This window comes from Physcomitrium patens, chromosome 17 (assembly GCF_059467195.1).
Source record: "Physcomitrium patens ecotype Gransden chromosome 17, ASM5946719v1, whole genome shotgun sequence".
NCBI lineage: Eukaryota > Viridiplantae > Streptophyta > Bryopsida > Funariales > Funariaceae > Physcomitrium > Physcomitrium patens.
In genome coordinates this window covers 12,454,932-12,599,110 of record NC_143426.1, presented here as the reverse complement: position 1 = coordinate 12,599,110, position 144,179 = coordinate 12,454,932, and the positions used below count along the sequence as shown (strand labels likewise).

General features: G+C 34.7%; 10 protein-coding genes and 3 long non-coding RNA genes across 29 annotated transcripts in view; 4 read left to right on the top strand and 9 right to left on the bottom strand.

Moving 5' to 3' along the window:
• The first annotated feature begins 2,390 nt into the window (after window positions 1-2,390).
• On the top strand, window positions 2,391-4,596 carry LOC112294126 (kxDL motif-containing protein LO9-177). The gene is made up of 4 exons (XM_024544319.3): window positions 2,391-2,843; window positions 3,166-3,318; window positions 3,619-3,973; window positions 4,358-4,596. The coding sequence occupies exons 1-3, from the start codon at window positions 2,710-2,712 to the stop codon at window positions 3,707-3,709; spliced, it is 378 nt and encodes a 125-aa protein (XP_024400087.1). The 5' UTR covers window positions 2,391-2,709; the 3' UTR covers window positions 3,710-3,973; window positions 4,358-4,596.
• A 29,185-nt stretch (window positions 4,597-33,781) lies between these two features.
• LOC112294822 (uncharacterized) lies at window positions 33,782-36,338 on the bottom strand. Of its 2 annotated transcripts, none has more exons than XM_024545704.3 (3): window positions 35,985-36,338; window positions 35,235-35,644; window positions 33,782-35,009 (listed from the first exon to the last, which is right to left on the bottom strand). In XM_024545704.3, the coding sequence occupies exons 1-3, from the start codon at window positions 36,112-36,114 to the stop codon at window positions 34,515-34,517; spliced, it is 1,035 nt and encodes a 344-aa protein (XP_024401472.1). In that variant the 5' UTR covers window positions 36,115-36,338; the 3' UTR covers window positions 33,782-34,514. The 2 variants fall into 2 exon arrangements, with proteins under 2 accessions (XP_024401472.1, XP_024401473.1); XM_024545705.3 differs by lacking the exon at window positions 35,985-36,338 and adding an exon at window positions 35,856-35,973.
• A 39,740-nt stretch (window positions 36,339-76,078) lies between these two features.
• LOC149987561 (uncharacterized) lies at window positions 76,079-78,168 on the bottom strand. 2 transcript variants are annotated; one of them, XR_016497990.1, is made up of 3 exons: window positions 78,032-78,168; window positions 77,819-77,882; window positions 76,079-76,891 (listed from the first exon to the last, which is right to left on the bottom strand). It is a non-coding gene; the product is annotated as an uncharacterized LOC149987561 (long non-coding RNA). The 2 variants fall into 2 exon arrangements; XR_016497991.1 differs by having other exon boundaries at window positions 76,080-76,895.
• On the bottom strand, window positions 77,371-79,095 carry LOC149987560 (uncharacterized). Its single transcript, XR_016497992.1, has 2 exons — window positions 78,954-79,095; window positions 77,371-78,831 (listed from the first exon to the last, which is right to left on the bottom strand). It is a non-coding gene; the product is annotated as an uncharacterized LOC149987560 (long non-coding RNA).
• Window positions 79,096-81,687: 2,592 nt separating this feature from the next.
• Window positions 81,688-84,092, top strand: LOC112294843 (uncharacterized). The gene is made up of 3 exons (XM_024545757.3): window positions 81,688-82,059; window positions 82,369-82,778; window positions 82,888-84,092. Exons 1-3 carry the CDS (start codon window positions 81,930-81,932, stop codon window positions 83,398-83,400), a joined length of 1,053 nt encoding a protein of 350 aa, XP_024401525.1. The 5' UTR covers window positions 81,688-81,929; the 3' UTR covers window positions 83,401-84,092.
• Window positions 84,093-92,857: 8,765 nt separating this feature from the next.
• Window positions 92,858-98,741, bottom strand: LOC112294709 (uncharacterized). Of its 3 annotated transcripts, none has more exons than XM_024545465.2 (14): window positions 97,765-98,741; window positions 97,450-97,551; window positions 97,231-97,332; window positions 97,007-97,108; window positions 95,903-96,004; window positions 95,619-95,720; window positions 95,288-95,389; window positions 94,987-95,088; window positions 94,662-94,763; window positions 94,425-94,526; window positions 94,181-94,282; window positions 93,821-93,922; window positions 93,533-93,623; window positions 92,858-93,384 (listed from the first exon to the last, which is right to left on the bottom strand). In XM_024545465.2, the coding sequence occupies exons 1-14, from the start codon at window positions 98,241-98,243 to the stop codon at window positions 93,157-93,159; spliced, it is 1,920 nt and encodes a 639-aa protein (XP_024401233.1). In that variant the 5' UTR covers window positions 98,244-98,741; the 3' UTR covers window positions 92,858-93,156. The 3 variants fall into 3 exon arrangements, with proteins under 3 accessions (XP_024401233.1, XP_024401234.1, XP_024401235.1); XM_024545466.2 differs by having other exon boundaries at window positions 95,294-95,389; XM_024545467.2 differs by lacking the exon at window positions 95,288-95,389.
• Window positions 98,742-105,535: 6,794 nt separating this feature from the next.
• LOC112294893 (uncharacterized) lies at window positions 105,536-108,101 on the top strand. The gene is made up of 2 exons (XM_024545876.3): window positions 105,536-107,199; window positions 107,541-108,101. Exons 1-2 carry the CDS (start codon window positions 106,886-106,888, stop codon window positions 107,779-107,781), a joined length of 555 nt encoding a protein of 184 aa, XP_024401644.1. The 5' UTR covers window positions 105,536-106,885; the 3' UTR covers window positions 107,782-108,101.
• A 119-nt stretch (window positions 108,102-108,220) lies between these two features.
• Window positions 108,221-113,737, bottom strand: LOC112294892 (uncharacterized). 7 transcript variants are annotated; one of them, XR_016497983.1, is made up of 5 exons: window positions 113,558-113,737; window positions 112,687-112,891; window positions 112,393-112,533; window positions 108,823-111,794; window positions 108,221-108,602 (listed from the first exon to the last, which is right to left on the bottom strand). XR_016497983.1 is itself a non-coding variant. In XM_090243817.1 (4 exons), the coding sequence occupies exon 4, from the start codon at window positions 110,957-110,959 to the stop codon at window positions 109,433-109,435; it is 1,527 nt and encodes a 508-aa protein (XP_090099943.1). In that variant the 5' UTR covers window positions 110,960-111,794; window positions 112,393-112,533; window positions 112,687-112,891; window positions 113,558-113,737; the 3' UTR covers window positions 108,820-109,432. The 7 variants fall into 7 exon arrangements, 1 of the variants encoding a protein (XP_090099943.1); XR_016497985.1 differs by having other exon boundaries at window positions 108,221-108,587; XR_016497986.1 differs by lacking the exon at window positions 113,558-113,737 and adding an exon at window positions 113,324-113,541.
• An 829-nt stretch (window positions 113,738-114,566) lies between these two features.
• On the bottom strand, window positions 114,567-119,155 carry LOC112294366 (uncharacterized). The gene is made up of 5 exons (XR_016497989.1): window positions 116,223-119,155; window positions 115,875-115,967; window positions 115,678-115,767; window positions 115,221-115,303; window positions 114,567-115,064 (listed from the first exon to the last, which is right to left on the bottom strand). It is a non-coding gene; the product is annotated as an uncharacterized LOC112294366 (long non-coding RNA).
• Window positions 119,156-119,695: 540 nt separating this feature from the next.
• On the top strand, window positions 119,696-121,115 carry LOC112294080 (uncharacterized). The gene has a single exon (XM_024544218.3). It carries the CDS (start codon window positions 120,283-120,285, stop codon window positions 120,667-120,669), a length of 387 nt encoding a protein of 128 aa, XP_024399986.1. The 5' UTR covers window positions 119,696-120,282; the 3' UTR covers window positions 120,670-121,115.
• A 2,962-nt stretch (window positions 121,116-124,077) lies between these two features.
• On the bottom strand, window positions 124,078-131,694 carry LOC112294574 (uncharacterized). Of its 5 annotated transcripts, none has more exons than XM_090243815.1 (17): window positions 131,226-131,694; window positions 130,611-130,746; window positions 130,388-130,514; window positions 130,018-130,055; window positions 129,752-129,880; window positions 129,499-129,641; window positions 128,851-129,367; window positions 128,356-128,561; window positions 128,092-128,139; window positions 127,008-127,284; window positions 126,506-126,706; window positions 126,341-126,421; window positions 126,077-126,228; window positions 125,873-125,978; window positions 125,501-125,668; window positions 125,046-125,370; window positions 124,078-124,885 (listed from the first exon to the last, which is right to left on the bottom strand). In XM_090243815.1, the coding sequence occupies exons 3-17, from the start codon at window positions 130,434-130,436 to the stop codon at window positions 124,791-124,793; spliced, it is 2,535 nt and encodes an 844-aa protein (XP_090099941.1). In that variant the 5' UTR covers window positions 130,437-130,514; window positions 130,611-130,746; window positions 131,226-131,694; the 3' UTR covers window positions 124,078-124,790. The 5 variants fall into 5 exon arrangements, with proteins under 5 accessions (XP_090099941.1, XP_090099942.1, XP_024400951.1 ...); XM_090243816.1 differs by having other exon boundaries at window positions 130,388-130,468; XM_024545183.3 differs by having other exon boundaries at window positions 130,611-130,741.
• Window positions 131,695-134,163: 2,469 nt separating this feature from the next.
• On the bottom strand, window positions 134,164-135,100 carry LOC112294073 (uncharacterized). The gene has a single exon (XM_024544210.3). It carries the CDS (start codon window positions 134,929-134,931, stop codon window positions 134,545-134,547), a length of 387 nt encoding a protein of 128 aa, XP_024399978.1. The 5' UTR covers window positions 134,932-135,100; the 3' UTR covers window positions 134,164-134,544.
• Window positions 135,101-143,285: 8,185 nt separating this feature from the next.
• LOC112294897 (dihydroceramide fatty acyl 2-hydroxylase FAH2) overlaps window positions 143,286-144,179 on the bottom strand; it is a 3,962-nt gene continuing 3,068 nt past the window's right edge. For all 3 annotated transcript variants that reach the window (XM_090243813.1, XM_024545879.3, XM_090243814.1), the window contains 2 exons: window positions 144,087-144,179; window positions 143,286-143,924 (listed from right to left, as the gene is read on the bottom strand). The exon at window positions 144,087-144,179 is cut by the window's right edge and continues 63 nt beyond it. In XM_090243813.1, the coding sequence (XP_090099939.1) occupies window positions 143,799-143,924; window positions 144,087-144,179 (219 nt within the window). In that variant the 3' untranslated portion in view covers window positions 143,286-143,798. The remainder of the gene's footprint in view (window positions 143,925-144,086) is intronic.

The window sequence follows — 144,179 nt, the reverse complement described above, 5'->3', positions numbered from 1 at the left end:
AATCACTTAGGATGAAACAAAAAAAATGCTTATGCCAAGCATCATTTTGATTCAATCTAGACTAACCAAAAACTTAATGTGGAAACCTGTATGAGTTGTTATCAATTCAAAATTAATTACTTAAATTAAAAAAATCATAATATCAAGCAATCTTTCTTTGGCAAGTACAAGCAATAGTTGTTTTTTCAACTCTTATCTTTTCTAAAAAATAGTAATAATAATTTTAATTCTAATTACCATAGATTTATTCATAACTAGCTTTTATTTAGGTTTCTTGTATTGCTCAAAATTAGTTGTTGTCCATTGCAATCCTAAAAACCATATCGCATCAATAAAAGATATCAAATTGTTCTCTAGAACCTTGCATTAAGAGGATCACTTACCAAATTGCAGTTGCTTAATTACATATGTATCCAATGATATATGAAAAAAGCAATAAGAAATGTTACAACCTCACCTTGTATTATATAAAGATATTTTGCATGAAACAAGATGTCATTGCCATGAACTATATAGAGAGTTAAATACATGAACTACAAAAAGAGTCTTAATAGGGAGTTAAACACATGAATCAAATAGGGCGTTATAAATACAAGAAGAACAACATCTTTTCTATGAGAAAGAGAAAAAAAGATAGCAAAATCAACAACGCTTTTGTAACAAGTCTTAACAATGATGATGACAATTCCAAATTACAATGACAATGGAAGTCGTAACTAGTTCTACAAGGTCAAACTCATAACATTCTATGATATGAATATCTAACTATTACATGTTGAGCTACATTCATGAATACAACTCATAGAGCAAAGGAAGGTTGCTTGAAAATAGACTAAAATAATTATAAGAATCTAAGGTAGTATCACATTAACATCATGGAGATGTTGCTTTAGTAACTCCTTATAAATAATAATAATAATAATCATAATAATAATAATAGAAAAAATATTTATTTTTAAAAATCTACTATAAATATTACTATTATTTTTTATTATTTGATTGTTATTTTTACTTTATATATTCTACTATTTTTTATATGCAATTAATTTTTTTAATAGTCAACTTTGTTACAATCAACTTTGGATTATAATCAATGCATTTTGTTAGTTTCAATCTACAATACATACACTATTTGTCATTGTATAGTCAACACTATATAATCAACTATTCTATATACTCAATAATTTCTTTGGTCCTAAGAAGTTAACTAGAATGATGTTTTATTATATAATCATTTTGAATAAATATTAGTTTATACATATTTAGATGTAATAATAATTAAACGATGTTTTATGTTTTTTTATGTATATAGATCCTAAACAAATGTAATATTGTTTTAGAATAGCAATGAATCTTATATTATATACTTTCTATTCTATTATTAATATGATTTATTAAAATATTTTTAGTAATAACATATAAATATGTTATTAAAATAATATATATGTATTATTAAAATTTAGGTTTTATAAAAAATTATTATATCTACCATCATAGCCAAAAATTATTTTGATTATATTGCATATACTTTTAATATGGAAAATGAAATTAATTTTATTTTCAAGTTGTGTATTTTAGATACGTGTTCATATCTAAGTATATCCTCTTTTCTTTTTTATACAAGTTTTGAGGAAAAAATTAGAAAGAGAAACTAATATAAAAGAAATTTAATGTTTTTGTAACAAATGTGAAGATAATTGCATAAAATCATTTGAATTTTTTTTAAAAAAATTATTAAAAAAAAAATCTAAAATTGAAGAGAAGTATAAGTTCAACTTATAACTACAACCTACATAAAACCAAACCAATTCAATATTATAGATGTAAGTTTTAATATATATATATATATTTATGCTACTTGAGAGAATTGATTAGCTGCAGAATCACTTTGTTTGCCAGGGATTGCTGTGGTTTGAGAAGGGGCACAAGGAACTCCCTGTTACCCTCAAGAATGACATGTCAGCGGCAACTTTACAAAACTTGCCAGCATCACATCATGTGTTGCCTTTTAAATAATTCTAGTCTGGCCATGATGCAAAACGTAAATTTCCACTTTAAAATTTTATCAATATTTATTGTATTTATTGTTTTTGTTTAGAACTTGAAACATCTTAATCTAGATTAAATGTATTAATACACATCTACACTGAGAATCAGTATTCTGATAATATAAAGTTTTAAATTTACTTGAAAGCCCTTCGTTTGAAAGGATCCAAGTCCGACTCCCGAGACTGGTAAGACTATTGTCATTGACCACGGTAATACCTTTGACCGAGCGTCCTCTTTTCGTGATCACAGGCCGACACCAATTCACGGTCAAAGGCTCCCCGCAGCTTCAACCGAGGTTGGTAGTGTCGTTGCCAATCGACGCCGGAGGAATCCCGTCTTGCGAAATCGCTCTCGCGCACAATTCGATGGATTTTCATGTAAATCTGTAATTGGTGGGTAGTTTTCAGAGTGATCGTGGGCCTGATTTTGTAGAAAATTGACATCGCAATCGGCAACTCTGCTCATGACGCGGCTTTGATAGCCATTGGGTGGTGCTGGGTTTCGGTTTTCAGCTTGCGATCTGGTGGTTTCGATGACAAGGTAGGTTGAAGAGGGCGAGGTTTTAGCACTGTAGTGCAGACTGGCAGGAGCCCAAGTGTTACAACAACTGGGTTTTTGTTTTAGGGAGTGGGAATTGAGAGGTGCAGAGGTGAAGTGCCCATGGAACCTCGCAAGGATATGGCAGAGAAGGATGTAGCCAGCATCGCGGCCGCTTCTTCGGCAACAGCTGAAAAAATCCATAGCTTGCTCAGTGCCTCCGACGTTGGTACCCTAAAGCATCAACAGCTACTCATGTACTTAGGGCACTACTTCTTTTTCTTTTTCTTTTCATGTTGGGTTTATTTTTTTAAGCCCTATTCCGTACTTCAACGTTTTCTTACTAATTCGTTCTCTGTTTTGCAAAGTGCACGCGCGGATAACCCTGTTCCGCATCATTTTCGTAGTTCATTGCTCACATTGATACCAAGTTTTAGGTCTAAAGATCGAATTATAGTAAACCTCGAGTGGTTGTGTTTTGTTCCCATTAAGCATGGAATTGTGTAAACTTATAGGGTCATCGGTCGGATTCTGGTACGATATTTTTACACTGGTTCATTGTGATCTGGTGCTAAGCAGACTGGGGAGGTTGCAAGATAGCAATGCAGTGCTTTCACATTTCAATGACTTTTCAGATCGTAGCTTCACTGCTGTGGCGAACGATTTCTCTCAGAACACTCGCCTCCTCAAGTCCATGAAGAGCGACCTGGACTACGTGTTTCGAAAAATAGGGTATGGCCATCTCACTGTTTCACCACCGTGAGATTCTTATCGTGTGAATCGTTATCACAGTCATCCGTCGCCATCGCTTGTTTCTCTCCTGTTGGCTTAGACTTCATTTCTTTTTTTCTTTTTCTTTTTCTTGGCTATTACAGTCCCTTTCATAACTGCTGAAATAAAATATAAGAGCGTCTATTGTGAATAACAGCACTTTTATGTGTACTTACTTACTTGATGATTTCGACACCTAAAAGTAGGTTCCAATTGTAACGATTGCATCTCATACTCCGTGATTTTTCGTCATGAATTCAGGTCTTTAAAAGCACGGATTCAAAAGCATTACCCGGATGCCTTCAAAGATGCAGTTCCTGACTGTAGGCCAGACCTTGATTTACCAAAGTGAGCTCAAATATATGCTGAATGCATGAAATCTTTTGTGTAACTGATCCTCATTTTCAGCACACGGAGGACGAAAATGGATTTCTCAGTATCATGCACACCACTGATAGTTAAACTTGTTTGTTGCCTTATTTGTGCAACTGTAAAGATCATATTTCAAGTGATTACTGTATCATTTGACGATGTCAGTTTTAAACTCTGTGTAATACAAGTCGATGGTGAAAATCACAAATCAGTTGTGATCCGAGGTTCTTCATGGGGATCTGAGGTACAATTGTTTGCCTTCATGGTAATTACTCTTTTAACAAGTGATTTCTGCTTTGTCTTCCAATGCTATGAAGTTGTCTCTGAAGTTTTGTACTTTGCATAAGTCTTATGCTCGAATCTGAAGTCACAATCGTATATCCTACTCTATCTACAATAATCTTGAGGGCACTTGGGGACCACTTGCTCTATGTCACCCTGACCATGGCCTACAAGGGGATGGGATGGTCGTCCGCCTGCTTGCAATATCACGAGTGTTGCAGATAACGATCATGTCACGTTCTTATCATTGAGACCCTGTCTGTTTTTGTCTTTTAGAAAGGTATCAGAATCCAGTTTTTGTCCACTTTTTAGACGAGAGGGAGGTTGATTTATGTGGTGAATTCAGATGCTGGGAGAACAGACCCCTTGGCAGATCATGGATGAAAGCAGAAGCTCAAAAGACATTGCAAGTAAAGTTCTCTTGATTCTATTTTGGATAGTTTGATTCCATGAAGTTAGTATACACTGTGTCTAAATAAACATATTTGCTAAAAGTAGGTGGTAGATTTTCCTCATGCACCCTAGTTTGGTGGCATTTGTGGATGAACTCAAATTGTGAAACAAAAGATGCGTAAATTTTCTGTATTTACAATTGGTTGAGTTATGTTTATGGTATTGGAAAGTGACTTATACCATTTATTATCAATGAAAATATGCCTTTTTTATACTCTCTTCTGATGCCAGATGTAGTGTGTTAAGTGAAACTACTGAAATCTAGATTCTGGCACTATATTATAAAGTGTCTTTTAAATAATTAGCTTGCTTCTGCGAATAGACATATTTTATTTTTTAAAGTTTTTATTTTGAATTTTTTTCTGAAAACTGAAATTGTTCAAAATTGTTCGAAATTGTTCAAAATTTTGGACCAACTTTTCACAGTTTTTACTCACACCTGTTTATTTTATTTTATCTGTTCGAGATTATTTTTAAGATTTTATTAAACTTGTAAATGAGTAAAACGAAAAAATAAACTACTTTTGTCTACAATTAACTTTCAAAGTATTGATTAACACTTTTTTTTGATAAAATATATTATTGTGAATAGTGTTGGAATAAAAAAGAATACAAAAGATAAAAAGATAAATTTATTTAGAAGTAAAAGCTTGATAAACACATGAGCTTCAAAAGATTTGTATTTTATTTATATAATTACTTATTTATGGAGCATTAGAAATAACATCTTTTAAACTAAACACATTATGTGTTGTATTTTGAAATTTTATATATTTTTATTTTGGATTAATTTATCTTTTTATAATCCAAAATAAAAATTATAATTATATCTTTGAACAGTAGACACATTCTTGGTTACTTTATGCATGCCCAAAAGTAATCTAATATTACTGAATATGTGCTTAGTCCACCACAATTGTGTTAACTAGCCTAATTAACTTAGTATTAGATTTAGACCAATAGGGTTTAGACAATAGAAAAAATCTAAATCAAGAAGTTTGTGGATTAGAAATTCACAATCCATCTAAAATCCAGACAATAAAACATTGGAATCTAATCTCGGTTGGAAATATCCAACCACCTAAAAATTAGATACATGGATCATATCAAATTAGGACAAGATAATAAGTAGGTGCTTTAGCAAAGAAGACTAGCTGCTATAATTAAATAAAAGTAAGAGCATTGAGTTAGTATTGTGGATCAACATTTGATAAAAGGTAGCACAATCCAATAATGTTTGGAAGTGGTCATTGAGTCTTGACTAAATTTGCAACACAATTTGGCTAGGTTTTGAATTGTTAGATTGTGGATTGATATACAACTAGAATATTGAAATCTAGACCAAAGGTTCAATGAAAAGATGTTCAATCTCCAAATTATAAAAAACAAGTTTTTTGTGTTTCTCTTCTTTATTTCTATACATTTTTAATCCACATTTTGTTGACAAATTGTCTTTTTATTTGGTATAATATCGAAGGTTAATTATCTTCCATCTTCTTTCCAAGCCTCATGTTTTTTTCAATTACCTTGCCAAAGAGATTGATAAAAAGTTCCTTCAAAGAATGGTTTAATAGTTTCTAAGCATCTAATGATCAGTGTTTCTTTTAATATAGATATTAATAGCCAAGTATTAGCAATATTAGAGATGAATATTAGTAATACAAGCACAAATCCCAATACATCCTATAAACAAATTGGCACAAGTTCTCACCATCATAGTAAATATATATATATATATATATATATATATATAATTTGTTTTATGTAAAGGCTAAAATGATAACTAAAATTCATATTTTTTTGATAATACTTTTACTATATTAGTCAATTAAATGGCACCCATTTGTTAGAAGAAATATCATTCTTATCCTTAACACTATGGTTGTGTAACATACTACAATAAAAGAATTTAAATTTAAATAAATTATACTATATATATATATATATATATATATATATATAAAAGAAAGAAAAAGAAAGAAAGAAAAAAAGCAAGAAAGAAAGAAAATCTACTTAAATCATTTGAATTTTTTTGAGATATTGACTATAAATATTATATAATATTTTAGATGTTTGTGGATAATTGAAGTCTAAGAAAAAAGATAGATTGTTAATAATGTTACAAAGTAATTGTGTCAAATAGAAGAATAAGATTAATATAGAATTAAAAATATTTATGTGAAAGAGGCTTTAAAGGTATATTTAAATAATTTATATAATTAAACAAACATCTTGGACCAAGTGATATATGGTAGTCAAATAATGAAAGAAGATGGTTTTGCTAATATGTCAAAAAATAAGGTAGAAACCTCCATTGTTAATAATTTTGATATATTTTGCTCATAAGTCTCATTGTCTTTTTTCTTAGAATTGAGTTTTAAAAAAAAAAAAAATCAATAAAAATACTTTTGAAAAACTATTAGTAATACTTTGGCTCTTTTTATTTACTTTATCTGCAAATTTGTATTTTAATTGGCAACCTTCCAAGGAAATATTATCAAAAGCATAATGTTACCATATTCTTAATTAGAGCTTTGACTTTATACAAAACTATTACAAATTATCTTCAAATAAATGTTTTTATGAAATCAATCACAAAATCAAATTCTTTAATAAGACTTGGCCAACACACAATATAAGTATGAATTTATTTATGTGCTAATTAAGATATTATTCTAATAAGGGGTTAATATGGAAGATTTTTTTTTATTGTTTATGATAAATAATTTTTTGAGCTACCAATCTTGGTATTGTACCACATAGAGTTCACAGCATTTTACAAGGATTAGTTACAAATACAAGAATGCAGTATGAATATATATGGACAAAAAAACCATTTTTTAACATAATTTTTTTTTATATAGATCAAATATTTTGCAAGTTATTTTATTGAAGAGAATGTAACATTAATTGATTTACACTATATGCTTTTATGAAAGACTAGTATGGCCTGTGTACCCCCTGTACATCCAACTATCATCAAAGAAAAAATTGTTTTCTTTGTTTTATTTATAATCAATAAAAACTGTTACATTGAGTTGGTAATTTTGAATCCATCAAACTGATCTTTTGTTCAATATATGATGTAAGGAAAAAAAAACATTTTTTTTTCTAATATTATGATAGAAATGGTTGTTTGATTATATTTTTATATTTTTGTTGTTGTTGTTGTTGTTGTTTTTTTTTTTTTTTTTTTTTTTTTTTGTGTGTAGGAATTGTTTCAATATCTAGAATGACTTACACATACAAATTAGCTTTGTCATCATAGATAGACGATGTTCTATTGTATGTATATTTATAATAATAAAAATATAATATTTTAGAAAAAATATTAAAAGTTTCAAATTTCATGAATTATATTAATATCTTATTTAATATTTAATATTTTATTAATTTATTTAAAGTTTAATAATTTTATGATTTGAAAAGTGATTTAAAAGTTATTATTAAGTCTGTAGTTTTTATGATTTTAAAAGTGAATTTTTTTTTTAACACATACCTCTTGTTGTCAACTTTCCAATGAGCTAAAGTTCGCTTGATTTGGAGCTAGAAATATTTTTTGGTGAATTGTTGAGTATGAGGGGATTGAAGGGACATTTCTCGTAGCTCAAGTATTGAATTGCTATGAAGAGTTTTGGAGCAAGAGCATCTTTAAGTCAAGTTCTCAATCAAACAAAAATCATTAGATTTAAAGCTGATCCAAATTTTTGGAAAATTTTGGAATAGAAGGAAGTCTACTACCCTTAAGTGGAGCATGGTTGAGGTTAGTTCTTTCCATCTTTACTTTGTTTTTTTTCTTTTTATTCTTCACCTTCCGACTTTTGACTTAACCTTAAATCAACTTTTAATTTCAAATTTTTAACTTTCAATTTATTTTAATTTTTTCTTACTTTTATTTTTATCTTTTTTTATTATTTTTACTTCACTTTTATTCCTATTTCTGTTTCACTTTTATTTTGCTTCTACTTCTACTTTTATTTTATTTTTATTTTTATTTATTTATTTTATTTATCTATTATATATATGATAGCTTTTATATACTAAAATAAATCAATAAATTATTATTATCATAATTTATCATAAAAATTAATAATATTGTTAATATAATAATAATGTTATTTTTATTAATATAATAATAATGTTATTTTTATTAATATAATAATATTATTATTATTATTAATATTATTATAAAATAATAATAATGATAGTAATAATAATATTATTATTATTCTTATCATAAAAATAAATAATAATAATAATAATAATAATCATAATAATAATTAACATTGGTAACTATTGCTTAGAAGGCAAAAGTTAAATTGAATTACAAATAATTATAATTTAATTAATTTAACAATTACACAATTAGGAGTTCTCTATTTTACCTTTCAAATCTATTGTGTAGTAATAGTTTCATAGAGTGGTGGAATTTAGGCTCACAAACCTCATTAATTTTTGTACACTCTAATAAAAACCAATAAAAAATTATAATACCTTACTACAATCCTATGAAATATAGTATTTAGATAATAACTACATATATGAATTAATACAATAGAAATATCAAATATAAATCTCTTATAGTATCATGTAGTAACATGGTTATTAGGTGAAAGAAGAAAGGAAATATCTTATTATAATGGAGCTTAATTAAAAATATTTAGAAAATGATCTTAAAAATATAAATTATAGACAAGGAGGTAGTAAAAATTAATAAATGCTAATACTATTCTCTTGTAGAAGAGACTTTTATTTACTTTATAGAGATATAAATTAACAAAATAAATATAAATGATATAAATAAAGAATACAAGCATATATAAGAAGGAATTAAGAATAGGTTTTAGCTAAAATTTCTTCAAATATCAAGAATTGATACATGGAGAGGACTAGTTGTATATTAAGGTCGAAATTAGACTGTGAGGCACAAAACTACACACCTATGGTGACTTCAAGGTTTTTTGATGAATTAGAGAGTAGGATTTGATAAAAAAACTTGTGAGAGAATTTTTGAGAGTTGTTTTTATGTGATATGAAGGCATATTGAGGTTTTAAAGGCATATTTACAAGTAAAATTTTGTCAATCTATCATTGTATTTGTTTTGAATGTCTAATATTAATCAAATAGTTAGATTGGTGATTATGAGAGTTTTTGTGGAACATGGTCTTAGATAATTGAAATTTTAGAACTAATAAGTATTTTTGCAATCTTGAAACATCTATTAATTTGATTGAAACAAAAATTGGTGATAGCTATTTGGATTTAGAATTCTACATACTAGTCAACTTTTGATGAAATTAAATGGCTTAGCATAGAGAAATTGCTATTGAAATATCAACATCCGGATTGGAGAAGGAAGGCAAGTGACATTGGAGTAGTTTAAGAGCTTTTTCTTTTGAATTGGTGAATTGATTTTCTTTATAATTTATGAGATTGTTAATTACTTGTGGATTGAGATGTGAGTAAAATTTTAATTAAGATCAATGGTTCAACTAATATTTATTGAGATTTTAAAACAACTATAATAATTGATTAAGATTTACTTAGGATTTTCTTGAAATTGATATGAGTTTTATTAGGATTTGATTAGGATTTAGGATTTTGATTAGAAATTGATTTAAAATTTTATTTAAGATTTAATTAGGATTTAATTAGAATTTCATTAGAATTTGGTTTAGGATTTGGTTTAGGATTTGGTTAAAGTTTGTTACGGATTTCATTACAATTTTATTAGAATTTGATATAAGATTTAGGATTTGATTAAAATTTAATTAGGATTTAATTAAGACTACATTTAGATTTATTTAGGATTTATTTAAAACTTTTATTTTAATTATTTTTAAGAATTTCTATTTTAAGTATTTAAAAAATATTATTATTATTTTTTAAAGATTTTTATTTTTTATTTCTTTAGAATTTTTTTATTATTTTTTTAAAATTAATTTATGATTTTTTTTCTTTTGTAATTTCTTTTAAATTTATTTTAAATTTATTTAAATTTGATTAGAGTTGTTAAAGATTACTTAGAGTTTATTTAATATTCTATTAGACTTGGTAAAATCTTATTGTTTTATTTTTTATTTATCTTACATAACTAGGTGCCAGATGCATTCTCAAGAAAAAAAAATTATATTACATAATAATAGTTGCTTGTATAAATGATAGAACCTTAACTCCCTAATTGATCAAAGAAATCATATAAATGTAAAATACAAAAGTTATCAAAATTTTGATTGCAAGGATTTGTTGATCATAGGCAATAGATATGCATATCAGATTGATGATATCCACCCACCTATCTAGAGTTGTTTTAATAGCTTGTTTTAAGCAATTTCTTTTGATATTACAAAAGAACTAAGCACTTTTGCTTAACAATTACAACTAAGAACTATAACTTGGGTGATTATTAAAGTTGTAATATTTTTCTTATCATTTTATAATTCCTTATGTAATATTTAGATGATAATGAAGACAATGGAAGATAAAGAGATGATGGAAAAATTAACTACTAGTCAAAACTACTGGATGTAATTAAAGTCATATTATAGCATTTTAGTTTTATTAAAAATTGACACAAACTCATGCAAAAGGTAAAAGATTACAAGATCTAATTTGTATGATGCAAAAAATTAAGGAAAAAATAAAATAAAAAAGAAAAAAAAAATCTAAGATAACTATTGGAAATTTAGTATTCAAACATGCTCATATAAACTACTAAAAAATACAATGTGATTTAACATAAAATTTTGGAATATTGAATTTGAAATAAAGAAATTAATATCTAAATGACAAACTACAAGGACCTCATTTCCTTAGTCCATGATACAATCTTAAGATAGTAGTTTGAAAGCTACATTACAATATTAAAGTCATCACTTGCAATACAAACACTTCAAGGAGTCAATTGAAGTAAAATTATTATTACTTCAAACTTTAAAGTAAATTTATTGTCTATAATGTTTATATAAAATTGCCCAAGTCTTTTAATTTCCAACTTTTTCAATTGGAGAATAAACCAAAAAAAGTACAATTTTTATGATATATATATAAATTTTATTATAGCACATAAGAGTTGTGGCATACATTGTCACCATATTGCTATAAAATGCAGTATTAATATTGATTGAGAATATAGCTTTGATTGATGGAAGTTTTAGGTTGTTGTAGATGCTCAATCATAATTATTTTTTTAGATATCAATTCAATTATCTTTTTTTTTGTATATCTTCAACTAAAAATGAAAATTTGTTAAAACCACAAAAAGAAAAGAAATTAAAAATAAAGTGACTTCATGTGCTTCAAGCTGTAATACAATAGAAATCAGTTCTTTTTGTGATATTTTATAAAAATAAAAATAAAAAACTGCATTCTAAATAATAAAAAGGATAATAGTACATTCTTTTAATATCCATTAAAATTTGATATTTGAATTAACTAATATCACATAAGCCAAGCACTCACTTAAAAAGGGACTAGTACCTAAACAAAATAGTTACTTTAATATATGAAGACCCAATATATGTTGAAGAAAATTGGAATACAACAAAATTTTTATACTAAAACTTCTAAAGTTGAAAATTAAAGGCAATCCTAGAGTTTTGTTATCATCACTTTTTTAAAATTATAAAATAAATATTGATTTTTTTAAAATTAAAAAATATAAATAATTAGTTTTAATATAATATCAGATAAAAAATTATATACTTAAAAATTTAAATATTATTAATGCTAAATTGATTAGAATAATAGATACTATTGTATGTCCTTTATTTGTATCCATATAATTGGTTTTTTAGCTATAAATATTTAGTTATAATTTTAGATTTAAATATTATTTAAAGATATTAAAGGATTATAAAATTCTTGAAAATATACTAAAAAGAGGATTCACCTCTTACTTTATAGCCTTAAGAGGCTTAATAGTGTCTTAAAATAGCCAAAATCTTTGATTTAAATAAGATAATATTGAAGAGTCTAAAAACAATTTTAAAGCTATTAAACAAGGTGGCTCTAATCCACCATAGGTTTTCAAATTTCCTTAAAAAAAACTTGATTTTTTAATATCATCAAATCAAGTTATGAATGTTCCAATGGGATGTTTTAAAGTCACAAGACATTATCCAAAGTTGCATCATAAGTTCAAAGTGAAGCCTTGTACAATCTATTAAGAGATGTAGTATATATCAAGAAAAGTTATTCAACAAATATTTGAAAATATTCGTAGATGTTTTCCAATATGCTTTTAGATCTTAAAAAATCACAAACAAAAAAAATAAATCTAAATTTAATAAATGATCTAAGAATGACATAACCACAATTAAATTGAGGTGGCAAAGGTATATGGACAAATGAATTGTAAAAATAGTACTGACTTGGCATTGCCTAAGTGAAGTCCAATTCTACCCTTAGACAGACTACCTATTATTTATTTAAGCCTCTAGCATGTTGGAATAGGAGACTTTGCTGATCATGTGTAACTCTGGCATGTACAGGTTGCAAGATGAATCTTGCAAGACTTTAGAGGCATCCAAACAAAATTGCAACATTGTGAGCTAGAAGACTGCTTAATTTCATACCAACCTCATTGTCAATCAACTATCAATCAACTATGAACAACAAATTACAATAAATTAAGAACATTTAATGCTGGAATATATAATTAAAACCAAGCTGATAGCATACGCTTATCTGATTGGAATAAGAGGCTGCTCTGATTAGGATTACATAGGCTAACATGCCAACTTCATTGTCATCAACTATGCTGGACAATTTGGAGTAAACTAGGAGCATTCAAAAGCTACAATGTATAACTGAAGTAAGCTAATTAGGATAACATAGACAAACATGCAGCACTATAGAAGCGAAGGCAAGTTTTCTCGGGGGTTGAGCTTTCCCAAGAGAAGTTCCGTGATGAGAGATGCCAGCGAAGATGCTCTCTGCCATTCCTTTTCCACAATGTCCTGAACCAGACAATGAAAGAATTTCGGTGCAATATACACATTCAGACTGAACTTTAGCTTTCTCTCCAAGTTGGGTCACATACCTGTAACGATGTATTGGTTGTTGGTTCTATTCTCAAGAGGTTCCAAGCCAATGAAATGTAGGAGATCAGCTGGCTCAAACACCTGAGAGGAACACCGGCTTTGAACTCAGAAGATGAGGAATGGGTAGAAGTGCAAGTTTCTGCTTGTAAGTTGGTGCACCCTAGCACAAATAGGGTGTATCTGTCCTGTTCTTTAAGTATATAACTTCTGTAAGTGTCGCAGCTTTCCTCCGATCCTTGGCCCACATCTCTAGATCTGGATGGGGTTCGTGGTAGTGTCCTCCTGCTTTATGCTCGTGGCGATGTCCTCTTCTTTAACAAAGAGCACATCGAAGCTATCTTGTAATTCTATCTCTGGTCTTCGTTCCACCATTTGCATCTCCTGTAACTTGCACAAGCATGCTTTGTCATGGATTTTGATTCCTTGAATTGCTGCAGGTGAACTTCAGATTTGAACCATTTTGGAGGATTGGTAGTTACTTACGGTACTGAGCCTTTGAAATATTTGCTTCCGATGGCATTAGCATTACCAGGATTTTATCGCGAATGGCTCAATGGCACAGGCTGTGTATCAATAGAATTTGTTGTCATAAGTGCCAGTTGAACTGGCACATCGTGGCTATCTACTGCCTTCACCGTCTCCCCTTCAATTTGGAATGCAGGTAACTTTTCGGAAGTATGGCTTTTCTCTTTGTAATTACCTTCTCCAAGACATTTACGTAACTGCTCGACGTACACGGTACAGGTGGTCATGCTTCAGTTGTTAGCAAGTTTTGTCAGACAACCTCCCAGCCTCCTGACACAATGCTAAAGCTGAAGATGAAAGCTAGTATGTCGATTAATGTGAGTAGGTCGAACTCTCCAACTCTAGGAAAGACGACAGTAGAGCCGATGTGTCCATGTGGTGGATTTCTCTTCAAGTCCACCATCTTTACAGGTATGCCAAGTCTCTTGCCACACTCAAACTCCTGCCTGTGAACTTAGCACGTTTCTTTTAGTTGTTTGTCTGAAATTCGTCAGAAAATGATCATATGAAGTGCAGACCTGGGACAACATAAGCAGCAGTAGTCTTCTTGAGCATCTTCAAGGCCTTATCTGATTCTCCATGTGGAAACAGGTAGCTATTTAGACGATCAATGTGGCATGCCATGCTTTTTTCGTTTAGAACCTGGATAAACCCAGTTCATGCATTTCAAATGGCTGTCAGTTACCCACTTCTCAACCTCAATGACACCTGTTTGTTTGTTTGTTTGTTTGTTTGTTTGTTTTTTTTTTTTTTTGACGCAAATAAAGTTTCAACTTTACTACAGAGATGTTAGTGTACAACCTCCAGCCAGGCTCGGCCAGAGAGGTAAGTTAGCACCTTCGTAAATACAGAATGTACTACCAGGACCTACCAGTTTTCAGACTGGTTTAGAATGTTGCCATGATGCAATTATGTTCTCCGCACACCATTGTTGACAGAACCTCTGAACGAGCACCTCCGCCTGTGCTGGATTACTCTGAATTCGTTGTTGGGTTTTAGACCATGCATTTCTTCCATAATCTACTAGGTGAAACCATATCTTTTAACATAGCTTCACAGTCGGCCAGTGGGTGCCGTTAAACGCGGCGTCACTTCTCTCGATCCATAACACCCATGTAATGACACCGCGCAATAGTAACCACACTCTACTTGCCCTTCTGAACCTTCGTGGAATCCTATACGCAAAAACAGAATGTTTCCAAGAGGGTGAAAAACTCAAAAGACTTGGATCCTGTTGTTGCACATTTCTTGGATATGGATGCCCCACTTCCATGCTTTGGTTGCTGAAGCACACTCCCAGAACCTGTATAGGTCCGTTTCGCGTGGGTCCGTCATGCATACGGGGTAACATTAGTCTATATTGTTACCCACCCGGCTTCTCCACGAGTTAACAGCCAAGGCCCTGTGCCAAGTTAACCACAATAAGCCCGCTTTCTTCCTTATCCATTCCTTATCCCATACATTTGTCCATTTCATTTTGAAATTGAGAGGAAGAATTCCATCCCATTTTTTTTGTGGCATGTCTTGTGCTTCATGGTGTTCCCGCAGCAACGATCTGCCCAGTTTAGCTGAGTAGTGCATAAATGGGACTCCTCCTTGCCATTGGAATCGCTCAGGGTCCCATCTTAATGAGTTGACCCTCTCGTAACACAACATGCGAATCTTTTCATGGGGCTCTTTTTTCATAGGCAAGATTCTTACTCTTTTGAGAATCCCACAAGCAAGGATTAAGTCTTGGTCTTCTTGCATCGTTCCTCAGGACTGGAGTTCTTTGTCTCTCCTTGAAATTTCTATGAGGCACTGGGTTTGGCTATTCACAGTGTACAACTTAACCATCGATGGAATCTAGAATTCTGTCTCTCATATTTGCCTGGAATTCACGACACGATTGCCACACTACCATAGGATGTTGGGCCACTTCAGAGTAGAACAAGTCGGCCCATTCTCGCACTTTTAACTACGTGACAGGGCTAGGCATAAGTCTGCTCTACTATCGTGATCACTTTTCTCATACTGCTATCCACGTGCCCTCCTCTTCCAATGTTAATCCTTATATACTCTTTGCTTGCTTGAAGTCCAACAAGCCCCCATCCCTCCATATGTCTCGAAATTTCTGAAGGTCCTTGGTTTGTAGATCCATTGCCCTAGCCTTAGCAAAGCTTGGACCAATCCCTGTGTACTTGGGTTGGGTCCACATGCTACAATTCAACCATTCCTCATGATAAGTTGGAAGAATTTATGATACACAAGGAAATAGGGATTTCCATGCAACTGAATTCTATTCCAAATCATTGAGTCTCTTCTGCCTTAGTGTGTTGTTTTAGTGAAGAAATTAATACTTGGGTGCCACTTCCCTCAAGTATAAGATTGAAATTGGCTAAGATGGTGCCTTAGCATCATGTATAATTTGGAGGTGTTTGGTTCCAATGCCTTAATAATCCACTTAACCATTAAGGCTAATACCACGTCAGAAGGATTGATGAGATTAATCTCTTCTTTTTTGATAGCTTAGTAATATTGCATCCATGCTACTTTTGTACGTATACGTTGCTTGCTACCTTCTTTAAGATAATTACAAAAGGAGGCTTTATATTACTAAGAAGAGGCTTTATCTTTACATTAGCTTTTGCATTTATAATTAGTAATCAAATCATTTGAATAAATTTGGATCAAAAGCCCATTTTTTCTATCAAATTAAACTAAAATTTCTACTTAATTATATCATATGCTTCAAAGAAATCTAATTTCAAAAAAATGAGTATTTGACTAGACTACTTTATCTATGCCATAGTTTCATACATCAATAATAAATTGTCCAAAATATTTTTATTAGAAAGAAAAGCTAATTGATCCATGTTGATAATACTCATAAAAATTGGTTATAGGTAGATTTACAAAGCTTTTGCATAGATCTTATAACATATATTAAAGAAAATAATTAGCTTCCAATTAGATAAGTCATTTTAAGATTCTTCTTTATTTATTAATGCTATTAATCCATGTATCACACTTTAAAGAAGATGACCATGAGTGATGCTTTTTTGGATCATAATTAAATATTCTTGTCCTATCATGTTCCAAAAAAGCCAATAGAATTTAAGAATAACACCATCTAGCTCTAGAGATTTACATATGTGCATTGATTCCATAGCATATGTAAATTCTCTCAATTAAAGAAGTTTTTGTAAACTTGCTTTTACTCATAGATTAAGCCTCTTAATTATGTATAATGTAACCTAGTGACTAGCTTCTTATATGAATTAGTCACATGATCATGCCACATATAATTTCATATAATTTTTTTGAGACAAATGTATTAGTAATTTAGGATTATTTTGAGCTTGACCTTGTGTATTTAATAATTTAGAGATGTATGAGGCTATTGTGCATTTTCAATGAACGTGAAACAAAGTTTTGGTATGGTTTTCATCTTTTTATTGCTATCTCAACTGATCATAGAAGATTTGATTCTCTATCTTCTTTTTTTGTGGTAATGTAGTTGTTCAATATTACATATAAGTTGTGTCTATGCAGTTGCATCCTAGCAGTGCTTTTGAAGCTAGACTAATGACTTACTTAATTTCTTACATAAATTATCCTTAGCATGTCACCTCTCTATTGCCTTTTTTATATAGTAGGTCTCATAATACTTAATCTACAAATGTAATTTTTTTTTTAAAAAGAGGATAAAAAGAGGATAAAATACAATCTCCATATCTTCCGCACACTGATTTGTACCTCTTCTAAAGAAAGATACTAGATATTTATGGCATAGATTGATTTTATCTCCAGTTCTTCTTGCAAGTGAACTACCTACCACAGTGCAAAGTAATCAAAATATAAGCTATCCTCTAATATTTTATACTCTAAGCCATCTATCATCCTCTCCTATAATTGAAAGGTATATGTTTTGTCCAAATGTGCCATTGCTCTACTTATACTACATCTCTTATTTCTCCAACTCAAGCATAATATATATGATGTTAGAAAGCTTTCTTTAATCTAGAGAAAGTTTTTTAAGTCATTAAACATTCTTTTTTTATGTCCTAAGATTATTGATCTATTAGAGTTATTTTTGTTGCACTAGTATTCTAAAAAATTCTAGTCTTTGGTGATAATCTATCTACAATCACCAATTAAGGATTCAACCAAATCACTTCAAAATATGAATCATTTATGAGGAAAGTGCAGTACGTCAATCAATTAGTTGAGGATTTCTAAGATATCTTTCAATCTATTAGTTGGATTGAAATACAATTTTACTCAAAGGTAGCTAGTTTGATTTTCAATAATTTTGCAAAGTTTGGAATGAATTGAATAATGAAACTAAGGAATCATGGCTTGAAAATATTAATATCAAGGTTGGAGAAGGAGGCCAATTGATTCCCAAGTGGCATTTTGGAATTATTGTCTATTTGATATGTGCAATCTTCTTTAGATATTTTGTGCTTGTTGTTAATTTAGTTGTTACAAGGTGTGTAAATTTTGAGTCAAAATCAATAGTTTAATCATTAGTTATTGAATTTTTAATTAATTATAGGATTATCAAGGAATTATTTAAGATTAAGATTTATTTAAGATTTGATTAGGATTTAGGATTTGTCTAGGATTTGATTAATATTTAAAATTTTTTTTGAATTTGATTATAATTTGTCTAAGATTTGATTAAGATTTGACTAAGATTTTGTTAGAAGTGGTCTAAGATTTAGGATTTTATTAGGATTTAATTAAGATTTGATTTAAAATTTGATTAAGATTTATTAGGATTTTAATTAATATTTTAATTAAGATTTGATCTAAGTTTTTATTAAAGTTTATTAGAATTTTAATTAGAATTAAATTAAGATTTTTTAGAGTTTATTTAAGATTTATTTATGGTTTTTATTTTTCATATTTTTTAAAGATTCTTTGTCATTTCTTTGAAATTTTTTATTTCTTGTATTTTTTTAAGATTTTTTTTTATTTCTTTAAAGGTTTATTTTATATTTCTTTAAAATTTCTTTATTTTTATTTTTTTTAGATTAATTTATGACTTCTTTGTATTTCTTTTATAACTTCTTTTAAATTTATTTTGGATTGATTAAAGTTTTATTAGGATTAATAAAGATTACTTGAAGTTTATTTAAGACTCTATTAGACTTAATTAGGATTGTTATTGCATTTCTACTTATCTTCCATAGTTAGATGCTTGGTGCATTTTTAAACCATAATACATGTAATACAACAAAATCATGTCTATAGAAACTAACTCATGACTAGATTTGATTCTTTGCAAACAACAACATCAAGCCATGCAATTTTTGTTCTTCAATATAAAAAATGTTTACTTTGTGACTTCTCTAAAAGAGATAATTTTGTGTTATTTTAATTTTTACTACGTCGTTTTGATCTTAAATATTTTGTATGAGAATAGCTAATTTCATTGATTGAAATAGGAGGGGAGAAAACATAATTTACTACAATTAAGAGTTGCTATCATTATTTAGGATTCAATGCTTTATCCTTGCTGTGCAAGGATAAGAGAATAAGGTTTCTTATTTGGATTTAATTTTTTATTATGTTATACAATAGTCCTACTGAATAACTTATTTGGTACCTAAAGCAATGCTAATTTTATCATTATTCCTTGATCATAGAGCCACTTTATGAATAGAGGTGCCAAATAAGCCATTAACTTTTGATTCACTTTCAATAACTTTTAAATTGACTTTGTAGGTGCTTCAAGAAATTAAAGCATTTTCTTTGATTGCATCTTAATTGTAGTTTGGTGAGTTAAGTAAGAGAGTCTAATTGTTTTAATATCACTTTTTCTATTGATACTCAAAGAAGCCAATCAACACAAGCTTTATTTTTTTAGTCTATATTTGATCAAATAGGTTGATAATTGACTATGGTATATGAATGGATATTAGATATTTTTCTTATAAGATTCTAATTTATATTACTTCCTCCCTCTTTTTCCAATCCTTCATCATTTGTGATCCATTCTATTTATATTGGATTCATTGGAGGATTTGAAATTAGCTTATCAATTCTTTGGATGAGCACTACATCCATAATTTGAAGACCTCTATCTATAGAGTTGTTTCCATTTGATTGAGCCATTTTATCTATATTGATATGCATAGAGACAATAGTAGCCTTATCTCTTTTTAAGAATTCGATGGATATGTGATTAAAACTTGAATTCTTTGTATTATCTTCATCTAATTGAATGATTTGCAGTTTATTTGAATGGTTAATTCTTTCCTATAATCTCTTGTTCTTTGATGTATTAAGCTCATTTACATCCAAAAACTTTGAAGTATTTAATGAAGATTTTTTTTTTTATAGTCCTTCTTTACTAAATTACATACTCCACTCAAAGCTTCTTACTTGTGAGTCTTTTGTATTTACTCCATCTTTGTGATTATATTTTTTTATTTATTGATTAATGCTATTATTTTGTTGCAATCAACAATAACTTGTTATCATGTTATTTGACAACATTTTAATAGATAATCATCTAGTTCATCATAGCAACAAAGATAGAAGGATTTTTGGTTTTGTCAAGCTTATGTGTTTCTTTACATTCTAAGCTCTTTGGTTGCTCCTAAAAAAAGAGTCTAATGACAATCAAGGATCTTATGTGCTTACTTTTATGGAACTTGGCCTTTGGTTATTATCTAAGGATAGATAGTTTCTTATGAAGTATTCTATTAACATATAATATCTATACTTAATCAAAGATGTTATTATAATTGACTTAAATATATGTGATATTACATATTATTAGATTGAAGGTAATAATTTTCAACATGTAGGGATTTTTATTAGTCAAAGCAACACATAATTTTTGATTTGGGCCATTCTTATAACTATAGTCCTACTCAAAGATAGGCCCAAGGCATTGGACTAAATTCCTTGTGTTATTCAAAAATTCATCCAAAATAAATTTTAAAATTATTCAAGTTGATATTTTTATACTAACTAGGTAACTTGGATTAAACCTTGCTACCTAGGGTTGAAGTATACAAGTCTCTTATTATGAAATATATAGAATTTCCATCAAGATTTTTTTAGAAGTGATTTTATCTTTATGTACTACTTGAAAAATCCAAATCCTAAATCGCATCCTAAGTAAAGATCACCTTTCACTTTAACTTTCAATTGCATGATCCAAGCTTATAAAGCTCAAATCATAGGCTTACCTCTAATGAAGTATACAATTAATATGTAGTGTTATAATTATTTCATCTCTTATTTTATGCATTCTTCATTCAATTGTATTTCAATGATTCAAGTACTTTGTAAGAATTCCATACAGCTCTTAATTCAACTTGTGAAAAGTTTTTTTTTTCTAAGAATGGCATAAATAAGATTAATATCAATATACTTACTTAAATTAATAACAATAGTGATTAACTCTGACTCCTCTTATTTACTTTTTATACTTAATCTTTTGTTAATCATTCTTTTGACCTTATAGGAGCCATCAAGGCATGCATTAATTTTGTCTTAAGTATCTCTATATAAGTCGTCATCTTATCCTTTTTTCTTTTATCTTTTCTATATAATTCTTATAACTCGATACTTTCTCCTCCACTCAAAATTCTAGCATACAATTCTCTCTCGTCATACTGTTTCTACTACAATATTATATATGACTTGTAATAAGTTAAAGTTCTCTTTTTATTATACTTATAATAAATTAACTTTAATATGAGATTTCCAATATATGCATTGTGGTTACTCTCAAAACCTCTTTCCTAAAAATTCAAAGCTCTCTAAAGCACCATCATCTTCCACTATTTTTTTGCATATTTAATGACGCCTATTTCTTCTACTAGTTAATAGAAACCATTATGCTACGGCATAATATGATCTATTTTCATGACCATTGTTTCAACACCTTAAATTGGATCATCTAAATTGTCAATATGTAAGAAGAAAAGTCCTTAGCACTATCGGCCTCAATGCTATATTGTTGCTTAAATATTTTGTGGATGTAGGGATGATTTGACAAGTCTCAGAGGCAAGATTTTGAGGACAAAAATATTTTCACCACTCTAATGAGATTATATTTGATACCATATCAAGCAATGATAGCTCCAAGAACTACCCCATTGATGATTATATCTTGCTCCAACTTTTGGATAATCCACCTTTAGGCCTTAATGATACTATTTTATTCTTCGTAAATTGAGAATGACATAATTTGCACTTGTAACAAAAATATATATATATATATTAAATATGGCTTGCCATGGATGTTTACATAGCTAATATAGTGCAACTCGAGCATCCAACTCAAGCATCCAACTCAAGCAACTCAAGCATCCAACCAATATAAATGGATAATTCAAATGAGTAGATATATTCAAAAAAAAAATCTTTGGACTCTACATAATTACATTTGGGGGCAATAGATCCTCCAAATTTGACTTGAAAGAAAGATTTAGGTGCTTACAAGATCAAATGTTTGATTGAATGAAAATGGCTTGATGATATGATCTTATGCATTTGTTGCTAAGTAAGCTTTAATAAATTTATGCCATTGATGAACAAATAAAAAAAAATTATCAATATTAATGTGAAAAGAATTTTGACTTGATGCCTTAGAAATACCACAATTTCTTTGAAAAAATTTCATTAAGTCTAAAACAAATATCAATAGTTCAAAATTTTAAAAAAAAAAAACAAACAAAAACAAAACAAAGCATGCTAGGATCCTTTCCAAAAGATATTAAGTTAGCTCAGGTTCTATATTCCTTAGAATACTCATAGAAGCCATTTCAACATAGATTATCTTCAAGTCAACAAAAAAAAAAAAAAAAAAAAAAAAAATGTAATACGTAATACGTACAAAATGACACAAAACATGCAAAAGATCTGCCAAAGGACATCAACACACAAGAAAATTTGGTATATGCTTGTACTCATACATAAATCCACTTATAAAATGATGAAAAATATTGCGTATTGAATCATCTAATACATCCCAAAAGTAAAAGAAGCCATCAAAATCCACCCAAGAGACAAAATTTTCCAACTTGGCAATGCCAATGAGGCCAAAGTATTTATTGGCATCACCAAAAATCACAAGCTCTACTGAATTTTCTTTTTTTCCTTTGGAAAAACTCTCAAATCCAAGTGCGTTGAATTCATGGGAGCATGAAATTAAATAAACCTTTAGAACTTTTGCGAACTCCAAATGCAAACTAAATCAAAGATTGATTGCTATAAAGAATCCTTCTGAAGCAGATTCTTATGGAATTAGACTTATGGAGCATATGCATGTTGAGTTTTACAAGGTGGGTTGGGGTTTTATCTCCGCTTCAATCAGAATGCACAAAGAGTCTCTAAATTCTAAATCTAAAATCCTAAATCTGCATTTTTTTCATGTTTGTGAAGATGGCCTCTTATTATGTGGCATTGTTAGATGCATCAGCAAGAAACAATCATAATGATGACAATAAAACTTGACTTAAAATTTAGATGCAATGTAATGGTAGAATTTTATGCATCTGTGTTGTTCATTTATAAATACACATTTTATTTACATATACTCATACCAAATTGAATATTTTTGGTTGCATTCATGTCAACTTTTACAAGGACCTGTTTTGAGATTATACTGACAGGAGCATGCAAATAAAATAAAATAATTCCAATAAATGTCAAAGAATTTTTTCATGATTCTAGATACTCACTTTATCATGCTATTTGTCTTTTGTGTATATTGAGTTTTTGGATATTGATGATTTTATATTAAATTTCAGATTTGGAAGATAAATCAAAAAGAGTTCTTTTACAAGATGGAATATATATTGACAACATTATTGTTGTATCCATGCATTTTTTTTTTGTATCATATATAAAAACATCATTGTATATTGAATATTTTATGATTTTATTGATATCATGAAATAATAATAATAAATAAGATGTAAAAAAAATCTATTAAAAAACCCATTAATGTAAATGATTTGAAGTAATTTTTGTATTAAAAAAAATGCATGTTCTCAAGTTGTTATTTATATTTCTAATCAACATAATCATGAAAGCCAACATTTATCTTCTAATTGACTCATAAAGAGAAAAATAAACCATAATAATTCTTTTTAATAATTCACTTTTATCATTTTATAGTTAATATAATTATTTTTTACAAATACTAGAATATTTTTAAATTTAATAATTCGAAATTATAAGAAATTCCCAAATATTTTGACATCCTAACTTCTTTCTTATCTTTCTTCAAAATACTACATGTAATTTGGCAAAGATAATATTTTATTATAAATTAGTGATTTTTAATATATATATATATATATATATATATAGATTATAAATATAGTAAAATTTATAAGCAAATTATATAAAAGAAATATAATTTTAAGAGTGTATCTATTTATCCATTGATGGTAATGATAAAAGATGTGTCATGGACCAATAATGGTGGGATATTAACGTGCCTAAGATGTATATGCTTTTTTTGGTATAATACTTCTATATAACACTACTAAGCTTATAAGTACCTCAAACTCAATGAACCAATTGTAAAAGACATGAATTTTGAAGAAAGAAATACTCAATAAATTCATATGTGACTCAAAAGAACTAAAAAGTTACTCAAAGATGATATAGTATTAAACTAGAATGGCTATTGCCAAAGACAAAAAGACTAAAAAGTCTTGAAATAAGACTAAGAACTAGAATGGTATTGATATGAGTGAAGAAGGATTTACTCTAGCTTCCATATATACTCTTCACTTAGAACTATGTAGCAATATCTTATAAGAACTTTCAATCGTGTTGACTTTATAAAACACATATCTTAATTTGCAAATTAAGTTTTTTATATGTGCACCAGATAATTAGCTTGTTCTATTAGCTATTTATATGTGATTAACTTCTTGACCAAGTTTCTAACCTATCAATCAACTATAAATATATGTAAAGTCAAAGCAACATCTATAAAACTTCTAAAATACTTTTTTAAAAAATATTATGAAATAAATCTATTTTTATCTACTTCTACTTAATCATATAGGTAAATATTAGAGTAAATATGTACGTTTGTGACATTACTCTTTACTCCTTCTAGGAATGAATTCCACAAGGAGCAATCACCATATGTTGAGAAAAACTAAGGTGTGACAAATTATATTTGTTACATACTGAAATCTTTGTTCTCTTTGAAGATAGTTGATAGGTCCTCTTAGCCATTAATAGTGTTCCATATCAGGGTAGAAAGACCACCCTATTATTTGATTATTGTTAAGGCCTTTGTAATTTCCTTCAAATAAAATATTTGAAACATTATGAGGAATTATTTCTACCTCTAATAAAATCACCAAACATCAAAAATCTCTTTTAAAATTATGATACCAAATATGTTGTATTTTACTATCTATTCAAAGAAAGACATGTTATTTTTGAAGATCTTCATCTTAATTAGATTGTCTTGAAAATTATGACAATCACAATGCCTTGTCCAATAAATCAGCAAGTGATAGCTCTTGAGTTGAATTTACTAGTTGTTAGTTCTTTATCTCCTTAGTATTAAAAATATACAAAAATTACAAACAAAAATAAAAAATAGAATGCTATCTTCCTTAGATCTTTTTTTTTATAACAAAGATTTGCTATTCTTTATCTTAATTCTAATAGATGTCATTAATAAAATGCCTCAACCTTCTTTAATATATATACAAGATTCTTTTTTGATTCCTATGAGTATTTATTAATATCATATCCATGCCAATGAATAAGATATTTTAATCTATTTTGGTGCTGCCTTGAATCTGAGACTTCTTTTATTTCAAATTCTTGATTATTATCTATTATTATAGAAGGAGGTGGTATTTATTTTCTTCTCAAAATATTCATTGTCTTATATAGCTTAAAAAAAAACACATAGAATACAAGATGGATCTTCATAGATTTTGGTAGATGTAATCAATAACCAACATAATTAAATTATTCACAAATACAAAAAGATTTAAAAATATAATATTCAAACTTATCACAAGGATGAGTAGTCTTGATATTACAATAAAGTAGTCATATCTTATTATCTATAATAAATTGTGATTGTTCCTTATAATATGCATTTACATTGATCTTTTATCATTCTTGAGTTTAGTTTAACTATACCTTTATTCTTGCATGCAACTTAGACAAACAATTTGTTAAATCTTCTGTCATAGGATTATCAACTTTTAAAAATTCAAAAGTATTAAGCTATTGATAATAACTATAATTGGAAAAAAAAAGTATTTGTTGAATAGAAAAATATATGAAATTTTTATACAAAAAATTTGTCAATGGCAAAAGATTTGTTCAATCATTTTGATGATAATTAATAGTACATCTCAAATATTCTTTTAGAACTTGATTTATATATTCCGTTTACCCATCAATTTGAGGATGAAAAGTCAAAGAAAGCTTTATATTAACCTTTAAAATTCTATAAAGGATTCTTCAAAATACAACTTAAATCCTCATGTTTAATATAATATCTTTGAGCAATCCATAATAGCGATAGATGTTGTCAAAAAAAGCTTTGCCATTTCTTCACTTGTGATAGATTTTTTATATGGTACAAAATGTCATCTTGAAAAAACAATCTACAATCACAAATATAGAATCAAATAAACCTAAGACTAGAAGATTTGTGATAAAATCCATAGAAATAGAAGACCATGGTTGTTCCAAAATAGGTAATGGCTAAAAAATTCCATAAGATCAATGATAAGGAGTTTTTCATCTTGAAAAAATATCATATGATTATATAAAGTTTTTAAATACCTTCCACATTTAAAGCCATTTAAAATTTCTTAATATTAGCTCTAAAAACTTATTGTATCTAAAATGATTGATTATTGGAAAGTCATGACGAACTTGAATAACATGTAATTGTGCTTTGTTCTTTGAAATATATAATTGTCTTTCAAAATAAAGTGGAGTATTCTTAAATTCAAATTTAGAAGTATGATAAAACTTAAAAGAATTATTCTTCATATCATGAATAAGAGAATAAAAGAATATACTTGATTAAATTTGTTTGACAAAAGATTAATTACATTCAACATTGATTTTATTGCTAAATAATAAAAATGCTTTGGCTTCAAGAGAATTTTTTTTTGTTAATCAAAAGTTATATCTCTTTCTTTTGGTATAAAATAAGAAAATCTAAAAAAGGCATCTCACAAGTCTTGTTGTATTTTAGATTGATAAGTAATCTTGAAATTAAATCTCGATAAAGACATACTCCAATGAGCTTGGTGATGATTCAAAATACATACTAGCATAAAATATTTGAGATTTTTATGATTTGTATATACAATAATTAGACTAAAAAAGCCTTCTAAATAATAATACCATTCTTAAAATGAATCCATAATTTTAAAAAGCTCTTTATCATAGATTTTATAATTAATCTCGCCTGTTAAAAATTTCTTGAAATAAAAAGCTACTAGATAGAGCTTGTTATTTGTTCCTATTTGTGACAAAATAGCATCTATAGAAAAGTCTAATGCATTTGTTTCTATGAAGAATGTTTTTGAAAAGTTGACACGATACAAGATTGGTGCAAAAATAAATGCCATCTTCAAGGCTTCAAAAGATATTTCAGCTTCTTTGCTCTACTCAAGTTTTTCTTTACGTGTTAGGCATATAAGAAGAGCCACAACTTGAAAAAATTTCTTGATAAAGATCTAGTAATAATTAAAAAAAAATTAAAAATATTGCACATCTTTGACTATTTTTGAGGTCTTTTAATCTATAATAGTTTGAACCTCCTTAGGATCTATTATAAGACCATTATTTGAAATGATGTATCCTAAGAAGTCAACTTGAATAGTGTGAAATATAAACTTTTCTATCTTGGTATATAATCCTACATCTCTTAGTTTTTGTAATACACTACAAATATGAATATCATGATCTTTTGTATTCTTAGAGTAGATTAAGATGTCTAAATAATAGAAGATAAAATTATCAAGAAACTTACAAAAGATGTCATTTATTAGATGTTGAAAAGTAGCTAGTGCATTTGTGAGTCCAAAAGGCATGATATTATATTCAAAATGTCCATATTTGATTTGAAATACAATTATTTATTTATTTTATTTTTTAATAAATATAAAATTAAATTTTTATATAGATTATCTTGTATAGATCTTTGTTTAAATTAATTATTCAAAAAGTCCTAAAATCAAGGATAAAAGATACCTATTCTTGATGGTGATCTTATTGAATCCATGATAGTCCATACATATTTGTAGAGATCCATCTTTTTTTTTTACAAATAAAATAGATGCTCCAATTAGAGATTTAAAATGACATATGAAGTTCTTAGCTAAATTTTCATAAATATATTTTTTAAGTGCAACTAACTTGTTTTATGATAGGTTATAAATTGGTCTAAATGATTATTGAGCTGTTTCTTGAAGTTTGATGGAACAATCATAAAGACAATGTTTTGGAAAAATATCTACATTCAATTTTTTTAAAGATGTCTTGATTATTTTTTTTTATAATATGCAAGAAAATCCTTGTATCTACCAATAATGATTTGGATGTAATAATCTTATGGATTTTTACTTACATAGTAGAATCTTGGATTAAACTATGGAAAAAATCAAAATTACAAGAAATATAGTATATTTGAGAGTTATACCTTTCTAACTAAAATAATCCTAAAATAATTAGATTATAAGAATATTTAATTATATTAAATATTATTAAATTATTATAACTACTAGTTGCTACTTTTACAAGAATAATTTCATATGTAACATCTGCAAAAGATAATGAAAAACCATCTATTATTTCTATATGTATAGATTTGATTTTCTTAAGTAAAAATATATCTTATTTTTTGACAAAGTCTTTATCTATAAAATAAATTGAGGCTTTTGAATCCAACAAGGTTGAGACTTTGTGATTTTTTGATTCTAAATAAACTTCTAATATAAAATAAAGTGAAGGATATAAGGAGAGAATATGACCTTTATTAAGAATGATATAAGTTTTTAGCCACATGATCCCTATTGTAGCTAAAAAAAACTTATTTTTTTGACACATTATCCTCTTTGGCAACCATACTTCTCATTTTCTCATTGCGTTACTTCTATGGATAATATTGAACAATATATTTGGATTCTCCACAATATAGGTACAAAACTTCTTAACAACAACAAGTATTTTTTTGTTAAATAAGTAATTTAAAATATACCATATTAATTTATATTTGCTCTGACTTTAATAAATAAGTTTCAAAAAACTTAAGAGTTGTTATTATTACTTGACTTGTTCTTCTTGAGCCAAATCTTTATTTTTGATGCCTTTCAAATAATTATTTGTCGCATGTAATGGCTTAAATAATAAATTGTTTCAAAAAAATTGCTTTTGGCATTGTTAATAATAAGTTTTTGATATTGTCCTTCAATCCATATCAAAATTGATTAATAATGGCTTTGTCATTTCAATCTATGTCATAAGCAAAGTATTAGAATTTAATAGCATATATGGTGGCTAGCCATAATCCTTGTCATAAAGATAAGAGATTGGTCTCTACTACTCTTTCTTGATCACTTTCTCCAAATGTGGTTGTAAAAACTTCTAAGAATGAATTAAAATCATAAAAAAGTCATGAATATTTTTTCATTATAGGTGCAAACCAAAAGAGAGCACTTTTAGATAGAAATCTGCCAATGAATTCAACTTGAGTAAATCCATCAAGATATTAAAATAGATGCAACCTTGAAAGAATTTAACTTATTTTAAAAATCCTTGAAATTTTAATCTTCTTCCATTAAATTTCTTAGGCATATTAATCCTTGTCCTTATTACACTTATATAAGTAAAAATTCTTGAATTTGGTTGTGAAGTTGATCTACTTATTTCTTTCAATTACATAACTTCTTGGCATAGACTTTGAACTTCTTTCATAGGTATATGATTAGTATTTCTTTGATTGGTGTTAGTGATGTATGAAATTTCTACCTTAAGAGTATTGATAAGTTTGTAAAGATCTACAATAGTTACAAATCTATTTTTACTTTTATCAAGTATAGCATCGATAAATTTTTATTCTATTTTAAATAAATTAAAAAATCTACAAATTAAATTAAAAGAGGATAATTTTCAACCTCTAACATCAAATAAAAATTTTCACAAAGAAGGATAATCCTCTCTAAAGAAAAAATTAGTATTAGAAAATTAAATAATTTATTTAAAGGTGAATAATTTATAATCTTCAAAATACAATAATAGAAGTTGGATAATCTACTCACTTTTAAAATAAGATAAGAACAATGAATTATAACTCTTGTCAAACTATCAAGGATATGAATCTCAAAGAAAGAAATCCTCAATACATTCTTTAGTCATTCAAATGAACCAAAAAGTCACTCAAAGATGAAATAGTATTAAACTAGAATGGCTATTGCTAAAGATAAGGAGACTAAAAAGTCTTGAAACAAGACTAAAGACTAAAAATGCATTGACAAGAGTGAAAAAGACTTCACTCTTTTCTCCATATATATTCTTAACTAGAAGTTATGTGGCGATGTCTTATAGGACCTCTAAAATGTGTTGATTTTACACAACACATATCTTAATTTATAAAGCAAGTTTTATATATATATATATATATATATATATATATATATATATATATATAATTAGTTTATTTTATAACCTATCAATAGGTGGTTCATTTATTGACTAAGTTTTTAACATACTAATAAATTTTATATATATATATATATATATATATATATATATATATAATCAAAGCAATATCTATGAAGCTTTTAAAAAAATAATTTCATAATATTCTCTAAAAAATATTATGAGATAAATCTATTTTCACTTACTTCTACTTAATCAGATAGATAAATATTAGAATAAATATGTTTTTTCATGACAACAATGCTCTTGTTTTTATTTATTTGAGCAAAAAATAGTACATAATATTGCCTAACCTGAATGCTTGTAAAATTTAACAAACTAGTATATTGTGTTTACAATACTAACTATTAAACATCCAAATTTTGAAAGAAAGAAAGTGTATGTATGTTCCTCCAAGTGTGATTATAATTCCTAAAAGTTTCCTAATCACCACCTTTATCCTCATTTTGTGATGGTGCTATGACTAATTACCAATAATTTCTATACTCATGACTTTATCTGATCTTCTTACAATATTGGCATACAATAACCTTCAATATTATAGCTTTTGCTTTAAAATTACTATTGTCATCCATGATACTACTAACATTAATATGTAATGTTTTAATTACCAATATTATGATTTTTAGTTGTTTTAAATATTATTTGGTTCTACTTGATTTGCAATAGAAATAAGCATATTATGCCAATATAAGCTATATTTTTAAAAAATCTAATTAGATACTTAACATTACTAATAACATTTCAACATCAAACAAAGCAACAAAAAGAATCTTAACTATTGTCAGCACTAAGATAAAATATTAAGACATTTATGGCATGTTTTAAACATTCTTTCCTATTATTTTTTTACTATCTCTGCATGTCTTGAGCTTCATTGCCACATTCTCAACAAAACTTTTCTTCACTAAAAAAAAAAAAAAAAAAAAAAAAAAAAAATGTAGCTAAAACTCTAATGTTTGCCCATGTGAAACCACAACAAAGGTGTGAACAAATTTATTACTTCAACATACATGAAATGAGGAAGGCCAGAACTAGGCTCTAGACTCATCCCAGAAAGCTACAAAAAAGCTCCAGACATTGAATATATACAGGGTGGCAATTTTAATGGGTTGTTTTGTGATCATTTTATTTCATTTTATTTTATTCCTTTTTTCTTTTTCTTTTTCTTTTTTTCTTTTCCAGAGGGATAATAGCAACTTCCCAATGGCCCTACCATGCACATTCCAATGCTCTTCAATGGAAGGGAAGGATATGAAGAGGGGGAGGAGAAGCAAGAATTAAAGGGCATAATGTACAGCAAGCCTCTTAAAACAATCCTGTGGTTGGTATTGGTCATTGTTAGCAAGTACCACGTCCCCACCTATTCCAGGTCAACAAGTTTCATTGAAAATATATATATATATATATATATATATATTTATTTATTTATTTATTTATTTATTTACTTATTTATATATACTCACAAATTAATGCATGCGTACATATTCACAAAATAAAACATTCAGAAACCCATCCAGCAAAAGAATAATGGCTTCCTGGCCTCTCAGTGTCATGGTTACATCTGCTTAAGAACTTAAATAAGATGTAAAATCAATCAATGTGCGTGTCCTAGTGACTCGGCAAGCTCCTCCAGGAACCCTGACTTGTCAAGCTCACTGAGCTACACGCAGCTTGAGAATAGTTCAGCAAGAGGCTCCAGGCAAAGGTAGCCCAAGCGCACCGTGTGAGAGAGTGGGTGTCTTCTTTGCAGCTTTGTGTTGCGAACCGTTCAACCCACAAGCACTAACACAATCCCCACTATTCTGTCTTTTTTGCTGTTTTTTTGTTCGTATTCAGTTTTTTATATGGTTTTTTTAATGGTCCATGTGTCTGACATGGCCACGAATCTCTCCTTCTGGGAGTTGGGTCCCATTTGTGCACAGTGGCAGCTGTCCATCTAGTGGGTTGCCACAATCTAGTGAGACTCTCTACCCCTCCAAAATTCCACCAACATTCGCACCTAGTGCTTCGGACAGGCCAGAGTGAGTCAGCTTGGGGGGGCAAGGGCGCACAGTAGCCACGAGCTACCGAGTTTGAAGGAAAAGAGTTCAAAAGTGTTAAACAAAAAACAGACGAAGAAGAAGAAGCAGAAGCAGGAGCAGAAGAAAGATAACAATGCTGGGGTTCAGGGACAGGCAGCCTGTTGAAGAGGGGAGACTGTGTGTGTGTTGGCGCCGATTGTCGTAAGAGCGGCCAAGGCTGTGAGCTTGTTAATGGAATCGTGTGCATGGTACAGACGAGCACCATGTGCACAGCTAGAGCTCATTTGTTGCATGGTGGGGGGGACCCAAAGTTCATTGACGTCGGCTGCAGGAGCGGTTGGCAGGGGGAGGTACTACTAATTTCGCTGGTGAGCGATGCTACGGCAGCGTGTTCACACAGCATGCAGGGGACGATTCTTTATTGAGGGGATGAAATAAGTGAGTCCATGAAGATGCCCTCTTTTAGTGAAGTGAACAGCGGTGAAGCGTACAGCAGCTCATTTTACTCAATGTGCTAGAGACAGGAGTTTTGAAGCATATCACCGCACTGTGAAATGTACCGTGGTCTTGAATCGTGTGCTTCATCTTCCTCTTCTACTTCTAGTAGTAATGATAATTATAATAATGACTATACATAAAAAGATGGCCAACTTTGCTGTGTGACAAGTAGTGTGAGAAAGAACTCTCCATTTTCATGTCCATGGAGGTGAGAGTCACGCAGTTGTCTGCTCTAATGGTGTCAATTAACACATCCAATCAATGCCATAGGTGTCAGTTGGAGTAGTGAAATCCAGACGAAAAATGGAGGATTTTTTTTGGCTACAATGTACTACAATTTGCACAATTTTTTATGATATTCATAAGCTTCCAAGGAAATAAAAGTATAAAAGTAAAGACAATGGCTTTTCAGATCAAAAGGTGTCATTTTCAGAGGACCCTTTGTGACAGACTTGCATGCAGTTGTGTCATAACTTCTCACAGCGACTAGCGTCGTATGAGAGTACTCAGCATCACCGGCCACTTGAAGAAGACAGTGATGGGAGAGAAACTTGGTGCACAAGTGAAGCCCCTTTATTCCAAGTGATATGAGAGAGAGAGAGAGAGAGAGAGAGAGCACTGGCAGAATTAGCATGAAAAAGTGATGATAGTTGAACGAGATCTAGGCATCGTCGACAACACCGAGGACCACCGATGCTTATTTCATTTCTATACAAATGTTGGCCGACAGCAGTGCTCGAGCCGGGTGCACCGGCGTAAATGGTAACGGTCCTCCGTACTGTTTAATCGCAACTGGGTGATTATTCTCCAAATGTAATGCTACGCCTGCTTCGACAGACGCCAGCTTATGATGTCTGCTCCGACATTGACGATCCGGAGGGTTATGTGTCCTAGCTCTAATTACTTAAGCATATAACTACATACAATTTCTGAATTAACCAAATAAAATTACAGCGTATCTAGCAGAACGACCGAGTTGCGGCAGATGCAACACAATGATATCCGGGATCAACCAGTGTTCAGGTCTCCTGGGTTATTGTGTATTTTGCCAATTTTTTTGCATAGTGCGATTACTTTGACGTAAAGTCCCTCGTTGGTGAAGCGCGCTGGGAACATAGGATTACACATGTCAAGTGGAAGAGCTTCATACATATTGTACAACCTGCGACCGGGAGCTCGAAAAAACTGCCAGGAAAAACTCAAAACTCCGGGAAACGCAGTGAGTCCGAATTCATGTACAGACTGATGCTGCTGCTCCAATTTTTGGTCTGCTCAAGCCCAATCCCACCAGTTAGGTAGGACGGTCTGATTCTCTAGCTGCGACAACAAGAAGGCCTGGTCAGTGGGAAATCCGGCCATCTCCTCCAGCTTCACTTGTAGCGAGAGCGTATCCCCTACGCCGGCGAGCTGCGGATTCGGTGTCGGTCCCACAAAGCTTTCCGGAGGGAACTGAGGATGGTGATACTGGACCCATGGCGCGTCGGTGGGCAGGTTCGGGTTACTGCTATCGCCAGTGCGGGGGCTCTCGGCGTCCATGACGTCGCTGGAGTAGCTGTCAGAGCTCATGGTCCGCTTAACGCTGCGCTCGTTGGGCTCCTTGGCTGCTCCGGGGAGAACGTCGATGGTCGGAGTGGACCTGACTTTCGATGTAACAATGTCGGATTTCTCAGACTGCGCGGGTGAAGCTGGCTGGCTGCTACATTGCGTGGGTTCGGAAGCGTCTACGTTCTTTTCTTCCTCCGTGGTGATTCCCTTCAAGCGATTAACCTGATCAGGGTAGAAAACACCGGTTAGGATTCGATTCTGTGATGATGATACACAGTGTATGGCGAGAACTAACGCGAAAATTAATCACCGGCAGTGTTCGCTGGCCGGTGCGACTTTTTCGTAATTCATATCGCCTGTCCATGTGCTGTATTCTAGTCGGAGGAACATCGATTCAGGGCACGTAATACCAGTGTCTAATTTGGGGAGATTTGAAGGGGATTGTACCTCGTCTTTGAGATTCTTCTTGTCCTTAAGAACGGCCTCGAAATCGCTCTTCAAGCGGTTGTAGTCTTGAGTCAGAGTCTCGTAGTCGCGCTCGAGCTGTTTGATTTTCCAGCGTGCGCGCCTGTTCTGGAACCACACGGCCACTTGACGGGGCTGCAGTCCAAGCTCCTTGGCCAGCTGCATTTTCCTCTCCGGCTCTAGCTTGTTCTCCACTTCGAAATTGCGCTCCAGGGATCGCACCTGATCGAATGAGAGGCGCCGCTTCTTCTCCACATGGTGAGAAAATTCGTCCACGCCTTCGTCGACATCCTCGGGCTCCTCCGAAGAATGATTCTCATACGCTGCGTAATAGGGGCGTTTCTGCCCACATCCCGCACTCATATCCTCCAGATCTCCAAGAGACCTTGGTACTGCAAAATGTACCAAACAACAATATCAGACACTTGACTAACTCAAATTTTCCGCACAAGAATTTCAAGTCAAGTTTTAAATTGAAACGACAAGACAATTCTCTGCAACCCTCGTGCAGTTTCTGTCATGTCAACAGGTTACCGATTTCTTGCAAAATCTGAAACCCCTCTTCTATCATCTCCAAAGGGAATTTCCTAGCGGCAGAGCAACCTGCATTGCAAGGTACCAGCATTCTCTGGACCGACGACCCTTCACATGTTCCAGATACAATTGACTACATCTAGTGGGATCCTAGACGAAGCTTAGTTCAAAGAGGAGCTTGCGATGGTCAGTTCGCACCTTGTTGCAGGGCCATGTGCGGAGAGCAAGATCCAAGCATAGCCACGAGAGTATCAGCACGGTGATCATTGCGCTGCATAAGCATATTCAAACTCTGTCCACCGTATGGGCCCAGACTGACGACGGCCATCTTGCTGGATCTGTCCGCAACGACACTGAGCACACTTCACACTAGTCTTGGTGCTGCAGATGCATTGAACACTGTAACTCCCACCCAATCCACTCACACCTCTCCAACACGCTTCTGGGCCTGCGGCCAAGCTTGCCCTTATCTCTTGTAGGTGTCTAGCTAACTCTGCACCAAGGATATGTATGTATCTCCCCGATCTTGTAAAACGAGGAGCTCGATACAACACCGAGGAACTGCAAACTCTAGCAGACCACAGCTGGTCTTTATGACTTTCGCCAGATCTTATGCTCCGACTGCCGGAAGCACCGATACAAAGGCGTTTACCTTTTATTACCGGGTCAAAAAGAATCCTGGCAAATTGTCTGATAAAATAACCATGCCCTCCTCGGGTGCTCTTCGCGAGGCTCCCCACACCCTCCTTTCTACATGACCGAGCACTGGTGTACCGGACGCGAAGTGCTGCAGGTCCCCTCGCGACGATGCGACGGGCTACTGGAGATTACTGGAGCATTCTGCCTTGCTGGTGGCACAGTGCCGCTTGCTTTCCTTTTTCTTTTATTATTTCCTCCTTCAATCCTCCCTACCTGTCCTTTGTACTTGCCCACGTTTTCGGCCCCGGGCCCTCCATCGCTACCAGCAGCTCTGACACCCGAAATTTTCACCCACACGGACTCTCTGACACCAAATTTAGATAAGCCAACGCTGGCTTCAACAATGCAGCAGGAACTACTGGACTTTCTGTAGCTGTACTGACGCAAATACCGCGCTAAGTCCTCCAGTAACCGGAGACTGGATCGGCCTGCATCCCTTCTCCTGATTCGAATAGTCGTCATCACCAAACACTCTAACGATCGCTCAACGACGACACCAGTGACAATTCAGCAGCTTCGAAGTTGCCTGCTCACTCTTACAGATCGAAGCTCTTTTCCTTACAGAAAACAATCTTCTTGGTGCTCTCGGGTAGGAGCACCTACTGCCAACTACGCGTAATTACATCTCATCCTACGAGACATCCATAATTCTCCCGTTCGAATGAATGCTCGGCGTATTTCTATTACAAACTTGTCCTCTCAGCTCGCTTACCCACATTCAGAAGAGAGAAATATAAAGTAGCTTTGTCGAGATCTAAGATATTCTTATGATATTCTACAATATCTCAAATATATAGAGCTTGTGGATTCAAAGATTTTAGAGTTTTTGTTTTTCTATAATTGATCAGCAGAGGGGACCAAATCTATGGCTATCAATGAGATAGGCAAAATGACATGAAAACAGCCACATCACATCCAGCCTCCAGTGCATTCACATCTGCACACTAGAAAACACTGCAGACATGAAAAGATTGGCCACACTAATAAATAAAAACCAAAAGCTCAATTAGTGAGTGCATCAATTACAAACCTCAAATTCAATGTGCACCCAATGCCACATATCTCCACCCTAACTAGCTTTGCTTTGTGTTTTGTTGATGGGTTATTACTTATTCTTCATTGCACACTGCAATGATTTGTTGTCATTTTCCCCACTGGTCAAAAAAAAAGATTTGTCAATTGATTGAGTGACAAATGCTTTGGGTCAAATGGCAAATGATCAGCAAATTCTTCATTCATGGAGATCAGCCCCTATATAATAACATGCAGCCAGTAACTAGGGCTGGAGTTTTTCATGTTGCAACATCACAAAAAGAACTTTGTATCATCCAATATGCTGCCCCTCCTCCTCCTTACATCACCAGTATAAGGACAATGTGGTGGAGTCATTATGGACGTAACCAACTCTTACAACTATGAAATAGCACCACCACCACCACAACCCAGTTCCATCCATTGAGTGACATCCCCCACAACAATAGAAGCTGGAAATTGAACACCAAGTAGGAAGGAAGGGAAGTACAGAAAAGAAGGGAAGAAAGAGGGACCTCGCTTGTTTGATGCCAATGATACATTATGGCCTTTGCATGCTACAAAATGCATCATCACTTCTTTGGTGGTGGATGTGGCACAATTTGGGGAAGCTGGGGAGGGAGGGAAGGCTGGTAGGAAATTTGTCTCAACCTCTTTTTTTCAGTGGCAGCTTTGTCAGGCATGACAAACAGTCTACTTCATCTCCCTTGTGGTACCCAGCTTCTCTACCCTTCCCTGTCCAGTGTGTGTTATTGATGGGGTCTCCATATTTCTGCTGTGGAAAGCCCTTTTGGAGGCTCAATTGCTTCTTGCAAAGAAGAGGTTTTTATTTCTAGAAAGAACAAGAAGTGGAGAGCAGATTATACAAATGGATGATTATTAAGTGCAATTTTTTATATCTAAAGATGAGTCTGAGAGGTTTGTTGTCTTTTGATTGTGCCAAAACCAAAGGGAGATGTATATTACTTGATGATTTTTTACCTAAAGGAGGTACATTTTGTCCTGTCACACTGTCTCCCTCCCCCTTCTCAAATGAAGCAAAATTAATAAAATGTTGTTATTAGTGATACAGAGCCTTGATGTTAATTAGAACATTGACAGATGTACTGTTTGTTAATGTGCTCACAACTAATTCTGGTGAGGCAGAATTAGAGCTGTGAAGGTTACAATATATTGGTTTGTGGATAGGAGCTGATCCATTTCAAAAGCCAGCCCCAAGTTTAGTAGAAGAAATTGATACTTGAGAATTAAGGATGTGAAACTCACACTTCTGACAATTCCTTTTTTTGGCAGATAGATGTGCATCTTACAAGAATTATTCCATTTTTCCAAGTAGATTCGGTGCAAATTTGATGGGTTCAACAACCATGGTGTAGATACAAAGTAAGCTGTTTAGGAATTTGCCAGCATAGTTGACCATGGATCATGGGGCCACCTGGTTTTAGGATTACATGCCTATTTCCAATGCATGCAGGTAGGATTATATGCCTATTTTTTCTCCTACAAGCATGTGTATGTACAATCATGTGTTAAGTTCTGATGCTGTATTCCAATTAGAATTTTCTCTGCTGTTTTTTTATAGCATGCATGTGGTGCCACATAAATCTAAAGTTTCCACGTTGACCTACTGTAGCACTAAACCCATCCTAGGTCAATTCAGAGTCAATGGTGTCATTGCATCTTGATTATTGACAGGCAAATTTGCACACTAATCTCATCCCCAATCCAAACTCATGGGTTTGACTTAATAAACTTTTTGCAGTTGTTCCACATCCACCTGTGTCAAGACATGAAACAATCACAACATTAACGCATGGTAATGTGATTACCAATAATGCTGATGAGAATAAGAATAATCATGATAATGATTTGGGTACCATGTGGGTTTTCTAATCAGAGGTTAACCCTTTGTTGACATTGCACATATGACAATGTTTTGCTCTCCTTTTGTCTTGCTTCATCACTCAAGTTTTGCCATGCTTTAAAATAACAATCCCACAAAACACACTCACGTGCAAAGAGTGGGCCTCGCGTGAGAAAAGCAGGAACTATTTCCTCTTTGTCCCCGTGTGAGTGTGAGTGCGAGTGCGAGTGCATGTTTTTTTGTTTTTTGTTTTGTTTTTAGTTATAATTTAATTTTGTTCCCCCTTTTCCTTTCCTCCTCAGTATCCTTTCTCCCACAGAGTGGGTGTCTTCACAGGTCACACAAATCAACTTACTTGGGGGCCAAAAACTGCCTTCAACTTGTGAGAGAGAGACTGAAGCCTCACATGTACCACATACATCTCTTTTTGCATTGGCTTCAAACACTCCTGGAGGAGCCACCCAGTCAAGTTGGTGTTGGTATGTCTTCTCTTTAGTTATCTGAAGAGGAACCTCATGAAATAATACAAATAAATAAGTAGGAGAAAATACAAAAGTGCTTACAGATCATTTTCTTTTTTCTTTTTTCTGCACCTGAAAATTGATCAGTAAGCAAAAAGATGTTTTACTTCTTCTTTGTCTTCTTCTCAAATATGGAGGGGGGGGGGGTCATCTTGCAAAAGTTGTAGGTTGATACTAATGATTTCCATGTGTAATAAGTGAAGAAGAAGAGGAAGAAAGCATAATCTACTGACTTTTCACACCACTGTGAGAATCTTACAACTTCTCAATAAAAAATAAAAAATAAAAACTATGTATTACTTTGCTATGTGCTGCATCAAACTGACAATACAAAACACTGCAATTTTTTTTAAAAAAACATATACAAACAACAGTAAGAGTTCTCAAAAATCATGTTTTCCCTACAGAATCTGATCACACCATTCCTGTCATTAAAAAAAATAATCAAAATAACTAAAATAAAATTAAAAAACTTAGCTAAATTGGGAGTACTTTGGTAAAACATGGCTCTGATGGCAGCAAAAGCTCGGGAGAGAAAGAAGCAGGGAACAAGGAGGGGGAACCGGGGTAACTCTCCTTCCTTCCTTCCTTCCTTCATCCAATTCTTTCTTTCTTTAGAGGGTCAAGTAACCTGGCAAACCGACCCTGTCAAAAGAGCAATGCTTGGGGAATCAGGTCCAATAAGTGTTGGTTGGCTGGGCTGACTGGCTTGCTTGCTTGCTTCCCTTGGCTCCTCCTTCCTTCAACTCGCTCCTGTAAACCAGTCTTTCCTCCTTCTACACCATGTTTTTAATAATATTATTTGTTGTTTTCATGGGGGCACAAATCTCCTGGATCATTGCCTAGGGCTATTTTGGGGAGTGAGAGCACGGGAAGGAGGGCAAAGGGAGAAGGTTCATTACCCATTGAAACCAAAGGTTCTGTGTACTCGGAGATTCCAAATGGGAAGCTCAGGGTTGCCTGATGATTATGAAGGAAGCTCATTGCTTGCTTGCTTTTAGAAGACCAAGTTTTGGAGGTGGTTACCAATGCTCTGACACCTTCTTCAGCCACAGGGAAGGGAATGTGAGGAATAAGATACATTACCAATTTGTTGCTCCAGATTTTGTAGAGAATTCTTGCATCATTATTTTCTTATCCTCATCTGTTTAAAAAAAAAAAAAAAAAAAAAAAAAAAAAAATATATTTCTTCTTAAATTAAACTTCCACAGCAACAGACACACACACGTCTGGATGTGGGTCACAATGTCAGTCCTGTTGACATCACTTTCGAGGGGTTGAGTCTCCATCCATTGAGGTTGAGCTGCTGGTGAATGAGGCAGCTGGCATGCTCACTTGTGAGAGTGAGAAAGAAGGAATGCTCTCCTTTTCTCATCACTGACTCAAACACTGGGTGAGCGCATCCTTCATTGGAGCCTCAACTCAACGTCCTCAACTGAGACTGGGAAGCACACCACTGTAGTAGTAATAGAGGATGGTGGTGGTGGTCAGAGTAGCAGCGGAAGCATCCATGTCTCCCCACAGGAAAACTCAAGTGATTGCTTTTTGATCTCTATGGGCTCCAGTTTGGGGGCTTTTTTCTACCACCCCATTCAACACACTGAGCCCTCCACAGCCCCAATATTAAGTCCCTCCCCACTCATGCCACACACACACACACTCTCACACACACACTCAGACACACAACAGTTTGCTGGTTGGTTTGCAGCTTTTGATTCATAGCTGTGAAGCCACTCTCTCCCTCTCTTAATTGGGAGTATGCACTTCAATGATCCCCTTGGTAGTAAATTTGGAAAGGGTTTTTTTTTGAAATAAAACTGCTTTACACAAGTGCACAGTCATTGCAAAGTGTAGTTTTTTGCAATGAGTTACCAAAAAACCATTTGTTTACAACCCATCTCTGCCCAAATTCCATATGTAATTGTCCTGCATGCTCAATAGCTTGTTTGAAACCTTCTCCCACATTCTTTGGGGAAAAAGTCTCAGAATCAAATTCAAAACTTTGTTTTTTTCAATGGTGATGAATCTCACACCAAAAAAAATCGTGATTATTTATTTATTTACTTATTAAGAACAGGAAAAGATCAAAATGAGTAATGGTGAAGATGATTTGTATTTTAATGAAAAAGAATAAAGCAATATCCCTTCCTTGCTCTTTCATCTGATGTCATGTCAAGTACAGAGATGACACCAAAAATTTGTCTCTAAGCAGTGACCATTCTTGAGTGTATCAAGATGGAGGCAGGAAAAAAATAAAACAACAAATAGAACTTTAAAATGGGGATACAAAAAAGGGCTTCCTACCATCAGAGAACAATTCCTACTTGATTCAACTAGTCATATAACTTACATATAATAATAGAAACAAGCAACAGAAATTAAAGCCATTAAAAAATGAGGAAAAGGAGGGGAGAGCATGCAAATGAGGAGAAGAATACAAGCATACCACCCAATTTTTTAATGATTAGAAAAACAAATGGTTCATTCAGTTTCAGCAGCAGCCACACTCATACAATATATACACATTTTCTAATGGAGAAAAAATGCATGTGTAATCCCTTTCTCCTAGTATTCTACTTGCCAACCCTCTCAGAATCTAGGTCCACCACCACCTTTTTAAAAAGAAAAATATGAAGGGGGGAGGATCTGGAACACATATACCCATCGGGAAGGGGAAGAAGCCCTTACAATTAGTGGGAACCTAAAACCCAAATATCACTGCGTAACAAATAGCCCTAAAAAACTTAAAATTTTTAATCTTTTTTTAAAAAATAATTAGAAAGTACATCAATAACTCCAGTGGGCCAAACCCACAAGCTACCACCACCAAATGAATGAATGACATCCCCTTTTCTCCCCCCCTTTACCTCTATTGTCCTTCCCTCAGTCTTTTACTATAATCTCCTTATTGTTCTCCCTCACTGCGTTGGTTGTTTTTGTTTGTTGGTAATTGTTTTTGGGTGTTTTTCACGCACTCTCTCATGGTGTGATGCTGTTGTCTGTGCAGCAGCTCTCAATGGTGTGAATCTGCAAATGGGCTGTCCACTTATACAGACAGAATTGCAAATTGGCCTCCGGAGCTGCATTTCCAACACCCACTGCTCTCTTATGCTCTCTGACATGGGTGTACTTGTCAAGTCAACTCTTGTGTCAACCTTATTATTAATACTATTCTTCTTCCTGTTTTAGAAAACCATATATTTTTAATATAAAAAAGGAGATATGAATGAATGAGGAGAAAGTCAGACCTCTTGGTCAACTCTGGAGTCTTTCACTGTTTGCATACACAGTGATTCAGAAACACCTCATGTTGGCCGAGGCCTAGGACGGAGTAAGTTATTTATAGCTAGCTAGCTTGCAGTAGATAGATAGTTAGATAAATGAGGGCCAAATTCCCTGCTGGCTTTGCAATGTGGACATGGGTTATGGTTTCTCTGGTGAAGGCCAATACAACGAGGCCTTTTTCATTACACGAAGTGTTCAGGAAGGGAGTGGGCAGTTTGTGAAAAAAGAGGAGCATTGTCTTATACTTTGGTTTTATCATTTTTGTTTCACCACAAAGCAATCCCTGCTACTTTGTAAGACTAGAGGAATTCACCGTCTCCACAATCACCATTACCCACTTTTAGTTTTAGTTTTTTACTTTTATTGTGCTCCCTTCAAGAGCAATATAAAGGTGTGGGATTTGTATCTACATGGAGAGACAACCTGGAACTTCTCTGTAGTGATGACCTCACCGCCAATAATTGGAATCACCTAAATATAGCTCTCCAGAAACAATGAATAAAAATAAAAATAAAAATAAAAAATCAAATGAATGAATGATGATTGTAATGATAATATGCATGATGGGGTTTTGATTTGATAATCATAAAAAACAAAGGGACAAAGAGCTTGCCATGGCATACATATTATCAATATACTAAATTATCTCTATAAATTTTTTACGAGGTTCATGAATCCAGGAAGTACAGTTGAGTAATATCTGACATGTCAGGCCAGTGATTGCCCACTGGATAAATTTTTTTAAACAGCATTTTGCTTCTAATTTTTGTTTTTAATTTTTTGTAATTTATTTGTTTGTCATAGTAGTGGAAAATGCACCCACCATTGGGAGCTTTGTTCTCTTCAGTGGCGAACTCCTACTCATGAGGTTCATGCTCAATAGACATCATAGGCAAAGCACTGATGAGTGCAACAAGAAGCAAAAGAAAAAAAATAAAGTAAGAGGTAAAGTAAACCAAAAATGTAGCCAAAAAAGACAGTGGAAGGCCAGTGTGAAAAGGGGTACATTGAACGGCAGATGAGGCTCCAGCCACGATCGACAGCAATGAGGGATGCGGGGGACTGTGGGGCCCAAAAACTCGACCTCTTTAAATTGACACTTGTGCAGACTGGCGGCCATCCACACGTTTGAACCAGACTAAAAAGAATTTAAAAAAGAATTAAAAAAAAGGCGCATCCATGTCAGGAAAGTGGAGACAACAATTCCAAGCCTCTGCCCCAACTTGCTTGGCAAACTGGTGGTTGAAAAATTACAAAGCTTGCAAAAGTGAAAGTGGACTTTTGCCAATTCTACCCTTTGGAGAGGAACCCTCATTTTAAAGTTACCTTTTTTTTGAGGTATAAATTTTAGTTATTAATATTATTAAATATATAAATTAGTTATGTATATAATCTTAATAGTTTTCACTTGAACAGGTTTGAAATTTTAAGCTTAATCTTTATTTTATTGGTTGTATAAAATTGATTTCAATTTGAAATTATCTTGATTCATTTGATGGTAGGAGTGGAATTTTCTATAACATAGATAATTTTAAATTTATTTCTAAATTTAATCTAGGATTTAATGTTAAAATATTAAATATCCACACACACACACACACACACATATATATATATATATATATATATATTACATTAGTATTACATTAATAAAAAGAATTTAAATATGTTGTACAATAAAAACACAGTATATAGTATTTTATGTTGATTTCAGTTTTTTAATTAGAAATAATATACTATATTTTTTTTCAAATAATAAAATTAATTTTTAATTTGAAAATTATCCTCTTTTACATTAGTATAATTTTTATAATTATCATAATAAATTTATTTTTTTGCTTCTATTTATTGCTTCTATTTATGATAATTAAATTTTTATAATTAACAATAACAATATTAAGTTTTAATAATAATTTTTAATTAAATCTTTAATTATTACAATACTAACCTATAGAAAAATTAGCAGCAAATATACAGTATTAATTTAATACATCTATAAACAAAAAATACATACATATATAGTGCTTGTAATGCATCAATTTTATTTACTACTACAACCAATCTTAAATGTGATAAAATAATAAGATGTAAAAATATATAGATTTCTATTAATAAATTTATTATTTTAAGTTACTATTTTTATTATAAAATATTTTTTGAAATATAATCTTATTTGTAAAAAAATAAAGAACTTTTTAAAAGAATTAATAATAATAATATTAAGTTTTAATAATTTATGAATAGACAATAACTTATAATGAAATTATAACAATTATTATAAAATCATATATTATAGGAATTAAAGAAAAAATTAAGGATATTATATTTGGCAAAAGTGAAAATCTTATGTATTATCATTGCCAACCATAGATGTATTATTTCTATGCCTATCAAAGAAGTCAATAATAAAATTCAATGTCTATTCCAAAAAATTGTATAGTTGAAAGAAGCAAGTGAATCAACTTCATAATTGAATCCAAGAAGTCTTACTACTATAAGTATAAAAGAAGATAAGATCAATATGTTAGAGAGGTTTAATGGAACAAAATCAAAATTTTGAGGGTTTCTACAATAAGTTGAAGTTTCTATAAGGTTGTATCTTTTTTCAATACCTTCATGGATTTATCTACATTGGATTTATAAATGTATTCTTATCTAGAAGTACTCTTTTTTGATTTGCACCTTTGATGGAAAATGATTCATGACTCTTAAACAATTAACTTTTTAAAAGATTTCAAGAATACAAATTTGATTAGAGAGGAACAAGTCAAGTCATAACAATAATTCTTAATCTTTTTGAAACTTATTTATTAAGTCTAAAATTTATGTAAATTAATTCAACATATTTTAAATTTTTCATTCAATAATAAAAGTCTTAACGTTATTAAGAAGAATTTTGCTTATATTATAAAGAATTTAAATAAATTATTCAACATTATTCAAAAAAGCAACACAATCATAAAATTAAGAATATGGTTATTAAAGAGGTCAATGTGTTAAAAGATAATTTTTTCAAGCTATAATAGAGATAGTATATTAGAATCTTATATAATATCAAATAAATAAATAAATAAATAAATAAATAAAAATCCCTGTCAAAGAAATGAATCTCGAAGAAAAAAAATTCTTAATACACTCATGTATCACTGAAAGGAACTAAAAAGTCATTCAAAGATGATATAATATTCAACTACAATGGCTATTGTCAAAAACAAGAAGATTAAAAAGACTTGAAAGAGGACTAAGAACTAAAAAGATGTTGACAAGAGTAAAGAAGGCTTCACTCTTGCCTCCATATATACTCTCTTACTAGGAGCTACGTGGTGATATTCTATAAGATCTCCAACATGTGTTGACTTTGCTAGCCACATGTCTTAACTTGCAATGTAAGTTATTTATGTATGCACCATATAGTTAGCTTGTTCCACAAGCTACTACACAAAGTTAACTTATTGGCTAAGTTTTCAACCTATAAACACATCTAAAGTCAAAATTACATCTACAAAGCTTTTAAGAAGTTATTCTAGAAGACTTTATGAAATTAATCTATATTTATCTATTTCTATCTAATCATATAAATAACTATTGAGGTAAATGTATATATTCATGACATTATCTCTCCCTTCTAGACATGAGTTCTATGAAGAGTGGTCATTATCTTTCATGGATCTTTGTAATTCTTCATCTTGATTTTGATGGATGTCGTTGATAAAAGGCTTTAACTTTATTTACTATATTTATAAGATTCTTTAATAGCTTCCATGTGCATTCACTAATATCATATCCATACTACTGAACAAGATATTCTAATCTATTTTGGCATTGCCTTCAGTCTAAGACTTCTTCTACTTCAAACTCTTGATTATTATCCACTTTTATAGGAGGAGGTGACATTTGTCTTCTTTTTGAGATATTCACTATCTTATATGGCTCAAAAAAGGACATGTGAAATACAAAGTGGATCTTCATAAACTCCAATAGATGCAATCAAGAAGCAACATAATTGATTTGTTCACAAATAGGAAAAGATCCCAGCCTACAATAGTCCAAATCACAAGGACGAGTAGACTTGATATTGCAATGATGTAACTATACCTTATCACCTACGTTGAATTATAGTTGCTCCTTGCAATAGGCATCCGCATTGGTCTTTTATCATTCTTGAGCTTCTTTTAATTGTATCTTCAATGTTGTATGTAGCTTTGACAAATGATTTGATAAATCTTCCATCACAAGATTATCAAGACTTAAAAAGTCAAAAGTATTAAGTCATGGATGATAACCATAATTGGCAAAGAAAGATATTTTTTGAGTAGAAGAATGTACCAAATTATTATATGCAAACTCTATTAATGGCAAAAGAATTGTCCAATCATCTTGATGATAATTAATAGTACACCTCAAATTTTGCTCCAAAACTTGATTTACCTATTCTATTTGTCCATTAGTTTAAAGATGAAAAAGTGAAGAGAGCTTTATATCCACTTTTAGAATCTTAAATAGAATTTTTAAAAATCTTGATACAAATTGAGTCTCCCTATTTAATATAATATCTTTTGGCAATCCATGATAGCAATAGATATTATCAATGAAAGGCTTAGTTATTTTTTGACCTGAAATAGATTTTGTACATGGTACAAAATCTTCCATTTTAGTGAACTGATCTATGATTATAAATATAAAGTCATATGAACTTGAACTTAGAAGATCTATAATAAAATCCATAGAAATGAAAGACCATAGTTATTGAAGTATAAGCAATGTTTGGAGAAGTCCATAGAGTCGATGATTAGGAATTTTTGATCTTGAACAAATGTCACATGACTAGACAAAGTCTTTTACCACCTTCTACATTTATAGCAACCAAAAATCTTTAGATATAAGCTCTAAAGTCTTATTGTATCCAAAATATCCTACTGCTCAAATGTCATGACATGCTTGAAGAACACGTAAACGTGCTTTTCTTTTTGGAACATATATGCATCCTTCAAAATAGAGTAGGTTGTTCTTGAATTCAAATTTTAAAATATTATGAGATTCAAAAGAAAGATTCTTCATATTATGAATAAGAGGGTCAGAGGTGTCAAGAACATACACCAAGAAGTTGTAGAAGATTCTAGAAGGTTCTAGAGAAACTTTGTAGTTTATAGAAGCTACTTGAGAAGTTTTCAAGCTCGTGGAAGCTGATTGAGAAGCTTTCTAATTCGTAGAAGCTGCTTGAAAAGCTTCCTAGCTTGTAGTATGTAAAGGAACCGAGACTAAGGGGATCCTTAATCTCCACAATACGCCTCTTGGAGCTCTAGCTCACCTCTCTAGTATTGTTCTTGTATTCATTTGATTAATCTAGTTCTTGTCGATTCTTCTTGAGCTTCTTATTTAGATTTTCAGTCAGTATTCTAAATTCATGACAGTTTGTCGAGACCGCACTCATCTTTCATATCAAAGATAATTCCTTCTTGTTAGAGTGTGGATTATCCCTCTGCTTGAAGGTGCTAGCATTTTAGAGGTTGTGGATTATCCTCCTCTAAACTGATATTTTTTCTATTATAATATTGGAGTCTTATCTTTCTTGGAGAGAGTGGATTATCCTTTTTCTTGAAGATTTTAAGACATTTTAGAAGTTGCAAAGTACCCTCCTCGAAACTAATATTGCCTTCTTGTAGAGTCATTTCTTTCTTTCTCTTAAAATGGCCGGAGGTCAAGATATTAGTATGATTGAAAGTTTGAAGTCCAAGTTGGACACCATTATGGATGTTCTTGCTACGTTATCATAGAGAACTGTAGAGATTGAAGGAATCATTGTAAGACTTCATAATGATGGAGCATCTGGAATGGCAATCAAGGATTCACCAGCCTCAAGCTTGAGCACCAAGAGAAGCAGCTTTGCCTCTAGTTCAACAAGGACTATTGGTCTTACAACAAAAAGAGCTCCAAATTAGCCTTCTAGACAAGTTCGATGGTACGCATTCCAAGTTTTGAGGTTTTGTCAATCAAATTATATTGATAATAGCTTTACAGTCCAAACGCTATCCGATGGAAGAATCATGTATTGGACTGGTTGGAACTTTGCTCACGAAGCAAGTTCTATCATGATTTGCTCCTTTGTTTGAAAAAAGATTGTCAATTTTGAACAACTTCAAAACTTTTTTGGAGGTGTTTGCGGAAGCATTTGGCAAACATGACAAGGCACAATGGACTACAACAAAGATCCGATCGCTACGCCAAGGTGCATGCTCTGCGTCAATCTATGCATCAGATTTCAAATAATTAGCATACGACATTAATTGGGACGAGAAAGCATTGATGAGTCAATTTTATTGGAGTTTGAAGGACGACATGAAAGATTTGTTATTATCTCTTCTTAATTTGTGAATGCTCAACAAAGCCATTAGCCAAACTGTGAAGTGCAATAACTGCCTGTTTCAATGTCGCCAAGACCAACGCTCAAAATAACATACGGCTCACCATGCTCCAACTATATCAGCAAACAGCTTGAATTCACATTTAGAGGTCGAAGACTTGTAAATTGATGCGATACATATCAAATCTCTAACTCTAGAAGAAAAAAAGCGACGTATGGAGGAAGGACTATACTTGTATTGTGGTAAAAAAGGCCACAGAGCTGGAAACTATCCCAAGAAGCAAAATTGACGCATTGTCAGGACTAGAGGCATGTTTGTTCAGAAAAACAAAGATGCCCAGCCACAATAAGAACCGTGCGGCTCAAAAATTCAATACCACAACAACAATCAGGTTCGTCTCTTTCCACTTAGCCTGCCCATTGTTTTACCATTCTTCTATCTTTTAGCCCTCAGAAACTAAAAATCTTAGCGTTATTAAATTCAAGAGCATCTTCTTGCTTTTTGGACAAAAAATTTGCTAAGCATAAGAAGATTCTTTTAGTACAAAAACCTAAACTCGTTCACGTAGAAGTAATAGATGGACGATTTTTATTGTCTGATAGTATCACCTATGAATCAAAATCTATAGAGGTGATATTTAAAGACCATAGTAGTTATATTATTTTTAATATTATTAGAACCCTGTCAAATCCTATTATTCTTGGTCTTTCTCGATTAGAAATGAGTAATCCATCCATAGATTGGAAGTTACGAAGGATGACATTTCTTATAGAACATTCTGAGAGTAAGCCTATTAGAAGATTTCGAATAAAAAAAATCCTTATTTATTGGAGCAAGAGCGTTTGTTACATCGTCCAAGGAAGGCACACCATTTGTCATTGATGCGACTCCTACTAACAGAGAGAAGATTTTGACAGCAAATATATTGGAGCAATATAAGGATTTTGAAGACGTATTGCAAAAGAAAAATGTCGACATGCTACCAGAGCATTGACCATATGATTGTGACATAGACTTACAGGAAGGAGCACAACTACTTTTTGGCCTAATCTACAATTTATCGCAGATGGAGTTAGTAGAGTTGTAAAAGTACATTGACGAGAATCTAGCCAAGAACTTCATTTGTCATTCGAAGTTGCCACCGAGGCACCAATCTTATTTGTGAAGAAGAAAGATGGCTTGCTACGGATGTGTGTGGATTATTGAAGTCTCAACAAGATGATAAAGAAGAATTATTATCCATTACCCTTGATATCAGGTCTTTTAGAGGAATTTGGATGTGCAAGAATCTTTACAAAGATTGATCTAATGAGAGCTTACAACCTCGTGTAAATCAAGGAAGGAGACGAATGGAAGATAGCTTTCCGTACAAGGTATGGCCATTTTGAATATAATGTCATGCCTTTCGGTCTTGCCAATGCTCTAGCGGTCTTTCAATACATAATGAATGACATCTTTTGAGAGCACCTTGATAATTTTGTTGTCATCTATCTAGATGATATTTTGATATTTTCCAAGAACGTAGAAGAGTATGAGAATTACGTTCGTCTGGTCCTTAAAAAACTGTACAAGTGAGGACTTTACGCCAAGTTGGAGAAGTGCTTGTTTAACCAAACTGAGATAGAATTTTTGGGATTCATTGCAACTACGAAAGGCTTGAAGATGGATCCTAAGAAGGTAGAAGCAATCGTATCATGGGAAGTTCTAAACACGATTAGAGATGTATAATGCTTTCTTAGCTTTGCTAATTTCTATCAGATCTTCATCAAAAATTATTCTCAAGTTATTGCTCCGCTCACTCGATTGATATGTAAAGACAAGCTTGAATGGGGACTTCTAGCAGAAAAAAGTATTTGAAGATCTTAAGACGGCATTTATTATGGCTCCAATCTTGGTACATCCAAACTTTACAAAGGCCTTCTATTTAGAGACTGATGCTTCAGATTTTGCTATGAGAGCTATACTTTTGCAAATATGCATAGACAAGAAGCTTCATCTAGTTGCATTCTACTCTCGAAAGTTTTCTGCTGTCGAGATGAATTATGAGATCCATAATAAAGAACTTCTTGCAATAGTGGATTTTTTCCAAGAGTGGCGTCACTTTCTCAAAAGAGATGTGCATCCGGTGATCATATACACAGATCATAAGAATTTGGAGTCCTTCATGTCGGCTCGGATTCTGAATCGTCGTCAAGCTTGATGGAATGTGTTGCTATCCAGGTTTGACTTTGTTATTACTTATCGACATGGAAAGCAATAAGGACTATCTCATGCATTATCAAAGAGATTGTATCTAGCACAAAAGACTGGAGAATCAACGTTTAATCAACAGTGTACAATATTGTTGAAGTTGGAATAATTCATGCTTTGCTCTACTATAATATCAATTAATGTTGACTTCCTCAACCAAGTACGTACTGCGACTATTGAAAATTCTGTAGCCCTCAATATCATGCAACATGTCAATAATGACAAGTTCAAGGTGGAAGGAGATCTTTTATACTTTGAGGAGCGGTTGTATATTCCAAAGGAACCAGCACGACTTTGAGTTCTTCAATCTTGACACAAATTTCCAATTACAGAACATTTTGGATTCAATAAGACCTTAGAACTTATTTTTCGAGATTTTTGGTGGCTCCAAATATAAAAGGATGTCAAGGATTTTGTCCTCTCCTATGACATTTGTTCAAGATCCAAGAACCCTTGGCATCGTCCTTATGGTCTTCTTCAGCCATTGCTTATTCTACGTCGGCCATGGTCTTTAGTTTCTATGGACTTCATTAAGGACATGTCGCCATCGAATTCATTTGACAACATCTTTGTTGTGGTAGATTGGCTTACAAAGATGGCATACTTTGTCCTTTACAAGAAAACATCATCAAGCAAAGACACAACAAGGTTCTTTCTTGATAGTGTATATTGATATCACGGTTTATCAGATGATATCGTGTCGGATCGAAGAACCCAATTTGTATCAAAGTTTTGGAGATCTCTCTTTGACATATTGAAGGTGGATATCAAGCTTTCTTCGGCTTTCTACCTTCAAACTGACAGCCAAATAGAACGGATGAATCAAACTTTGGAGCAGTATTTACAATGCACCATCAACTATAAATAAGATGATTGGAGTGCATATCTATCGTTAGTCAAGTTTGCATATAACAACACCCTTCATGCATCGACTCAACAAACACCATTCTTTTCTAACTATGGGTATCATCAAAGCTTAATTTGTTGAGACCGTCAACTAATAACAACTCGACAGTTGAAGGATTTGTGAAACAACTATTGGAGCTTCTAATTACATTGAAGCTTCAATTGCAAACTGCCCAAGAAGCTTAAAAGGCGTCCGCAGATAAATTTCAGAATCACGCACTTACTTTCAAAATTGGAGATAAAGTATGGCTGCTTTGACGGAATATCAAAACCAAGCGACCATGTGATAAGTTGAATTACCAGAGATTGAGACCATTTGTCATCCAGAAGCAAATCAATCAAGTTGCAAACCATCACGGATTACCTGCTACTATGAAGGTACACCCAATCTTTCATGTTTCTTTGTTGGAGCCTTATTGAGAGTCATCTTTTCCTGGAAGAGTGCAATATGTGCCACCTAGTATTGAAATTGAGAACCATAAGGAATACAAGGTCGAAAATATATTAGATTTGTGGCACAAGTGGAGGAAATTGGAATATCTAGTGCATTGGAGTAGCTATGATATCAATGAGCGCATATGGAAATTAGCGAAAAATCTTATCAATATATCGCAAAAGGTATAGGAGTTTCATCGACGCTATCCTCAAAAATCTAAGCCCTTTCAATGAATTTTTTTTAGTGAAGTCCCTTCTCCTTGAAGCATCTTAATCCTCGGTCTTATAAAGAAGGAAGAGAAGCAACCTCTAAAAGACATAGTTAGAGACTATAAATCTGTAACTTGAGCCCATTCTTCTATGTTTAGTGCTTGTTTTTTTAGTCTGATATGGATAGTCAAGAGATAGATATGATACCAGTCATGTCCTCTCAACCGAGTATCTCACAAAGACAACTCCGAGATGAAGAACCACATGTACCATGAAGACGACGGAGGATACTTAGTAACAGGTCGCTTGTGATTGTGTTTGAGGTAGAACTTGCCTATGGTGATCTTTTCAAAGGAGTGTTTGTAGGGCATTTTCACAATGAAGATACGAAAGTTCATGCCTAGTTGAAAATCGAAGGCATAGGATACTATCATTGATTATAAGGACCAATGAACTACTTGCCACACGAACAACAATTGAAGTATATTGCAGACATTATGGCTCAGATTTTCAACTTCTTATATTAGTACTGACTCGCAATAGGAGTACTTTTCAGAGACCTCGAAGCTAAAGGTGAGGAGGTGATGTCAAGGACATACACTAGGAAGTTATAGAAGATTCTAGAAGGTTCTACAGAAGCTTTGTAGTTTGTAGAATCTACTTGAGAAGTTTTCAAGCTTATAAAAGCTGCTTGAGAAGCTTCCTAGCTTGTGGAAGCTGCTTGAGAAGCTTTTTAGTTTGTGAAAGCTACTTGAGAAGCTTCATAGCTTGTAGTATATATAGGAACAGAGATTGAGGGGATTCTCAATCTCGACAACACACCTCTTGGAGGTCTACCTCACCTTTCTAGTGTTGTTCTTGTACTCATCTGATTAATCTAGTTCTTATCGATTCTTCTTGAGCTTCTTATTTAGATTTCTAATCAGTATTCTAAATTCGTGACAAGAAAACATACTTGATTGAATTTTTTTGACAAAAGTCGAATCAACAGTCAATGTTGATTTCATTGCTCAAAGATGAAAATACTCTAGCTTCAAGAAGATTGCTCTTCATTAATCCAAAGATATGACTCCTTCTTTTGATATAAGATAAGGGCATCTAGAAAGAATATTTGATAAATCTTGTTATTTTTTAGGTTAATATGTGATCTTGAAATCAAATCTTGATAATGACAATTTCCAATGGGCTTGGCGATAATTCAAAACACGTGCCGACATAAAATACTTGAAGTTTTTTTGATCTGTATATATTGTGACTGGACTTGAAACACCTTTTAAATAATGACCGCATTCTTTAAATGAATCCAATATTACAAGAAGTTCTTTATCGTGGATCTCATAATTAATCTTGGATGCTAAAAACTTCTTGGAATAGAAAGCTATTGGATGGAGTTTGACATTTATTCTCATTTGTGACAATACTGCACCTAAGGCAAAATATGATGCATTTGTTTCCATGAAAAATGCCTTAGAAAAGTCAACATGATACAAAGTCGATGCAGAAGTAAATTCCTTCTTCAAAGCAACAAATGATGCTTTGGCTTCTTTATTCCATTCAAGTTTGTCTTTACAAGTCAAACATGCAAGTAGAGCTACAACTTGAAAAAAGTTCTTGATAAAGATTTGATAATAATTGGTAAAGTCCAAAAAACATTGCACATCTTTTACTGTTCTTGGGATCTTCCAATCTATGATGGTTTGGACATTCTTTGGATCCATCACAAGGCCTTCATTGGAAATGATGTATTTCAAAAAGTCAACTTAAGTAGTGTAGAATATACACTTTTTCATCTTGGTATATAATCCTTCATCTCTTAGTTTTTATAAGATACGACAAATATGAATTTTATGCTTTTTTATATTCTTAGAATAGATTAAAATATTATCTATATAATAGATGATAAAATCATTAAGAAACTCACAAAAGACATCATTCATTAGATGTTCAAAAGCAGCTGGTGTAATCATGAGTCCAAAAGGCATGACATCATATTCAAAATGTCCATACCTAATTTAAAAAGTAGTCTTTCATTCATCTCCTTCTTTGATGCGAATCAAATTATATGCTTTTTATAGATCTATTTTTATATAGATCTTTGCTTTATTTAATTGATCAAGAAGTCTTGAAATCAAAGGTAAAGGATACCTCTTCTTAATGGTGATCTTGTTAAGTCCTCAATAATCTATACACATCCACAGAGATCTATCTTTTTTCTTCACAAATAAGATAGAGTCTTAGCTAGAGATTTAGAATGGCATATAAAATTTTTAGCCAAGTTTTCATCAATATACTTTTTACGTGCAACCAATTCATTTTATGATAGGCTATAGATTGGTCCAAATGGTGGTTGAGTTCCTTCTTAAAGATCGATAGTATAATCATAAAGACAATGCTTTAGAAGAATATCTACATTCTTTTTTTCAAAAACGTCCCAAAAATCTTAATATTGGCTAAGAATATAACTTGATATCTACTCACCATCAACAATAGGCATGGCATATATAGCAAAAGTTAGCCATTCATTTGCAACATACATGTAAGCTTTTGCACCTACTAAGAAAAATTTGGATATACTATACTTATGAATTTCTACTTGCTTAGCAAGACCTTTGGCTAAACTATGGAAAAAATCAAGATTACAAGAAATCTAATCTATCTAAAGATTATATCTTTCTAACCATGATAATCCTAAAATGATTAGATTAAAAGGAGACTTAATTATATTAAATATTACTAAACTATTGTGACGACTAATTGCTACTTCTATAGGAATAGTTTCATGTGTAACATCTCCAAAAGATAATGAATTTTCATCTATTACTTCTACATGCATAAGTTTGATTTTTTTAAACAAAAATATATCTTATTTTTTTTACAAAGTCTTCATTTATAAAACAAGCTGAGGCTCGTGAATCTAACAAGGCTAAGACTTTATGATTTTTTTAGTCCTAAACAAACTTCTATTATAAAATAAGATGAAAGATCACAAGAAAGAATAAGACCTTTGTTATATGTTGTACATGATTGCAGCCGCATAGTACCTATTATAGTTCGAGTACCTCATTTTTTGACACATTGTCTTTTATAGCAATCATGCTTCTTATTTTGTAATTATGTTGTTTCTTTGGACAATATTAAGCAATATGTTTAGCTTTTGTACAATATAAGCATAAGCCTTCTTAACGTCATCAACTCTTTTTTTGCTCTTTGAGAGGTTTAAAACATCCCGTATCAATTTGCATTGGTTCTGGCTTTAATAAATAAGTTTCTATAAATTTAGAAGCTACCATCATTATTTGATTTGTTCCTCTCCAGTCACATCTATGTTCTTTATGTCTTTCAAATAATTGATTTTCACATGCAATGGCTTGAGCAATAAATTGTTCCAAAGATTTTGTCTTTGACATTGTCAGTAACAAGTCTTGGACATTATCGTTCAACGCATATCAAAATTGATTGATAAGGACTTTGTCACTTTAGTCCACGTCACAAGTGACGTTTTGGAATTCAGCATCATATATCGTGGCTGACCATGATCCTTGCCATAAAGATAAAAGCTTAATCTCTGCTAACTTTTTTTAATCACTTTTTCCAAATGTGGCCGTAAATACTTATAGAAATGAATTCAAATCATAAAAAAGTCACAAATCTTTTTTCATTAAAGGTGCAAATCAAGTGAGAGCACTTCCTAATAGAAAAGTACATATAAATTTGACTTGAGTAAATCTATTGGAATATTAGAAAAGGTGCAACTTTAAATAGAGCTTGATTTGTTGTAAAAATCCTTGAAATTTTGATCTTCTTCCATTAAACCTCTCAGTCATTCGAATCATTGTCTCCATCATACTTGTAGAAACAAAATTTCTTAGATTTGATTATGAGGTTGATCTACTTGCTTCTCTCAATTACACAACTTCTTGCTATAGACTTTGAACTTCTTCCATAGGCACAGGCATAGTACCTCTATGATTCGCGTTAAAAATACATGACATTTTCACTCTTAAAGTGTTGACAAGCTCATGAAGATCTGTAATAGTTACAAATCTATTCTCACTTCTGCTAGGAGTAGCATCCATAATCTTTTCTTCTATAGGCAATTCAAATAAATCCAAAAAATTAAATTAGAGGAGGGAAATCCACAATCTCTAATAAAAATTTCCACAAAGAGGGATAATCAATTCTCTTTAAGGAAAAGATCAGTGTTAAAAAATAAGATTTTTTTATTTAAAGTTGGATAGTCTGCAATCTTCAAAATACAACAATAGAAGTGGAATAATCCACTCATTTTTAAAATAAGATAAAAATAATATGCTAGCACTCTTGTCAAACTATCAAAGATATGAATCTCGAGGAAAGAAAATTCTTAATACACTCATGTATCATTAAAAGGAACTAAAAATTCACTCAAAGATGATATAATATTCAATTAGAATGGCTATTCTTAAAACAAGAATAAGAACTAGAAAGACATTGACAAGAATAAAGAAGGCTTCACTCTTACCTCCATATATACTCTCTTACTAGGAGCTACGTGGCAATATTCTATAGGACCTCCGACATGTGTTGACTTTGTTAGCCACATGTCTTAACTTGCAAGGCAAGTTATCTATAAATGTGCCACATAGTTAGCTTGTTCCACAAGCTATCAATACGTGGTTAACTTGTTGGCTAAGTTTTCAACCTACAAATACATTTAAAGTCAAAACCGCCTCTATAAAGCTTCTAAGAAGCTTTTCTAGAAGATTTTATGAAATTAATTTATATTTACCTACTTCTACCTAATCAAATAAGTAACTGTTGAGGTAAATGTATATATTTGGAATAATCCCTTACCTTATTTTATAATGGATGTTTCTTTAGGATGAATAAATTATAAAGTCTTTGCCTTGTTAAATTCAGGAGTCTCAACTTTTTTTATAAAAAAAACTTTGTTTAAAATTAAAAAATAACTTTATTCAAGAAAACTAAGTTTATGTATGTAGAATTCATATATAGTCATTTGTTGTCTTCTAGAAATATTACCTATAAAATTATTCTTTTAGATATAGTAATTAATGGATATAATTCTTTAATAATATTTAATGTGATTATGGTTTTTTTAAATTTAGCTATTTTACGTTTATTATGGCTAAAGAAATAAATCCTTGAATAAATTATATTTTTCATAATCTTTAATTTTTTAATAATATAATCTACATTGTCCTTATTCAAATAAAAAATCACAAGTCTAATACAACAAAATTATTATTAGTAGGTATAAGAACTTTCATGCATGTTTAAAAATATATATATATTATTTATACGACATCTATTTTGAATGATAGAAAGACTTTAAGTAGCATTAACAGCTACTATTAAGGTTATTAAGATGTATTTGAAAAACAAAAAGCAAATGTTCTTTCAAAGCATTGTCCTTATAATTCTTCAATTGATCTTTAAAAAAGTGCTGAACTATTATTTGGACTAATTTACAGCTTATCATAAAAAAAATTAGCTTCACATAAGGAATATGTTAACAAGAAGTATACTAAGAACTTCATACACCATTCAAAATTTCCAATCAAAGATGCTATTTCATTGATAAAAAAAGAAATAAAAAATCACTAGAAATGTATGTGGATTATCAAGGACTCAATAAGATCACCATTGAAAATATGTATCCTCTATTTTTGATATTGAAACTTCTTAATCAATTGAATTAACCAAAGATTCATTCTAAAGAAGATCTATAAGAAATATATAACTTAATATGCATTAAAAAAAGAGATAAATGAAAGACTATAATTTGAATCTAATATGGACATTTTAAATATAATGTCATGCTTTTTAGACTTATAATTTTACAAACTTATTTTTAACATTATATATATATATATATATATATATATATATATATCTTAATAATTATGTCATTTATTACTTAGATGATATTATAATTTATTTTGAAAACCAAAAAAATATTAATTTTATATTTTTTGTATGTTACAAAAACCTAAAGATACAAAATTATATGCTAAGATGAAAAATGCTATTTCACACAACTTAAGTTGACTTCTTAAGACATATTATTTTAAATAATTTATTTATGATGGATTCTAAGAAAGTTAAAAATATCATAGATTGTAAGATTCTAATACCAATAAGAGATGTGAAATATTTATTGGAATTTATCAGTTACTATTAAATCTTCATTAAGATTTTTTTTAAAATTCTAATTCTATTTAAAAGTTTGATTTTTAAAAAACAAACTTGAATAAAATAAAGAAACAAAAATATCATTTAAATCTTTAAAGATTTTTTTATGTTTTCACCTATCTTATATTGTATTGATTTCTTTAAGGTATTTTTTATAGAAAGAGATGCATTACACTTTGCTTTGGATAAGTTATTGTCAAAAACAAGAGAAAATGACAAATTTCATACAATAGCTTTTTATTCAAAAATTATTTTACTGATAAAGATCAACTACAAAATCTATGACAAAAAACTTCTTATAATTATAGACTCATTTCAAGAATGATATTTTTAAATTTAAGTTCAAGTACAATCTACTATATTTTTAGGATTGATTATATATTTTAAAAGGTAAAGCATGACTACATACTCTTTAAGCTTATCACAATTTTTCAACTACAAAATTTTTAGATATAACAAGAGCTTAGAATTAATATTAAAAGATTTTAAGTGGTCTCAAATGATGAAGGCATTTAAAGTCTTTGTAAAATTGTATGATATTTGTTTAAGTTTTAAAATTCCTTGTTATTAAGCTTATAGACTTTTTAGACATTACATATATCAAAAAAACCATGGTCTTTTTATATATATATTTTATAATAAATTTTTAAATATCAAGTTCTTATATATATATATTAAAGATTTTTAAGATAAACATCAAAATATCTTTGATATTTCATCTTCAAACTGATAAACAAACAAAATAGGTGAATCAAATTTTAGAAGAATATCTGAGATATACTATTAACTATTATCAAGATTATTAGATAATTCTTTTGTAATTGATAGAGATTTTTTTAATAATAATAAAATATAATTTTTTATTTTATATATATATATATATATATATGGTTATTATCTATAACTCAATATTTTTGACTTTTCAAAAGTTGATAATATTATAGCAAAAGATTTAGTAAATTTTTTATCAAAGTTAAATCTAATAATAAAGATATAATTAAACATTCTAAAAAAAATAAAAATCAATGCGGATACTAATTGCAAGGAACAACTTCAATTTCTCAATAGCAACAAGCTATGGTTATTTAATTGTAATATTAAAACTAGTTATCTTAGCAACAAGTTGGATTACCATTGACTTATACTATTTTTAATTTGTGAATAGATTAATTTAATAGTATATCAAATATACCTATCAAAGTCTATAAAGATCTATTTCATATTCTATATATCTTTTTTTAAGCCATCTAGATAGTATATATATCAAAATGAAGACAAATGCCATTTTTTCTTATAGAAGTGAAAAATCATCAAGAGTTTGAGGTCAAAGAAGTCTCAGATTCAAAGTAGTACCAAAATAGTTTAGAATATCTTATATATTGATATAGATATGATATTAATGAATACATATAGAAACCAATCAAAACTCTTATAACTAATACAAAGAATATTGATGCTTTTTATTATCAACATCCATCAAAATCAAGATAAAGAATCAATTTTTTTTTATTACAAAGTAAATATGATTTAATAAAGATTGCATTCTAACTTCTATCTTTGTTTGTAGATTTTGTATATTTGTGGTGCTAAAAAGATGAAAAATCAATAATCAACACATTCAACTCAAGAAATATCATTTATTAAACTATTAAATGAAATATTATAATTGTTATAGCCTTCAAGATAACATAATTGAAAAGAAGATCTTTAAAGTTAATATGTTCTTCTTAAACTAAACAGTGAGATATAATGTATTTGATATCAAAATTCATTGAGGTTTTTATTATTTGTGATTTATATCATTAATAATATCTATATTATTTTAATAAAAAGAAGTGTTTAAAAGCATATAAAAATCTATTAGATAGGTAATATTGTCTTTTTTTATAAAAATTTTAAAAAGTTTTGTAGATGCAACTTAGATCATTGTCACGGCCATAATCATGTAAGCTAATAATTACATATAGAAATAGATAGAAGTAAGTAAAAGTAGCTAAAAGTAAGTTAATTCTATAATATTTAATATGAAAGCTTCCTAGAAACTTCCTAGACACTGCTTTGACTTCATAGGTGTCTTTAATTGACTTTTTGGATTAGAAACGTGGTCAACAAGTTAGCCATGTGCCACACATGTTGTTAGCTTGAAGATCAAGCTAACTATGTGGCCCACACGTAGAAAAACTTGCCTTGAAGTCAAGGCATGTGCCCTACAAAGTCAACACATATTGGAGGTCCTATAGAACGTCGCCACGTAGCTTTTAGTTAGATAGTATATATAGAGATAAGAGTGAAGGCTTCTTCACTCTTCTCAACTCTTTTCTTGCTTCTAGTCTAGTTTCAAGGGTCTCTAGTTTTCTTGTCTTTTGGCAATAGCCATTTCAGTTTCTCTTTCAATATATATACTTGTTTATATATATTTTGTTACCTCTCTTTGAGTGAAGGCTTACTTGTCTGAATTGTTTTTTCATCGAGTTCTTGTCCTTGACAGATTGACAAGAGTACACCTACAATATCAGAGCTTTGTCTAATCTTGATTAAGAATGGATTAGCTCTTTTTCTTCATAAGATATAAGCATATTAGAAGTTGCAGATTACCCTCTTCTAAACTGATATTGTCCTTAGTATTTTCATTGTCCGCAAGTCCTCTCTTCTAGTTGTCTTGAGTGATATTAGACATCTTCTCTCTTCTAAGTGTTATCATGGCAGAACTTCTTGAAATGAATAATGCAATGGCACAAATGCAAGAACAATTGAGGGAGTTAATGCTTGCAATGCATCAACTCAATTTACCACCACAAGGAGCAACAAGATTGGCAGGAAGTGAAGATGTAGAAATGGTTGGAGCTGCTTCAACATCTGCACCAAACCATGTCCTTTTTCCTATGGTGGAACGCCCTTCAAATGTTAGAGAACCAAGAATTGCCCTACCCGAGAAGTTTGATGGCACCAGATCCAAGTTTCGAGGATTTATCAATCAAGTGCAACTTTTCATTGAACTTAAACCCCAAAGCTATCCAACTCTGGGATCGCAAGTTAGATTCATTGGTACGCTTCTTTCAGGTTTGGCACTATCGTGGTTTTCATCTTTTCTTGAACGACGAGATCCAATATTAGATAATCTAGAGGCTTTTTTGGTGGAGTTTCGATCCATGTATGGAGAACATGATGTAATTCGTATTGCAACCAATAAGATCCATATTTTATGACAAGGCAATCGATCAGTAACGTTATATGCTTTACAATTTTGACAACTTGCAACTGATATCAAGTAGGATGATGCTGCCTTTATTAGCCAATTTTTCTACGGATTACAATATGAGGTAAAAAAGTTAATGCTCAACTTACCTGATCCTCAAACATTGAGTCAAGCAATTGACTTTGCTGTGAAGTGCGACAATCGCCTTTTTGAATTCTGATCTGAGAACCATACAAGTGGACCTCAATATTACTATAATTCAATGGCAACACCAACACCTCTTCAACACATACATTCAGAAGTAGAGGATATGTAGATTGATGTAGTACGTTTCAAACCTCTTACTAAGCAAGAAAAGACTCGTCGTCGTCAAGAAGGATTATGTTTATATTGTGGAGAACCAAAGCACATTGCTCAACATTGTCCAAAGAAATGATGCAATCACAAAATGAGGAGTATGGCTGTGAAAGAAGATAATATGTCGGAAAACGAGTTTGTCCAGCTACAATAGGGACCGTGCAGCTGGAACCTTGCACAACTTCTAGTAAAGGTCCTATTCTCTCCTCAAAGCCCTCTCCTTGTTTTACATTAAATGTTATTTTAGGACCTAAACATTACAAAGTCTCTGCCTTGTTAGATTCAGGAGCCTCAGCGTGTTTTTTAGATGAAGAATTTACTAAAAGACATAGTATATCTTTAGTAAAGAAAACTAAACGTGTTCATGTAGAAGTCATAGATAGTCGTCCATTGTCTTCTGGAGATATTTCTCACGAAACCCTTCCTATAGAAGTAATAATCAATAGTCGTAATAGTTTTGTAGTATTTAATATCATTAGATCTACCTCTAATCCAGTCATTTTAGGTTTATCATGGTTAGAAAAATACAACCCTCAAATAGACTGGATTTCTCGAACTCTTACTTTCTCTAAAAGTATAACTAACAGTGTAGTTAAGCAAGTAGAGAGTCTTAAGTCCAGTTCAATTAAACCCGTATTTATAAGTGCAAAAGCTTTCTTGCATGTTGCTATGAAAGAATCACCATACATTATTTATGCTACACCCGTTTCTACTGGTAAAAAGACTTCAAGTAGCATTCCAAGCCAATATCAAGAATTTCAAGATGTATTCGAAAAAAAGAATGCGGATACACTCCCGGAACATCGTCCCTATGATTGTTCAATTGACCTTCAAGAAGGAACACAACCGCCATTCGGACCAATCTATAGTTTATCACAAAATGAGTTGGCTGAACTCAAGGAGTATATTGAAGAAAATCTAGCCAAGAATTTCATACGCCATTCTAAATCTCCGGCAGGAGCTCCAATTCTATTTGTGAAGAAAAAAGATGGATCATTGTGGATGTGTGTTGATTATCGAGGACTCAACAAGATTACCATCAAAAACAGGTATCCACTACTTTTAATATCTGGACTTCTTGATCAGCTAAATCAAGCCAAGATCTATACAAAAATAGATCTTCAGAGAGCATACAATCTAGTACGCATCAAAGAAGGAGATGAATGGAAGACTACGTTTTGAACTAGGTATGGACATTTTGAATACAACGTCATGCCTTTTGGACTTACAAATGCACCAACAGCTTTTCAACATCTAATGAATGATGTTTTTCGAGAATTTTTGGACGATTTTGTGGTATGTTATCTAGACGACATCTTGATCTATTCTAAGAATCCAAAAGAATATGAACTTCATGTTCGTCATGTATTACAAAAATTAAGAGATGCAGGACTCTATGCCAAGATAGAAAAGTGTGTATTCCACACTACTCAAGTCGATTTCTTAGGTTACATCATTTCAAATGATGGACTTATGATGGATCCTAAGAAAGTTCAAACTATTATAGAGTGGAAGATGCCAAAAACGGTAAGAGATGTCCAATGTTTTTTGGGATTTGTGAACTACTATCGGATCTTCATCAAAGACTTCTCTCGAGTTGCAGCTCCACTTACACGTTTGACTTGTAAAGACAAACTCCAATAGAATCAAGAAGCGGAAGTTGCTTTTGAATCTTTGAAGACAGCGTTTGTTTCTGCACCAATCTTGTATCGTGTTGATTTTTCCAAAGCATTCTTTATGGAAATAGATGCATCGGACTTTGCTCTAGGTGCGGTTTTATCACAAATGGGAACAGATGACAAACTTCATCTAGTAGCCTTTCATTCAAGAAAATTCTCAGCAGCAGAAATCAATTATGAGATCCATGACAAAGAACTTTTTGCAATTGTGGATTCTTTTCAAGAATGACGTCATTATGTAGAAGGCGCTTCTAGTCCAGTCACCGTGTATACGGATCACAAGAACCTTGAATATTTTATGTCAGCACGTATATTAAATCATTGCCAAGCTCGTTGGAGCATGTCTTTATCAAGATTCGAGTTCATTATCACTTATCGGCCAGAAAAACAACAAGATTTATCCGATGCCTTATCTAGACGTTCTTATCTTGCACCAAAAGAAGGAGATGCAGCTTTTGAGCAACAAAGAACGATTCTCTTGAAGCCAGAACAATTTCATCTTCGAGCAATAAAATCAACATTGACTGTTGATTTAACTTTTCTTAAGCAAGTCCAGTTAAGTATGTCTTCAGATCCTTTTGTTTATGATATCAAGAACAATTCTTCTAAATCTCATGATCCATCTAAATTTGAATTCAAGAACAACCTACTCTATTTCGAAGGACGCCTATATGTTCCAGAAGGAGAAGCACGTTTACGTGTTCTTCAAGCTCGTCACGACTTCCCAGCAGTAGGACATTTTGGATATAATAAGACTTTGGAGCTAATATCTAGGGATTTTTGGTGGCCTCAAATGTGGAAGGCAGTTAAAGATTTTGTACAATCATGTGATGTTTGCTCAAGATCGAAAACTCCTCGTCATCGACCTTTGGGACTTCTTCAGCCATTACCCATTCCAGAACAACCATGGTCTTCTGTTTCTATGGACTTCCTCACGGATCTTCCAATCTCAGGTTCTTATGACTCTATATTCGTGATAGTAGATCGTTTTACCAAGATGGCACATTTTGTACCATGTACAAAATCTATCACAGGTGAAGAAATAGCTAAGGTCTTTCTTGACAATATCTATCGCTATCATGGATTACCCAAGGATATTATATCAGATAGGGGAACTCAATTTGTATCAAAATTTTGGCGAACTCTTTTTAAGATACTTAAAGTGGATATAAAACTATCTTCGGCATTCCATCCTCAAACTGATGGACAAACGGAGCGTGTTAATCAAGTTTTGGAGCAATATTTAAGATGTACCATTAATTACCAATAAGATGATTGGACAACTCTTTTGCCATTGGCAGAGTTTGCTTACAATAACACGGTACACTTTTCTATAAAACAAACACCTTTCTTTGCTAATTATGGTTATCATCCACGACTTGATACTTTTGACTTTTCAAAAGTTGATAATCCTACTGCGAAAGATTTGGCAATTCATTTATCAGAGCTACATGAAATGATGAAGGCGTAGTTAAAAGAGGCTCAACAACAACAAAAGGCCAATGCGGATGTCTATCGAAAGGAACAACCATCATTTGTCTTGGGTGATAAGGTATGGCTACTTCGTCGCAATATCAAGACCACTCGTCCTTGTGACAAGTTGGACTATCGAAGGCTGGGACCATTTTCTATTTCTGCACAAATCAATCCAGTTGCATATCGTTTACATCTACCGGAGTCAATAAAAATCCATCTAGTATTCCACGTGTCTTTTCTTGAACCATACAAGACAGTGGACATACCAAGAAGACGACAAGCTCCACCTCCTCCTATAGAAGTGAACAATAATGAAGAGTTTGAAGTAAAAGAAGTCTTAGATTCAAGGCGGCGCCGAAATAAATTGGAATATCTTGTCCATTGGCACGGATATGGTATTAATGAATGCACATAGGAGCCAATAAAAAATCTTGCAAATGCAGCAAAGACGGTGGAGGCTTTTCATCGACGACATCCATTAAAATCAAGATGAAAACTTTTTTTATAAAAGAAACAACATCTAGGCAAGATAACATTCTACTTTCAATTCTTGTTCGTAGCTTCGTTGTAGTAGTGGCACTCAGGAGATGGAGAACCAACAAGCAGCCGATTCAACTCAAGAGCCTTCATTTGCTGACCTGTCGGACGAGACATTACGATTGTCACAACCTTCAAGACGATGCAATCGAGATGAAGATCTTCAAGAACGACATGTTCTTCCTCGAATAGATGGTGAGATACAACGCGTTTGGTATCACGATTTGGAAAGGAACTCCCGATGTTTGGTGATTTTGCTAGAGGTAGGAACAACTCCTGATGGTGTTCCAAATATTCTATTCGAAGGAAGTTACGAAGGCCTCAACAATGATCAAATAACTAGGTGGTCTTCCCGCCCTGGTATGGGACACTACCGATGGTTGAGAGGCCCTATCAATCATCTTCGAAGAGAACAGAGATCAGAATATGTGGTCAATACAATTCGTCGCATCATAGATTTCCTCAACATATAAAGACCGCTCCTCGTGGAACTCGTGTCTAGAAGAGGGAGGTAATGTCACGGCCATAATCATGTAAGCTAACAATTACATATAGAAATAGGTAGAAGTAAGTAAAAGTAGCTAAAAGTAAGTTAATTCTATAATATTTAATATGAAAGCTTCCTAGAAACTTCCTAGACGCTGCTTTGACTTCATAGGTGTCTTTAATTGACTTTTTGGATTAGAAACGTGGTCAAGAAGTTGGCCATGTGCCACACATGTTGTTAGCTTGAAGATCAAGCTAACTATGTGGCCCACATGTAGAAAAACTTGCCTTGTAAGTCAAGGCATGTGCCCTACAAAGTCAACACATATTGGAGGTCCTATAGAACGTCGCCACGTAGCTTTTAGTTAGATAGTATATATAGAGACAAGAGTGAAGGCTTCTTCACTCTTCTCAACTCCTTTCTTGCTTCTAGTCTAGTTTCAAGGGTCTTTAGTTTTCTTGTCTTTTGGCAATAGCCATTCCAGTTTCTCTTTCAATATATATACTTGTTTATATATATTTTGTTACCTCTCTTTGAGTAAAGGCTCACTTGTCTGAATTGTTTTTTCATCGAGTTCTTGTCCTTGACAATCATTAGGCTCTTATAGATTTGTCACATGGTCTCAAAGACATAAATCATAGATAAATCAAAAAAAGATATAAGATAGAAACTAATATAGCTATTATTAAATACATTGAGATTAAAACTTCTTCAATTAAGGCAAAAATACAAAAAATGCAATGATAAAATTAAAGAAGATCTTATTCTTAGGTCTATATATAAAATTTATTTATAAAGCTACATTGCAATATTTTATAGGTCATCCAATTTTTGTTTAACTTATACAATACATATCAAACTTGCAAGATAAATTTTCTACATGAATGCCATATAACCAACTTATATCACAAATAACTAATATATACAATATTTAGCCAACTTATTAACTAAGTTTTTAAACTATCAATCACATGTAATACTTATAAAGTTAGATTCGCATCCATAAAGTTTTTAAGAAGATTTTTTACAAGATATTATTTAAATTAAATACTTTTATTTCTATATGATTCATCTTATCTTGTTTATTATTAATTTCACTATTGATGTCTCTAACATTATTTCTTCTTCTAGGAACACGTTTTATAAGGAATAATAATCACATGTTTAAGAAGTCCAAGATACGGCAAATTGTATTAGCCACATGCTCTAATATTTATTTTCTTTAAAGGTGATTGACAGATTTTCTCAATTTTTGATAGTATTCCAAATTAGGACAAGAAGACTTCCATATTATTTGATCATTGTTGAAACTTTCATAACTTCTTTCAAATATAACTTATAAAATACCTTCAAAAGTAGTTTTTAGCTTTAAGAATATTACCAAAGATTAAGAGTCTCTTTTAAGGTTGTCATATCAAATAGGTCTTATTTTTCTATCTATTTGAAAAAGAATATGTTATTCTTCAAAGTCTTCATCTTTATTACAATATTTTGAAGAAAATAAAAGAATGATAGTTTAAAGATGTCTAGTTTGCAACCTTTAAAATATAATAACAAGAAGTAGAATAATCTACTCATTTTAAAATAAAATAAGAATAAAAAAGGATATGAATCAAAATAAAACTCTAAAGAAGAAATAAACTCATGTAATACTTAAAAAAAAAAAGTAGACAAATTAAAAATAGATATAAGATAAAAACTAAAATGGCTATTGCAAAATATAAAGAAACTAGATATTCTTGAACTCAAGCATGAAAACAAGACATTAGCAATAGTGAAAAAGGCCTCATGCTTGCTTCTATATATACTATCTAACTAAAAAGCTATGTGGTAATGTTCTATAGGTCATCTAATATTTTTTCAACTTGTAAGGTGCATGTATAATCTACAAGGCAAATTTTCCACATGTGTGCCATATAGCCAATTTATACCACAAGTAACTAATATGTGCAATATGTGTCTAATTTGTAAAATAAGTAATCAACATGTATAAGATATAGCTAACTTCTAGTTTTAAAATTTAACAATTCTACATTAAAATATTTGATAAGTAAATTATTAAAAATTCATAAAATAATAAAAAATTAACTAAAATTAAAATTAAAATTAAAAAAAGACTTTTATAAATATTTTTAAAAGGATTTTTTTATTTAGCATCTAAAAATATATTAATAATAATACATAAAAAATATCAGAATATCATATTATATAATAAAAAAAAAAATACTTGGATATTGCTTGATAACAAAAAAGACTAATCAATTTATTAAAATAAATATTTAATGGATTTTTTCTTGAATAAAAAATATTTTAAATAATATTCATAAAAGTTTTAAAAATTAGTAAATATAAATTTTAAAAATAAAATAATTTTTATTTTAGATTTATGAATTTTAAAAAATATATATATATATTTAATTTTAAATTTAATAAATTGCAAGATGATAAGTATGATTTTGTAATTTATTTTTAATAATATCATAAAAATATAATATATCTATATATATATTTAATATATATAATATATATATTATAAATATTATATATCTATATATATATTTAATATATATAATATATATATTATAAATATTATATATATATATATATATATATAACATATATTAGGAAACTCTTAAAAAAATAGAGAGAACAAAAAAATCTTAATTATTAGATAGAATTATTTTAGAATAACCATTATTAAATACAAAAAACTAGAGAGTCTTAAACCGAAATCAAGATATATATATATATATATATATAGATAGATAGATAGATAGATAGATATTATTTTTTTTTAAAAAAAAGTTAAGATTGAGGGTTGCTTTAATTTTAATTCCATACTTAATACTTGTTAAGAAGGTCAAATGAAAGCTTCTTGGAAACTATGAAACTTATAGTTAAAGCCATGTAATGTTAAGTTGTAGGTGTCTTTTATAGTTTTTTGTTTGTATATATACAACTTCTAAAAGAAGTATTTTTTTTTAGTTACACGGCTTTTCTAAAAGAATCCATAAATCTAAGATGCTTTTTAAATGTTCCCAAAAGAAAATGTTAATGACATAATATGTTTACAACAATTACTTCCATTTAATAAAGTGGTATGTCTTTTCAAAACTAAAACTTAAAATTTTGTTGAGTTACTTGATGTTAAAAGATTTAATTATTATTTATAGTTATTTAGTTAAATGAAATAATTAAAATATTGAATAAAAATACTTAAAAATATTAAATAAGATTTTAGAATGTTATAAGAATTAAAGTAAGTTAGAAATATTTTCCAACAAACTAACTAAATAGTCGACTAATTAGGTATATTTCATACTTACTTATATATAAACTTTACATAAAAACAATTGTGTGTAATATAAGTCTGAATATGAATCATAAAATTATATTTTTGATATTTTTAAAAAATATTATTAATTTAATATACTTGAAGTAATTAATATTATTTGATATTTATATATGTGTGTATGAATGCATGTATATATATATATATATATATAAACAAAATAATCTATTATATGCAAAAAAATTAATTCAAAATTAATCGTTTAGGTTTTACTGTAAAAAATTAATTTTCTAAAATTACTTTAAAAAACTGTAATAAAAGTATAACAAGTAATAATTGATGTAAAATTTTAATAAATTATTTTATTAGTTTAAAGATAATTTTTTTGAATTAATTATTTTCTAGATATATATATATATATATATATATATATATATATATTCAAAAAGAAATCATTACATGCATCTAGGTATTTCAATAATTGCATAGATGAATAAATAACCATTACATGTCTATTTACAGTGTATTCTCTACTTCTGCTGTTTAAAACTCCAGGTTGAGGATTGCATATTATGTATACAAAAACTGTTTTTAATTGTGATTGTTTTGTTTCATCTTAACATCAATCTTTATCTAAATGGAAAACCCACTTATGTCCTCTAGTGTTACATAGTGTCTATTAATATATTCAGCCTTGCAAGAAACTCATTTGTATTAAACCACACTTCAAGGAATGAATGGTTTAGCATTTACCAAATTATTGATGCAAAGTGTAGTAATCAAGTGCTAAAATAAACATACATCCTTTTTTAGTATTTTGTGACTAACATAAATTTACATCAAAAACTTGCAAAAAATATGCAACTAAAATATGTAACAGTTTCCAAGTGTTTTTCTAACTTCAAAGTGGGCATTACAAGTGTGTTGTCTTCATTTGACCAACCAAATAAATTTTTATTAAATGAATGTATGAATAAGTAAAAGCTAATCAATAATGTAACTTACTGAAAGTATTGTAGCTTCACTTGATGATGAAGGTACCTCTCCAACATGCAAATTACTCATTTAGCATGCTGATCACATTGTACTCAACAAGAAGCAATAATATTAACTTTTGTTTTATATATATATATATATACAAGGGAAGACTGGGGCTTGCCCATGTCATGTCATTGAATTCTACATATTCTAAAGACTGTACCCAACTTGGAAGGTTTGCAGAATAAGTTTCAAGGCAAGCCCATGATAAGTAGTGAAGTTCTAAGCCACTGTAAAGGAGACATATAAACCAATGGCATGGCCCACTCTTTTAATATTTGTTCTCAGTGTCATTGTGGCTTTAAAAAGAAAGGGTGATGGGCATGAAGAAGGCAACACCCTCAGTACATCACACATTGTGGAATCTGGAAACATTCTCCCCCCCCCCCCCATACCCAGAAGTTGGTATATGTATGTGTGTCCTCTGGAAGAAATAACAAGGATTATTTATTTATTTATTTATTTTTGTGTCCATATGCACTTTGCCCATGATGCTGTAGCTACAAAGTCTATACAATATGAGTTAAAAGGGGAGGAACAACTTGAAGAGGGGGGAATGAACCGGTGAATGTGGAGGATGGGCAATGAATGGGTTGTTGGACCCACCCCGACCAAGATGATTTGAAGTGGATGTTAGTAGGAAGGAGATTGGACTTGGTAGAATGAAAAATAAAATAAAATAAAATAAAAATGAATGGGGTTTAAAAAGTTGTGCCAGAAGAACATTGTGAGGAATTTTGTTGTTGGTGCTTTGAATAACTTCAAAATCCAGTTACTTGCTTCTTTTTTTTTGTTTGTTTTTTTGTTTTGTTTTTCTTCTTCTTTTTTTGTTTTGTGTGTGTGTGTGTGTGTGTTTTTTTTTTTCTTTTTTTTTTTTTTTTTTGTATTCTTCCTCAAGCTAGGTATAATGTTTGATTGTGACTAGATTTTACTGAAGCAGGGTCTGAAGTTGGTGGAAAGGAAAGCTCTTCTGGGACTCTTTGCTTAGATAAATGTGAATAAATGTTCAGAAAATGGATTATCTAACTGTTGTGATGGTTTCAGAAGAAGACCCAACTTGATTTTGTGATTGCAAGTTTTCCTTTTTTGTTCTAGGATATGTCTACTTGAAGTAAAAAATTCAGGGAGAAGTTAGTTTTGTTTATTTGTCTTCATCCAAACATCAGTTTTATTTTTATTTGTGTTTTTCAATTATAAAATAAAGGAAATCCCGTTAATTGAAATGAGAAACAAAAAATCACCATGTGAACAAACTCAAACCATTATTCAAAAAACCAAACAGAAGATAAAAACGACAATGAAGTCTAGACAAACTCACTGGAATTGAGCTGAAAAACCAGCCACCAAGTTTCAATGTGTGCAACATAGAGACAACATGGAAAGAGTTAGCAAAGGGCAATGAATGCTGGGGATTTGTCTTCAAAACCTATTACTTCTCCCATACTCCAAAAAGGGCAAAGTATGGCATGGCTCTATGTAGGGAAAGCTTGAGTGGTGGAATGCTAGAAATGTGTGGAGTGTTTGAAGGGTTGTTGGAGTGCAGCTACACTACCACACAAAGATTTGTCCTGTAATATAAACTGATGTCAAAGCATTGCTGTACCAAATATGAACATCTGGAAGTACAAGAATCTTTGGTGGGTTTCATTGCATGTTTGGAGTTAGACTGTGGCTTGTGTTGTATATTTCACTACAACATCCTCTTTGTGGGCACTGGCTGGAGTAAACAAGCCATGGGTTTAACTACAAAAAAGAATGATTCATTCATACATATATATATATATATATATATATATGTGTGTGTGTGTGTGTGTGTGTGTGTTTTTGTGTGTATGTATATATGTATTTGTATATGCACATACAATTTTAAGTATATCATCATTTTTATTTATTTTTTCTTTTATCTTTTCATATTTGACAATTAACAAGGTTCTGCTTCACAGTTTTTCTCCCAGTCTTGTGGGGCAAGTAAAGCTTCATAGTGTAGAGTACAAAAAGCCTGTTGCTGGCTTTAGTGGCAGATTGGTTTCAAGACCAAAAGGCAAACATTGGTGTAGCTATTGCATGCAAAAAGTGATTGTCCCACTGTCAAATTCATTCATTCATAAGGGAAAAAAAAAAAAAAAAAAAAAAAAAAAACTCAAGTAGGGGGGAAGATTTTTGTAGACCAAAAGTTGGAAGACTGAATTTGATCATATACATTTCAATACAAGTTGGGCAATGGTGTGATCTTTGCAACTTTTGGCTGGTGCAGATATCAAGTTTGTGTTGTAATGCATCACAAGGCAGGTGAGGAGGCACAGCAATGTCAATAATTCAGAGGATGAAAGCTAGTGCTGCAGTAGTTATATTGACTGCTGATTGAGCTCTTGTGTGGAAAATGAAGACCAACGCTTTCATAATTTACAGGCGAGGAACATGAATTGTGAGCTCAGATTAAAAAACGGCTGAAAATTATGTAAGCCAACCACAACACTGACTCCTCATTTTTCACGCTATGTAACAAAGGTTCAAGTTGACTGCAAAAGTTCAAAGCCTTGTACAAGCATGCCAATTCAACACTCTAGGTTTCACCCCAAACTTCCTTGTCAAGACTGCCACCGCTTGTGCCATTTCAATTTTTAACAAGTGGAATTTCCAAAATAGAGTATATGTATGTATATATATATATATATATATGTGGAGGACGTTAAGTATGGATGCTCAAATTATGGACACCAATGTTCAAGTTCATTCACCGTACTTGTAGTAACAAAATCAAGTCCATGGCCTAATCAGAAAAATTCTCTATGACACGCCAGCAGGTGGCATTGCCCATGATCTGAACAACGGCGACGGCGGCCCTCGTGGTTGTGGGGAAACCAGGCGTGTCAGGAAGAATCACCCGCACCAGAGCGCCACGCAGAGCATGTCGACCGTGTCATCCATCATGTAGATGCATTAGCGAAATCAGAAATCTAGTCCTCTTTGCACGATGGGGGAACCAGGCGACACCAGCGGGGGTTAATTACTAACAGAACGGGCTTAACTTTGCAACAAAGCCTTGTCCAGACAGGAAACATGGCACTGCTGCAGCAGAGTTTGACCAGATTAAGATCTCGTGGCTGGCGATCCAGTGTATTGTTCCAGGTCGTGCGCTCTCCCCTCACTTGAGAAGGAAGAATCGCGAGATCAGGTTGCAGCTTGCCAGCCAGGATTTGGTGATCCGATGCGGCTGTTACATGCAAGGTTTAGCGTCAATGAAGCAGTGGCTATGCGTCAGAGTTTTGTGGCAGAGCTTCACCACAAAGGCGACAGCCGGTACCAATACCTCGCCCACCGAGGAAAACGAGTAGATTGCATAAATCACCGTCCGGATGGGCGCTGGAGGCAATGAGTGCGCGAGGAATCTCTGGTGGGGTGCATGGTGTTCCCAACCCCCCAGTAAGATCACTTCAACCCAAGAGGCGATGCTGAGGGCATAGACAAACAACATCATCACTGTCGGCGTCACTGGCACGCGCCGGTGCCGCCGCGGCTCCAGCGGGGACCCCAGAAGTCGGTGCGAGGCATGTTTCAGGCTCCAGGATGCACCATCACACCATTGCAACACCCAAAAGGTGGCCATGGCAATCGATCACAATGATAGAGCAAGTGGTGAACGTCGACGCTTTTGCTAAAGAGCACCGCATGGACCAGCGCTAGAACCAGGACTTGGCGATGTGTCCTCTGGGACCATGCACCTGTCCTGGACGGTGTCTTGCGGGACCAGGGAGAGGGTGTTTTTTCCTCCTCTCTTGCGTGCTCGCAAAGCTGCCCATACCAAGCTAGTCGAGAGAGTTCATTCGCATCCCCCCTCCCCTCCCCCTTGACTGGGGTATGCCTTGTGTCGCTTGTCTCGTTACACGTCTTTTTCTGGGTCGGCTTTTTGGAGCGCGAGGGGCAGAAGTATACAGATGCGCGAGCCTAATAATTCGTGAGCTGTGACGAGAGACTGGTGCATGCGCACGGTAAAGCGAGAGCTGGAGGCTGGTGGGTTACGTGATCAGTGTTTGTATGAGACCGCCTTTTCGGAAGTTTCACTTCCGCCACTGTTCCTTTCTTCCCTCTCCCGTTGGCGTTTTGCACCCAGATTGTGACAGGTTCGGTGCCGTAACGTGAGTCCAAGATTATTCCATGCGGGTGTGTTGCATGAGATCATGGAATAAAACGCGCAAGGTTACGTCCTCCCTGTTTAACACCATCGCTCGGTGCCTGTAGGGTTCGGACCAATTTTCCATGCGTTTCCATGAACACAGAAGGGAAGGCAATTTCCCGTCACCAGAAAGCCTCGAGATTTCGGAGGTTCACGCTTATACATGGTTTGTCGTCATGGCGCGTACTCTCGTGGTGGAAAAATCCATCCAAATGGCATTTATATCTTGCATATAACTACATCCCTGCCACCAAAAAATAAAGATAAAAGTAAAATTAAAAACTACTAAGTAACCTCAAAACAGCTGATATTAGACAATGCAGATTATTGATGAGAGATAAATCAGGGTGTGTATCAAATAAGTATAAACAGCTGCTGGAAAGTGTGGATATTGTTTCGTTGCAATGATTCTACAACTACTTGGCTTTATTGGGTATAAACTTCACATGAAATGAGGTCTGCAGGATGAGATTTTCGTTATTGTTTAATGTAGGAAAACACAAGCAAGAAGTTGATAAAATTGTCAGATATGTGAAGGGTGGAGAATTAATGAATTGTACGTTAAGTGCGTTATCATCATTTTTACCTGCACCCAAGTTTCTTAGCAGAACATTTGCAATGTTTAAAGCAGTGACAACATAATCAGCTGGAGCCAGGGCCGCTTTTCTGTGCCTGAGGTATGCCCTCGGAGACGCTCATGATGGGGGTCGGTGCGAACAACATTGACAGCCTTAGACTCATTACGTAAAGTCCACGGAATACTTTTTGGAGGCATTGTTTAGACAGAGCTCCACTTTTTTTCTTCTATTTCCTTCCCCCCCTCCAACTCCCTTGCGGCCCCATTCATCACCTGTTGGTTTGCGAAAAGCTTCAGAGATAACCACTTTGGCAGTGCCCACGAGTCTGATGTCAGGGTCACTCACACCCAGCATCTGCGGTGCTTTGCAACCTTCTTGGCGGTCCTAAACATAGGCTTGAGATTAATTAACCAGCGGTCAAGCTCATTTTCCTCAAACACTGGTACAGCTCGGATCGCGGCCGACCAAAAGTAATCGTCCGGAGCGATGTCAAAGCTTGTTCACTAGTGCTATGGTGTGTATGCCCCAATGCCTGCCTGAATTTGAGGTTTTGGCAATGGAACACATTCACATTTGGCGAAGAAACATAGAGTGATAAACACACACATCAGCCAATTTGGCCCAATCTTACTGAATACGGAAGACTGTTCCGGAAAGACACACTTCGTTGAATAGGAAAGAAACTAGAATAGAGGCAAACCTTCCTTTGTGGGTGGGATAGATCTTAAATGGCTAGAAACATAAATATATTTGGTCAAAAATCAGGGGTGACAATATGTTGGAGTACTAAAGTTCCCCACAGAGGTCTAATAATTCACACTCTGGATGTGCTATAGTATGGACGCTGTGACTTATGTGCTGTACTGTAAAACTTGGCTCCTAAGCCTCGTTTGTGTCGAGAAAAAAGAAAAAAAGAAAAAGTGATTGAGTGATTTGTTCCTGATCTTCTTCTTTAAATCTAAACCGCGAGTTTACCTCGTTTATGTCAACAAAGAGAAGAACAGAAGATAAAACTGCATGAATGGTGGTATTACTGTAGCAAAAGAGACTGAGCATAGTGGATTTTACAATGGAACGGAAAATTATTAAAATAGTACCAACCGAGATCTTATCTTTGTATAATCAACCGGCAGCTTGGACATTAGACTTAGTTATTGCAGTGGATTCTACCCCATGCGGATGTTTCACGGAATATGTGCTAGGGTCAGAATCGATAAATTTGGCATTTATCTGCAGTGATATTACCCTGAATGTCGGTTCTACTTGTTCACTGGGCTAAATTGTTGCAGACAAACAGCAAGCATCTGCCGCAAAGTCTCATTAGGTGTTCGTGATCTTAGAGGACTTATTCCGTTCTTAATTACTCATCTGCTCACGCGAGCGTAATTAATCCCCTGAAAGACTTATTTAATGTGGAATTCATTTGCGTAAATTAGGCGAAAAGGTGAAAAGTTCGTACCACCCAAATCTTGCCACCAGTAGAAACTCGGAACGGATTAGAAGTAAGTTTCTTGTGTTCGGTCCTGTCCAAACACACGGTTTAGCATTTCCTTATATGGTTTTATAAATAGATTTTGGCTGTAAAGTTGTTCTTATTCCTATTAGCAATTTAGCAGAGGAAATCAGCTCAGATGATATGGTTAGGTAACTAGCTTTATGAAAAGCTGATTACAACTTTTTGCAGATTGTGAGGCGATGAGGCTTTGCACTGCTTCCAAACTCGCGGTTAACAGTCTTTTTTCCCGACATCTCATTTTGTTTGTTTTAAGTCAAAAAAAAGGTCATGCACATGTTAAAAGCATGAAAAGAAGAAAAAAACTTTATCTGCGAAGTGCCTTGTCTGCATCACATCACGACTCCCTGCTCCAACATGTTTTTGCAGCCAGTATCATGCTCTTGTTATTGTTGCTCTTAAGGTTGCAAATGAATCAACTACCAAAGAATTTTGCTCATTAAATCCTTGTTTTCTAGCCAAACCGTTACAAAATCCATCGCAAGAGGAACCCTTCAAGCACCCAGATCTGCACCCAGATTACTGTAAATACTCCACAGACCAACATATCCATCTGTATATGCGCTCAGCTGACCTGGTGTTCCCGGTGCGGCTGGTTTCACGGTAAAAATAAGAAGCTTTACGTGCACAGCATGACTCTTGCTTCTACAGGAATGTACCCCCAGAGGAAGAAAAAGTAAACTTGTGCAGGGTCGACCCAACTTCCCAAGCCCGCGCCTCGAAACCACGTGTCATATTATATGGTAGAACATTTCGATCCTTTTTCAAGAGATTGAGCGACGCCCCACGAGCGCTATCTGCCTTTGAGAGATAACGCCTTAAAATCGTAATCTCGCGCCAGTGTTGATAATCTCGGCGCTTAGAAGTATCCGTGAAGGAACATGCACAGTGCCTACTGAGTTGTCCAGTTCCACCAGCTTCGGCCTCGTCCTAGCAAGCTTTTGGGTGCTCGACGTCACCTACAAGTTCCACGCAAATCCTTCACCGCTTCCAGTGTAGACTAGACCACAGAGGCCATTAACCATATCAACTAGCTACGGTTTTCCAACAAGAAGACCACAATGAACTGAGGCCGTAAAACCTTTCCAAGAGCTGGGGAGATCTCTGGCTCCCACCACCACCAACACCATCTCCATTCCTTGTCTACACTCCACGGTCCACACTGTCTCAAGTTTTTCACGCCCCACCAGCATGTACATAAGCGGCGCCCGAGTGCTCACCATGGCGGGCCTACGACAGGATTCGCTGCCGCTGTCTATACCCTTGAAGAGATCATGACGACGCAGAACCTGCGTCTCTCTCACTGTCGAGACGGGACCATCTTTTACTGCCTCTTTTTCGCTCTACAAGTTTGCAGGAGCAGGAGCAAGAGCAATAGTGGAATACCTTCCTTGCAACAGTTTAAGTATCCTCCATTGTCTCTTTGTTTTTATGTAGTGTGCGACGTTGAAGATGTCGATGGACATATACTGAGCGTCTGTAACAACCAAGCTCAGGTTTGGGAGAATGGAAACACTTCGTGGCAAGATTTCATGAACAAAATCAGTTTTGCTCAATATTCATGTATTTCATTATTAAGTGCATTATTTTATTTCTTGTTTTTTCCCCCATTTTTTTCTTCTTTCTTCATCTTCGTGATTACAATTTGAATCAAGAAGTGTTAACATGAATTATATTTCAGTCTAGGAATTTATGACATAACTTATAAACATAAATTCCTAGATTGCAATTTCAAATCCCTTAAATGTGCAGGTTGTGATAATAAACTATGAAGTGTAGATCCAACAAATAATTGGATAATTTTGTGAAAGGAACGATTGCAAATATTTTGTCTTCAGATGATACTTATATGGCTTGATTGTATGGTGACATACGCATATAATTTACTACAGAATACTTATCCATTCACGATGGCTACGAAAGTGCTTTCGTGAGTTATGCTATGGGTGAATAAAATGTCATTAATATTGGCCCAAAATATGTATTCAAATTCACATATTAATATAATTTTTTGCAGAAAAAGTCACCCATCCACTCTACTCACTGATCTCAATAAGATCCGAAGCTTCAGGTTAACAACAAAGCTTGCATTGTTCGGGTAACCTGGATATTCTAAGTTATAAATAAATAAATAAATAAATAAATAATAGCAAAGACAGAAACAAAGCAGCAACTGAATGTTGTGGAGTGGGTAGGCAAGGAGGGGCAGGGGTGCGTTAGAAGATGGGAGATCCGAGTGGTTTTCTCTGAATGTCGCATCATTCAGTGCCCAGATCACCACCACAGCCAAGTGGTTTTAGGATAACGGCATCACCAGATAGGCCTAAATTCACACCAGGGAGCTTTTTTAAGCAGGTCCAGGAGCTCTACGACGGAGAATTCATGTATGAAAATGGTTATGTGTGCACAGGACTGTTGGGTTCAAGCTCTTGGACGTGCAAAGGTACTACAGTGTACACTTGACAGAGCCTGGAATATGTAGCCACTCGTGAACGTACATACAGGCAGTCGAAGTACGCCTGTACTGCGGAAGTTGCTGGTAGCACAATGTATTTTGTCCGCTGGCCTGAGCTCGGGCTCATGTTGAGAAGCGCCATGACGAGGTTGACTGAGAGAGTACAGGAAACTGGAAAATGGGAAAATAGGAATAAGAAAAAAGAAAAAAAAGAAAAAAAGAGAGCGTTTTCTGAGGCTACTTGGTCTTGGAAGTTAATTTGCAAAGTGGTGAACACGGGGGAGCTGGATTTGGGCATGCAGACGCTGGCCTGGGAGAATGTGTCCGCGACGACTGGGTAAGCGCGACTGTCGAGCAAAGTCGTCGTGGAGTGGGTGTCTTGCTCGTTGTCCGTCTCGGTGGTTGCAGCTCCAAATTTGTCTCCGAAGGTTCGTTGGCAGCCTGCACAGCTGGAAGAAGAGCTGGAAGAGGGGGTGGCCCATGCCTGAAATCCAGGAAGGAAAAACTTAACCTCCCTCTCTGGGACGGCCAGCGGTCAAAGATAACAAGCAAAATTCTCAGGCTTTACTTTCTGGTCTCAACGCACTGTTGTGATGCCCTCTCCTGCCCTTCGCCTCACAGCTAGGCCACACAACTGGGCCCGAAGAGCCTGGCTAAGGCCCCCTCCAACAGGCAAGGAGTAAGTTCCTCCTACTGCAACCATTCGCTCGCAAAGCGGCGCCCCGTTCGCTGGCTCCGTTTCAGTCTAACCAGCGGGCGAACCCACCTTGTCCAGCTTCATGCATAATATCCCTTCTAATCTTCGTTTAATTTTCTTAACTGAATGTCCAGCTTCAAGCATAATATCCCTTCTAATCTTTGTTTATTTTCTTTAGTGAATGCCCTCTGCTCTTGTCTACGTAGATGCACATTGTTCTGTGTTTCAGTCTTATTCAAGCAGTGGAGAATTACCACTTGCTATCGGAGTAGAATAGTATTAAAATATGGGAAATTTTGTGAACAAGTCGGACCTACTACCATCTTCCACATTCTCCAGCTCTGTTCGGGTGGACTGACATTGTTCAATGGCCTTGCTCCGTGGACTCATGCTTCAAGTGTCTGTGCCATGCCTGCTCACATTGACTTCACATCCACCTCATGATGGGGCATGACCGACGGCCTCCGTGGACAAACCCGCAGCCAGCACTTTTGCTGGAGTAAATTGTAATTTATTCTCCTGGAATACCTGTCAGCTTTCTTCGCTTTGAGAGTAAAGGTTGCTAAGACGGTGGCAGGTTCCTCTTTCCAGTTCTAGTGGATTGTTGCTGTGTCTCATTATATATACTCACTGCATCTGCTCTCAAGAGCTTAGTTGGCAATGGCTGGTGAGAAGGTCGTGTGAGTGGTGGGCGCCTTCCATTCTTGAGTGCTGTGGGTGCAGGCCCCCAACTCTCCCGTCGACAGAACATGTGATGATCCGCCCGAGACATTTGGCTATGTGAGGGAGACGAGAAGGGGCAGTTTGAGACATACACAGAGCGATGTAGCTGCATCTGTCGTAGAATTGCTGGGATTATTGGGATTAGGGACCGTGGAGCCAGTTTCGGGGGAGAGCTAGAAACGATGGCGATGGCGGCGACTGGGTTGAGCAGCTTCGGAGGACAGAATGTGATGCTAATGCGGAACGACATGGGCAGCTCGAACTCCCTCGTGGCGATGCTTAATAGCTGCAATCCTCACGTCAGTTTCCAAGGTAGTACTCCACTCCTCCCAATCTAGAGCTTGCAGTTGAGGAATTTGACCTCAATTGTAGCGATCGGTCTATTAAATTATGAGAATGGCCAAGTCGCCGGGTGCTTAATGGAAGTATCCGATTAAGCTAGAGCCTTAGCGGAGTACTTCTACACTAGTGTAAGTGGATGTGTGCCGGTACAGAGGAATTCAATGTGCTTTGGTGCCACAGTGTTTGAGTGCGACCAAAATTTGTGGGTTTCTCTTTTTATCCCGTCATCGAGCATAGCCGTGGGTACATCTGATTGTTTGTTGTTGGTCCTGTTTCCAGTTTCGAGGTTAGGTGGAGGTCTGGAAGATGCAATTGCGGGGTGCGGGCAGAAACGACCCTTCTTCCCCACATTCGGGAACGGGCCAGGGGAGGAGCCAGAGGATGGCGACGACGGTGGAGACGACGGCTCCCAACCCGTGGAGAAGAAGCGCCGGCTTTCGTTCGACCAGGTTCGGTCCCTCGAGCGCAGCTTCGAGGTAGAGAACAAACTGGAACCCGAGAGGAAAATGCAGCTTGCCAAGGAGCTCGGCCTGCAACCTCGCCAAGTCGCTGTTTGGTTCCAGAACCGACGCGCACGCTGGAAAACGAAACAGCTGGAGCGGGACTACGAAATGTTGAATTCTGGGTACATCAAACTGAAGGCAGACTTCGAGACCGCTCTCCGGGAGAAAGACGTCCTCAAGGCTGAGGTTAGTACACCCTCCCCAATTTCTCTCAACTCATTCGGATACTGATCACTCCTTTCCTTGCGATCGTGGGTGACGTGAGAGTTAATCGCGGTCTCTTCTCTTCCTTCAGGTACAGCGTCTCTCGGGGAAGACAAGTCCCCAGGGTTCCCAATCTTCGCAATCCGCGGACTCTTCCCAATGTGAGAGCGACTCACATTGCATGCCAGACACAGAGGAGTCGCCGAAACTGGGCAAGAAGCCTTACAACCTCGCGATTACCAAGGATCACCACCACACGAGATCCTCTCCCACCATGACCGTCTGCTCGACACCCAAGCTCGAGGTGGAGAAGACGTCGACAAGCTCAGGAAGCAACTCCAGCGATCTACTCGACGCTGATAGTCCTCACACCTCGGACAGCAACCCCAGTGACGAGGAGAAACTGGCTTGCTGCAGCCAATTCCCTCCTCCGGAGAGCCTAGTGGGACCCCTCGGCGTTGACGACGATGTGAATGCTTCGCAACAATCCTTCCCGGTGAAGCTTGAGGAGGGCTGCCACGCCTTCCAAGTGGACCCAAATTGTGGCTACTTTTTTGCGCCTGCCGTGGAGCAGAGCGTACTGCCATGGTGGGACTGGCCGTAAGTGAACTGATCACTTGGAGCCTTCCAACATTTTTTGTGTTCTTTTTCCCCCTTCTTCTTGTCACTTGGTTAGTTCTCTAATTTTCCTTCTTTTTTTTCTTTTTTTTCTTTTTCTTTTTCTGTTTTTTATTTTATAATTTCTCCTTCCTGGTCTGTGTGAGAATCAGCCTGGTTGTATTTAATCAATTCTCGTCCGCGAACACCTCTAGAGATAATCTATATCTGTAGTGTCTTGCTGCAACCTCATGTCGAGCGGCAGAATTGTGTGATATGTGATTTACGGATATGCAGGATTATGAAAGCTCATAAGGTAGGACAACACTGATTTATAGGAGTGATAAGCTATGGTCTTGCTGATGCATCTCATTTTGTACAATTTCCAAAAGCGAGGGCAAAATGACCTCGGCATCAGTGCTTGATAGAAGACGGGTCCTCCAGTAGTTCGATTACTAGATCCGTAGCCACGACAAATAAGTGACTGCAAATGATCTCAAAAGCAAGATCTGGTGTTAGTCTACCTGACTACAGTTGGGTGTTGATCGTGTTGGATGTATAAACACAACGAGTTCGGAGAAAAGATCTTGGTGTTCGGTAAAAATATTATATTGCAGCTTCTTTGTTGCTACATGTGCACATGGAGCTATGTTTTCCAAGAGACTTTCTTCTCGAAATAAAGAAGTGTCTTACAAAGTATTATACCGTTACCTCATCCCCTTGTTGCTTCGTACCTGCGTCTTCTTCATGTTGGATTTTGTTCGTTAGTAATTTGAGGTGTATGATATCATCAGTCGACTAATCAGTGGGTATACGGTCACACGACTTTTCAAGTGACCGAGTACCTTAAGGCAAGCAACACGATTTCTACGGAAACTGTCTGATTGTGTTGAATTTCCCAAGTATTGGGTGATATATCTACATTTCCAACATAAATGAATAGTAGAGTTCGTGTGGAAATCTAAACCGTTTGTCTACCGGCATTATAATCTCACGATATTCAAATCGCATGGTTGCTTCTCCCCGCTTGTTCAAGCAACATTTTTTGAGCACTACCCATATTACTAAACCGTAAAGGCCTTGCAACACATGAGATAGTCGTGTTAACCGGGGATCATGTTTCTAAACAACCAGCTCGCTTGAAGTTGCATCTCGCCGGAAGGGTTGAAATGTGGATTGGGCACTTCCGGAGCAATTATTCAAGCCAGCAATGTTTCCATTCCTGAACCTACACTTGGAAAATTCCGACAAAAAAGCTTCCGAAAGTCTTTAATCTAGCAACGTTAGTCCAGTTCTGTCAGAGGCATAGTGTTTCAGCATTGCCCAATTCCTACTTCGTTCACCTAAAAGCAGAACCCGGGGTGATAAGATGACTTCGCAAAAGCTCATAGAAATCGTTTCGAGACTTGTCACAGCCAACTAGCAAGCACAATGGCAGAGTACTTTTACACAACACCATGCAGTACACACACACACACACACATACAAACATATACAACCAAAAAGAATTAAATAAAAGTTAAACAACACACGCAGGATTCCTGATCGGAGAAAATGAAAGCCCGACACCTGCATGAACTTTTGAGGGAAAGGACACGCGTCCGGACAAAAAGATACATTAAGAGATTAATCAGGGAGTAATGTGGACCATGCAACCAGCACATTAGCGCAAACCCCGACCTAATCAAAAGAAGGAGCATAGGGGTTTGGGGCGAAGCACGAGTGTGTCACCTGGGCACGAGAAGAATACCTGGTCGTCTCTCCCCCCTCACGGTTGATGCATCGCAGCATCCGCTGGAGCACATCCCCACGCACTCTGCCAGCCTAGCAATTGTATAATTTTGGCAGCAACAACCAAAAGCAGTGGTGCTTGGTAGATCTTACAAGATGCTATTCCAAGACCAGCAGCCGACATGGATGCCTGGTGGGACCCCATCTCCAACTCCTTTTTTTCTAAGATATCTCTCTCTCTCTCTATATATATATATATATATATATATTTCTATATACACAAGCACATATGTTTTTGTGTGTGTGTGTGTGCCGCATAATGGACGCATGGAAAGATGCACCGACAAGGAAATCACATCATCTGCATCCCACTCGAAATTCATATGAATTTGTGTTGGAGTGTGGATGCCACGGTGCTCAATCTCATTACGCCCCCCTCTTCCTTTCTCCCTTTGCATTGGATGCCGCTGCTACAGCATCACGAGGGCCCAAGTCCTATTCCACAATCTTGATGTGGGTGTTGAAATCCCACTACCTCGCAGGATTCGCAGAGAATACTCTGCATGCTTTTACTGCCTTTGCATGGTCATCCCTTGTTTGCATTGTCTTCTGGCTATTGTGCCTTCCTTCCTTGTTGCAGCCCTTGGCTTCACCATGTCGTTGGCTCTCCTTCTTCTTCTTCTTCTTCTTCTTCTTCCACTGCCATGTGAGAACACCATGAGCCAGCCATAGCTATGGCGTCTCCCCACAGACTGTGCTCCAGCTTGTCTGCTTGCATTCCTTGTCCCCCATGGCTTTTCACTTAGTCTGCTTCTTCCTTCCTTCATTCCTTCCTTCCTTGTGTTTTGAATGCATTGTGTGCTTGTTTTCTGTGTGGGGAAGTTGTGATCGGGCTTGTTTCTATATACCAGATTGTGTTCTGACTTGTGAGTGTGATTACGTGAAATTTGTGTTTACGGGTGGTTTCAACTTCTTAAAATCATCGCATTTTTTTAAAAAGTTTTTGGATGTTCAGGATTCAACAGCCTAGCGTGGTGTTGGGTGCACAAAACGAGTTAATAAGGTCATGCAAGGTTAATGATTTTTGAGGATTTTACTTTCAATAGGTTTTTTTTGTTGTGGGTGGAGATCTGTGGTGGTGTTTTGGAAAACCTATGTTGGAAAAACTTAAGACATGAAGAAAGTTGTGAAAGATAAAGGTTTTTTAGATTTAGATTTTGAGGAAAGCTTTTTGGCTGTCAGTTTAGTAATTCTTAATGAGGTGTTAAAAGTTGTAAAATAATTGAGTTGAACATATTTGCGTTACATTTCTAATGGAATTATTTATGAGGTGCAAAATTGTTTGTAAATTTACATAAAAAAATTAACAATAACTAAAACATTTAAATTACAATTTTTTTAAGTTATGAATTTGACATTGTTCAAATTATTTTGAAACCATTATCATACTATAATAACTTTAAATTTTAGAGGCAAGAATTACAACATCAAAACTTAAAGCATATTGAATTTTTTTTTCTATTAAATAATCTTTAAGATAAATATAACTGTTAATTATAAAATTTTATTTATTTATTTATAGCTAATTCAAGAGTATTTAAATACATTCTTTTGATGAAATATTAAATTCGTGATTATTAAATCTATTTGATAATTATTTTTAGATATTATTAATAATATCTTTAATTACATGATTGCTGTTTCTTAACTTAAATAATACTTATAATGTGTGGAAATATTTTTTTCTGGATTTAAATTTATATTTTATATTTTTGAATTCTTTGTACAAAATTTTGAAAGCTTTTGGTAGAAAAATGTTCTATTTTCGTCTTGGTAAAAATATTTTGATCAAATTTTATTAAAATTGATAGCCGAATTCAAAATTATAAATAAATTTGAAGAGAGAGTAGTTACTGAAGATTGATAAGTATTATTCATCATAAAATATTTCCAAGTTGTGGAGGTTATATAATCAACATATCTTAATAATATATTTATGTAATATATAAAATAAAAAATTGTCCTTTTCACTTTAGACACCTTTATGATAAATATGTGTTACTAAATTACCTTTGGCTTTTATAGATATAAATGGTAAACTTTAGAAATATATAAGATAATTTACAAATATTAAATGAAGGTTTTGTATTAAATTCGCTTGTCTTGGAATCTTTTAAATATGTAAAGTAATTAAAAAATATATACCATTAATTTTATTTTCTATTTATTGTCATTTTAAATAAAAATTATAAAAGAAGAATTAAATCAATTATATTATTCAACTTCATTTTGATTCTTCATGTAAAAATGACACTCTTTATACTGAAAATTTTCAATGTCTTAATTTACTTTTAAGGAAATATTCTTAAAATATTTATAATTTTTTTAATAATCGTAATAATAATAATAAAAGGTGATTTTTTTTTAAAAAAATAACTAGCAAATATTTTAGATGTTTTAGTATTTTTATAAAAAAAATAAAATTGAATTTATTCTATTAAACTACAATAAAAATTTACAATATTCATTAATGTATTAAAACTATTCTGTCTATAAAAAAATTAGTAAATTTGAAGAATATTCTAATATAAATTTAGAAATAAATAAAACATTTAATACTTACAATGCATCAATTTTGTTAGCCATTGCAACAAATACTTCAAATAATAAACCACAAAGATAACTCTTGAAAAAACCTTGTCTCTTAATAATATGAAGTTAAAAGTAAAATACATAAAATTTGATTTTATATGATAATAATTTTTCACAAGAAAAAAATCTAGTTTAGGCACCTAAAAGAAAGCTTGTGTTTATATTATGAAGAATTCATAAGTATTTTTTTATTTGATGAATGAATATAATCTTTAAACATAGAGTAAAATTTAAAAAGAAAAAAATATGTTAAAAAATAAATTTTCCGATTAGAATAAGTATCATATAGCTAAATCCTTAAAAATCATGTATTATTATGTGAACCTTATTTTTCTTTATAGTATATATTAATTTAATATCTAAAAATAATATAAGTTTTATCTTTTTAAAGTAGAACATAAAAACTCTAATTATTTTAAATAATTACTTGTTGAGTATCATTAAATATCCTTTGTAAAACAAAATTAAACTTGTATAAATGAATATTATAGATAGCTAATCTTTTGTTTTTTAGGGACGTCACCTATAAAATCCTTGTAGTAGAAGTAGTTATACATAATTATAAAAATTTTAAAAATGGTTTTATATATAATAAAAATTATAATTATTTTTTATTTTTTATTTAATATTATCTTTAAATTAAATAATTTAAAGGATAACTAGGATATTTTTAATTTCTATAAGAAAATTTCTTGACTTACATAAGAAATAAATATATTGATCAAATTTAATTACATTCAAAAAAATTATATCGCTATTTAATGGAGCAAGAAAAATTTTGCAAGTTACAAAAAACCAAAACCTTCAATTATGTATCATTTAAAAATTATGTAAGTGAAGAATTGAGTGATTTTTTATATTAAAAAATATATAAATATTTCATCCAAACTTTCTCTTTTACAATCCTTTAGAACAATCTATCATTTATGCAAAAGAAATTAATTTCTTTAATACATGTATTAATAATAGTATCAAAATTATTTTTTAAATGTATGTATGACAATTGTATATTAGGCTTTCAAAGTTGTCTTCCTTGCAAATCTGAAAATAAATCTACAAGGTACCATCCTCAAATCCTAGAAAGTCTTTATGCTATCTATAATTAATAGATAGCTAAGCTTTGAATAAAGTATCTAAAGCTTTAATAAATCGTTCAAGAATTACACTCACCTAGGGCATCATAATAAACTATTAGGCTTGAATTCATTCATTTATATAAACCAATAGTTTAATAACACCTTATAAAAAGACAAAGGCAAGAAATTAAAGACCACATAGAATTTACCACAACCACTTAAGCAATTTGGAGCAATAGAATGCATATTTTGATATCTAATTCATCAAAAGTTTTAATAAAAACAATGAGATATGTAGCCAATTAGAGATAGTTTTTGTCTCTTGTGGTTTATCCCATTGGTTTATTCCTTGTGAGTTGTTTTATATAAGAAACTTAAAAAATCAATATCTCTTGAAAATATATATATATATATATATATATATATATATCTTAAGAAGTGTATAAAGATTATTGTAGATTTAAAAAAATTGACCATTAAAAATTGTTAAATTCCACCATTGATTAATTAATTAATTAATTAATTTAAAATAAATTATCAACTAAAGTAAATCTTTGAAATTTAATAAAATTTATCTCACATCAAAGAGCAAGATAAAAACAGATTAATAGACAAAAAAATAGATTTTTTTAAAAAATAAAACATTGAATTTTTAAAAGTAAATTTATTGATTTAAAATTTAAAATATTATAGTTTTTAGGATAAAAGAAAAAAATAATAAAATAACTCTGTTTCTATAGTTAAATAATAAATAATTATAAATATTAAATATATATATATATATATATATATATATATATATAATTTTAAGGTTTAATGATAGCATCAACCATAGCTGCTATTTTAAGTTGACTTAAATTTTTATTACTATTTTTTGTAAATTTAAATTCATTGGGATTTTCATTAAATAAAGAATTATAAATAAGATTAGATAAAACATTTTTATTTTATTTATTTACATATAAAAAATATTTAGTAACTAATACTAATCACAAGATTTATATTAAAGAATTATTTGAAAATAAGGTTTTATTTTAAGAATGATGTTAATATCTAAATGACACTTTTAGTCTAATTACAACTTATTTTCATCATAAACATATTAAATATTTTGTGATAGCTTTTGTCTTGAAGCATAATTGAGTTTGTTATGACATGTCTTTGTAATAATTATTTTTTAATATTATCATAAATTATCAAAAAAAATTAAATATATTATTTATAATTTTATTTCTTTTAAAATACCTTATTTATAAAATAAATAATTAATTAATTATAATGGAAGATAAACATATTTAGCACCATAAACTTAAAATAAGCTCTTAGTATTTGATGAAATTATTAAAAGTAGATACAAAATCTTATCAAGTTCTAATTATTTTATTCTAAAATAGATTTTAAAATCCCAACAATTATCAAAAGTGGTATTATTTTTTAAGCATAAAAAAATATTAAAATCCCAAAATACTTATCAACTATCTTCCTATAATATATAAATTAAGATTTCTAGCTAACATCATCCAACTTATTTAAACTTTATTAGAATTTCTATAGCCACATAAAATTCACAATAAAAATATTTTACAACTTAAAAATGTGTCTTGGTTATCTTGTGGTCTTTAGAAAGATTCTACATAACTTTCTTATCACCTAGTATACATTAAAGCAAAATTAAATCAATCTTATATTGTCATTCTTATTCTTGTAGTCTAAAAAATAGACCAAGATTCTTTAAATCTTTTATTTATGATAGTAGTTATTTAAGTATCTATTAAATTTAAAAACGTGTATTCACTTAAATATTAATTTTTCATGTTCTAATACTTCTTTTTATATTATATACAAACATAATATCTTTTGACAAGTCTATATAAATTTTTTTTTTCTTTTTGTACTAAAACATGGTTGTATGCTCCTCTAAGCAATCTTAATTTTTTTGCCAAAATTTCTCTAAATTTTCTAAAACCAATCATAACATACTAGTATTATTCTAATTTTGATACATCATTAGTTGTTATCTATAGCTTTATGTTGACTAATGTTTTGGACTTTGTGTATTAAATTATAAAAGATAAAAAATAATAATGATATTTCTTTTTAACATTTATTACTTATACATAGAATAAATGTTATTTTATAACATTGTTTTTACCAACAAGGTAATATTTTTCATAGCTACAAATAGAAAAAACAAATTAATAAATTAAATTAATATGTAATTTTTTTTATTATCTATTAAAAAATTTCTTTTAAATCCTTTTAGTTTATAGTAGTTGAAAGAAACTTATTAATTCAGTCTATAAAATATTATAGTAAAACTATTGGCACTAAAAATAAATTCTTAAGATATACAGTTTAAAATGAATTTATTATTTTTTTATATTTATAGAGTACAAGTTGAATATTTTATCATTCTTATAAAAGGAATTAGAAGGTACGTTTTTCTACCAAGTATAGGAATTAAGAGCCACTTCTCATCAGCTACAATCACATGCAAGTTGTTACAATTTAACAAAATAATTGATCATAAAGTACAATTTTAATTGTAAACTATAAATTTTTGTCTCAGTGTTTTTTTCTTTTTTTCAATTACAATTTCTAAACATGGTTATAAATATATCTAATAATGTATTCTTTTAAAAAGTTGTGATTTTTCTAACCAATACCACTATGTTCATTTTTATTTTTTTTATGAAATTGCTCAAACATACTAATTTTTGGTTCCTTTGTATTAGTTGCAAAAACATTTATGAGATTCAATTGTATTGCATAGCTCTTGGTGTGTCCTTTTTTTACTTTGATTTGTAATATAATCAAAGTAAAAGCTGCATCAGCTTAGCACTGCGTTTGCTTCTAGAATGATCACCTAATTCGATACCCACAGCTGCCCGAATTAATCGCTGTGAACCCCAACTTGCCGGCCAAAGTCTACCGCTAAATTATGTGCTACTTTTGTCGACACTTTTGACATTCAAGATCACGCACTACCAGCTTGGTGTGCGCTAACTCGACGTCGACCACTGGAAGAAAACTGTGACTCAAGGCTGCTGGGTCCAAACAATAAACCTTGTGAACAAGGCTGCCCCCTCGCTCGATGGGTTCACCACCGAAGAGGTTTACAGTCCGCGAAGAGAATCTGAAACCACCCTGAAAATCTGATATTGCCCCTACATCGACCGATTCTCGAAACCACTAACAACAATCTAATCGACAGAATGCATGGAACTGGCGATGAAGCGGGAAATGCGAAAACAAGGAATAAGTCTGATGTAAGCACAGTTGGTTGCCGATAATATTCACCAACAAAGCCAATGAGAGAGTTTCAGTACAGTCAATATCGCTCTGTTCGACACTGCAAATCCAGGACCACAATGTTCGCAATTGGGAGCAGCTGAGGCTGGTTTCGGTAGCACTTGCCTGACACTATATGGTACTCGGAGGAATTTTTATGAAATATAATTTGATTTGTTTTTATTAAAAATTTCTAAGAGACGGTGATTAATTCTTTATTATTACAATTGCTTAAGAATAAGAACTTGGCATTAACAATTGTTCCAAGATGTGAATTTACAACTTGAACATTTTATTTTTTTTCTATAAAACACTTTCATAACTTCAATTTTAAATGCAATGTAATCAGATTTCTAGCTATATATACATACAATTACAAAGAAAACAAATTTAGATTAATAGACATCCACAACTATTAAGCCTTGCCATGTGTTAAAAAATCTAACAAATTGTAATCGTTGCTAGAAAGTTTTTGCAGTTCTCAACTTTTTGTAACACAAAACATATATTTTTTTTGTGTGTTCTTTAGATTTCTTGAGATGCACCAAAATATCAATCAGCTAACAAATAACAAAGTCATTAAGAGAAACAAAGAAAATGTCATTCATAAAATGTTGATAGGCAACTGGCATATTCATAAATTCTAAAGCCGTAACATTGTTTTACACCTGCGTCTTCCATACACTTGTATATCATTGGAGCAGACACCATATATGAACACCAACAGTCACCTTCTGGATACAAAATGAAGCACTTAACAAGTGCATACCAGGACACACAATCCTTACGAGCTTCTTGTTATATGAAAGAACCACCCGAGGTTAAAATCAAAACTTGGATAGCCTTTTCCTGATGCGTCAGCACTACCTTACCCTTAGAGACTAGGAGGCCGGATAGCTCGCCTACAACCTTAAGTCTAAATTACAATCTCAGAATAAGATACACTTTACATAGATCTTGATAACTAAATCTTAAACCCGCTATGTACAACTCAATCTCATAAAAATGGTGGATTATGATGAACGGAAAGCATCTGCAACAACCACACTACTAACATCGCTACGTGGTTCAAACTCGGATGACAGGGTTTTGACTGAGGACCTTGTGTCTGTATTTGAATCAAACTCGGATGGTATTTCTCTGATTGAAGTTTGAGTGCTTCGTTGATTTCGCTCTGAGAGAGTTTCAAGCAGCCTCCGTGATGTCCTCCGCCTGGGAGGCTTAAAATCGACATCATCGATCTGCAACATAGCAACACTGGGTCCTCAATCATCTGACAAGCTGTAGTTTTCGATATTACTTACGGCATCAATGACCAGATACAAGAGCTCATCTGGTACATCAGATAGAAGCATTCATGCATATTGAAGGTGGATAGATATCACTTACGTTAGTGCCATTTTCAATCAACTCTGCCAAGGTGAGATCATTCAAGGCACCTTCCTCGTCCCCAAGCAACTTTTTCACCTTTCCACGCACTCTGAGGAACACACCCACAAGACTCCGTTTTTACTCAGACGTCTATCACACATGTAAACCAAGTCCTCTAAATCTTTCAAGAACCTGTAGACCTTTCCAAATTCACAAACTTGGATGTAATCGCAAAAAGCAAAAAGCATTTGATAAACACACCCTAGTTTTCTGTAAATGTAGCTAAGTAGATCCAAGTAGACGTACCTCAAAGTGAAATTGTTATTGGGTTCAAGATCATCAGCACTATTTAGATCCGCCAGAGCACCATGAAGGTCACCGAGTTTTCGCTTCACATCACCTCTTACTCTGCAAATGGACTTTCGAATGAGTTTACAAACCCCATATATTTGGACGTATGGACGAAGTACAAAAGTTGTCGATTCACGTGTTACCAGTTTTGTTTAAAATCACCAAAGTATCATTAAACCATACCCTAGACCTCTTAACTTGAAAGGAACACAACAACTACTATTTGCGGAGAAACTTGTCAGCTCACAAAAAGCATGTGATCATGAAATGGCTATTAGACAGATTAACAAGGAATATGAAGTTAGTTTAACATACCCAAGGATCCAACTGCTTTGCGGGCTGAGTTCATTGGCCCTGTTGAGATCTCGGAGTGCATCTTTGTAATTGCCCAGCTTTCGTTTCACGTTGCCTCGAGCTCTGTTCAAACAAAGTTTCAAACTATACATAATCAGCCCAACGATTGTTTAAATACTCCTGCAACAACCAACATGATTACCTGATCCAGACTCTGAAAGAAAATATTGAACACAAAACGTGCAATGAAGACAAAATTGGATACCTGAGCGTCACATGGTTGTTTGGCTCGACTTTATCGGCTCTATTGAGAGCCACGAGGGCTCCCTTGTAATCATTCAACAAATATTTGATTTTCGCCAAAATTCTGAAAGAGACAAGAGTTATCACCCAGTTTAGCATTAAGAAATGTCGTAGTGCTGTGCATGACAAGGATTTAAACTTGTCAACATCCATGTATGCTAATGTAATCAAAACCCCATATATTAAGTTAGGCATGTACTTGAGAGTGTTCTCATGGTTACGCATAGCACGATCTGCTGCTTGCAAATCCGTTAAAGCCTCTTCATAATCTCCCATCTCATATAACAGCTCGCCACGAGCTCTGCACAAACCACATTTAAAATTTACCTTAGGTACGAGGTGCTAAAACTGACTGACTAAGATTGAATAATTGAAGTGTGTGATAGTGCCTATGAATGTGAACTAGCTATGAGATGACACAAAATTCAAAGACAGATAGTAACCTACGTAAGCCAACTGATTCTTGACAAAACCAGCACCAAACCATCAATTGTTAAAAATACTGCAATATCAGAAGAAATTACCTCAAACCACAAACATCATCAGGTTGCATTTCTAAAGCTTTGTTCAAATCTGCAAGCGCAGCTGGAAACTCTTTCATTTGGAACTTCACCTCTCCTCTAATCCTGCAGTCACAATAGTATCAAGAAATCACGTTCAGTGCCTCAATTCGCAAAGATCAGACAGAGGAGCTTAGCAGAGGAATTCAAATTTAGTCTTTCCACGGGATGAGTAGAAGCTGATACACGATAAATTATTCAAAGAAGTTTTCCAGGGAATTAAGGTATCCTAAGGACTTGGACCGTCGTCATAGAGGTAGAAGACCTATACAAAGAACCGCTTGTTGAATCGAGCTCCATAGCTTTCTTTACATCAATAAGGGCTTGATCTAGTTTACCAGCACGTAACTGCACATCTGCTCGATACCTGTCAAAATTGTCAAAATATTGAATTAAGCGTATACTCACCAGGAAAGCAGTTGTACATATTTCCCGCCATCCATTACATAGACTAATTCTAAATTTAAGTAGCTTAAGATTTGACCACCAGAAATAGGTATAACTGCCACTACTATGTAGAACAGGTTAACACAAATGATATCTGGAATGCTTCCTGCTCAACTTAACCTTAAGATTCAAAGTACTAGTCTCAGCACCTGAGGATTGAGGAACTTTTAGGCTCCATTCGATGAGCCTTGTTAAGGTCAATAAGCGCCCCTTCAAAATCACATAGATTGAATTTCACTACGCCCCGAACACTGCAGAACAATAATCATGACTAACAAATTAATAAAGAGAACCACCAGTATTCTGAACAGGAGATTCAGATATCTTTTCTAAGACTCTTATTAAACTGATTATACAAAGTCAGGCACTTGGTAAGCCTTCAGCTGCTTGATTTGTTGCCAAATCAGCAGCTTCTCTCCTCACATGTACATACCGAAGCACATCCAGGTCGTTCGGCTCGATACGATCTGCAGCATCTAGATCCACCAAGGCCCCAGCATAGTCATGGAGATAGCGCTTAACTCGCCCTCGAAGTCTGCAACACATCAAATGAAATTACAAATCGTTATGATTTTCATGACCCACCTGTTCCAGTTTTAAAAGTCAAATAAAAAAAGGGAAGACGACAAAAAGAAAAGGACCTCTCACACGCGCCACCGTCCTCATGCAAATTGATGGAGTGAGAGAAGATCCGCTTCAAAAACTGCTCAACTAAGAAAACAATTGCAGTCATCGAGGTGACACTGTTCACTTGAACTGGTCAACGATTTTATCATTGCGTCTTTCCTTCTAACGATTGTGATATCCAAAGCATTGTGGCTTCGAAACAATGTGCACCACATTAATTGAAGTTTAGAAAATAATAGAACTAAAAATTACGAGACAATGCGGTTAACAAAACACATTATGGTGATTAAGTCCCAACCAAAAAATCCAGCGGGTTGGATCCTATCTGCTGAAATGTGGTTCGCAAGCCCCATTAAAATCTAACTGACACAATTGTAATAAAGAATAACAAAGCCAATTTGCAACATAGAGTAGCCTTTTAAATAGCATGGCCCACAATAAACAGACCGAAGCGTGTAGATCGAAACTTTAGGAGGGACCCAGAAAATTGTCAGGTCTCAGTGGGGTACAAGCTAAGCTTGGAAAAAGTGCATGAAACCAAGTATACTACTCAAATCCCAACAACTGCAAGCTTTCGGTGACAACATATTGTAAACGGGGAAATATAAATGAGGCAATTGGCAGATATCGTGCCGCATGAAGATCCCCCGATCCACCACCATATCCACAATAGCTGACTCTTACCCCTTCTTCGAAACTAAATGTATAATTTGGAAACCACATAACGTAACAAGTACTAACAATGCTAACAAAGTAGAAAATGGCCTCCAAAGAAGATCATCTTCTCGCTAACTGGAAAAATGTGGTTTCCAAATTCGAGAATTGAAAAATACACAAAGGACGGGACGTTAGGGTAAAACTTTCATGGAAGAGGGCCGGTACTAAAGAGTAAGTTAGTGCTTTGTGATACCTCAAAGTCCACATGTCGTTCGGTTGCAAACGATTCGCAGCATTCAGAACTTGCAAAGCGCCACGACGATCTCCAAGAGCCGATTTAGCGGCGCCCAAAGCCCTGAATTCCGCACAGAAGAGCCGTCAGCTAAAGCAGCAGCACCCAAAGTTCACATCATTGATACAAAACAGGACGCGTGGTACATCTGAGAGAAAAAATAAACCCAAAAAATCGCAAAATACCTCAAGGTGAAAGTGTCGTCGGGTCTCAGACGATTCGCGCGAGACAGATCATTTAATGCCCCTTCGTAGTCATTCATCCAGCACTTCACGTCTCCACGCAGCCTTCATCCACCACAACACAGAGTCTGAGAACAATATGCGCCATTCCAAGCATTTCAGTGAAACGTAAGAAGCTTTGGGGTTTTGATGCTGATTTAGTGCAGGGAAGAAAGTACATACTGCAGTATGAAGCTGTTGTTGGGGTCCAGAGAATCTGCCTTGTTCAGATCAGCAAGCGCGCCCGGATAGTCCTTCATCATAAATTTGATGACGCCCCTCGACCTTCATACCAACCATGTGTGATAAATAAACAAAAAAATAAACAACTAGTTTGATTTTCCCCCACTTCTTACAATGCCGAGAACTGGCAACTCGGCAGCCCCTCGACTAAAGAAACCGCCCCATTACAATAATTCGAGCAAACCGCCCCAATTCGAGCAAACCAACTACAGAAACTTCACGAGATTAGTGCCGTGAAGATCTCGTGTAGCCAACCTGAGGGAGAATGCACGAATGTTTTTGCATCCGGCTGGGGCGCGTAACAGCTTCTTAGCTTTGAGCTTAAAACGCCAGCAGTAGAGAGAAACAACGGGACTTTCCTTCGGAGCAGGGGGCTCGTCCGCTACAACCTTCCGATTTCGACTATCTTCAGAAGAATTCCACAGTGGGTCGATCCCCAGAGAGCGAGACACCAAGTCCACATTCCGCTGCAAACTAGTGAGACTAACATCAAGGCTGGAGGGTCGCGAGTCACTCTTGGTGCCGAGCTTCTTCTTCACATGAGTTTCCAGCACACCGATCTGGTTTTTGAATCCCGACAGCTGCTCTTTCAAAGCGAGACGCTCTTTAGGTGCGTCCACGACCGAGTCCAACACGGATGCAATTGTATCAATATCACCCATGATTTGCGAGAAGACGTCATCTCCGCTAACAGTTCTACTCGTGCTTGCACTGTCTCCTTGAGTCCGATCCATCACCAAAGCCACCACTACCCACACGAAAATTCACACACATAACCCAACTCCCACCCCCATTCCCAACAATTCACTCACCCCAACGACAATAAACCACAAGACACCATTTCCACCCAATGTGCATATAGTCCCTAAGACTCTTGGCACACTTCCAACTACTGTTCGAATACCCTAAACCCCACCTTCACCGACCAGCATCGCACGCACCACTACACTCCACTCCACCCTATCTCTCCTTCCTGGGGAAAACTCCAAACACGTAAGCCCGCAGGTTAAGCTACTAAAATGCTTCTTCTACTCCAGTGCAACTACAGTCCACACAGACAACCCACAATTTGTCAGTGTCACCACCAGAAAGGCTGTTAAAGGCTCTCACACACAACTGTGCCAAACCGCGATCTTATCACCACCACCCTGCACAGCGTTTGATGCTAGACTATCCTATGCCATCCCTGGCTCTGCTTGATTGCTACACCCCAACACAAAGAGAACCAGACCGGTAAATGGCAAGTTTCGGACTGCATGTTCATTATCAACCATGCCGTTCCTACTGCTGATGCCATCCCCACTCCGTCTATTCTCTCTCTCCGTCCACTTGATGCTCCATAGCCATGGATCCCACCTCGCCACGGCCACACCCAAGTGGCAGCGAGGTCGGTAGAGGTCGGTACCTCCCCCCCCCCCCCCCTCGTTTAGGTGGTCGGTTGCCACTGGCGTGCAGTACGAGGTTTTCACTCAGCGTCCCCTTAAGTGCACATTCAAAATCCCCCCCCCCTGCATTATTATGGATGTTATCGGTTATAGGGGCCCACCTCCACCGCGGTTTCATACCCCCTTTGTTTGCTTGGCAACTATATTCTGGCTTAACCCATTTGGTGATTTAGAGCCTTACCTTGATGTCAATTCATATCCCTTCATAGCACTTGGAGCACCCTCTTGCACAAGGAATAGAACTAATATTGTATGACTATTCTGGGTTCCTTCACATGCCCCAAGTACTACTTCTTCTGTGTTCTCCAATTTCACTCTAATAAAGATTACTTCATTTGATTTCGTGTATTAAAAAAGGTGTTGGAAACAACAACTACAGCTCTTTCTTGATTAATTGACACCTTGATAATCAAAGTTGTAGCGGAATCATGGTGTGGTAATAATATGCATGCACTCAGAAAGTTTGGAATTTATACACAATCAAGCTGGATGGAGTTTTCAAAAAAAAAAATTGACAATAAATCATTATTTTAATTTTATTAATTAGAAGAAAGTTTAACATGATAGTATGATTATTATTATTATTATTATTATTACTATTGTTATGTATACCACACATGTATGAATGAATCACAAACTCTACACTATATTTGAATTCAACAAAGTAACATGAATACCTAAGAAAATTCAATGAATGAAAGAAAAATTAAATGTTATTGTGGGAGAAAATCAAGTCTATTCTTCATTTCTAGACTTATTTTTTCACATAGTTTCACAAAAGTCAACTGCAAAGACTTCAGGGCAATTCTCAAAAGGATGAACTTCAAAAGTCTCACATGGAGCTCCATGTCATTGGCCATGCTTAAAAGGTTAAAAAGCATCCCAGCCTCAGAGATACTACACCCCAAAAAGCATCCTCTTGTATTCAACTTGAACCAAAAGAGTGGAAGAAAAAATTGCTTTTACAACTGTGTAATTTCTAAATTTAAGACCTTCAATAGTTGTGAGTCAACCCTCCAATCCCCTTCTCCATAAAGTTAAGGAAAGTCATCCATCAAGATTAAAAATATTTAAGAAAAAATTTACATACATATATATATATATATATATATATATTTCAACCTTGTACAGTGATCTAAAATATTCTCATCAACATCAGAGGGCAATTATTAAAAATACATATATAATAAACTTACAGGAAATTTCTTTGGAACATACACATGGCCTGATTTAATGAACCTTCTCCTCGAATATTGACCTTTTGACATTTTGAACTTTCTTAAAATTAAGGATTAAAAAAAACAAATCAATGTACAGCTTTGACAATGGGTGTTTAGTTTGCTGTATATGTATCCATGTCTGGCTGTCTGGCTTTCTGTCTGTCTGTACGTATAATTTGGAGAATTAATTCTACAATATTCAATTATTTTACACATGTTATTATTGACTTATTTGTAAATTAAATAAAATTTCCTTAAATCCATTTTACTCTTTTGACACCTCTTCTCACAAAAAGATGGACACAAATTTGTGAATTAACATAGCCCAGTTCACTTACTTGTTGTGTTTGTGGGGTGCAATTAGAATTGTATAACAAACCATGGATATGGTCTTGAATAATGCCGTGGACTTGAATGTATGGCAAAAATCAAAGCTCATAAAGTTAAAACTATAACACCCAATGCAGTAATTTCTTCAGGAATGGGATGTTTCAGCCACTGACCAACGGCAGGCTAGATAAGGTCCCTCTCGCTTTAATGGAATCTTTCTTTCTGCAATGCCCGCTTCAGTCTCTGGCTCAAGTCACAAAAATCCAGGCCCATGATTTGTGGGTTCTGCAGATACCTTAAACGAACCCAGATCAGATTCGCTTCAAAACCCTACAGAACCTTAGCACAAATGAAAAAAGGATGTCATTTTTGGTCCGATCTAATTCAGTGCTGAGACGAATCTTTCTGAAGAAATCAGGAGAACAAAAGTAAATAATTCCTCTTCTTCACAGTTTTATTATGCGCATCGAAAGGTGTGGGATGCATCTTCCCTGAAAAAAAGACACGCTTTTCAGGATACGCCACGGTATTAGGCACCACAGTCACACGCCCCGGCTGCTAATCAGTCCCCCTAGAACCGACCCTCCTTCCACCTCAGCAGCATCCAACTGGGAATTTAATCCTAGAGTCATGGTTTGCCATAACCTTGAGATTAAAAAACGAAATCTCCTAATCTCGTCCCTTGAGATTGTTTCGAACCCAGTGAGAAAAAAGGGATTTTATAGGTTCCTGGCCAGCTGGGCCGTTGCAATGAATAGTTAACAAACAGTGAAAAAGCAAATGGGAGCAACAACAGAAAATTATGGTGCTATTGAGGGTTAATAATATTAATATTAATATATTTATATGTGGCATTGGCGTGCAATGTAAGTGACAGAGATCATCCTGGATTTGTGGCCCTGAACTCGTGCCGTCATTATCCGAGGTCTGCAGGTAGGTCAACTGGTTTTGGCTCATCCCCACCCCCCCACATCTTTTTCTGATACCCACTAAGAGTCCTCTTTTGTACATTCATCCAATAATTCATTCATTCATCCAAATGTACGGATGCGTTCCCCCGCCGTCCATGAAATTCCCGCCACGTCAGCGTTGTCTATCTGCCTCGCCGTTTAATTTTTATTCTTTCTCCTTTGCTATTTCTTTTTCTTTTTATTGCCACCTGGGTTTTTGTTCGCTCCTAGGAATAGTTTTCTATCATTACAGCTATCAGTTCGTGAGTTCTCACGGTTTTAGGGCGCGGTTCTGGTGATGGGGTCTGTGCCTGATTGCCAGGCTCCACTGTGGCATCGCTCCATCACTGCCAAAAGAAGTTGTAAATGGGCGTCCGAGGCCTGGTTTGATTAGATCAACTCCCTACCTTTTTTATAGGCATGTCTTGATTATTCCTTAATTGTTGTTGTGATTATTCTTGTTATGTCATTAAGGTCACTAATTTAATCTTTTTTTGTCCAAGAGAGAAGAGTTCAGTGCGGGACGTATCTCAAATCATGGCCTGCTCGAGTACATAGCTTACAAGTGGCGTCTTCCTGTGAAGCCAAGAGGGCAGTGTGCCAGTCTTGTCTTCCACCTCTGGTTTCATGGCATTTTATTTTGTTTTATTATTAAATGTTGTTGTTTTAATAGTTTCTGAGGAAGCATCATTTTGATTCTTGCATGGCTTTCAAAACCCACTTGGCATTTTACTTACTTATTTATTTTTTGTTCTATATTTTGTGTCTACTAGTAGAAATGGATTTCAAATTGAGGAGGAACTTGGCTTTTCATTTTCTTAAATAAATGTTTTTGCAATGGCTGATGCTTTTTGCATGTGATTTGCTTGCAGGATATTAGACCAGTTCTTATGTTTGGCATGTATGTGTGTGGAAGGAGAATATGATTATCACAAGTTTAATGTGTTTACCTGTTCTTAAATGGAATTAATAAAACAATGGCTTTGCAAGATAGTCAACTTGAGTTTTCAAAGGAATATATATATATATATATATATATACATACATACCTACATATTTGTAATTAGAATTAGGAAAGTCACTTGCTTGAACATTTTTCATAATATTGATGCTTTCTAGAAAACCCAAGAATCAGTGTGTGTATGTCTTTTTTCTTAAAAAAACAAAAAAAACAAAAATAGACCACTAGTATATAAATGATTTATGGGTAGAGTGTTTCCATCTTATTGATACCTTGTTAGGTGGTAAAGATATTAGTATTAACAAATTTTTGTACATTAATTATTGTTATTATCTACAGTCTAAATGTTCAATTTCTGTTTTACAAATGTGTGGCAGCTTGTAACATTACATATATAAAATAAATAAATAAATAAAGAAGACTTGTGCATGCTGAAAAATATACTTCTTAAAACAAGACTGATTTTAAGTTTAAGTTCACTAAATTAAAAATTGTTAATAAACATTAATATATAATTATAAGATTTAGATGTTGTATGTAGTATCTAATACACTATACAATAGGGTTCTACAAACAAGTTCTTAGACTCAATATGTAGACAAACATTGTCCAAAAAATTTCATGTAAAGAAATCGAGTCTATGGCATTTGACATATAGCAAGCAAAAGGTAAAACACTTCCTCTAATATAGATTGTTATGTTTTATGTAGAGGACATGTGGTAGAGAAGCTCTACTACTTGGCAAGAGTAGTTCCCTACATCCTAGAGATTTATAGTTTAAGGCCAAAAGGTGGTGCTACCTTTGATTTAGCCACTGCTTTGTTAATCAATTTAAGTTGTATTATCTGAAGACATTTTCTCTTAGACTTTTGGGTACAAAACAAAATAGGCAAGCTAATTTTTTTGAACTTGCCTAAACTTTTTGTTGGATAAACATTGATGTTAAATATTCATTCTACCTAGTGTCCAATGTGAAGATTAGTTCTTCATGACCATGCATAAAGAATCCATGTTGGATATCTTCTATCTAGACTTTAAAAAATTGCACTGAAAGACCAAGAAACAAACAAAAATAATATTGGTTATTTTCAAATCTCTTTCTCTCATCTTCTTCATTTATATTGAATGTTATTTTGAAAAATGACACACATACACATATGTGTGTGTGTATATATATATATATATATATATAGGGTTTTGCTAATATTGTCACAATTTTTGGTATTGTCACTATAGTTTTTACTAATGCCACCACAACCCACCACTCACTTGACACACTTTTTTTTTTTAATTTTTTAATTTTTTTAATTTCAATATTTATTTATGAAATAAAATATTATTTTAAATATTTTTTCATATTTATTTTGTTAATATTTTCAATATATTTTATTTTTTCCAAATTATACAAAAAATGAATTTAATTTCAACAAATTAAAATTAAAAAATAAGTTGTGATAACAAAAGCAAAAACTGTGATGACATTAGCAACATCTTTTATATATATATATATATATATATATCTATATCTATATATATACATACTCATATTAACAACTAAACTAATGATTTTTCAAGGGTGTATTAACAACTGAGGCAAGCTCAGACCACACAGCCTGAGCAACAGTAAAGGAAGCCACCAAGTACAAGCTTTTCCGTCAGGCTTCTGATTTCCTCTGCCAGTGATTCAACCTGCATAACTGTTTCAATCTGGCGAATGTAATATTTACTTGTTTGTTTGTTTGTTTGTGTGTGTGTATATATATATATATATAGATATACATATACAAAGCTATCTGTATTGTGGTGCATTGAGTTTGTGAGACAACATCCGTTGAAATCTAGTGGTTGCTGCCAGCTAACGAGGAGCAACAGTGATGGATAGTGCAGATATTCCAGCACAATGCCAGGCTGCTAAGTGCATGAAGAAACAAAAGCAGAACTCAGTCTCCAGCTGGCTCACGACTGGAACTCACCTCTGTCTCTCAGGATCTGGGTCCATGATGCCCAGTCTCTCTATTTCTCTCGTCAACGGCGTCCTCACTTTGAGAAGTCCCTCATGGGTTGCACTTTGTGGCTCTGCGTGCATTTCACGACTCGCAATTCCTTTGGTACTGCAACGTCCAACCATGGCAACGTGATGAAGAAGCTAGATTTCGAGGAAACCATGCGGGGGAAAAAGAAAAGAAGGAAAAAACCAAAAATGTGAATTGATAAAAAGTGATTCTGATAGTCGATGCAAAGTCTTCCAGAGGGGAATTGGTGAAAGTGTTGTGAGGGAGAAATTCTGCTGTATCTTCGTGGCAAGCTTGCTGTGTGAGTTCCCCTAAATACCTGTTAAGGCGATGATCTTTTTGTGTCGAAGTGCAGAAGTGTAGAAGCTCACTCAGTTGATTTTTCTTTAAAAAAAGAGAACTGCTAAAACAATTTTTGTGCGCAACACGAGTTGACTGCCCATCTTTACTGAAAGAAATTCATTAGTTGAAAAATTCGGCCACCACGGAAATAGGTGGGTCATAGCTTGTGGGTTAAAACTAAAAGGGTCAAACGTGATTCTATGTTATTAACTCCAGCCTCAACTACTGAGCCTAAGAGAGAGACCTGGTTTTGTTTTTACTTTTTTTTTCAGAAGTTGGCCCTTGAGGACATAAATCTACTCCACGATAATGCCATTGGTGGTGGAGGAATCTAGAGAAATACATCATACATCCTTCAGTATCTTTGCAGTTGAGCTGGATTATCTTGACACATGAAAGTGCCAACACTCTTCAATCACTTCTGAGTAGTACATTTTTGCAATGTACTCACCTTGTCTGCTAGATGGAGTTCAACTGTTAATGACTCGTCAGAATGGTTCCTCCTAGGACAAGCTTTTGAAGCATGAGGGCGGCGACCGTGTACTGGGCACCAGAGGGTGCGTGAATGGGAGGGACAGTCCCCGAAGCTTTTCAAAACTTATCCCAGCGTTGCAATATTGGTGCACGGTGATAGCAGTCGATGACATGGCCAGCAAATTGAGCTGAGGTGGGTGAAGAAAAAATTCAAATCGACATCAATGCTTGAACCGTCGTGTCAGTTGCATCATTCTTTGACTGGGTTGCTTCATCGGAACAAACCGAGTTCACAACTTTTCGTAGCAATGAGGTTGGTAGGAAAACTCGCGAAATCAGTTGCAAAGTCCATCAGAAATCACTGCATCGAAGAAGCAAGTGTTTCATCATAGAAAGTCCTCAGATGCTACGTTTTCGAAATCAAATCTCTGATTCTGCAGAGTCTGCAAACCAGTGTTCCAGACCGTGACCCTCCGATGCATAGTTGTGGGTCAGTTTTGCTGGCGGCGGTAGTTCCGCTGATCAGTAGTCTTCCTCGCCTCCCACGAATCAGATCTGCTACCATACAAGACAACAGAGAGTCTTCTTCTTATCAGCAGTCACTTTGTCACTTGAATCATGCTACCACCCTTGACAGTCATGCTGCGTAGAACTTACACTTTTTCCATTTTGTGTTTCGGATGTCAACTAAAAATACCCAAAAAAAACACATAACATATGAAGTTACTGAACATCATTCTACATTTGCGTGTTTCATTATCAACGCTGCATCGTCTCGAGTACCTAACACCACAGATTTTCGCTCCTCGAAATCTAATATAACACAACTTGACGTTTCACCATTATTGAACCGATGAAATTGACACATTAATTCAATCTGATCAAATCTGACGTTAGATCACAACGAAGACGACAATGTTTGCACCGCATCCATGAGTGCTATGAGTCATAGGGAAGAAGAGTTCACTTTGCAGAATATACTCTGATGTTGTCGGTGATTACAAACGCACGGAAGGCCTTCATTTTATAAATCATATTTGGAAGAATGACTAACACAATTTGGGTTGCATGATAGTAGAATATGCTAAATATGCTGTAGTTCATTACACAAATTATCTAATAATGTTGACATAAATAATGAGGAGAGTGAGATGAGGCTTCGGAACACATTCTTGAGGCATAGCAGCATGCGCGTGAAGAGCCTAAAGTCATTTTTGATGCATGTCAAGATGAGTTTGAAGATGATTAATCAAACATTTTTGGACAAATTTGGAGTTGACGCATCAGAACGATATCATAGTTAACAGTAGTAGCAATGCTTGTAAATTACGTTTGAGGACTCACTACCATAACAATAAGCTTATTCAAACGCAGTGATGCAAACACTTGCAAATTTATGTGTAAAACATAAGCTGCTGGCAGTTTTAGAATGTGATTTCAATCCAACAATTGAACTCGACTTTCAACGTTTTACTTTATTATTTTCCAATTGCACATGGGACAAATTCTGTTTCAAATGTATGATTGTTCTCATGATTGGAGTGACGAAATCAATGGCAACAAAGAATGGAGGGTGCAGACGTGGAGTTTGCGGCAGGAGTTCAAGTCAGGACAGATTTGAGGCAAGGGATCGTCGAAAAGCATGGGCTATGGCGTTTCGTCCTTGCGTCTATTTACCTCTTGGGAGAAGGAGAGCCTGGAGCTGTGTTTGGATGGGGCTGCTTTGCAAATTTCAGTCGCGGATGAGGATGGGAGCAATGATTCAGCATGGGATCTCTTGCGTGAGTTGAATCTCCCTAAAATCGCACTGCAATTCCTACACGGCCATGGTTTTCAAACATTCCTCCAAACCCAAGGGCTGGATGTTTTGAGATGGAGGATGTCGTGTGGAGTGGTTGCAAGGACACCTTCGCTCTCAAATTGGTCGCAGCACAAGATTGCTCATGATAGTGATTGGTAAATGTTTTGATGCCAGCACTTTTAGATGCAATGCAATGGCTACTGTTGATGCGTACACACCAGTAACTTATTTTGACAAGTTCTGCTTGCCCCTACACAGGCTTGCGGCATGGTTATAAAACCTGCTTCAAGCTCCTACTGTGGGTTTTTGGGGAGCAACTGATTAAAAGCAAGCCACTCTCGTATACGGAGAGTTGAGCTCTCAATGGTCACATGCTGTCGCGGTTGTAATGTTAAGTCCTAATGTCTCCTCCAGGAACATGGTTTACATGCCGTCATTTGTAAAAGGTATGGTAAGGTTATCAATGCAGTGGGTTGGGTTTTTGATTTCATTGCAGGGGTTTGGCCAGGAATCTCTACATCGTTGCACTGTCACGTTGCTATAGGAACCCTGTTGCACCAGGTGTAACAGAAGTCTGCACAGCAGGCCATGGCGGCAGCACAGTCTGCAGTGACAGTCAGTATCTGCCAGTACAAACGAGCGATGTCCTCATGATAGATAGCTGCTTGAGATTCTTCGTAAACTTTGACAAGATTCATAACTATATCCTAGGCCAGCCAGTTGTGAAACAAATATAACTTCACTTCTTGTCAGTGATTAGTTGCGATGATAGCTGGTCTGTTTCATCAATGCAGAATCGTGCCGTGGGATGAGCATTGGAGAGTGTCCACATATTCATGAGCGATGTTTAGCAACTGTGACTGTACACAAGGGCATGTTTCTAGTGAAAGGTAGTGCTTCTGTGCCTACAAACTAAACGCCCTGAGGAATTCAAAGTAGAAACATGCATCCACAAGCTACACCGCTGGAATTGGAAATTGCAATTATGGTTCTGGTCTCGCCATGTTCTCGATGCAGAGCATGTCTTACAAATGTATCGCCGGCAGCAGGGTGCACCTGCTGCTTCCAAGTTCTCAATTTAAACAAATGCTGATGATAGGGTGCAACGGAGTTAAGTTTTGCCAACTGTGCAATCTGGCACTAAAAATGTTTCTGTGGTAGAACCAATGCCAACAGTTGCGGAAATAGCACGTTGTATATTACGTTTGAGATGAAGCATCAAGAATCGTTGACATGCTGGCCTCTCATTCTTATCAACAATGATTAATTACTGAAATAATTCCGCCTGTGCGAAATCCTTCTGATGCTGGAGTGGCTCAGACGGTGATCGCCAAAACTTTGTTCTGTGAACGTAAAATGCGTAACTTTCTCCTATTGAGACCACGAGAGGGTGCCTACACTATCAAATGCAACCTGTTAATTCAGTCTGCATTAACACCCGCTTTTCTTTTCTATTTCCTGATGTGCTTCACCGTACTTCATGTGTTGGAAGCCTCGTACATGATGGAGAATTCTTTGAATGTGCTAGGGCACGTAAATCCACCTGTAATAACGCAATCTGATAAACGTATTCAGTACATCATACTAGATCCGACTATCTAAATGATTGCTAATAAAGAGGGTCGTTTCTCGACTATAAGCAAATTGCGCAGCCAAACAGACTTCCTCTACACAGGTTTCAAGAGATCAGGACCATTGACAAGGGTAACCCGACTTCCACACAAATTACTCTTCTGAGGAAACTACGTGCACAACTTCATACAGTGCAAGGGCGATACCTGGGCTCGAAGCTCACGACCTCCAGAAGCTTTAATGATACTCAAATATATCTGCGTTTCGAAAACCACAACCTGATGCGGTCATGGTCGTCCACCCACTCCGAGTGTCTAGCTATCTACCTGATCTGTGTTTTCTGTTGCCTTCAGAATCTCCCCTCATACACGAAAATATACCCACCGCTTAAGATTCACCTTTCATCTGCTTTAGAACCTAGTTTCACAGTCTCACACACAACTCGACACTGAAAAACCAGTGTAAGAAATTGAGAGTCCTCTACGTGTCTGTCTGCCTGTCCTCGGAAGTGGACCCAACTACCACTTCCAGTTGTCTGATGGCCTTCCGCACATGATGCTTAGTCCTAGCATGTGTTCATTCAACAGTAAAGGACTCAGCTTTCTTGTCGGCAAATATGTGAATGTCCAGAGTTGAACTAGCATGCGAACAGATTTCTGTGAAGTTGATTCATGCTGCATCAAGAGGGTAGTCCTTTTCAACCTCTGATTTATGGCAGTGAGGACTCCTCCCGCATGCTTAGGGTTGCACCTATTAAGGAGAAGCAAATCCTACTGTAAATGGGACAGTATTTGCATCCTCCCTTTCCAGGAGTTTCTAGAATTTGTTCTCGAAAAGCTCATGCCATACGTCCGTGAAGACATCCACAATGACATTATGATACTCCGCCTCATTCAGTGACAGATAACACTGCAGAAGTTCCTCCAAATCGCAGGTCTCCTGAATATCTTGATCAACAATCATCTCTATCATGGACTCGCGGAAATCGTTGTAAGGATCGTAAGAGCTTTCAACCACAACAGCTACTCTTTCCTTGCTGACATTAGACTGGAGCTTGGGAGCTGGGGCTGGAACATGCGGCGTAGTATTAACGGAAGCCACTTGCTTTGGCCGTCGCTGCTTGGTCCGCTTTCTTGTTTCGTAAAAATCCCTTCTATGGTAATTGAATTCTTCACAGAGCTCCGGATCCACCATACTCTCCTCACGTTGTGGATGGATGGTTCTATGGTCGCGACTGTCCTTAGAGGCATCTCCTCCTGGTGGGGATGCATGGAGGTTTCTTGAGGAGGTCTTTCTCGAAGGAGGTAACCTCTTGGGGGCTTCCTTTTCCAGAGCACGCCTCGTCTTCCGTGCCTTCACAGGCGAGGAAGAATTAACTCGCACGCTACGGGCAGCCTCTCTCGCTCTGTTGTCCCGGTCACGCACTTGAGTCGCCGTCTGGACAGTGACACAATGCAGCTCTCTACTTTTATCACTGATATTACCTGAAGTCTTAGCTTCGTCCATTTTGAGATTAGGAAAATCGATTCCCCATGCCTTGGCGGAAGATTCGAGAAAGCTCTCGAACACGGGCGAGTTGTGGAGCTCGAATCTGGGACTTCCGAACATGGATGCATAACCAGGATCGCTGTCCTCTGCATCCTCAATCAACCTCTTCAAATTCCGCTGATCCAAAGCTTGATCAAGAGAAGCAAGAAGCTTCATTGCCTCTTCATCCTTGTACTTCCTATCCATCTTCCGTTGCTCCCTCCACGACTTCGAGTCATCACGCAGCCGCTCCGCTGCAAGCACCTTTGCCCTCAGCAAGCTCTGGCTGTCGGAGATGTTACCATTATCGAATTCGTCATTGTAAGCCGGGGTCTCTGATCCTGAGAAGGAGAACGGCCTCCGCTGTGACAGCGCCAATCCATACTCTGAACCCACCGAAGGCACTCTGAAGGTGCTATCGCTTCCCGAAGACGCTGATCCCCAAGGAAGAGTAACTAGGTTGGGATGCTCAATATGAATCTCAGACTCTTCTTCCGTCTCAGGGAAGCCCTTCCTCGGGGAGTCCGTGTCGGACCTTGTGGAAAACAAGTGACCAAGCGTGGGTTTAGACCTCCTCTTCACCTTCACCGGAGATTTCACCTTCATTGGGGGTTTCACTGGAGACCTCTGCCTGTTCTTAGCATATCTCTTTCTCTTTTCGACAACTTGGTTCTTGACTACCTCCTCATTATCAAGATCAACACTCCACGCCGTTGGTTTGCCTGCCGACCATGACTCAGGTTTTTTGGGCCAGGAACCATCAACTCCCATTCCTTCATCGATACAATCTAGCCCTGGTTCCCCGTCCAAGTCCATCAAACCAGACTCTCTCTCCAGATCCAGGCTGCTGTGTCAAGTACGTGGGCAGGGGGTTCCGCCGCAGCCCACCAAGAACCATGTCCTTATCGTTGGTGTCAAGGGTTTTCGAAATTGCACCGAATTGCTTTCCTTCGAAAGAGTAGCATCATCCACCAGCTTGCACAATCCTCTAAGCCCTGAGAAAAACGTGGATCTGTACATGCATCTGGAGAATATACTAGAAGTTGTAGAAGATGTAGTGGTTGCGATGGAAGTCACTGGGGTTGACCTAGAAGTCCCCGCAGACCCTTCCGAGCGAGTGATACTTTGCCTGCTTGGGGTTCCTTCAGGGCGAGCGATACTTTTTCTGCTAAGAGTGGAAGAGATGGGGACAGATCTAGCTTCATTGTTTTTAGGACATGAACTGGAGATGGTAGAATCATTTGCGGTTGTGGTGTGTGAACCTTCAAGAGGACTGAAGATACATTCTTCAGATATCATTCCATTCTTGTAGCAGTTCTCAACGCTTTTGGGAAGAAAGGGCGCATTATCAGGAATCACAGGCTCATTATTGTCAGTCGCGTTTAATCTACGTGATCTTCTACGAATGGACCTAAGCTTGATAAACCAGATACTTGGTAAGACAGCAGCAAAGAGCCTTGCCTTGGGCTTCTCGACCCCAACCACTGACGTGTTTTCGGCCCCCATCAGAATCTATTCAACTCTTTAGCGGTTTTCATGAAATGAGTCAAGTTTCACCATGAAGAGTCATGTTTACTTAATTGGCTGCATTGGACGCAAGAGTCATGGCTGCTCCAAAACGTTTTGGCCTGGATGAATTCATGTATAAACCCTGTGAGCAATATAATGAAACGTCAAAAATTGGACCTCTGTGTGGTGCTTTAAACATCAAGACAAAGCAGTAGTTCGAAAGTGCAGACGGAATAGACAAATGAATCACAAGGACACAATCAAGAAGGATGGTAAGTTTTTGGTTCAAAGAACTTCTCTCTGTCAAATGCTACACAAGTCCGTAAGAGAAATCACACTTAACAAACGTAATACTAACTGGCATTCCATGCGATAGTGGGTATATTTCACCACCATTGGTATCCTCAAATCATTGCCAACACGCCAATCAGGGGTCCTAATCTTTCCTCCTCCGCTGGAACAAATTGTGTCCAGGCGAGCGATGTCTGCGTACTACATGAAAGCCAACCCGAAAGCTACAATTGTGGTATTTCGACAATACTCTTTGTGCAACAATCATTCACCAATCTGACGTTTTTTTTTTACGTCAGTAGACTCTGAATTTACACTCACCGGTTCAACCAGCATCTCAAGCCCTATTAATACAACGTAAAATACGAAACACAATATCATAAACAAACACAAGTGAGAACCACGGATACTGGGCTTCCCCATGTCATAGCTTGATCACACAATGGTACCTGAAATGCAAGAGTGAACCTCGACATCTGCACCAAGATATACAATTCACATTCGACAGCCACTCCATTTCTCCCTCTTGCTCCCAAGGGACAAGCACATCTGATCGAGAACGCGGCAGTGGAAACAGAACGCCCCGTTGGCTGCACTTCATGTATGAGACGTTTACATTAAGTTCAGCCAACGGCAGAAGCACAAGCGAGGACTAGAACCTCAGTCACTCGTAGCGCAACAACATAACCAAACCTACGCCTCTCATTTCAACATAATTGAGTTCGCTGGCAGGATGGTCTCACCAAGAGTACTCATCGAGATGATGATCCTGTTTTCCGGGCGAGAAGTGCACAAGCGCGCCATTGCCAAGAGCATTTGTCCGCGCACGCCGTGCCGCCTCTAACGTGGCGGTCAACTGGCTGGCCTCACGAAGCTCACATGGTTTTCTCTCCAAGTCCTCTCCCATTGCGGAAAGTCTTGCATCTCCGACCCAACAACAATATGAAACTGCGTGTCAAACACCATATCGCTCGATGAGATCTTTGCACTCTGAAAACAGCCATTCATTTTACCTTGTCACGAGTGAAATCTGCACTTCATTGAAACATTGTTTTGCCACTCTCACCGCTCAAAATACAAAAATTGTCTGGTTGTTGTGAAGCATTCAATGCGCCTCATGAACATGTAAATCGGATTAAAATACTGTTTCAACCACTCGTCGTAAAAAGTATTAACAGAATAATCTCTAAGATACCGATTGAATTCAGACATCGTCCTTCCCATCCACTCTCAGATTCTGTCCGTGGAGCTATATTTGTAACTTGAAGATTGCGAAGGATCGTTCCATCGTGCCTCATCGACACCAGATGATCCAATGAGAGGAACACAAGGAAAAGAACAAACTGAACACAATCCAAATCAACTTTAATTTACACACACCCACTAAGCTTTTCTCGCCATTTTGTCCTAATACTGTTTTGTTCTAATCTGGTCATTCATGGTGAAGCCATTCAGATGCTCCAGGTCACTGAAAAGCTTCCTCGAAGTCAATGCCGCTGCAAGAGGTTCAAACGCGCTGACAAAACCTAATTTATCGAGAATAGGCTGGGGCTCATAACCCTTACGGCCCGAAGTCTTTTTTCAGGTTCAAACACATGGTGAGCTGATGATTACCGAACAAGGCCGTCTATCTGGCTACGGAGATTTGCTGTTTGGTCGCGGCAGCATATGAGACGGTTGAGTTGAAGAATAGAATAGTGACAACGAACCATCATAGAGCGGAGTAATGGCCATGCTAATTTTGCATGCTAGCTGGTGAGCTGCAATGATGTCCCACCGGTCGCAACCTCTCGAACACCACAACTTGCTTGCAAACAATCGTGCGATTTGAATTCGGATTTGGGTTCCAAATCGAATCGTCATGGGTACCGCCGAATGTACAGAAGGGATTAATCTCGCCTCAACGTAGGTGGGTACATTGTTGTGAGCAACCAGAACATAACACAAAATTGAGATCGAAGAGCGACGGAAGACATTCCTATTTTTTAGGAGGTTAATTTAACGACGGAACTTTTTCTTGACACCGTAATGCACGTCAGAAATGCGGTCATTTTTCACCCACTAACAATTGCGCTTATTTCCGGAAGCTGGCCTTTGATGTGAAACAAAGCTGTGCAGTTTAAAAATAAGCTTACAGTGAGGAGGCGGAGAGCTGCAGTGAGTATCTGTGAACGTTGCCCTGTGAAGCTCTCTAATTCAATTTGGTAATAACTCTTATAAGTGGTTACTTTTTTGTGGCAATGAACTGTTTCTATTGCATGACATACTTCAGGACTTCTTATTGAGACCTCTTAGACAGCTCATCAGTGTCGACACAGTTAACAATGAAACAATTAACAGTCTTCACAGAGAGGTATTGGCTCCACTATCCTCTGGGTTAAGGTCTCTAGAAGAAGCACCCTCAGCAGCCGTGGAACCCTTGAGATCCTCTCATTTACAGCATTCACAGCATTATCTGGATGAAACACACAAAAAGCAGCAGGCTGCTTCTGTGTGATGCAGTGGATATTTCTACCACTGAACAGCATCTCCTGAGCAGATTGGATTATCACAACTTACAGCAAAGCTGAACACAGGAAGCCCACAAGAGTGACCCAAAAACATGTGATCGAGTATTGACCGGTAACTTGAAGTAACTAGAATTGTCTCATTCACTTATCTTCTATAAGCCATAATGCAGTCAGCACTTTGTACGTAGTATTTTGTGCAGAACATGAAACATGAAATGCTTATTCATCACTTGCTCATTGTCACCACGAACTAGAACTAAATCACCCATCAAACCAACCACACCGAAGCTAATCTAGAAGAAGTGCTGACACTTATAATTGCTACCGACAATTTAATGAAGCTTGCTTCAATTCCACTTTAATTTTCCTGGCAGACAATAATCCTATATGAGACGAGTTCGCAACATTGTATTCAGTAATCCGGCCAGTTATTATGAAATCGCGTATTCGCCCGTAATCTAATGTAGGGAGGAGATGGAAATACCATCGACATCATGGGGCAGCCAAAACACCTACTTGGCAAAGCTTGGACTGTTACTCTATGGCATTTCCGTTTAGATTTGGATTTGGAATTGAGTTGCTCAGGTACTCTTCAGTTGTTAAGCATGTCCCTGCAGAACACACAACTTGAGAGCGAGAAATATCGGACAGAGTGTGGTTTCAAACATGGGCCACTCAGAATGTTTGCTCACTCATATTTGTAATGAAAACATCGCACAAGCTGGAAATACTTCTAGTCGTTCACTTGATATGGCACGTTCAATCACCTTCCCTACCGACGTGAATGGAGCCACCCTCAATCAAGCATCAAATGGTGAGGAATTTGTGCAACATGCTCTGCATCCAAGATCTATGAAACACCCTCCAGACCACTAAATTTAGTTCTTGTATGAGTTAGGTCGAAACACATAACATTATTTTAGGTAATCGATGAATAGCACTAACTTCAAAGCAACAATCAGCAGAGTTGCAAGTAATTAAAAGATTCACACAAAAACATTCACTCTTCCTGCACCAGAAGCATAATTCTCTGATACGATTTCAACGGGATCAATACACGATTGGTTGTTATACATCACAACAATGCTTGCTAACACTGTTAATTGCTGAAACTATAAAGATGATAAACAGATCTGTCCCTAAAAATATTGTTAGTTTTGATGACCTTTCAAGCATGCACACATTGATCACTTGATCGCCTTTGCCAATGGATAGTAAACATACCACCCCACGCATTGAAAGACTATCGGACGCCTGCAACCTCTCTGATTCTTTCCGTTACAATTTATCCACCACTTTATTGACCACTATAACCTGTGTACAAAGTTCGTATGACGTTATGAGTAGGTACCGAAAAGGATAATAATGAATTTAAATGAATGCATGAACTTGAGATTGATGAAGAGGAATTTAGGACTTACAGCAGGTCCAGTGTACCGAAACCAAGCATCGATCATTATATTCATCCCCAAAACCTTTCCGTTCGATGGCAATCGGCTAGGGGCAACTTCTCACTGACCACCCTATGTCAGTCCCAAAATCAGAGATAACCGATTCTTCTCATGCATCTTAAGTTGAAATATCCTAGACAATTTAACTCCAAGCAGTTCATTCCATCTAGCACTCCACCTTCATCAACACTAAGCGAGGTGCAGCAAACTGCTGCGTACATAAAAACCTCGTCGACTTAACTTACAACAATTGCAATCAACCCAGTTAGAAGTCATAGAAAACACGAGAAATGGAGCACATGAGTGTGAGAAAACAACCTCGTAGCCATCTCTACGATTGCATGCTGGCCATGTACCGCTTGATTCTATAATCTCATGTACCTGAGTGAATCACAAACACACGTCTTACAGTCATAAATCTGGCATACAATTGACACTCAGTTACTGACACACAAATATTTGTATATATATATATATAGATATAGATACACACACATACATATATTTAAAATAAATTTAAATTTAAATTAGAAAAAAAAAAAAAAAAAAAAACTACGGTGCTTCTTGGAGCATGTATATTCTACGTCCATGATTAACTTTGCACCGATCTCAATCATGAAATCACAAGACTCACAATGCAAACACCACGATGCATTCAAACATATGATTATCCTGTTCACACCAAACCCTAATCACGCGATCGAATGCTACTTCCCGCACGTCGAAAAGCTTCCGTTCCATACAATTCGAACGAAAATCTTCGTGATCGACTCCATGGCGGATTTTCGGGCGATCCGAGAAAGGGGTCGACCTTGCGTGCAGGATCGAAACCCTAATTCAAGTGCAACTCATCAAGTCCAACTCGGGGCATCGGAATCCGATCAATCCAAATGAAACCCTAATTATTTTGTGCCTCGCTCACCGACATGAATGATCGGGTCTAGGAAAAGTTTTCCATGAACTTGTGAATATGTAACATTCATCATGATTGAATAAAGGGTACAGATTGTACTTAAACAATATGAGATAATAGTACGTCATATAATACCTTTAAAAGATAAAAGATAAAAAATGTAGGATTTATAATAATTTGTTTGTTCAGTATTGCATAATCCTAAAAATTCAACCAAATGTTATTTTTATTTATTTATTGCAAATGTATGTTATGTTAATAATCTTTTTCTTCTCATAAATCATTAGAATTTTATCCGAATATAAATGACCACAACATTGTCTAGGTGTTTTTAAGAATTATTTTTTAATGTATACATTTTTAAATCCAAAAAATATTTATCAAGAAACACTTTTTAAGTTTACAAATCTAAAAATATTACATTATATTTTTAAATTCATTGTCATTTTCAAATAATAATAATAATTTTGTAAATATTCATTTAAATGAATCTTAGTGAATACTTCTAGTTTATTTAAAATTACTCTAATATTTTATAAAATCAAGGATAATGATTATATTTTTCTATCAATTATTTTTTGTTTGATTTATAATAATGAACATCCTTCTATAATACTTTATCTTTTCTGCTAAAAAATAAACGTAATTGCTAGATAGACATCCCCTTTTACTATGTGGACATCCTTCTATTATTGCATAGCCACCTCATGTCACACCACCAAATTTTCCAATAAATTATACACTGATAAGGCTTAAAGATATAAAAACAACAACAATCCACAACACAAGAACATTAAAACACAAAATTCAATCAAACCAAACAAAATAAATAGTAAAAGGTGTCCAATTAGCAAAACTACTATGTAGACATCCTCATTTATTTATTGGTTTAAATTAGCTTTGTATTGCTGATGTTAATGTATTGGGGGTTGTTATTGTGGGTTTTTGTTATTTTTATACCTCAATTAGTGTCCAAATTGTTAAAAACTTGTAGTAGTGACATATTGTTGGTGTGACACAAGGAGATGTCCATGCATTAAAAAAGAGGGTGTCCATACAAACAAAAATAAAATAAAATAAAAGAAAAGAAAGAAAGAAAGAAAGATGTCCACTTAGCAATTCCCAATATAAAATTACTATTAATGATGAAAATGAATGTAAGGTTAGATTATCTTTGATGTTTTTATAAATATATTCTTCTAATGTTGTCATTTTCTAATAATATATTTTAGATCGGTCTGCACAGAAAGTATTTTTTTGTAGTTTGATTATGCAATTACACAATCAGCATTTTATTAATATATCCTTATGTTTCTCTAAATACATCTTTAACTTCATTTGTATTAAACTGTATAATTTGTGTCGGTCTTATAGATAAAAATACATAAAAGTGTAGCATTAATTGTAAATATTAACTATGTTCTTAACTTTATATAAAATTACTAACTTACAAAATTTACAATAATTTTTTTAATTTTTTGTTGACTAGTTTCTTTAGCCAATAATTTTTTTAAAGGATTTTTATTTTTATTTTTATTAGCTCAACATTTCTTGTATTAAATAAGTCAAATCATACAACTTAAGAATCATACAATTTGAAGGAGATTGAAAGATATTGAAGTCAACATGTAACCCTTATTAAATTTCAACTATTTCCAAATGTTACATTTCTTTTGAAATATTTTTTATGGCTATTAATTGTTTAATAAATTTTATTTATTATTTATTATTTATTATTTTAATGCAAATAATTCTTATAAATATTGAATTATGTTGCTTAGAATAATATTTATTAAGGAATTATTTCAACATTATACTAGAGAAAAATATATATATATAAAGTGTTCAATTTAAAGATAGATAGAAATTGATACTTTTAATATAAACTCAACTTAAAATTCCTTTTAGAAATCATAATTTTACATAATAAATCTAGTGAAGCATTTAAATCTTTTTCTAAAGTTTGCCTATTAAAGTTTAAAATGCTTAATCCTAAAAATAATACAAAAATTTGAAAATTATAATATAAATCATTTTTTTGATATATTGAATTTTAAAAAATAGTTTTGCAAGATAAATTTTATTTTATCATAAATTAAAGTACGAATTAAAATATCAATAGTTTTATCTCAGCTAATTTTAATCATTATATGTTTTTATTAAATAGAGAGTTGTATATCATTTAATCTTTTGTTTGTGTTTTTTCACAGTTGCATTTTTAAGTCAAATTAAATTTTTAAATTGATCCAAACTGTTGTATTGGACATTAAAAAACTTGAAATGCATTTAGTACCTTTGTTATGCTTACAACACAAAACAAACAAAAAAAAAAAAAAAAAAAAAAAAAAAAACAGAAGAAGAAGAAGATAAGAAAAGAGCTTAAAGTTCCTATCTGTATTACTTGAAGTTATGGAAAATACTAAATATATATATATATATATATATATATATATTGTTTTTAGTGGGTTGTAATTGATGGTTCTATAAGTATTCTTTGTGTTACCTCTTTATTCATAATAATTAGGAATCACAGAAGCTTTTCGGAGACAATTTGAAAGTATGCAATGCGGCAAAAATCCAACAAATTATCTACTGAATTTCGAAAAGAAACAGCAGAAGATTAATATATATATATATATATATATATATATATATAGTATTACAAGAGTTTCTTAATAATATGCTTTAAAATAATACATGGGTGTAATTGTGAGTGTATGTATATATATATATATATATATATATGGTTTTAATTTATAATATTTTTAAAGATTAATATTGCTATATTAAAAAATATTTGTAAAAACTGCTCAGTTATAAATTTTATATGTACAATGACAACAATCACACAAGGAATTTGGTTTTTTATGAAAGAATATCCAACAAAAGTTGCATTCATATTTTCTTTCCCTTTCATAAATTTTTCATTTGACCATCTTTTCTAGAAATTAAATTACAATAATAATAATCTTCATCTCAAAAATACATACAATTCCACTGCAGCTTCAACTTATCCATGGAACGATGAAATTGTTTCTCGCATAACGCAACTCAATTCCCGTAAAACAGGTTTTAAATGTAAGCTAAAAATATCTCCTGAGCATCAGAAAATCGCACCAATAATGGGCACCAGCATTTCATCCGTGAGAATCGAACGAATGATAAAATGTTATTTCATCGCCTATATTAACGAATGAAACATCTACAATAGAAAGGGCGGCTGGAGGGAAAAGTTCCGACGTTCGAAACCCTCGCGGATGGACGGACGGACGGACTTCTCCGTCCGCCCGCAAACCACCGACCGCTCAAACCCTAAACCCTACACCCCCTGCGTTGATGCCCTCCCTCCTGTTGTGATGCTTTACAACTTCATTCTTGCGCGTGTTACGAGTCCTTCTCTTGATCTTTGCGTTACTCACTTCTCTGTTGTTGTAGCGCTGACCGGAGTGATCTTCAGCTGAAGCAATGGGCTCTGAGGCTGTGAATCCGAAAGCTTACCCGCTCGCGGACGCGCAGCTGACGATCACGATCACTGATATCGTGCAGCAGGCTGCGAATTACAAGCAGCTGAAGAAGGGAGCTAATGAGGCCACCAAGACGTTGAACCGTGGCATTGCGGAGTTTGTGGTGATGGCGGCGGACACGGAGCCTCTGGAGATTTTGTTGCACTTGCCTTTGCTGGCGGAGGACAAGAACGTGCCGTATGTGTTCGTGCCGTCTAAGCAGGCGCTGGGGAGGGCGTGCGGCGTGTCTCGGCCGGTGATCGCGTGCTCCGTGACGACGAACGAGGGGAGCCAGCTGAAGTCGCAGATTCAGCAGCTGAAGGACGCGATTGAGAAGTTGCTGATCTGAGGTGGAGGAGACGAGTGGAAGCACCGGAGAGAGACCACAGCCGGATAGAGACTTGAGTCTATGATGCCTGGACTGTAGTGGCCGTTTTCGCGGGAAGACGGAGTTCGCTATTTTTCGTGTGGATATCTTCGGTTGTTTCGATGGGGTGGCTCTACTGCCATAAACGTGGTGTCTGTGAGGTGGTAGGTCTTAGAGGTGGAGTCAAAGCTCTAGTTAGTTGGAGGAGTAGGAAAGAACTAGTTGGTTATGAGTGCTTTTGTAGACGAAGAAATGATGCACACAGGAAGATTGTGATAGCGTGGATTGTCTATGCGATGGCCGTCTGGATGTTGTCTGTAAGAAACATTTGTAAGTTGTGGTATGACTTCCTGACCCGAATAACTGTATATTTGTGTTTCAATTTACATGATCTTTGCAGTTGCGCTCCCTGTTTCCCTTTTGGGACATATTGCGTGTTGGGTTGAAATTGTATGCTGGATGTACGCTTTGGGTTGCGCCTTGATGCTAAATATTTTTTGAATGGCATCATTCTTGACCCTGGCCCTTTGCTTCGTGCTACTGTTGGTCCTTACATCCAAGCGTCACATCAATGTTTCGAACAGGCTTGCTTTTACGTCCTGACCCTGAAGGTTGCCGCATACTACAAATACGACAGGGAATCAGTCCTGCTAGTAGATATTTGTGAACTGCATTTGTTTGCAGGAGTGGAGTTTCACCATGCATTGTTGCAAATTAGACTGCACCACTTTGTTGGGAACGGTCCAAACGTGGAGGTTAACTTGAATAGTGAGTCTGTAGGTGGTAACACTTTATCATGGTCGCCAATATAACCCAACGTTGAACCTCAGTGATTTATTAGCAAGACTGGGGTCTAGGCTAAAATTACCAACCACCACAACTTGGGCTGACCCATTCCTGGCACGGTAGTGGTGGTGATCTTTTAAAGGAACCTTCAGCTTCATATCTTTCTGTAGTAAGATTAGCTGCGCTATGTTCAGATATTGTTTGTGAAGTCCGCAAGGCGGCCGCATCAAAGGTTTAGCCATTGGTGACTGTCGTTAGGTTATGGTTATTCATCTGCGTGAATGGAACTTTAGTGTACTTGTGTCGCGATCATGAGGCTGCAAGCTACTCAGAAACCGAACATATGCCTGTTTGCAGATACCTCTTGTGCTTGCGGGAGCACTTCACTTGCTCCAGCGAGTTATCAACCTGAAGTAAAGCAGCCAGCATATTTTTTATAATTATCCCTGTGAAATGCATACTTTGGCTTGTATGTACGTTTGTCTTGTACACACTTGCTATTGAATCTATAAAGTTCGACAATGTAACTCTTTATTCTTGTGGGGTGTATTTCAGTCGATTATAAGAGAACTTTGAATCATTAGAGGAGTCGTCGATCAGGATTATCACGAAGCTGAGAGTTCCCTTTCATATTTCCATGAAGTTCAGACCTTACTGCAACACGTCGCGAATTCAACAAGACGAAGTGCCATCGTGCTGGAAGATTTTGCACCGAAGATTGCAGACTGCTTCATTTCATTTCTGAGGGGATCTCCATGGGCGTCCATGGCACCGAGGAAGGCGTATAACACGAGGCAAACGACTTTTTCTTTTTTTCTTTTTTTCTTTTAAAAAAAAAGAATTGATGCAGCAAACCCAACGAAAATGTGGCAGTAATCGCATCAAAGGAGAACTACGTCAAGGACAAAACGACAACACGAAGAACGGCAAGAACAATCCAAGGAACACCACATCCATGAATCCCAAAACGTAGCGTAAATCCTAAACCCCAAACCCTAAACTCCTGGATCTAGACGAGAGGTTGAGCTTTATTGATGGGGTCATGCCAGAAGCTCACAGATTTTATGCAAAAACGCAACTTTCTAAATGTATGGCAAAGCACAGTCTAATCTGAGTTGCTTCTGTCTGGTCGGTGAGTTTGTGATTGGCGATGTATTAGTGATTTGAGTGTTACCAATTTTATCCATTTGCTTTTAGGGTTTCGATTGTGTATAAATCAGTTCATGTTGGGAGTATTTGAACCTATGATTGGTATTATGTCGTTTTGGTATGATATAAGTGCATCATAATGTTTTTTTTAATATATATATAATTTATAATTTTATAATTTTAATTTTTTGTTCTTTTATGTGATGTAAACATGGTACCAAAGCAAAGTAGTGTTATTGTGTTGGTTCTTGGTTTTGCTTTTTAATTTTTGCGGAAATTAAAAAGGTGTTAAGCATAAAATCAATGTGCAGAAAAAAGCAAAATGGGGAATATAATTTACAAAGTAAATGTCATGATACATTCCATGGCTTTGAGTATCAATATTTTCTACACTAATGCTTGTATTACTAAATTGTTCATGAAATGAGTTGGGGTAGATATTATGAAGTGAATATATGAAATTTTTATAGTAAATTTGATCAACTATGTGAAATCCCCAAAATGTCACCATCTCATTTTAAGATGGTCTTTTAGTACTAAATAAGATGATTAATTATCAAGCATTTAATTCATAAACAAGGATGCAAAACTTATTGTTAAAACTTTGTCTACTGCTTGCTAAAAATGAACACGTCACTATTGTAAATGCTACTATTATACAAGAGTAGATTTTTAAAAAAAATCAATGTTTCAAAGTATATGTATAAAAAATATGAAAATTTGAACATTTAAAAAAATATACATATAAAAGGAAAAAAAAAATGTATATTTTAGCAACTGATCGAATGATTAGTGATACATTTAATTTAAGTTATTGAATAAATGCAAATATAAAACGTACAATTTAAAACTAAGAACATAGAGTTAAATATTTCAAAGTCAATTATATATATATATTATTTAAAATTTTAAATGTTATAGTTTCTTTTATAAAAAGAATAAAACTAATTCTTTTAAAAAAAAACCCATAAGATTCAGTGTAAAATGGAAGTTGTCAATGTCATCCAAGATCCTTCAGATTTTACTCATAATATAGTCATTATTGAGAACATTTAAGTATCAAGTGATATTTTGTTACCATGTTTCTGTACCAACGTTTGAAAGCACTAAGCTGTCTCTTCTGATAATTGAACTCTTACAAGAGCAATCAGGGTAAGAGATTTTAATTCAATAGCACAACTCTCAAGGCTGCTTTAGGGTTTCTCTCCAGGACTCCTAGTCCCGGAATCCCTTGATACAGTTTCACCCTAATGATCAACTCTCAGTAGATATGGTGCATTTTTTTCCTTAAAAAAGTGAACAAGATTTCTTCTGTGGTCGAGAGGGTTGCATGCAGCATGATGTGCATTGGAAGGGTGGACATACAAATGGTGAAGCACACACAAGTGAAGTGATTTATAGATACGATTTCGTTCACCAAAGTCTCTCAGTATCTACCACATTTAATCCACAAAATGGCCATATAAACGAGTTCCTTTTATGTCTATTACAGCAGGTAATGCAGTATACAGTCCCTTCAAAACCAAAGTGGTTCTCAAACTGTTGCAAACTGCCTGTTTGATAACAACAAAACGATCCTCAGGTAATTAAGGTGACGTCTTGACAGGACCAAGTGTTCACACACTAAATGCGGCGTGCACGTAGGAGAGGCAAATATATACATATAGCATCACAGACCATAGCTAGTGTTAATAAACACTAGAGACAGGTGTTGTCAAAGAAGTTGTGCAGAAGTCGATAGCTGTAAATACGACAGTAAACCTGCAGAGCTCAGCCTATTACTTGCCGATAGATCTACACACAGGTGCCTTATGAGATATTTGCTGCTAATTAGTGCTGCTTGAGAAGTGCTTCCCTGATCCACCTTTGGGGGGACCAGACAGGCCTTTAAGTCAAAGCTTGCTTCAAGTCAGTTGCAATTTAGCTGCTTGCAGAAGTTTAGAACCGAAATACTTGTTACAATGAATCATATCAGGAGGATAAATCGCTGGTAGTCAGGACAATTATACTGTAGCTTACCTTGTCCACTGCATCAAATTCTGCTTCGGGTATAATATCTAGGATAAATCAGACGAGATTCGAGGTGCCTTCAATAGACTACATTGAGCACTGTTCTAAGATATCACTCACCTTAACATCAACACGGAATGAGATTTGTTCACAGGAACTTATTTCTTTGACCCTGGTTTTGCTTTAGGCTTCTTTTCTGCAACTACTATCAGGGAACCCGCCACACACATCACCTGGATTGCGAACTTGGTTCCTGCATCCAAAGTCCTCTTAAATCAACAAACCAAGGAGCATCAAATTCTTCCATTAGGAACGTTTTTCTAGGACAGGCTGGGTACGTCCTAAAACTCGGTACATACTGCAAACTCTTCGATAAATCAAGCCCTAACTTGTGAAAATTGATTGATTCTCACCTAGAGACGGTATAACACTACTCATTCCTGAATCATGACCCAAAGGAGTACCAGGCGCTTTCAACCCCAAAGGTACACCTCTCCAGAGAGCGCGCCATGTGTGGACTCTGCCAAGCTGTGTCACTCCAGCGCACATTCCAACCCCAGCAGATACACTCTTCAGTTTGTCTCCTTCATGAATAGAGGGCCCTTGGCCAGCTGCTGGGGTGGATGGAGTGTTATAAATGTCAGCTGCAGGGTTAGCAACGCCATGAGTCCAGTGATGAACTGCACCATCACTGGTGAGCGCGACGAAGTCCTCCCCGCAACAGCCGACGTCCACGACCTGAAATTGATGGCAAACAGGTTCGCATTGTTTGGAGTTGACATTGTGCAATTTGGTGCATTTTAAAATTATGTTAAAGAAAATATTTTAATGATCAGAAACCTAGTTCCAGCGGTGTGTGGTTAAGTACCTTCTGACCGACGAGAGTTCCAAGGGCCAGATGACAAAGACTATAAGGTGACTGGTCCCCATTTTTGGAGGTCGAGGCATTTGAGGTCGAGGAAGGATGGTAACCGTCACCCCATGTCCAAGCTCGCCCATCATCGGTCAAGAGGATGGCGTGGTAAATTCCACCACACTACATGCAGTGTAGAGAAGATCAGTGCAAATAGGAGACTCTTAAGTAGGATCAAGCCAGTTAAGGGAGATCTAGCTCATTTTGAAGAAAAGATCATAAACCTTTTATTCCTGAAGCCCACTTTGGTTTGCACACGATAAACTTCAGTAAGTTTTTTAGGATATCTACTTATCATCAATCATCCGAAGACCAAAAATTACTCACCTGAATCTTAAATGGCTTCCCAGTGTACCCAGACACAAGGTTGACTTCGTCCATATAATCTTTTGTAGCAGCGCGTATGTATACTTGATACGCATCAGTTATATATCTGTCAGATCCATTGAGAAGAATTTAATTGCAACATGTACATATACACCCTGCAAGTTCAATTCAAGTTAGAGAGTCCCAAGTTCATGAGGCATTTACCCTACAAAGGGTGTCTCATCAAGTGCGCCCACTGTACCCATACTTGCTTGCAAAACAAGCAACGGAGATTTCAAACTGCCCAGCTTTAGTTGCGAAATCGTAGATCCAAGACCTTTAATTTTGGGATTCTCACCAAGTCTTCGAGTGTGAACCTGTCACAAAGACGAATCAACCAACATCAGTATCCTCACAAACATCATAGAGTCCTTTTGAGAAAATCTGTCAACATGGTAAATGAAATGAAACAAACCAGCTACCACTTACTGGTTCTTGAGGATGAGATCCCTGAAGAAGATAATCCTCTCCATTACAAGTTACTGCAACCAAGTAGAAGGGATCTGGAACCTGCACAGAGCAAATCAATTACTTATAACTTTTTTACTTCTTCACACTGAAAGCAAGACAATTTTCGAAATTCGAGAGCCCCACCTGGTCTTCTTGTTCTGGTGCATAGCCAGCTACCCTTCTGTCCACATCCGGCCCAGAAATATCAATAAGCACGACACCCTTACTCTCCAAGTCACTGATATATTCCCATCCGTCGCATCGGCTGCGAATATTACCATGCTGATTGCGCCACACCAGGACTTGTCCAGAGGCTGTTAAAGCGGCCAGATGATGTTGACTTACCTGTATAAAAATCAACGCAATCAATCCACTGACATATGAACGCATTTTAAATTGAATGAAACATAATATTGAGAACGCGGAATCATCTAAAAATCCATGGTCACCTCGGTTCAATTTAATTCCAGATAAAAAGCACGGTGCAGACAGCATATCTATCCATGTGGTCTTAGATAAAAATACCAAATGCTTTTTCTAACAACATCCCGAATGCATGTTCAGGCTTTAAATTGTAAAAAAAGAGAAAGAAAAAAGGAGCGATCCTATGTCCTGAAACACAGCCCTGTGAATGAGGCGAACTTACAGCCAAATGGACAATTGGTGAAGCGGTCGGCTTCAGTTTAATGGCTGCGAGATCTAAGCATCTCGTCCTAAAGGAGCCAACCACTTCTCCCCATCCGTAGTACTCAAGGTTGTCTGCGTTGTAAGCAGATGCATATCGGACAGCAGCAAGGAGTGTGGAATATGGCGTAGGTTCTATCGATGTGCTTGTGGTATCTCCTGATAAACCGCTGTTGTCTTCAGCAATCCCTTCAGTATTTTCATTGCTTGCTTCGTCTTCATCGGTAGCTTCTGCAGCACTGCCAATAGGACAGAGTCGTTGATTTGTGCTGACAAAGGGATCAAGTCTACTCTTCATCACACGGACAACGAAGCTACAAAACTAATTGATGACGACACCTTGCTTGCAAAATAAGTTTAGGAAACTAAAACATAAGAGTTCAGAGAGGATGTGTCCATAAGAGTATTCAGCATGGGTAACTTTTAGAAGGTTGAGAAGTGTGACCTCACCGCTGTGACTCTGGGTTCCTAATCGACTAAGCTAGATGCTGTTATCAAGTACTACAGTTATAAACACAATAATTCTGTTGCACAAGTAAAACGAAAACAACGCCAGTAAATACCAATTCACAATAAGTTTATTCAAAAGAGTCAGATTCCGTTGGCCACATGGCAATTTTAACAAGAGACAGGCCCCAAAATGTGCCAACTCCCTCATGAAGTCTGTCCATCATGTACAAAGTCTATCCAACCCATTTCTGTAACCTAGCTAGAAGAGTTAGCAGCCACTGGTCCGTCCCTGGACTCTTGTATGCCTCCTTGTCCGCATCGTAAAAGCTGAGCACCCAGAGCCACAAGTGGATGAGGCGTGTGCCCAGTCATGTGGCGCCCCAGAGATGAAAAGCTCTTATGAACACATCCACTATCACTTGGGAAACCTAGGCCCCACATGAGGCGCCTAATGCTACATGCGTGGTTCACTCAAAGCCCAACATCTAAGACCTCAGGCACGGTTGCCTTCTTCTGGACACAGCAACATCTACCTCTTTGCAGAAAAATAGTCTTCAAGTTGTTGGCTCCTCCAAATTCAGTCATCGCTTACTTACCTTTTCGCTTTAGCTGGGCGTCCACGTTTCCTTGGCTGGATTCCATCTCTGCGTTTTCAACCACCAAAGTCAATGGCTAGACAGGTGTAACACACAGCTCACTCCAGATGTTACACACTAGCTCTATAAACCTCCTGTATTAAAACACAGTATTTCTTGGCCATATCTGCAGTCTGAAAGTGAGACTGTACGTTGGTCACAAATAGGCAGAAGGGAAGAGGACCACAATGTAAGAACAGAGCCAGAGCAGGAGTTGTATTGTACCGGGCAGGACTTGGAGCTTTTGCAGCTTCCTTCTTCGATGGAAGAAGTTTTTGCTTCTTCTGTGGAGACTCTTCAGCAGCTTTTCCTGGAGATGCAGCATTTTTAGATCGACCTCTTATCTTACGAACTGTTAGGTCTTCTTCCATCAGCGTCTTTTTCAGCTCCTTCAATGTAAGTTCTTCATTGTCCCCATCACTGTAGCGAATCTGAACACTCAACAGCATTCACTAATGTGAGCCTTTCATACGAAGCTTTGGTCTTGAGATATCAAAGACGACAATGAAATTTTGAATCAAAAAGAGTCTCGTATAAAATGCTATGACCCAGCGCAGATCAAGAACATTATGTGTTACATGTACTTTAGAACACAAACCATACTGCATATGAGCGTGCAGAAGGACATGGCACAGAACTAATAACCACACAAAGTCCATCTGCCAAACCCTCGTTGGCCTTCAGTGACGTCAGAGCTCAGAAAAAAAAGATTTGGTATACCTTGTAAAATTTCACTTTTGGATCATACCCAATTACTTCTCCATCATAAAACACACCATCAAACTTCTTTCTTGTCTTAGCTCCAATGAGTTGGGTACCCTCCTTTTGCGAAACAGATCCTCCAGCAGGTGATACAGCTCCCCTTCCCCTTGGAGATCGGCCCGATTCTGATTCACTTCGATCCTTTTCCGAAGCGACCTTGCGTGTTGACGGTTTACTTTCTAATGAGCTATCACCACTTCCCTTTCCATCACCTTTAGTCTTAGATGCAGGAGTCTTCGATGATGCATCTTTCTTTGGTCTTCCCCTACCCCTCTTCAGAGTAGTTTGCTCCGTAGCATTCTTCTCCTCCGATGAATGGGATTCAGAAGCTTCCTGCTTGTCATCTTCCGACTTTTTGGATGTCGCCTTCTTGGGCAACTTCGGGGATTTTGGTGTTTTGGTTTTCTTCTCTAATTTGTCCTTAGCCGGTTTCTTTCCAGCGGCAGACTTTCTTCCTTTAGCGTTCTTGGCGGAACTGAACCAAAAATAAGAAGTTGAGTAACAATATTCTGACCTACCCAGTGGGGTTGAGAATAAGCACATAATCACAATTAAGAAGAGGGGTCAATCGCAGAGAAACCACATTAAGAAAGACAATCGTCCCACCTCTTAGAGTCACTATCGGTTTCGGGAGTAGCTCTCTTGCTGGCATTTGCGACTTTCACTGCCTCTGCTTCACCAGCTTCGACTAGAAGTGGTCCAAGCTCTTTATACTCGAGCTCCTCCTCGTCACCGTCGTCGTATACCACCTGCATGACGTACCACAAAATGAATATCCTAGAACAAATTTGCCGGAACCATGTAAATATGTCGGTTTGAATTACTTAAGTTGAACCTTCAGTTTGTTTAACTCAGATACCTTGTACCATTTGCAATCTTGATCGTATCCCGCAACCTTTCCAGAATACTTAGTCCTTTTAAACTTTTTGATAATTGACCGCCCAACTAAAGCTTCCCCCTCCCCGTGCAGCGTCGCTGGCTTGTCATCCTGCACATGTTGCCAGATACTGAGATGAGAAACAATTTACGAAGGGATTTGAGATAGGTTTCTCTACAACTATCAAACCTACAGGTAATATCATTTGAAAAATCAATTACTAAGATATCATGACAACTACAACCTACCTCCTTTTCAGGTACAGTATTTCCGTTCGCATACTTCCCTGCAAAATTCACAATTGCAGCTTGTTAACTCCACAGGCCTGATTAGGTTACAACGCAGAAATATTTCAATCATTTATGCAATCCCCTATTAAAATTTTGCAAGCTAACTGTCTTCGTATTTCAAAATCTCAACAAGGTACAGCTTAATGAAACAAACGACAAGCAGCAACTTCTCCGAGAGCACGACATACACTCAACATTATAGTACAGAGCAACGGGTATAGTCATACTGATTAAGGGCCGCAACAAATGCTGGGTCGAAAGGCCTAGTGTGCCTGATAAGGAGAATATTACAATAATGGTTCCAAAAAGACAATTACAAAATACGTACCGTCATGCTCTGTGGTGGCGGTAGCAACTGTAGACTGTTGAGCTATCATGGCTGGCTCATCTGCTCCACCCGTAACAACCTCTGTGGCAGTCGAAAATAATTGCTGATGTAAATAAGCAAGTTCTTCCTGTCAATCAAAAAGGGAGACATTTCACACGAGTGCAGATGATAACGCAATACACCCATGTACATAGAAAGGCAGAACATAAAGAAAAATACTTACCTCCTGACGCTCCAAAATAATGTCCAAGCTAAGGGGGAAAGGTATCGTACGCTAAGATACTCGACAATCGATTCAAAATATCACCAGTAGTACTATTGTGACTCCTGACATTAGCGATCTCAAAACTTGAACTGCCCTACATGCAGAAAGTCCAAAAGGAGTTGCTTAACTTCCTCTTGACAGAGAGTGAACAGCTAGAAAAATCATGTAGAATATGATTGAGGCCATTTACAGCTCAAAACCAATAGCACCTGACTTCCGATTATTCAGACTGCAGTACTCCAATGTCAAATAACGCTGAAAAAGTTCTCTTATACAACAATGTCATAGCCACAGAGGGGGGATGGGGGCACAACAAAACTATCACTTGCCAGGAGTAATTCCAGCGAGGCTACAACTGGTACCTCGAGTTCACTGAGCCTAAGTTCCACAAAGCAATGAACTGAAATTTCTCGCTCTCTCTCGCACTCGCACACTCTCTCTCTCTCTCTCTCTCTCTCTCTCTCTCTCTCTATATATATATATATATATATATATAGCAGTATTTGTTTATGTGTGTGTGTCACAGCCTAAAACAAATTGGACTCAAGAACAAAAACCAGGATAGCACTTCACCTGTTCCGGAGCAAGCTCCATGAGATCAAAGTCCGCCATCATGTTGCCGTCCCCGCACCCTCACGCACTTCCACGCTATGGAACACCAGCTGAGCGCATACCTCACCAAACCTCTCCGCCGAGAAAGACAGAAAAAATAAAATAAAAATAAAAATAAAAATAAACTAAAAACTAAAAACCATAAAGATTTAAATAAAAATCAGAAATTTTAATCTACTAAATAATCACCACACTAAGCAATGCCATCTTTTCCACGTGAATGCGAACTCTCATCACTCATACACACACACACACAACTGAAAAACAAACCCTTCTAGACGCTCTCTTTCAACTCAGGAAAAGATAACACAAAATCAGAGAAAGCTCCCACAAGGTCTCCCAGTCTCTGCTAATCGCTATCAAGCAAAACCATCCCACAAGCCATCAAAACAGCGTAAATGAAAGGCATCGAGGGCACAAAGTCACAGCAACAACAGGCGGCAAAGAGAACCCTCCAGGACCAGAGCTAACAGAGCACAGCAGAGCACACTGTCCAGAGGTCGGTAGCCTCTGACACTTCCTCCCCGGGTATCTAAGGGTATACACGGGTAAAGATGTCATATCTAGGATACCTTGCATCGGGCTCTGTGTACACTTTGACTCGGCCCCCTTTGACGAGAAAGATGTTTCCCGGTTATCAACTGCGGTGGAGTAGTCCGTGGGTCCGGACTTGTGTCGAGGCTCGGACCCTATTCCCGCGGCATTGCACGGGGCTGGGAATCGTGGCGCTCCGTCGCCCACGTTGGATTCACACTTGGGGCTCACTTGGGACTCACTTGGGGCTCCTATCTCCGCCAGTGGTAGATTGATCCAACGGGTATAAACATCACTCAACATTTTTTTCTTTATATTTTTAGAACAAGGACATGAATTGCCGATTTTTAACCTACGATAATCATAAGATTTTTTAATCTGTATTTGTATATCTTCTCAAATTTGTTTCCTTTTCATTTCTACTTACTCTGCTACCACTCTTTATTTTTAACATTTGTAGGAGTTAAAAAGCTTTATTTAAATCAGATTCAAATGAAATAATATATTTATATATATATGGCATCTCAAATTAAATGACTTCTTGCACCTTGACAGTTACGTCGTTGGATCAATTGGGTTGGGATTTAGTGATCTTCAATATGTTCAATTTTTACTTTCTGGTTAATTTTGTTCATTTAGGGATTTTAGTTCATTTCAAACCTCTCAATCCAATCACTATTTGATGTGATAATCTCTACTTCATAATTCTTCAGTGGTTTTCAATTCAGCCTTACCAGATATTCTAAATTTATATAAATTAATTTAATGTTATTTTGTAGGCCATAAAGTGGTTAATTTAATTATTCATTGTGAAGATAGGAGTGAGCATGGTTGGGATATGATTTTTAAATATAAATATAAATATATATATAGTAGTCCTTGAAAAATATCTTAAGGGTGCATGGATTTTGTTTTTCTGCAAGATACTCATATTTTTAAATTTTTAAATGCAATGATATAAATTGATGGTAAAATTAGTTTACACAAATCAGCAAGTTGTACATTATGCACAGTTTTTTTATATTTAATAAGCATTGAAAACATATAATGGCAATAGTAACGTTGGCCTTTTCCTGTCAAAGAATTAAGAAAACTTTCTTCATCAACAGACAATCCTAGTGTCCCTTCTGTTTCATTTATTGTACCATAAATGAACTGGAAAGATATTTAACTTCATCACATGTTAAAAAAACTCCATGGATTTGCCAACGTTAAATTTTTCGTTTGATACTTCTTATTCAGGCATGCACCGTTAATCCACTCTAGTTTAATATCTATTCTTTGTTCTCTCTTGTGTTGATCGCATGCCCTTTTATTTGTCACACTGATGCACAAATATCGATGAGGAAGTTATCATTGATACATGATAGATTGTGGTGAAACACAATTGCCTTCAGCTCCTAATTTGATAGATACTGTGCATCTATTCGCAACTCGACTCTTCTCCATGCAACAATGTCATGAATAGAGAAACTTCATGTAGAAGTACGCAGTTGGCAATATGCGTATTTCACCCGCAATTTTTCTCATGCCTAGGATACTGGGGTTTCATAACATAAGCAAGCAGAAGGTTGAAGTTTCGGAGTGTGGACCTCCACATCTGAAAAAGGGCAGTCGAGGAGTCCAAGGTACCCTGCAGCATGAATATCTGCAATGCTCTATCAAAGTAGAGAGCAATCTTCTGATCTGTTCGTTGTAGGTCCTGATTTTTTGTGGGATTCGTGCGACATCAATTTTGACCAATCAATACTTGGGCATTTTTCTTGTTGTTTGTTTTCAGCACGGGTTTCAGTTCGGATTCGGGAACCTGCCAACAGCAGCTTTAACTGGTCGGACAGAACCTACGTCAACTACCAAGCAGAAATCAGTATCATAAACAGAGGCACTTTGCTTGGACTAGGTCTGCTTACTTGGAGACTCATGCTATGGAAGGATTCATTTAACGAAATAATATCCTTCTAGAAAATTGTTCTCATACCGTGACTTCCTGCATGGATTAGCACGGCGAGCATGAAGATGACAACTAGCATTCTGACCTTTCTAAAACCACAGCCACAATTCCAGACTCAGGTGCTCAAAATAATACACACATTCCTAAATCAGAGTGAGCGTAAGGATCAGATTAACACAGCTTGCAGCTGCTTGCTTTCACATCAGCTGAAAATAACGTGGACAGCTACTGTGAGGTACTGCAAATATGAAAATCAGCATTAGAACAAGAATGCCTCCCAAAGATAGAGTTAGATGCAGGATGTTACCGCCGGCGGAAACTCATAAAAGACGGCGTTTGCCCAAAAAAAACATTGAAAAACAATTGTTGCCACAATTGTGCAAGAAGAGAAATGGGGGCAGGCATACGCAGCGATCAGCTTTAAAAAAGTTATAGAAGTTTCTTACAAACAACATCCACATGAACAGCACATGAGTATTCCTCCATGCTTCGAAGAAAATTCTATCCCATTCATTACTCATCTATAAGTAAATGAGATCGAAAGTTCACAACCTAGTCTCTAGAGCTAACTTCCCTCAGCTCGCAAAGTACCCATCACCAAGCAGCTACCCGCTCCTGTAGCGTATACTATACAGAGGCAGAAGAACCGCCCGATCAAACCATCCGAGGACCTACGCACGAGAACGAGGAGCCTCGCCTCTCGAGTGCAAACGGCCACCATAATCCAGGCATCATAGACTCAAGTCTCTATCCGGCTGTGGTCTCTCTCCGGCGCTTCCACTTGTCTCCTCCACCTCAGATCAGCAACTTCTCAATCGCGTCCTTCAGCTGCTGAATCTGGGACTTCAGCTGGCTCCCCTCGTTCGTCGTCACGGAGCACGCGATCACCGGCCGAGACACGCCGCACGCCCTCCCCAGCGCCTGCTTCGACGGCACGAACACATACGGCACGTTCTTGTCCTCCGCCAGCAAAGGCAAGTGCAACAAAATCTCCAGAGGCTCCGTGTCCGCCGCCATCACCACAAACTCCGCAATGCCACGGTTCAACGTCTTGGTGGCCTCATTGGCTCCCTTCTTCAGCTGCTTGTAATTCGCAGCCTGCTGCACGATATCAGTGATCGTGATCGTCAGCTGCGCGTCCGCGAGCGGGTAAGCCTTCGGATTCACAGCCTCAGAGCCCATAGTTGCAGCTCAAATACGATCTCCTTGCAACTGGAACAAAGAACGTCGCAAACCCGCGAGGAAGCAGCACAGGCACGAAGAAAACAAGCTCGAGGTGAAGACGAGCGCTAAGTTTAGGGTTTCAGGGCCACTTGGGCTTTCCTCCCTCTCAACTTCACTAGGGCTTTGTGCCTGGTTTCTTTATCTTCCTGTCCACGTCTTTCTGAATCGTTCATCTATGTCTACATCGAATGGATGAAAATATAGCGTTTCATCTAACAAAATGGAAGCGCACTGAATGTACGCTTTTGGATGGATCCTCTATAGTCTGTGTATATTCTCTATATTGGCATTTCGAAAAATTTCGATTCTTCTTTTGAATGAAAAATGTTTGAATAAATCATTGGGTTTTTATTTTATTTTATTTTATTTTCCCCCCCCCTCTCTCTCTGGATGTGTTAAGTACTATTTTTGAATCCAATCTTGATATTTTAAAGCATGTACATTGAATTAAAAAATGACAATGCATTTTATGCATATATATGCATATATATGCATATATATATGTATATATATATATATAATATTTTTCAATTAAATTATTAGGTTATTAAAAACTTATTGTCTTTACATATGTAATAAAAATTGTATTTTTATTACAATTTAAAAGTATAAAGTCAATTTTATAAACATTTAAAAATCTATTGTCTCTTTTAACATGAATATTTGGCATATTAAGTTTTTCATAATTTTAAAATATTAATCCTAATATAATTAAATATTTCTTTTTATATAATCTAAGATATCAAAAATACAAAATAAAGATATTTGATGTAATTACAAAAGAAAAATAAATAAATAAATAAATTTTATTAAACTTTTTTATATTATTTAAATTTTTTTTGGTACATGATTAGAACAACCAATCTAATTTTATTTCTTTTACTAATAATTTGGTATTTTATATTCTAATTAGTCCTCTCTTAAGAATACACATGATACATTCTTGTAGGTAGAGAAGAGTATGCACATGTCAGTCCCTTCCAATTTCTTAACAAGAGCACTTCACATAGAATCAAAGAAAAGAATTTAGCATCATTCCAATCCGAGTATCATAGAAATGATTCTTGTTTGTTTGTTTGTTTGTTTGTTTGTTTTTTTTTCTTGCAATTATCATGTGTTAATACAAATTTATTATTAATCAATCAACAATGTGATTGTAGTGTTGTGAAATACATTAGATTCACTTTGCTTGATTCTTTATTGGAAGTAGGTTGTAATGGTCTAAGTTTCAAGTTCTAAATTTTATTCTTTTTTTATTTATAATGTTATTGAAATACTTAACTCTTATTAGAGTAATGCTTTACAATTAAATCTCTACACATAAGTAGATGTAGGTGGAAGGTGATTATCAAAGATTAAGAGGTTTTGATGGAGCAAAATCAAAGTCCATATGTGCATTAAGTCAACAACAATCATGGTCTTTAAAATTGATTGGAGGTACAATGCAAATGATTTGCTCAATAAATTACCAATTTTGCTACATGTGCAAAGGTCAGTTGTTATATTGGTTTTTTGCAAGTTTTATTATTCTTTTATTAAACGCTTTTGTTTTTTTCATCAAGCATGTTTGTATTTATATAAGATGTAATAATTTATTCTTTGGTTCATGTTGGACATACCATGTAATGTGTAGTTTTTTGCTATGTGGAAAAATAAATCAAGAAAATTTATTCTTTTGAAATTTGCTATTAGAATCTGATGCTTAATAGATCAGCAATAAAGAAGATCTAGTGGGCTAGAATTTCGTCATTGTTATTTTTTTTAGTTGTGTTTGTTTGTAATTTTGTTATATTATTTTCAACCTCCTTTCTTGTTAGATTGTAAGCATAAAGAACAAATCAAGCTCTCTTTTTAAAAAAATTGCTTAAGAGATTATAGCATCTATTGCCTCTACTACAAAAGTTAGTTGCTATGTTGGTTTGTTGTGTGGTTTGTTGTTGCTTTGTTGCAAATTTTTAGATCTCTTCATTATGCATGTTTTTTTTTTTAAAATAAAATGTCATCATTTTCTTTTTGGTATATATTGGAGGTATAAAAGTATTTTAGATTTAAAAATTCTTATTAGATTGCAAGCACAACTATTTGTATTGGCACATGATATGAAATTATTTGCATTTGAGAATTCATCTACACATTATTATTACTCTTATCAATATTTAAATTAAAAAAATAATATGCCAAATAAAATATTTGTAACATAGTATAGATAAGATATTTGTATTATTGATGCATAATGATAGATAGTTGGAGCCATGATTGAGAAGTTTATAAAAGTTTATAGAATTGGGGCTAGATTAGTGGGCTATGTAGGATTCACCTTAGAACATTCTAGAAAGAGCTTAGGGCGGTTATCTAAATAGAGCCCACCATAGAACATTTTAGAAAGAACTTAGGGCGGTTATCTAAGTAAGATCTACTATTAGAAATATTTTAGAATGTTTTGAGATGGTTGAACAAAGTATAGATAGAATTGACTAGAGTCATTTGGGCATTTGGTCAGGTATGGCTTTGGACCTTTTTTCTTAATAAGGTTTGAATTTGCAACTTTTTGTTTAGTTTTTTTCTGGTCCATTTTGTCCTACTTTGTGATGGAATTTATATTGTTGTGGATTAGAAAGGTCTTAGATTTTTAAGATAGTCCAATCCTATTTCAATGTTGTAGAAACTATTGATATATTTATAATCCTTTCATATTCATTGCTATACATGTTTTAAAGAAAAAAAACTTAATGTTATCTTTTATCTTTTGGCATGTTTTAGAATTGCAATTTTTTATCATTTGGATCATATATCACTTAATACATTCTTGAAAGATGAATAGTCAATTCAATAAGAATTGGTATTTTTTCATGGATTTGCATGCCAAAAAGTCTCCAAGCAGTCTTTGGAGCTTCATTATATTTTACATTTAAGTATTGTTTGATTTCATCTTGCTAGTTTCTAAATTACATTGTAGTGCAATCATGGCCTTTATAGATGTACTTGTGGATATACTTGATTGTACAAATGGATGCATATACTTCAATATTTATATCGTAGTTGTATTTGCAAGACTATTTTGTACAAAATAAAACATCTTTATTATCAACAACCATATCTCAAACTTCAAATGTTCTTCTATCATTTCTTCATCATTATTAGATATATCCATCTACATCTATTGTTGTTTCTTCTACAAATATCTTTAAATACTTCTTTGTAAAATAATTGTCTTCTATGCGAGGTGTTTAAGGATCCCTTGTTTACATAGACCATGTATTATGTATTGTAGAATAACTAAAAATAACTTATAATCTTTATCTTTATTTAGAAATTTTATTAAAATCATAGAATCTAAATATATAATACATCTAATCTTGCTTTTTCTATCCAAAAAAATCATAATGTGCATATGAAATAAACTTTTCTTCTAGAACTTGATGATATAAACATGGACAATAATGTAATCAAAGATAGATTCTTTCTTTATATCTTCAAAAATTATACATCTCTTTAGTTCAAATATAGGAGCAATCAAATCTAACTAGCTACTTACTTTTTGTCTTGAAAGCAGTTTATTTTGGATTTCAAATCATCTTCAATTTGTTGTCATTATTAAAAAAATATCAAGATGCTGATAAAATCTTATAATTGTTGTAGAATCTTCAAGTATTTTCATCATATATCTTATACTTTCAATATGTGATGATGAAATTAAGCTCATACATCCTTGATTATTCTATTCATATCTTCCTTCTTTAAACTTAATACTATGATAAGTTACAATATTATCTATCAATTCTTGATACAAATTGGCACATAGATTTCTTTGATAACAATGTAGATATTGCAAACATGACTACTCATTTACCACCTATTAGTCAACCATAAACTCATGCAATACATTTCTTTTGTGCAAAATTGTGAAATATCCAATAGGCCTTAAAAAAATTTGATAAGCAAAAAAAATCATCTCTGTCAATTTCTTACTTTTTCAATCTTCTTATACAACACCTTTTCTTTTTTTAGTAATATCTATTAGTATATTTTATATTATTAGGCTAAGATGCCATCCAAGGGTTTCATATGAAAAAAAGAAAACATAATAAAGAGACAAATTAGTGAAATGAGCCTTATGAATTCTTTTGAATAGTCGAATATTACATAGGCAAGTAATAATATCACAAATTGCATTAGGCTCTAATTTATTTATAGGCAATATAATAGCAATCTCTTCAAAAGTAGTTAAAAGATTATATTAATATCCATTGATTTTTTTCTTGAAGTGCAAACAAACTACAATATCCATTTTTGATGCTCATATATTACACACATGAAATAATATTTTATGCATTTATTTATATAATCTAATAAATATATTATTTTTTCTCAAAACTTCTTTAATTTTCTATATAGTTTGATCTAATATCTTACAATTACGTCTTATTTTTTTTATCTTATAGAAATATTGTGTCATAGATATAAAATTATGCATAAGTTGGGTTGATACCTTCTTTTGGCAACAAAGCTCCTTCCAAATGGCACAACTCTCTATTTACTCTAAAATTATATAGAATATTTTTTTGAAGCATAAATCTATTAATATTTACACATAAAGATGTAAATACATGTATAATATTGTATTTACAAATATTTTTTTTGAAACTCCCTTGTTCTTGCATCTTGGTCTTCAAATAAGTATTTTGAAAGTAAAATCAAAAAATATAGATATGATAGAGAAACCTTTTCTTAAAGACAACATTATCTAAATAATAGAGACTCCATTGATAACCAAGCTAAATATTTTTTAGTCTATTGTAATGCATTACAATAAAGACAAAATATTCATCTTGCCTAGATTATGTGCGGCTTCAACCCTTGTTTGATCAGCCACTTACCTTAATCCAATAACATCCCATCGCTTCTACTATGTATTTTAATTTTGTAGAATATTTGGTGCAATAAGTGCTTATTTGATAGAGATAGAACACCTTATCATATAAGATTGGTTTTATTTAAAACATAGAGAAATACTATACACGTAGGAATAGAAGCATGGAAAGACTTACAAAAATACAACTGCCCATAGGAGGTACAAGAAAAAGTAAAGAAAAAATTCACCTGAACTTGAACAAAGGGAGAAATTTTTGCAACAATAGTGGTAACAAAATCTACCTCGCAACTCCTACCACTGTAATACTTATTTTCCGAAGACCTTAGAAGGCACCCAAATAGAGCTTTGCTACCATTGCAGAATAACAAAGGTAAAATAGAGTTTTAGCAAACTGCACTAATAGCCAAAGAATCCAACAAATCTACATCAATAACAAAAATTTGGATACAACAGACAAAATAAAACTAATCTAGATATAGATGGGGCAATAGATATGGACCTCCCACACAATATATAATAATTGTTTGTAGACATCATGTGGAAAAAAATATGAGCACAAGCTAAGGTTGAGACAAAGTTTGTACAAGGCAACTCAATTGAATCCTTGCCATTGCAACAATGGCTTCTTTACTAAACAAGACAACACAAAAGTAGTACCACTTCTAATACACAACTCCACATCTTTGCATCAATGGTATTAATTGATATAGAAGACAAGGATCTATTCCGCCTAAGCGACATTGCTTATTGCAATAAGCAAGAAGGGCTTGAGAGGCTAGAAGTAGACAAGAGGCAAATAAGCAACACTCAAAAAATTAGAATCGAGTCAATCGAAGGGTCTGTTTTTAGGGTAATATTAAACAGGACAACAGAGCATAGGCCTATTTCCAGGGAACAAGCTGCAAGGGCAGGAAATAGGGAGCAAGGAATCTAGTAGGCCTCCTTGTGTTCAATCAACAGACATACAGCATTCACCCAAGGGCAAGAGCCTGTAACAAAGTGCACTACACAATGTAACTTTATTTTGCTTTAATCACAATGGAGTATTTGGCTTAATTGGTAGTGATTATGATAGAAATACACTGCAGTTTCAAGTGCAAATTTTTCATGTAGATCATACCAAAGAGGTGGGATTGTGAGGGTTGAATACAGATGATGGTTAGTGATTATGGGCTTTGCATCCAACAAAGAAACAACTACACAATGTCTACTTAAAGTGACCATCACAGGCCTACCAAAAACAATCATATCTGAGAGTTGAAGGTGTCAAGAAAACCATCAGCATATAATCACATTGAATATTATGGCATCACCTAGAGATACATAGTGCAGCTCCTATATCCACACCTGCAAGACAACATAGACTCATGAGCATCCAACTTGAAACTAAACTGGACATTTATGACAAACAAAATGTATCCATCATATATTTAAAATTCATAATAACAAAATGGATTGCAAGCAGCTATGATTTCACACCTCAAGGCCCCTTTTGTAGTAATTCTTTCTAAGCCAATGCAACTACATCAGTGACACAACTACACCAATCAAATAAGTTGAACACTGCATCAACTGTGATTGGAATAACATAGAATAAAAGGGAAATGAAACCAAATTCTCATATTAAGAAACAATAAAGGTCAAACGTTGGTCCAATGGTTGAAGTGTGATTGAAAAACAAAATTGCGAGCAAATTTACAAAGATTATGAGAACTCACCTTCCACACCTAATGAGATGCACAGCAATTTACACATGAGATTGACATCAAATGTCCAAGAAAATTTCACATACCAAACCTCAGTTTTTGGGCAGCATTTGAATTTGTAGAGGATCATAAACATGAGTGCCTTGGGCAGCAGAAAGTATTTGAATTTGTAGAGAATCATAAACATGACTGGCTTTGGCAACAATAATTGTTGATTCTGAGCTTTGGTGCTTGCTGCTTAAGATGACGAGGATTTGTGGAGGATGATAAATATCAAGGTTATAAAGAATTATTACACAGATTGCAAGACCACCTGGAAAATTGGGTGGAAAAAGTAAAAATAGTTGTTAGAAATAATAAGATCCATAATTATTCATAAAAAAAATATGCAACTGAAGACAATATAATAATAATAATAATAATGAAAATATACTACAAGAGATGTTTTTTAATGTTTGTCAAGTTAGTGTTAATATGATTTTATGGTCTTGTTTATTTTTATTGTTTTTGTAATTTATTTATATAAATTTTAATATTAATAATTTATTTATTTTTTTAAAGTGGAAGATGTTGGAAAATAAATTTGTAAAAATAAACTGTATTGTTCCTACTATCATGGTATCACAACCATTTTATATTTCAAATTTGACTCATTGGAAGATTTTTTTTTTTTTTTTTTTTTTTTTTTCAATCTATAAAAATTCAACATGTCATTACAATTTTAAGAAGTATGGATTACCATAACTCCAAGAATGGTATCACATCTTCAAATTCTATTATAATCATATAACAAAATTTCTTATAATAGTTGAATACACTTGTTTTATTGAAATTAATTATAATTTAGAGAATCAATTTGTAATCCTTATTTATAACATGGCATCATAGTTTCATTGAATTTTGGAAGAGATAAAATAATAATAATAATCATAACAAATGATGGCTTTATTTATTATTTGATTTTATCCCCTCATGCTAGAAAAAATGCAGCATGCCAAGGTGCAGGAGGCAACAAACAATTCAAAATCCACCCAATCCATTGCACATTCCAAGTATCCCGACAAGATTGAACTAAACTTGTGCACCACATAGCACATTTGAGTTGGCAGATGGGACAATTTTGCAATGAACATGGAGATTCAAGTCCAGAAAACATCATGCTCAGGGCTTTGTTTTGACACAACCCAAACCACCAGCAACTCTTTACCTGGGTCCTTTCCCACTGCAAGGGTTTAGACATTCCAGTTAAACCCTACAGAAATGACAGCTTCATAATGTTACCAAATTATTTATATTATTACCCTCAACATGTTTTGTTTCACATCCAGCTGGACACACAATTGTTTGCAGTGAGAGCTCATGTCACTCATTCCCTGGGTCTGCCTTTTTGCTCTTCTAGAAGCTTAGGAATGAAAGCATGTGTGCAAACTATGATTGGTAATGGACAAAATAACTGATAGGGTGGAAGCAGAGTTGGTGCATGAACCTTTAAATCTAATTTTGTCCACACACCTTGTGTTTGTATAGAAAAGGACAAAAGTACATTATACTTGATTATTGTTATAGTATTGTAAAGAAATAAAATAGAATAAAATACAAGCTGTCATATTGAGAATCATAGAATGATTTGGTACATGCGATGCATGTGATGCATTATATTATCTCCATAAGTCAAAACTTCCAAATAACAACTTTTCTTCACCAGGACAGAAATTTTCATGATGCTTTCAAAATGAGTTTCTGAATGTGGGTACCCCTCAAACTTTTGTTTTTGTTTATTTAGATCATCTTCCTTCAGACTATGACCAATAAGCAGAAGACTCTCAACTAAAGACACTCTTGTGCTCATACGCACGACCGAAAGTCCTATCTTTTTCAGTGTGTGTTCATGTGAGTCGTGTCTTCACAACTAACAAGAAAGATACAGCTTTCTGGTGCTTAGCAAAAAGCGAATTGTCTCATGTTTTTTTCTACAAGCAGTTAAACTGACCCAGGACTAAGATCATAAATTCAATCTTGGTCCATCCGGGTGAGTAACTAGTCAACTTCTATAACGTTTCCTGCAAGTGAATTTTACAAGCTAAACAGACGTTTGAAAACACTAGCCATTACGTGAACTTCCATTTTCAGCAGGTTGAAGAGGGACACCTTAGAATGGCGGCTGTGCACAATGAACGAATGCCTCCAAATTTGCTAATCTACATCGACATTAACAGCGAAGAAAATGGACTCCGAGGTTTCATGGATCACTGTATATCTGGTAACAGATTTTTCATATACTGCGGAGCAGTGTCGAAGACTGTGTCCCAGAAATGGGAGGTGACCCCAAAAGAATAATGCTCGTTTCTGAAGTGATGGTTCAAGTGAGATCTCTGCAGGAATCCACACACACAAAAAGTGCTGAGAAAATAATTCAGCTTACACCGGCACATGCTTTACATTAGCAATGGATGATCCTCTGGACTAGATTCAGGAAACAATGCCAATGTTGAAGCCGGAGAGCAGTAGGTTAGTTTGTTGCAGCAGTAGGATACCTTCAGCGATCGTGCTAGTTCGTTGTGAGGAGTGCCGAAGTGGAGGAAGTAGTGTGTGAGGTCATAAGCGATGTACATTAGCAGTCCGCCACT

What these genes read in the sequence shown, in the direction of transcription:
- LOC112294080 (XM_024544218.3), top strand. Translation starts at nt 120,283, where the DNA reads ATGGGCTCTGAGGCTGTGAATCCGAAAGCTTACCCGCTCGCGGACGCG.
- LOC112294073 (XM_024544210.3), bottom strand. Translation starts at nt 134,931, where the DNA reads ATGGGCTCTGAGGCTGTGAATCCGAAGGCTTACCCGCTCGCGGACGCG.
- LOC112294822 (XM_024545704.3), bottom strand. Translation starts at nt 36,114, where the DNA reads ATGGCCGTCGTCAGTCTGGGCCCATACGGTGGACAGAGTTTGAATATG. An exon ending in GCACATGGCCCTGCAACAAG is followed by an intron (nt 35,645 to 35,984) that starts GTGCGAACTGAC and finishes TACATTTTGCAG; the next exon opens with TACCAAGGTCTCTTGGAGAT. An exon ending in AGAAGAATCTCAAAGACGAG is followed by an intron (nt 35,010 to 35,234) that starts GTACAATCCCCT and finishes TACCCTGATCAG; the next exon opens with GTTAATCGCTTGAAGGGAAT.
- LOC112294892 (XM_090243817.1), bottom strand. Translation starts at nt 110,959, where the DNA reads ATGGACTTGGACGGGGAACCAGGGCTAGATTGTATCGATGAAGGAATG.
- LOC112294843 (XM_024545757.3), top strand. Translation starts at nt 81,930, where the DNA reads ATGGCGATGGCGGCGACTGGGTTGAGCAGCTTCGGAGGACAGAATGTG. An exon ending in TCCTCACGTCAGTTTCCAAG is followed by an intron (nt 82,060 to 82,368) that starts GTAGTACTCCAC and finishes TCCTGTTTCCAG; the next exon opens with TTTCGAGGTTAGGTGGAGGT. An exon ending in AAGACGTCCTCAAGGCTGAG is followed by an intron (nt 82,779 to 82,887) that starts GTTAGTACACCC and finishes CTCTTCCTTCAG; the next exon opens with GTACAGCGTCTCTCGGGGAA.
- LOC112294709 (XM_024545465.2), bottom strand. Translation starts at nt 98,243, where the DNA reads ATGGATCGGACTCAAGGAGACAGTGCAAGCACGAGTAGAACTGTTAGC. An exon ending in ACAAGCGGTTCTTTGTATAG is followed by an intron (nt 95,089 to 95,287) that starts GTCTTCTACCTC and finishes TTGTGACTGCAG; the next exon opens with GATTAGAGGAGAGGTGAAGT. An exon ending in CAAAGCAGTTGGATCCTTGG is followed by an intron (nt 93,923 to 94,180) that starts GTATGTTAAACT and finishes GTCCATTTGCAG; the next exon opens with AGTAAGAGGTGATGTGAAGC.
- LOC112294126 (XM_024544319.3), top strand. Translation starts at nt 2,710, where the DNA reads ATGGAACCTCGCAAGGATATGGCAGAGAAGGATGTAGCCAGCATCGCG. An exon ending in AAGCATCAACAGCTACTCAT is followed by an intron (nt 2,844 to 3,165) that starts GTACTTAGGGCA and finishes GGTGCTAAGCAG; the next exon opens with ACTGGGGAGGTTGCAAGATA. An exon ending in TACGTGTTTCGAAAAATAGG is followed by an intron (nt 3,319 to 3,618) that starts GTATGGCCATCT and finishes TCATGAATTCAG; the next exon opens with GTCTTTAAAAGCACGGATTC.
- LOC112294574 (XM_024545181.3), bottom strand. Translation starts at nt 131,267, where the DNA reads ATGATGGCGGACTTTGATCTCATGGAGCTTGCTCCGGAACAG. An exon ending in AAGATTGCAAATGGTACAAG is followed by an intron (nt 129,642 to 129,751) that starts GTATCTGAGTTA and finishes TACGTCATGCAG; the next exon opens with GTGGTATACGACGACGGTGA. An exon ending in GAACTCTCGTCGGTCAGAAG is followed by an intron (nt 125,371 to 125,500) that starts GTACTTAACCAC and finishes CATCAATTTCAG; the next exon opens with GTCGTGGACGTCGGCTGTTG.
- LOC112294893 (XM_024545876.3), top strand. Translation starts at nt 106,886, where the DNA reads ATGGGCTATGGCGTTTCGTCCTTGCGTCTATTTACCTCTTGGGAGAAG. An exon ending in ATTGCTCATGATAGTGATTG is followed by an intron (nt 107,200 to 107,540) that starts GTAAATGTTTTG and finishes ATTTCATTGCAG; the next exon opens with GGGTTTGGCCAGGAATCTCT.